The 133,923-nt window shown below is 59.3% G+C and overlaps 3 protein-coding genes across 4 annotated transcripts in view; 1 reads left to right on the top strand and 2 right to left on the bottom strand.

Annotated features, from left to right (window-relative positions):
• The first annotated feature begins 12,260 nt into the window (after positions 1 to 12,260).
• DENND3 (DENN domain containing 3) lies at positions 12,261 to 52,736 on the top strand. Of its 2 annotated transcripts, none has more exons than XM_075549212.1 (23): positions 12,261 to 12,424; positions 16,634 to 16,910; positions 17,682 to 17,797; positions 22,254 to 22,396; positions 24,294 to 24,405; positions 28,199 to 28,318; positions 30,000 to 30,218; positions 31,816 to 31,937; positions 34,386 to 34,541; positions 36,047 to 36,143; positions 38,122 to 38,225; positions 38,720 to 38,919; positions 39,889 to 40,410; positions 42,579 to 42,838; positions 44,064 to 44,234; positions 45,251 to 45,380; positions 45,882 to 45,989; positions 46,463 to 46,602; positions 48,871 to 49,031; positions 49,485 to 49,618; positions 50,973 to 51,091; positions 51,262 to 51,396; positions 51,515 to 52,736. In XM_075549212.1, the coding sequence occupies exons 1-23, from the start codon at positions 12,335 to 12,337 to the stop codon at positions 51,713 to 51,715; spliced, it is 3,837 nt and encodes a 1,278-aa protein (XP_075405327.1). In that variant the 5' UTR covers positions 12,261 to 12,334; the 3' UTR covers positions 51,716 to 52,736. The 2 variants fall into 2 exon arrangements, with proteins under 2 accessions (XP_075405327.1, XP_075405326.1); XM_075549211.1 differs by having other exon boundaries at positions 51,259 to 51,396.
• Positions 52,737 to 55,736: 3,000 nt separating this feature from the next.
• On the bottom strand, positions 55,737 to 101,236 carry SLC45A4 (solute carrier family 45 member 4). Its single transcript, XM_075549210.1, has 9 exons — positions 100,993 to 101,236; positions 71,573 to 71,669; positions 69,663 to 70,345; positions 62,701 to 62,889; positions 61,260 to 61,439; positions 59,949 to 60,997; positions 59,141 to 59,240; positions 58,813 to 59,024; positions 55,737 to 56,250 (listed from the first exon to the last, which is right to left on the bottom strand). The coding sequence occupies exons 3-9, from the start codon at positions 69,904 to 69,906 to the stop codon at positions 55,909 to 55,911; spliced, it is 2,316 nt and encodes a 771-aa protein (XP_075405325.1). The 5' UTR covers positions 69,907 to 70,345; positions 71,573 to 71,669; positions 100,993 to 101,236; the 3' UTR covers positions 55,737 to 55,908.
• Positions 101,237 to 133,535: 32,299 nt separating this feature from the next.
• The window catches only part of GPR20 (G protein-coupled receptor 20), a 2,788-nt gene continuing 2,400 nt past the window's right edge, over positions 133,536 to 133,923 (bottom strand). The window contains exon 1 of the mRNA XM_075550567.1: positions 133,536 to 133,923. This exon is cut by the window's right edge and continues 2,400 nt beyond it. The gene's annotated coding sequence lies outside the window, so the exon portion shown is untranslated.

The following is a 133,923-nucleotide window of genomic DNA, read 5'->3' as shown; positions in this document are numbered from 1 at the left end:
CAGCTGCGATGTGGCTTTGCCCCGTGCCCGCCTCCATCCACTACGGGCCTACTAAGTGCAGACCGGAAGTGAGGTCTGTTTTTGCTTGTCTTGGAAGCAGCTGGCATGTGGGCAGTATTAGAGTTGGTGAACCTTCAAGTCTGTCCTGACCAGCACCCAGTCTGGCCCAAGCCGCTCACAAACAGAAGCTGAGAGTCAAGGCCAGGTCCTGGTAGGCTGGCTGTCAGAACTCAGGGCTGTCTGACCCCACACTTTTCTTCTGTTTCGCCTCTGGATGGCAGCAGAGTAGAGTTGCGTTGGGCTGCTGACTACAAGGTTAGCAGTTCCAAACCACCAGCTGCTCTGCGGGAGAAAGATGAGGCTTCTGCTCCTATAAAGAGGGACAGTCTCAGGGTTGAACTGCCCCTTTGGGTCCCCCAGTCCATATGCTCCATCCCGCAGTCCAGCCTTGCCCCGTTCACACAAGTAAGTGACTAAGGGACACCACTGGGCAAGCTGTGCCTGTTGGCCTGCCCCGAGGATCTGTCCCCAAGCCTGGTGAACCCAGTTGCCACCGATTGCACAAGGATCATGGAGAGGTCAGGTGTCGGGAAGGCATTTTGGGGAAGTCATCTCCAGGCCTTTCTTCTGAGTCGCCTCTGCACAGACCCGAACCTCCAGCCTGTTGGTCAGAGCTGAGTGTGTTCAGTCTTTGTGTCACTCGGGCCGCCAGATCTGCTTTAAGGAGATAAGAGAGACCCTCTGAAGGGACCACAGGTATTTCCGGCTTTCGGGGGGGAGGTGGGGGGGACCTGCCTGCAGGTCCTGCACAAAGCGCGGAAGTGTGTCATCACCAGAGGGAGGTAAACACAAGGGCACTTCCTCTTTCGCTTCCACGAGACCCACGCCTGACCCAGCAGGCTCTCAGACACCACTGAGCTCCCCACCCAGCTGCCTCTCTGTGGGGAGGAGGGTTTAGACCAAACAGAACAGGAGGGGCGCGCTGGAGTAGAAAGTGCTAGAATCTCAGCCCTGAGCCCTGGCAGGGGCCTCAGAAAGCTGACGCCAGCCCTCGCCCCCACCCAACCCATCCCCACTTGATGGATGGACAAGGAAATGGAGTCCCCCCGGGGGTTTCAATGGGGACCCCCTAAATAGACGCCCTTGGATGCCCAAATGGTCTGCTCCATCTTCCGTCCCAGAAGCCCCTCACCTTCTGCCGGCTCCTTCTGAGCAGCTGCCGGAAGAACGGAAGAACGAGTGTCACAATGCTGATTGGCTCAGACAGTTAGCAGTTGAGTGCTTAATGCAGGGCACCACCAGCCCTGATAGTTATGTTGTGCCATTGTAACGGAAACGCCGCAAGGGGATGTCTTCACGGAACAGACTCGTGTTTTCTCAGCGGTTAGGAGACTAGACATCTGCATGCTGATGTCCTGGAGAGAGCGTCCTTGACTATTTCAGCTTCGAGTGCCTGGCAGTCCTGGGTGTCCCTGACTGGTGGCCACACTGCCCTTGGCTCATCATCAGCTAGTGTCTGTGGTCCCCAGTGTATGCCTGTGTCTGTCCCCTCATTTTATAACTCGGGGTGGGGTGACTAAGATTTGGGCCCAGCTGACAGCTGTGTGATCCCACCAACTTAACCAAACTTGCTTGCCAACGAGGTCTCAGCCACCACAGGCTTAGGGTCCCAGCAGGTCTTCTCGGGAAGGGGGCACCCACCACATAGCAGCTTTGACAACCAGAGAGCATTATGGGACACGGGACATTAATTACATGTGTGAGACAAAGGGACTACAGGGCTGTGATGTGGTGTTTGGACATATTTTTAAAGATGACTTCTAAATGACCCTGACCAGCAGTTTGTGGGTGCCCAGGGGAGCGGCAGGGGACGGTCCTTCCCAGGTTCCATTGCTGTGATGCGGAGCAACCTGTCCCAGCTCTTTGGAGCGTTGTCAGCATTTGGAATGTCCACTGTCTTCTCCCCGACATCCATCCTTCTCAGGGTACAAGTGGCTGCTCTTGGCTCACTCCCACTGACCACCCACTGAGGTAATGGCATGCAGGGGTCACACAGCTCCACGTCTGTCCAAGGCTGCCTCCAACAGGGCAGAGGTCAGCCATGCCGCACCCTGTCCCCTCTTTCTTCTCCCCTGACACCACGGTGGGCTCTTCACCCCGTGCTCCGCTTCCCTGCTGCAGGCACTGCCACGTCGCTTCTCTATGGCCCCTCCGGGCCCAGGCAGGATTCAGGATGACAGGACTTCCTAGGGAACCCAGCAGGTTCCAGGCTGGGGGATATTCAGGAGACAGTTCTCTTTTTTTCTTGAAAAGTCTTTATCTTGATTTTTTCTTTTATAATAATGGTCTTATACAGTAATCGTTCTTTTGTGATTGATTAACTTCACCCAGCACCATGTCCTCCAAATTCATCCACGTCAGAGGTTACACCATTAACTTTTAGCGATGTTTAGTAACCCCTTGTGTGTCTGTAATGAAGTCTGTTTAGCCATTCTTCCACGGGTGGGCATTTAGGTTGTTTCCATCTTCTTGCTATTGTGAATGGTGTTGTGATGAACATAGGTGTGCACATTTTGTTCTTAATTTAAAAATCATTTTATTGGGGTTCTTACAACTCTTGTTGCAGTCCCTATATCAAAGGGATACAGTTTCATTCGTCTGAAACATTGTTTTTTCTCAGCTCTGCCAGTAGCTGGTCCTCTGCCTCTCACCTACTCAGCCCTGCTCAGGCAAGAGCTGCGAAGTTCATTTGCTCAAAAACAAACAACAGACTCTGCCATTGAGTCGACTCTGGCGCTAAGTGACTCAAAGGACACCTCACTCTGCACGCCAGCCAGCCGGCCTCTGCCCACGGCACTCTCTGCCTTACTCCTTCCCTGGGCTGGGAAGCCTCCGCTCTGTCTCGTGGTCTCAGTGCTGCTGCCAGCAGCCGCCGCTGCCATCACATCTCCACGTAAGCATCTGGCCGTGGGGCTCTTGCTTCCTGCTTCTGAGACAGCCCACTTTATGGCCAGTGGACTGCACCACATGCTTACCCAGCCTTTGGACAAAAGAGCCACACCAAAGCCAGGTTGCTGTGGGCGGGGACAGATTCCAGGGCCCTGGCAGCAGCCATAACACAGCTGACTCCCGGGGAAGGCCAGGAACTGGAGCTGCCTGGACAGCAAGGAGCTTTTGGGCATCAAAGTCCCAGGTCTTGGGCAAGGCAGGGAAGTCCCGGGCAGCAGGGCAGTGAGCCTGGATCACGCCCATGCCAGCTATCACCCTTTTTCCCTCCCGCCCACCGTTCACCCTACTGGAAGGAGTCCGTGAGCAGCAAGTGGCAATGCGGGCCTGTCTCGGGTCCACTTCCCCAGCTGTCGGCCCAGGCCCTCGCAGCAGGGCTTTTGTGCCATTGTGGATGAGCTCAGCTGCTGCGCCCACAAGGACCACTACAGAAAGGCATCGGGGTTCTGCTTCCGAAGGGTCAGGTGCTGGGAACCAGATGGCCATGGACTCTGGGTGGACCCCTGACATGACTGCCTCTCAGTTCATCTTTAAGCCTCACACCAGGGGAGGGCATCGTCCATCCGGCCCGGGGGCCGTCTAAGGAAGGCCCACAGAACCACGAATGCCAGCTTCCATCACGCACCTCAACGGAGAGCAGCAGTTCCAGCCATTGCATCAGGCGACATCCTGAGATGCTTGATCGGTGCTGTCCGAGAAGGAAGCTCTAAACGTCGGAATGGCCCTTGGCAGAAAAAGGGCTCCCCGTCCCAGCTTCCACCAAGAATGTTCCCTGAAGCCTTCCTAAAGGCAAACAAGGGTTTAGCTGAATGAAGGCAGGTCTGCATGGAGCGGCGTGCTCTGTTAAGCTCTATCTCCATGGGATCCCATGGACGGTAGTCTCAGAGGACACGGCAGGAAGCTCAGGGGTGGTGGGCTTGTGTGAATAGTGGGGGAACAGTCCAGACCAGGAGGGTGAGAGAGGGGATGCAGCTAGAATATGCCCACGTCTCCACACTGGCAGGCAGAAGCCACTTAGTGGGGTGACACTATCCTGTGTGCATGCTCAACAAGAAGAAAAAGTTAAACAAATTATTAAGAGAAAGAGCAGTCTCTGTGACGATCTTGCTCTGATCCACACGGGCACCAGCTCTCCAGCAGCTGCACTGGCCTTTGGGGAGGTGGGCTGACCATGTGCGGGGACCACGAGGTGGGCAGTGGGGCCATGCTGGTGTGTGGCTATAGCCATTGTTTTCTGCGGTGTCTGCGGGCAGAGGAGTCCCAAGGGCATGTCATGGAGGGGGCTGGGTGGGGAGAGCAAGGCTGGCAAAGGGGCTGGGGATGGTGCCTGGAGCCCCCAGGAGGGTCTCAGGAGAGGAAGCCTGGGGCTGCTACCATCAGGGCAAACTCTTCAGGTGTGAGGCTATGGGCGGTGCAGGTCAGCCAGGCCCAGTTCCCCACCGACTGGTGGCTCCCCACCCTCTCTGTCAGGCGGCCTGCCTGTTTCCTGTTTGCACAATGACAGCGATTCCGGCTATAAATGCGACTGTTTTGAGAGGCCGCCTGGGGTGTAATGGCAGCACTGGCCTGGAAGCCAGGGCCCAGCTCCATCCTCAGAGCCTCAGTGTTCCAGCCGGAGAAATGGGGACAGCAGGGCCCTCGCCTCGGGTCGCTAAGAGGACTCACCAAGATGAACCCGGCTGACGCCTCTCCTTCCTTTGTCCTGGCTTCTCTGAGCCACGGTGGGGTTTCTGGGCCGGTTGCTCGAGAGGCTCTGTCCCTGACCCTGAGGACACCTGCTCCTTTCTCTGTCCCTTTCTCAAAGCGCTGAAGGCAGATGCCTAGACAGGCAGGACTTGAGGGCTCAGGGAAGGAACCCCACCCTGTGTTTACCCAGTTCATGCAAGTCTCATGGGATGGAGGGTACCCCACTCCATGCTGGACTCAGCTCAGGCTTGACTTGTGCGCTGAGAGCCTGATCAGGGCCCTTAGTTCTCACGAGGCCGCGCTGCAGTTGGGCAGTCTTCCTGTGGCCCGTGGCCCTTCAAAGAGGAGCCACAGACAGAGTAGCCCAGAAGGAAGCCTGGTGGGTGGAGGCAGAGGTGGGGATTAGAGCGATGCTGCCCCGAGCCAAGGACACCTGGCCTCCTGGGAGCAGAAGAGGTGGCCGAGCTTTCCCTAAGAGCCTTCAGCTACTGGGCTTCTGCCCTCCAGCTGAGAGGAGAGAGTCTGTCCCTGCAGTCCTGGGACACTGTGTCACTCACCCTGACTCTCTCCGGCCCATCTGGCCTCCCGAGACCCGTCCCACAAGGCCCTGTCCCACCGTCCCTCCAATCTTTCTCTCTAGCCCTCGCCCTCCAGCTGGACGACAGCCGTGTTCTGGACTAGAGACACTGAGGACTCTGGGGGAGGGTCTGGTGGCCTCAGGTGTCTCTTGGCTTGTGGCCATGTCACCCGCAGCCTGGCTTCCCGAGGTGGCATGCTGTCCACTCTCCAGGCTGGCCTGATGTGAGCCGAGAACAGCTGTAAAAACTTGGTTTCTGAGGCCCACTGGCTCAGCATCTAGCCTGCCCATACCCCAAATCAGCTGCTCTGCAGCAAGTCGCCCCCCCAGAGCTCCACATGGAGGGGGCAGCCTTGGGGGCACTTCTGAATCCACTAGCCCCCAGCCCCACCCTGGCACAGGCTGCCCATGGCTATGGGGGAGCCCCCCCTAACTCAGGGGCTGAGCCTAGCTGGCAGAGCAGCTGAGCACCCCGGGCTTTGGAGCCTATGCTCATCATCAGGCCCATCACATCGCCTGGCCTGCCTGCCTCAGAGTCTCTGGGGCACATCCGAACCCACCTGCACTCTGCCCCACCAGGGTGCCTAGGAACACAGGCTCAGCCCCAAACCGAACTCGTTGCCACAGGGCCGATCACCACTCCTCTGGACCGACAGCAAGGACAGAGTGGAGCTGCCCCTGTGGGCTCCTGAAACAGGCACTCCATCAGTCCGTCTTCTCGAGGGCCGGCTGGTGCCTTTGAACGGCTGGCCTTGCAGGTGGCCTGAATGATGGGTGGCTGGGCTCCCTGGGGCGCCGGCTAGAGCTCCTAGAATAGAAACTGAACTTCTGAAACAGCTCACAGACTGTCTGGGCTTCCGGGCTGAAAGTACTGCTTTTTCTGATCAAAGTCCCCAGCCTCAGCCCTCCTTCCCCTCACTGCCTCCCAGTGGGTTCGACTCCTCGTGAGATGCCCTGAGGGCTTCCGAGGCTGCAGTCTGCAGGGCAGGTGCACTCACACTGCACACAGGACCTAGAGACTGGCAGCCCGGCACTGAGCCCATGGGCCAACAGGACACCACATCTCTCAGGCGCCCGTGGCTGCCCTGGGGCGGGGCAGTTCCTAGACGCAGTGACCTCGGGAAGGGTGTCCCCTGGGGATGGGAGGGGCGCCTTCCTCTTCCTGCCCCGGCTACCCGGCCTTGTTCCTGGAGAGGCTCCAGGTGCCGGAGAAGGAATCCTCCCGGGTCACTGGGCCCCTGGGCCGTCCCACCAGCCACCGTGTTCAGCCTGTCTGTCCCTCACATCTCAGTGGATGACTTTGTCGGTCTATCCGTCTGACCTTCTCCTGCCTGGGGTCCACCTGACTATGGAATAGTCAGGACAGGAGAGCTAATGTGCCCCCCACCCTGACCCTGGCCCAGGGGGGTGGAGGCTGTGGTGGCTAAAGGCTGGCCCCTGGGTCTCAGAGTTGCTGCCCCCACCCTCCAGACCGGAGGTGTGTGTGTGTCTCCTGTGGGTGTCACACTAGCAGGTTTGTTCACTCCAAGGTGAACCCCAAGTTTCTACAGAATCGATGTTTGGCCCCAGGCTGATGGGGACAGCAACTTCCAGTGTAGACTATGGTGGCCCATCCAGGTCCAGGGTTGCCTCTCACTCTCTGAGCCCCCAGGGTGTCCCCAGCCAAACATCATTCAGGCCTCTGGAGGCCCTGCTTTGTGAAGCAGCTCTGTGCTGGGTGCGGGGAGGAAGCGCACAGCATCTACCCAGTAACCACAGTGCAGGTGGCCAGCCCCAGTGGGGTTCGCAGGGCTCCCAGAATGAGTTACAGGAAGCAGCTGGGACTTTCCCTGGTCCATGGGGCCAGGTCGTCTGAGCTGGCTCGGACAGGGTCCTGGGTAGAAGGGACTGTCTCCATTATTTGCTCTGGCCACTGTCCTCCCAGACCAGGCTTGGCAGAGGGGTCCTGGAGCAGCAGGCAGGCACTGGGGGCAAGTTCCCACTGAGATACCCCGCCCCCAATCACCGCCCCCATGGAGCCTCTGGAGGCTTCGTGGGCCCTGCGGCTATGCAGCTGGTGGGGAGGCACTCGGGATGCAGCTAGGCCTCGCTGACCTCACACCAGGGTCCCTTGCACCAGGTTGGGATCGGGACAGGGCCCCACCTTGTGAGAAGTCTCCAGGTGAGAGGGGGCCCAGGGAGGTGGGGATGGCGGTGGGAGGCCAGCAGGGAAGGTGGGGGACTTCCTGAAGGGAGCACATGTGAGCTGAGGCAGAGGTTTGTGTTCTCAGGGTGAGATGGGAAATAAGAGTATTCCAGGGAGGTCAACAGGCCAGCCGGTACAGAGTCCAGCCTCAAACAGCCGCAGGACATCCCGTTTCCCTCCTGCCCAGGGCTGGCACCCGCCACCCCCTTCCTGAGAGCGTCCCGCTACTCCTCTGTTTTTATTTGTCTTGCTCTATCTTAAGGCAGTTGTCATCCCCGCCACGCCAGCCAGCCGACCTCAGCTTCCTGCGCTTCTATAGACGGAGCGGCCAGAAGTTGGACAGCCCCACTGTGGCCGCTCACTGCCTCACTGGGTGTCGCTTTTCTGGAGAGGGGGCCTCCTCATGTATGGCTCAGGCATGGTGGCAGTGGGACCCTCTTCCTGTTCCCTTGGCAGCCACGCATGTCATCTGCTCTGTCTGACTCGTCCCATGTCCCCAGGATTCCAGTCCTGGGTGTTTGCGTTATCCCATTGAGCACAATAGGGCAGCTCGCCACGGCAGAGCCTGACCGCTCATGCTGGCGCTTTAATGACAAGGTATTTGGAGAGACGTTAGTGTCCACACGCACACCTGCTGAAGACACAGGGCACCTTCGTGGCGCACCTTCTTTGACTTCCTTTCCCAGGGGCTTTGCTGTCATGAACTTGGGATTCATTGGCCCTTGACCTCCCTGACACTTTTCATGTGGAAGCATGCTTTGGTTGCTCTTGGGTCTTGTTCATCGGTATCAACCTGATGGTGCAGTGGGGCCCAGTGTGGGGCTACTGACAGGTGGGCGGTTCAAACCCACCAGCCACTCCTAGGGAGAAATGGGAGGCTTTCCCCCATACATTAGAACCCCAGAACCCCAGGGAGCAAAAGGGTGTCCCAAAAGGGTGATCTGAGTTGGGGTCCACTTGTTGCCAGTGGGTTTGGCTGGGCATCTTGGAATTTCCCATCACCTCTTATACGTGTGAAAACGAGGCCGTGACTCAGGACGACCAGAACTGATGCCTGGGAACTGTGGTGCTGGGCTGCCAGAAGCACATATCCTTCTTGGAAGGAGTACAGCCAGGAGGCTCCTGAGAAATGGAGATGCTCCATCTCACCGGCTCTGGACCTGTTTGTTTGGGGGACCAGCTCCTGGAGAAGGACATCCTGCTTGGTGAAGCTGAGAGTCACTGAAGATGAGGAAGGCCCCTCAGGGAGACGGGTGGGTTGATCAACAGCTGCAACCTTGGGACCAGGCACAAGGTAGTTATGTGGTATGTGGGGTTGCGACGGGTCGCAGCTGACTGGATGGCACCTGACACCACCACCACCGTGTGTGTGTGTGTGTGTGTGTGTGTCTGTGTGTATTTCTGACTTTATTCTCTCCTCAGTATTGAGTGTGCCGTCCTGGTCATCGGGGGAAACCTGTCTACCTTCACCGTCTCACTCATAATACACTCCTTGTGGTCCACGGAAACGGATGACCAAGTACGAGCAACTCACTGGCCTCACCCAGCCTGACGCCACCTGAGCCGGGTCCAAGTCATCTCCCGTCCTAGGTCTCCCTCTGCCGTGCTTCTGACTGCCACACCCAGGCCGATGGCCGGCTCAGAGCAGACTCTCAGGAACTGCTCACGGAACGGAGCCGAACAATTGGCCCTGTAAGACAGAAGCATTCCGTGCGTCCCTCTCACAAATGACAAGCTGACGAGGCGCCCTGGTGGCACCATGGGGTGTACCTCAGGCCTGCTACGAGCTGCCCCTCAGGAGAAAGAGGAGGCTTTCTACCCCTGTAAAGAGTTACAGGGCAGTGCTCCGATGCTGTCCTACAGGGTCGCTGTGACTTGATGTTGGAGTTTTTGAGTACAGGCCCCAAGGCTTGGGAAAGGGGCTGTCTTTGGGTCACAGCTGCCGCCTGGCTCCACCTGTCTGACGTGACCCAGGGGCGGGGTCTGACCACAGGCCATGTGATTCTTGCCTGCCCGGAGGTTAAAGAATGTTACAGATGGCTGCCGGCTACCAAGTCCAACAGCCCTGAAAGGGCTCAGGCTGGACGGTGTGGGAGAGCAGGAGACACTGGGTCAGAAATCAGGTTCTGATGAAGTCAGACTGGTCGGCCTGAGTCTGGGGGACCCCTGAGACCACGGCCCTTGACCACCCTTCAGGTCTGGAGTGGAACTCAGCCCCGGGCTAGTTAGAGTAAATTTCCTGAAATGAAAAGGGGGCATGGACCCCAGGACGGAGTGAGAAGGAGCGGAAAGGCGCAGGAAGACAAAGCAGAAGCGGGTGAGGAGGTGGGATCGGGGAAGGTCCTTGGGGGGGATCGGCCACCAGTGAGAGGACACAGAGAATGTCTGCCTGGGACGGCCGCTCTGCCGTGTAAACCTCGCTACATCTGCACACACGGTTGTGCACTGTTCGGCTCTCCTAGATCATTCTGCCAGCGGACACAGGGATTCACTGCCCCTAAGTGAACGTTCTCCGCCCCCAAACTCACCACTACGGGGTCGATACAGGGCATACAGACCCCAGTGCAGGCTCAAACCCAAACACACCGCCATCAATCGAGTCTACTCTGACTCACAGCGACCCTAGATGGCATTGTAGACGTGCCTCCATGGGGTTCCACGGCTGTAACTCTCAAAGGGGGCAGAAAGCCTCATCTTTCTCCTGAGGAGTCATTGGTGGTTTCGAACTGCTAAGCTTGCAGCCAGTGGTCCAATTCGTGAGCACTGTATGCCGGGGTACCTGCCATCTCAACAGAGTTCATCCTGAAGTGACTGGCATACTTCACAGGGCGTTTCCAGGCGCCACCCCATTGGCCCTCCTCGGGACCTCACTTCACCACTGCATAATACTCCACGGCTCTGATGTTGAAGTTTTATAGGGTCACTCTGAGGGGGAACGGACCCCTAGCAGGGTAGTGGTGTAGGGAGGCTTCCAGTGACCAGCACCAGGTCCCATCTCTCACCAGGCCCGTCAAAACCCCGTGTTCTCTTGGGATGGAGGATTGCCACAGTATCCTAAGGGGGTCACTGCTCCTGAATTTGGGAGATAGCACTGGGATTCAACCTCAGGGTCTTTAGGTAGGAGCCCCGGCTCCAGTGCCCCCTCCCCCTTTAATTCTGACAGAGCTTGCACTACTGCTCTATCTTTCTCAGGCAGTCTGGTTATTAAGTATTTCAGATGTGTTTTAATTTAATTTATTTATTTTAAAATAATTTTATTGGGGGCTCATACAACTCTTATCACAATCCATACATACATCAATTGTGTAAAGCACATATGTAACATTCATTGCCCTCATCATTCTCAAAACATTCCCTCTCCACGTAAGTCCCTGGTTTCAGTTCCTCATTCCCCGCCTCCCTCCCTCATGAACCCTTGATAATTTATAAATTATTATTCTGTCATATTTTACATCGTCCGACATCTCCCCTCACCCACCTCGCTGCTGTCCATACCCTAGGGAGGAGGCTATATGTAGATCCTTATAATTGGTTCTCCCTCTACCCCACCCTCCCTCCACCTTCCCAGTATCGCCACTCTCACTACTGGTCCTGAGTGGTTCATCTGACCTGGATTCCCTGTGTTTCCAGTTCCTATCTGTACCAGTGTACATCCTCTGGTCTGATTTGTAAGGTAGAATTGGGATCATGATTGAGTGGGGAGGAAGCATTTAGGAACTAGAGGAAAGTTGTTTGTTTCATCGTTGCTACACTGCACCCTGACTGGCTCGACTTCTCCCCGTAACCCTTCTGTAAGGGGATTTCCAGTTGGGTTTTGGGTCCCCACTCTGTACTCCCCCTCATTTACAGTGATATGATATTTTGTTCTTTGATGCCTGCTACCTCATCCCTTCAACACCTTGTGATCCCACAGGCTGGTGTGCTTCCTTCATGCGGGCTTTGTTACTTCTGAGCTAGATGGCCGCTTGTTTACTTTCAAGTCTTTAAGACCCCAGATGCTATATCTTTTGATAGCTGGGCTCCATCAGCTTTCTTCACCACATTTGCTTATGCACCCGCCTTGTCTTCAGCAATTGTGTGGGGAAGGTGAGCATCATGGAATGACAGTTTAATAGAACAAAGTATTCTTGCATTGAGGGAGTATTTGAGTGGAGGCCCAATGCCCATCTGCTACCTTAATACTGAACCTATAAATATATGCACATAGATCTATTTCCACATTCTCATATATAAATATATTTACATACAGATGTATTTTTAAAGAGCAAGATCCTTGATTAGAACTACAAAAAACGTCTTTGGAACCATCCCCCATCCTCCACCCCTACTGGGCTTTAACAGAGCGGGGGAGGGGGCTTCTCCGAAGCCACTTGGGAGCCGGGGGTTCGTGTTCTGTAGGAATGAAGGGCCTCTCCGGGCCTGGCCAGGCTGTTACCATTAGGGGTTTCCCACCCCCAGCCCGCCGTCTGGCTGTTCGCGCCTGGAGCTCCGCGGCCAACTCCCGGTCCTGGGCGCAGGGCCGCTCCGGCCACTAGGTCCCTCCGTCCGCGTCCCGGGAGCCGGGCTCAGAGGACGTCGCCGGTCACCTAGAGACCCCGCCCATCCTTCCTTCGGTCCCTGGTGAGCGGAAAGCTCGCGCGCAACCGAGGCACTCGCACCGGGACTAACGGGCGAGGTTCGGAAATGACGAATTGGCGCGCCCGACCCCGCCCCTTCAGGAGGCTCCTCCCCGCCCCGAAGCCCCTCCCCTCCACGGGCCCCTCCTTTCCCCAGGGCCCGCCCCTGTCCCCGCCTCGCCGAGCTCTGGGCGCTCTGGTGGCGCTGCGGGCCGGCGCGGGGGCGCGGGGCTGGAGCCGGCTGGAGCGGGTCCGCGGGGCGGCATGACAGAGCCCGCGCCGCCGCCCTCGGGGCTGCTGGAGCTGTGCGCGCTGCTCGGAGCGCCCCGGGGCAGTGTCCGCGGCTCCGGCCAGGTAAGGAAAGGCCACCGGCGCGGCACTTGGGCAACTGCGCCTCTCCGGGCCCGACCTGGCTACTGGGGACCCGAGCATCGTGACATCGGCGGGCCGGGGATTCCAGAGCGCGGTGTCCCGTGCGTGTATCGCCCGCTGCCGGGCGCAGGTGCCGGGGAGGACTGGCCGGCGCGTCCCCAGGTGCTCAGAGAGCCGCCGGCCGGCTCCTCCCCTTCCCTCTGGCCTGGACCGGGAGTCCACGCTCGCCGGTGGTGCGGGGCGTCGGGGACTGCGAGCGACCGGGGCGCCCCTGCCCCTTCCGGGAGCCGTGGTGGCACCAGCTGGCGGCGTACGGAGCGGTTCACCTGGTGACGGGAAGCGCTCACCTGCAGGTCCGGCATGTTGCCTCCAGGCGCCCGGATGGGGGGGGGGGTGAGGGGTGCGGTTCGCTCCTGAAATAGTTTTACTCGCCACGACGGTGGTAGTGGTTGGTGTTGTAGGGCCGCGGGGCGGGTTTGGTTAGGGCGCACCTTTCAGTCTGCCTGCGACGACTTTTGCGAGGACACCGAGCACCTTTCTTCTCGCGGAGGGTGCCTTTTCCCTCTCTGTCTTCAGCCCTGCCCCCTAGCGCCCAAGTCACGCCCCTCGGAAAACAGCAGGCCCTTGCTTTCTGCCCCTAGTCAGCGGCCTCTGCCCACCCCTCACCTCCTGGTCCGCCCCCTTGGTCTGCCTTTTCCGCGGTTAATGAGTCATCCAGTGCCTTAGTTCTCGGGGCAAACCGGGGCTCCGTCCAGATGGCAGCAGTGTGAACCGCCCAGGAGGTGTGGGAGCCCTGGCTGTCCAGGAAAACGTGGGCCTCGCGGGAGGGGACATGCCACCATTATAGGAGAGGCAGTGCGACTTCACGTCGCCGTTGGGCCCTGACACAGTCCTTCTCTCATTGGGGGTCAGGGAGTGAGGATCCCTGGCTCACAGCCCTCTGCTGGGCTGCTCACCCTGTAGGGTGACTGGGAACAGGGCAGACTCCTTTGCTTGTTTTAAATGTGGGCATGGGTTTGCACGCCCCCTTCCTCCTGCCCACTCCCCACAGTTCCAGTGCATCTCTGTGGATGACCCCTTCTCCTCCCACCCTCAGCCACCTCCTGGGCTCCTCACCAAACCGGGGACTCCCAGAACAGGAAAAGGCCTGGTTTCAGTTTCTGGCCTTCTAGGGCGATTGCAACATGTGGGTTCATCACCTCTGTCTGAGGCATCTTTGAAGAGAGGATAGACCAACGGAAACCTTAGCCCATTTCTTGGTTCCACAAGATGGGCCGGGCCTTCCCACAGCTCAGGGGAGCGTGGAGGCAGCCAGCTCAACCGAGTTCTCCCTTCCAGCCTCCTGATTCTCCATGTGGGCAGGATTTTATTTAGCGAGCTTTATCTATTTATTTATTTTTAATAACAGCTTAACTGAATTCCCAAGGCTTTGAAAAGGATTTTATTATATGAAAACAAAAACCCTCCAAACCCAAACCCCATCCTTCCGTGGTTCAGGCACTGGTGACGTATGGCATGGAAAGTAGCCACCTGACAGTTTGGATGGCAGAGGGCCACTGTGAGCTGAAATCGGCTCCGTGTCTGAGGTTTGAGTTATAAAACTTTCTGTTTTATTTCTTAGATAAGATACAGCTTATTTTTTGTTGACAAAATTCTTTAATCCCACAATCTACTTTGCTATGAATGGAAACGTGTGCCTCCACCCCCACCCCACCCCCCAAAAAAGGTATGAGGGGGCTTTAGAAAGTTCTTGGAAAAGTGGAATTAAAAGTAAATGGCTTGAATACTCCTGGGTAGTCCCTCTCCCCGCTGCTCTGTCCAGCTGATGTGGGGGAGTACAGGGCTCTACCCCGTGACAAACAGTCCTTGTCCACAGCATCAGAGATTAAATGGGGCCTTAGGCCTGGTCCTGCACATGCCAGCAGCTCCTCGGAGTCCTGTGGACGGTGCCTGAGAGGCAAACCAAACAGGAAACGCCCTGGAATCCACCCCGAGAATTGCAGTTTGACTTAGACTTGTTTCCTACCTCTCCTGTGCAGAATGTGCAGAATTCCAAACATCTCCGTTTAGAGGTGATCTCAGATCTGCATCTATATTCCAAGGATCGAGGAGGGAGCTAGCTCACGTCCTCCCTGGCAGGTGTAGACATTTTTAATAGTGTGAGTTAAGAATGCATAAAGAACAGGAACATTTTAATTCCCAGGCCCCAGGCCATCACTTAGAGATGTGTTGGACTTGTGGAGGTTTTTAAGAGATAGACTAGCGTTTTTTCAATTTTATCTTTTTAGCTCCATTTCCCCCTAACCGTGTTGAAGTCCCTTTCTATTTAAAAATAAAGATGCTGTTTGATTTTTTTTTTAAAGAAGAAGAAAGGTAATGGAATTTTCCTACTTACTTTTTTTGAGGTCTCCTGGTGTTTACTCGGCCCTTGTCAGGCATGGCTTTGAACTGTGCGGGGCCACTTAGCCTTGGGCTCCCCCCCAATAAATACAGACCATGTTAAAGTTATGGTATGGATAAATCTAGTGCAGTCTTATAAATGTATCTTCTCTTTTTAATGATTTTCCTAATCAGATCTTCTTGTCTCTTGCTTTATTGTACAAGTACCGTGTGCAGTACAGATAACATGGCAACCATGTGTTAATCAATGGCTTATGTGATTGGCAAGGCTTCTGGTCAACAGAAGACTATTAGTGACCTGTTTGGGGAGAGAAGAGTTACCTGGGAATTTTGACCCCCTAACCCCCACGTTGTTCAGCGGTGTGGTCGCCCTAACCCTGTTGCGGGGGACTATGGCCTTAGGTGGAAAGAGGGCCTGTGACTGTGTGGTCAGTGGAAGTTCTGGAGCAGAGTGGGTTCCCATCTGTCCAGTGTGCCCTTGTGACACAGGGAAGGAGACACAGACGGGAAGACAGCCTTGGGAAGGAGCAGCTGTAAGCCTGGGAATGCTGGGGACCACTGGAACCTGGGAAAAGGGCAGGGCAGACTTGTCCACAGAGGACGCGGACGCTACCCCACAGTGCCCCTGAAGACTCCCTTCTGAAAGGTCACAGCTGTTGAGACTCCCATGAGACAGTTCTGTTCTGCACACTCATCTCCCCCAGACGCACCTCCTCCCACCCCTGAGAGAACAGTCTTCATTTTCTGAATGTTTTGTTGTGGTTTGGTTGAAGGCGTTGGCTTGGTTCCAGTAGGCCAGCGGGCTGTTGGGAGCCTTGTTGGTTGAGGTTTGGGGTAGGCTGTGGCAGGACGCACTGGGCTGCGATCCTCCAAGCCAGCAGTTGGGAGCCACCAGCCGCTCCATGGGAGAAAGATGAGAAGAGTCAGGGCCTCGGCCTCCACGGGCCATTCTACCTTGTCCTGGAGGTCGCTGCAGCAAGGGAGCGAGTGACAGCCTGCTGGGCCTCCGCCTCCGACCCCCCTGGCCCTAGAGGGTGACGCTGGGGGGCTGGGGGTTGGCAAACTAAGGTTCTGTGTCTCCATTATTCCCAGCACCCGCCATCTGGAGGGACCCCGAGAGGGATGAGGTGTACTCCCTCCTCTCATCCTGCCCCCACCCGAACGGCTGTGTGTGCCGGGGCAGGAGAGGTGCGGCTGGGAGCTCAGCTGACTCCCGGGACTTGGGGCTAACACAGCTGGCCGGGGTCTGAACGAGCCCCAGGAGTGGGGTCCTCGGGACGGCACCACGTCTATCTCAGTTATGGAGGCTGCCAGCCTGAGGGAGGCCGGTGTGTTGGCCAGGTTGGGGCACTAAGGGAGAGTCTCCCAGAGGGAGTGGGTTTCTCTGAGGGTCCGCTCTCTCCGGGAGTGTGCCCGACTCTGGCATCTCCTGGCATTCCTTGGCGTGGGCAGGGCTGGAGGACCCAGGAAGCCAGGGGTCCGGCCGTTCCCTCCGCAGCCACAGTGTGCCGTCTTGCCTGCCCCACCCTGGTGACGCTGTGGTGGACCTAGGTGAAACTGCTCACACAGACTCGCAAGGACACGGCGGTCACCCCCCTCCCCCAGCTCAGGCTGGTGCCCACCACGCTAACTGGTCCCCCGGCTCTTGTGTGCAGTATCACATGGCCTCCTGGCCCTGGGGCCCAGCCCACCCCAGGGTGACCGAAGGGCAGGACTCCCTGTCTCTCCACCTCGGTGGTCCCTGTGGGCAGCCAAGCCCACCACACTGACCCCAGTGTCTGCCTTGTCCAGGTGGCCCAGAAGAAAGGCGGGGACACACCGGGCCTTGACCCTGAGGTCCTGTCGGTGTTCGTGCCTCCCTTTGTCAGCCATGAGGAGGCCTCGGTGCTCAGTGCCAACAGCGGGGCCCTGGGGAAAAACCGAAGGCGCTCCTTCAGGAAGAAGAGGGACCCGCCCAAGCCCGAGCCCTGGCCGGGCCTCCCGGGGTCCCCCAAGGTGCCGGAGCCCGAGGAGGTCAGCATCCCCAACGACGTGGACCTGCTGGCCCTGCCGCAGCTCTGCTTCCCAGGTAGGTGGCCCCCTGGTGGCCCACTGCGGGACTTGTTCCTTCCTGACGTGGAGCCTGGCGTGGGCCGTGGCTGTGCGATGGCCTGCCACCCGCAGGGTGGGCGGTTTGAAACCACCAGCAGCTCCAAGGGAGAAAGACCGTCTCAGGAGCCCACGGGGGTCACTGTGGGCCCCTCTACGGGTGCTGTGGGTCGCGGTGACGCCCTGGCAGCGAGGCTGGTTTTGGTGGCTGTGTCTGAAATCGTCCTTGGGGCGCGAGGGCTCAGACGACACTATTTCCTTTGAATGATTTCTGGGCAGTGTTGCTGGTACATCACTCGCAAAGGACACTGGCTCTCCCTTCATCAGTTCAGGCTTGCAGGTCCCGTGCACGTCCGTCCGTCTGTCTGTCCTTCTCTCAGGCCTCTTGGGTCCAGCCAGCCTTCTGAGCTTGGGTTTGGGGGAAATGCTGTCCTTGGTCTCGTGTGTGTGTGTTTCAGGGGTTGCTCCTCATGGGCTGTTTGTTGGCGGTGTAGGCCCACCTGCTGTTTGGCAGCTGAGTTGGGTTGAGGGGTCCGAGGGCCACAGGCTGGGGGCTCCACCAGTTGGATTGTGGGAGGCAGCCCCGGCCACGCCGAGGGAACCAGCACGTCTCAGCCATGGCCACCCTGAGAGGGCGGGGGGCAGCTGTGCTTTGTGTCCCGAGGAAAACTGAACGTGGGTAGCCTGGGCCTGATGGGTGGTGGGAGGGCATGCTGATGGCCGTGACCAGCTGCCTTCTTTCTGTCCCCAGGAGGCATGTGTGTGGCCCCTGAGCCAAAGGAGGACTGTATCCACTTCCTGGTCCTGACAGACGTCTGCGGGAACAGGACATACGGCGTGGTTGCCCAGTACTACCGGTCCCTGCATGTAAGTGCCTGCCCCGCTCCTTTAGATCGTGACTGTGCAGAGACGTGGAAGATGAACTCTGTCCTGCCCATAATGTCCAGACGTGCGGTTGACTGTCGTGTTCACAGCCGTCAGCCCAGCTGGTCTGAGACGTTTTCAGCAGCACCTGGTGGGTGTGTGGGGGGCGTCTGTCAGCAGTGACTCCCCTCCTGACCCTGCTGTCCCCGGAACCCAGGAGCCCGCCTCTTGTCTGGCTTGCGCCTTCTAAGTGGAATCTTGCGCGAGTGGTCCTCTGTGCCTGGTGCCCATCTCTCCACACGTGGCCCCTCCAGGCCCTCCCTTGCCCCCGGTGTGTCAGCAGGTCATTCCTGACCGCACAGTGTCCCCGGGTGTGGGTTGGCCACCCGTTGCTGGCGGTCACTTGGGTCGCTTCTGAGGAGAGTGCCGGGGTTGAGGTCTTTCCTTCTGAACGTCGGACTGCGGTTTGGGTGGGAGCTGACCGGCCACGCTTGTCAGCCGCCTGTGCACATTCTTTGTTTCCTGACATGGGTAGCAATCCCTCCCATGTCCCAGCACGTGTTCCCGCTTCCTCCCTAGGCCCCCGTGCCCCTTCATCCGTCTTCCTGCCTCCTCTGGTCTTCTGAGCAGATGCCGCCCTTTCTGGTCCCGCGGGGTGGCTTGTTCGGAGGCCATGCCGACGGGTTTGGATGAAAGATGATCTCCAGGCGTGGATCAAGGTCCACGTTAGAAGGGTGTCTGAGGGGCATGGTCTTGGGGCTTCTGCCAACCTCTCAGCAGAACAGTAAGTCTGCTTGGCTTTACGGCTTGAAGTTTCGTTTCACGTTTTCCTCCATTCTGTCCGGACCTCTATTTCGACCCCCACGAGAGCTGCTGGTGGTGGTAGCTGCGTCCCATCTGGTTCTTCTGCGCTCAGACAGGTGCAGGCGGTGGTTGGCATGGTCAGTGTGGTCACTTATCCTTGGTCTCTAGTTTTTCTGACTCTTCTGTAATTTCCCTTGCTCTGGACGGGACGAGACCAAACGTGGTGTCGTAGCTGGCACTCAGCAGCTTGAAGACTCAGTTTTCAGACTCACCGAAGTAGGAGGTAGGACGAGGTGGTCTCGGTGGGTTATGTGATACCAGATGGGCTTGATGTCCCCTAGAGTTTCCATAACTCGGCCCTCGTGTGCTCTGCTGTGTATCTGGGAACGCCGCCCACCGTGTTCTCTGCCGGGGCCTCCACGTGCCTGTCAGGTGCGTCTCCTGTGCCACCTGCCCCTGTTGGCTCACCCACCTTTCTGTGCATGCAGTCGTCAGCTACTGCAGGGTCGAGTGGGTGAGGATGCGCCACGCTGCTCCCTTTGCTCACCTTCTGGAGCCTTCCTCTATGGGGCTGTGGGGTTAGGTTGTGGTGGTGACTCTGCTCACACACTGGCCAGGGAGAGAGTGTTTTCAGGCAGGGCCTCGGTGTGCATCACCTGGCCTTTGAGGAGTGTGTCAGGGCAACAAGGACAGCCCACCAGTGATGACACAGAAGCACAGAGGGGTCACGTCTGTGATTCTCTGGGTTTTCAGAGGCTTCCAGCAGACCGAGCACCTTCAGGGCCGTCAGTGACGCCTGGAGGGAAGGCAGCCTGGTCCCCGCCATGGGGTCCCTGCCATAGCTGAGAAGGAGGCGCCCGACAGGGTGTCCTGCTCTGCCTCCAGGGAAAGGTGCCTTGGTGACACAGTGGATTGAGCACCGGGCTGCTATCTGGAAGGTTGGTGGTTCCAACTCACCAGCTGCTCTGCAGGAGAAAGATGAGGCTGTCTGCTTTTGCAGAGAGGAAGCTTTGCAAACCATGTGGGGCAGCTCTGCTCCATCCTACAGGTCGCTGTGAGCTAGAATCAGCTCGAGGCCAGTGGGGCTGGGCTCAGGCTCAGGGAACCCTTAGGAATGGAGGGCTTTTTGCTTTGGTAGCGTTCTGCCTGCACATATGCTTTATCTCGGCGTCAGGAGGTGTCACGGATTGAATTTTGACTCCCAACAAAGTCTCTGTTATAAACTCCACCCCTTTTCCAGGAGATAAGGGGCCCTGGGGCGCAGTGATGATGCACTGGGCTGCTAACCGCAAGGTCGGCAGTTTGAAACCATCAGCTACTCCGAGGGAGAAAGATGGCTTTCTACTCTTGTAAAGAGTGACCATCTCAGAAACCCACAGGGGCAGCTCCACCCTGTCCCACAGGGTCTCTGGGAATTGGCATCCACTCGATGGCAGGGGGCTTTGGTTTGGGAGGCTCAGCAGCTTGCAAACAGCTGGTGGCCTGAGCCAGCCCACCCAGCTCGAGACTGACTACAGTCTGGGAAATCCCACGGGCCCTTCCTCTCTGCCACGTGTGGTTGCTGAGTCAGCATGGGCTCCAGGACACTGGGCAACCAGCCCCCCACCTCTGCCTGCTGCCTGTGGAGTAACCCCTCTGGGGGCTCCGGCTCCCTTCCTGGCCAGGCTGTTGTCATGTGTGCGGTGCATGATGTGGTGGGCTGCTAACCACGAGGTCTGAGGTTCAAAACCACCAGCCACTCCTCAGGAAGAGATGAGGCTTTCTATTCCCTTCAGCCTCGGGAACCCACAGGGGCCTGTCCTATGGGGCCACTGTGATCGGATGGTGAGGTGCTGTGACCAGATGGTGAGGTGCTGTGATCGGATGAAGAGGTGCTGTGAACGGATGGTGAGGTCCAGAAGGAACACTCAGACACAGAGACAGGAACGGAGACCATAAAGGGTACACGGAGGGATGCCGTCAGAGCAGCTGAGACAGAGAGCCTTGTCCCTGAGCCGGGCTGCTAGCCTCCGCAGCTGGGAGAAAGGAGGTCTCTGGCGAGGCTACACCACATGGTGCTTCTGTGAGAGCCGCACCTATCGGACAGCCCTGCCCCTGTGTGCTCAGAGTGGGGCCGAGACCCAAATACCCGACGGCTGTCGAGTCCATTCTGACTCTTGGGCAAAGCAGAACTGCCCTTGGGGTTTCCGAGACTCCTCCCCACAGACGCAGACTGCCTCGTCTTTCTCCCTCCAGCTAGCTGGTGGTTTGAACTGCCGGCTTTGCAGTTAGCAGTGCAGTGCTTAACTCACAGTGTCGCCCATGTCCTCAGTGACTGCCACGGAGAAGCCTGCTTCTCAGCGCCTCGTGCCTAACCCCAGCCTCCCTGGGACAGGCTGGCGTCCTGAAGGTGCTGAGCAGGGACTCCGTGTCCTGAGTCCAAGGTGCTCGCATCTGGGGCCTTGAGGAAAGATGGCTCACAGGATTATGACTGTTTGGCAAGCATCAGTTGTGAATGGCAAGGTCGGCGGTTCAAATCCACCCACCGCTCCTTGGGAGGAAGATGAGACTGCCTGCCCCTGCACAGACAGACAGTCCTGCTCGGTTCTGTAGAATCACCGGAGTCGGAATCCACTCGCCGTCTCCAGCCACCAACTGTGGAGCAATTGTTATTTCTGTAGTGACTTAGGTGGACGGGTGGGAAGAGTGGTCCACATTTTAGCCTGGACATTTTGGACTTCATGTCCACACTGGTGAACGTGTGGGACTCTGGCATCCAAAGGGTGCTGGTTCTTCTAGCGGCTCTCCTGACCATCCCGCTGCCTTTCCATGGATGTCTTCTATAGCACCACACCCCGCACTCCCCACCATCCCAACACTCAGCCAGAGCTGCCCCTGTGAGCTCTGGAGGCGGTAACTTTTCACCGGAGTAGAAAGCCTCACCTTCTTCCTGGGGGGCGGCTGGTGGTTTCAAACTGCTGCCCTCGGGGTTCACAGCCTGTGTGTGACCCGCTGCAACCCACGTTCCAAACAGCAGCCCTCGCCTCTCCCCTCCTCCGCGTCTGGCTTTTCTTACCCAGCAGGGCTCATGCAGCCGCAGCCCACGTCCGGGCTCCATCTCCCCCCTCCAGCCACCCCAGCCGTGTGCATGTGCCCCAGTGGCTGTGCCTGCTCCTGTGTTGGCGGGCGCTGTGGTGGTTCCTACCCTTGGCTGTTGTGGACAGCACTGCGGTCACCAAGGGTGCACCTGCCCGTTTCCCTCCCTGCTTTCCGCTCCGTTGGGCATGGCGAGTCTGTGCTGGACTCCCCGAGGAGCCTTCGTGTGGTTCTCCACACGTGTGTGTGGGGGGGTCCTTCTCCCGTCCCCGCACCCCCAGGAGTGAAGGCAGGGCCGTGCCGCTCCCCACCCTTCCCAACACTCAGCATTCCGTTTCCTGGTCGCGTGCATCTCTCACCCCGGCACTGCCTCCTGGTGGTGGGGGGACCTTATCTCAGCACCTCCTGGGGGGTGCCCACTGGGTCCCACAGGCTCAGTGCAAATGATGTGTGTGAAGAAGAAAGACTTGCAGGCAGTCTGGCCTTGTGCCACGGTGTGGCCTCCACCCCAGGGACCATGAGCGTGGCCAGCGCGCGGCTAGGAGCGAGAGACGCCGACTCTGTCCTGCCTTTCTCCCAGGACGAGTGCTGCTTCTACAACGGGCAGGCCCGCTGGGAGTCGTCCCGGCAGACGGTGGGCGCGGCCGGCTGCTTCATGCCCTACGCAGTCTGCGTCGTCTCCCGGTTCCCCTACTACAAGGCCCTCAAGGACTGCCTCTCCTGGTAAGCAGATTGGCTGGGGCGTGGGGGTGGTGGGGCACTCCCTGGTCCAGAGTCGGCATTCGAGGCCTTTATGAAGACCCAGATTTGTCTGTGAGTGATAGTGCGTAAAAACCCTATGACAGAACAAAAGCGTCCAGTTCTTTGGGAGTAAAATCATATGAGCATTCGAATATCTGTCTTGTTTGAATGACCAAGAGCCCCCTCTCTCGCACAGCTGACGGGCTAGGTGTCTGAATTCAGCACAGTGGCTCCAGGCGAGGTGTCCTCGCCGCTGGCTCTGGGGGAAGGAAGGCCCTGTGTCCTGTCAGCATCTGTGGGTCCACGGGCCCTGGGACAGTGGGTGTATTTCGGTCTTGTTCTTGCCCAGGGTGCCCGCATCTATGTGGGTGTTGAGCTCACTCCTGGCTCTCCTTGGTGGTATCCCCTGGCGTCGGCTTTGAAGGGAACACCCTGATTCTGGCTCCCTGGGGGTGGGGTGCAGTTTTACTTACCTTAAAGGAATGACTTTTGGGGGTAGAATCTTGATCTCACCCCCGTTACTGAGTGGCAGGTCTGAGGGTGGCAGGGCGTTCTTCAACTTCGGAGTGTCCTGCATCCACCCTGTCGCCTCTGGTGTTGTAGGGACATAGGGGGCAGTTCCCCGGGTGCCCGCACTCGGTCTGCCGGGCACACCGAGCTGTACCATTTCCGGTTGATTCCCATAGACTATGTTCGGGGAGACATGGCTGGTAGGTTAGAGTCGGAGAAATGTCCGTTGGTGGCGCCAGGTGCGGCAATACTAAATGACTTCACTGGCGAGTCCCCAAATTGGTGGCCGTGATGAAGTGTCCTCCTGTGGAGGACGTGGCCAAGCCCTTATCCCTCCATCGCGATGAGCAGGTGGAGGGATCCAGTGCACCGCTCAGATTACCGCGCACCCCCACCGCCCCGCACTGCACCCCACCCACAGCCTTCCTGGTTTGCTTCCAAGTGCCCAGCCCGTGTCATAGGCCACAGACATGAGCAGAACCCAGGGCTGACGCTCTTCTTCAAGAACAGCGAGTGGAGTGGACGGGCCTTTTAGTCAGAGTGGGGCTGCTCGGGCCTGAGAAGTGGCGGCCCAGGCCTTTCTCTGTATTCATGGGTAATCTTCATTACTGGAGGGTAGACCGCTTCCTGGCCTAACACCGGCGTAGAACTGCCCCATTGGGGTTCGAGGCCGTCAGTCTCACGCACCTTGGCATGTCCCTGGAGAAGGACCTCATGCTTGGCAGTGGAGAGGGGCCCTTGATGAGATGGACGCACCAGTGCCAGCCACGCGCTCGAGCATCACGGACGGCACAGGCCGCCTGCACGGGGCTCTGTTCTGCTGTTCTGGTCTCTAGGAGCTGGTCCCCTCGGCAGCACCGAACAGCAAATCATCACGGAAGCAGCCAGCCTCCTCTTCCCCCTAGGAGCAGGTCGGCTGTGCCTTCGGGACAAAGATGGGTGACGGTCTTGGAAACTCACAGGGGCGGCTCTGCCCCGTCCTGCGGTTCGCGTGTCGGCGTCTACTCGCTGGCAGTGAGCGTTGTGGCCCGCTGCTCTCCCTTAGGGAGCTTCACGGCTCCGTGCTTACGCACTGTGCTGCTAACAGAAAGGTTGCTGGTTTGAACCCACCGGCTGCTCTGCAGGAGAAAGGTGAGGCCGGCCACTTCCTAGAAGACCGGCAGCCTTGGAAAACCATGCGGGGCAATTGGGATGACTGGCCAGCATTGTACTTGGGTCTTACTTTCACATCAGGACTTTCAAAGCACTCTGATGGGCGGCGGCAACGGCAACGTTTCCATCACCATAAATCCTGCCCATGTGAAGCACCCGTTTGATCTTAATTCTGGGCATTTGATTACATTTATTGTTGTTGTTTTTTCACTTTCAGTTTGTTGCCTCACCTGAAGCTCTGTAAGGACTTTGAAGTTGATGATCATATAAAAGAATTCGCTGCAAAGCTCTCTTTGATCCCCAGCCCCCCGCCCGGACCGCTGCACTTGGTAATTCAGCCCGGGCCCAGCCTGCTCTTGGGCCCCTCAGGGTGGCTTAGACCTTTGAACCGGCCTGGTTCTGGCTGCCTGTACACCTCCCCCCCGCTTGAGGCCCCCCAGGGCTCATGGGCCACGTCTGAGGGCCAGAAGTGAACCCCGAGGCTTGAGTTTGACCCAGGGCTGACTGGAGACAGGTGCAGCCCGTGGCAGCCAGCTGCTGGCAGGCCTCCCTCGCCCATGCAGCGTGTCCAGGCCGAGCACCCCGTGCTGTCAGCGAGGCCGCAGACACGCGGCGGGGCTGCCCCAGAGAAAGGCCTGGTCACAGCAAGGTTTCCCGGGGGTCAGCTCAGGTCATGCAGCTGTAGTTCAGGTCCCCAAGGGGTCATCTTGGTAGATTTGACTATCAGGGGCTGATTGGGAATGGGTTTTCAGAGAGTCAGACACGGCCTCAGCGAGAAGGACAAACAAACAAAAACCCAGAGATGTTTTCCAACAAACAGCTCACCGCAGCCTACTCGTGTTCCCGAGGGCAGCATGGGCCATCCTACCACAATGTCTTTGAGAGGCCTCACCCCGCTGCCCCCCTCCCCTGCAACTCCAGTCCTGCCCCTTCAGGTGCCTTTTTGATCCCCAAACTCAAAGCACATTGAAAAAGCAGCTCATGGCCTGAGCCCCCAGGAGGGCACCGAGCTGCTGTCCTGCGTGGTGTCAGTTAAGGAGCTGGGGGCCTTCGGGACAGGACGTCAGAAGTGCACACCTGGATGGGGGATGTGCATCGACTGCTGCCTGGTGTTGGGTGTTTTTGTCTCGGGAGAGGTGACTGTGCACCTGTGCTGCTGACTGAGAGCTGAGCCACAGGGACTGTCAGCCGCAAGCCAAATGTAGTGGTCCTTATTCACTCCCAGCTAAACAGTCCACCCAAAACCCCCGGACTTGCTGCCAACTCACAGTGAGCCTGTGGGACAGAGTAGAGGGCTCGCCTGGGTGTCTGACGCTGTAACTCTTTATAGGAGCAGGCAGCCTCTTCTTTCACCCTCAGAGAGGCTGGTGGTTTTGAACTACTGACCTTGTGGTGAACAGCCCATGCTTCATCCATTATGCCACCAGGACTCCTAGCCAAACGGTGAAGGGACCTCAGAGGCCACCAGTCACACCAGGGAGGTTCAAGGGCCTCGGACCAGTCCACCCAGTAGATCCGAAGGACAAAGGGCAAGACAAAGGCAAACGACATGGGGAGGGTGGGAGAGGGGACGGACACATCATGGGGAACGAGTATTTGACATGGCAGACTGGACACCAATGTGTACTGTCCACCTTCCACCAAATTCCTATGAAAGCAGAGGGACACAGCCCCCACCCCTGTTTGCACAGGACAGAGTTGTTCACATGAGGACAGTGTTTTGGTCTACACACACACACACACACACACACACACACACACGAGGCTCCTAGGAGCCTGTGCTGCTATGGAAGTCCTGGCCTGAGTGCCCTCCCCTCTGAGCCTCTGGTCTGCCCACAATCCCCACCCTAAGACCTCTGGGCAGTCTGCTTGGACATCAGGCCCCATTGCTGCCTTTTGTCCCTGAGTGCTGTGTACACAAGCCACGCCCTGTGTGTTTAACGGAGCTCCAAGAGCAGGGACCACCCGGCATCCCCAGCCCCGCTGAGTATGTGGTAACACCGGGTGTGGCGTGGGCAGCTCCGTGCCTGGCGTCCGGGCTCCTCAGCAGAGGGTCCGATCTTCCTTTTCCTGCGAATCCCGCACCCCAACACGTGCCCAGCGCTCAGCAAGGAGGAGCAAGGAGCAGATCGTATCATTTGGAACGAGACTATTTGCATTTCCGATGTCTTTTTGAGATACACATCTTCAAGAGCTTTGTCTAATCAAGCGGAGCAGTCTAAGAAGACGCGCACTCTTGTTCCTGGGCACTGGACCGTGGATGAGGAGGGCCGGAGAGGATCCATGCCTCGGGAGGATGGTGCTGGCGGAGACTTGACCCCCAGCGCTCATGGAGAGAGAGAGAGATGGGGCTGGCAGCTCCCGTAGAGAGATTTATGCCCCAGACCCTGCAGAGGGCCCTCTCAGCCAGAAAAGCCCGATGACCGTGGGTCTGGCTTTTGCCAGAAGCATGCACAGGCCTGCCTGGGAGGAAGTGCAGCCAGAATTCCTCCAGGGGGAGCACGGTGGGCCTCTGTGTTCTGTGCTTTGGCATGTTATCCTGAGAGACCAGTCCCTGGAGGAGGGCATCGTGCAGCGTGGAGCACAAGCCAGCAGAAAAGAGGAAGGCCCACGGCAAGGCGGACTGACCCAGTGGCCGCAGCGACTGGCTCAAACGTGACGATGATTGGGAGGAAGGCGGGGCAGCGCTCCTCCTGTGGTACCCGGGGCCCCAAGCTGAGGCCCCCAACACCGGAGAGTGCGTGACACACAGCAGGACCAGGTACAACGTAGAAGAGCCACGAATAACTTGATAAAGAAGCTGTGTCCATGGAGACAGAGTGGAACAGGTGTGAGCACAGGCCGGGGTGAGCGGGGCCAATGCACCCAGACGGCAGGACGTGCTGCATAAAACTTTATCTGCCGCGGTGGTGAGAGGGCATGACCGCACGCGCACGCACACACACGCACACACGCACGCACATACCCCAATTTCAAACCGGCGGTATTCCCTTGCCCCGTGCCTCTTGATCTGCACACAGGTTCCGCACCAGCACAGGGCGTGCTCTGGAATCCCCGCTCTTTGGTGAAGTGTTTTGCTTGGCACTCTGCTCCGTCACCTGCCCCCGGGGCACAAGCAGGCATCGTATTTGAGAAAGCCGCCTGCGAGCACGCGGGCTCCTCTGGGCGCAGGGGTTTCTCTGAGGAAGAAGCAGCGGCTGGTTGGGTAAGGGGCTGGAAGACTTGCGGAGTCCTGAGAGCAACACACGCTGGGCTTGGTGCTCGTGGACAAGCCTGCTGTGTTAGGTTCTCTAGAGAAACAAAACCAGGATCCTTAGATTTTGTACATCGATATACACAACATAAGAAATAAGCAGCTCATTAGCTTATAGAGCAGTACAGAGGGCTCAGTGCAGCGCACTCCCATGAGACAGCCAATACCCTGGCAGTCCTTCAAGTCTCGAGGGCCGCGGGGTGCAAGTCAAGGAAGCAGGCAGCGGAGTCCTCGGCAGAGCATTTCAGGCAATCCAGCCACAGGCAGCAAACGTAAGGCAGGTCGCCAACAGTCAGCCAGATGACAGGGTCTGACAGTCACCAGTAGCATGGCGAAGCAGGTCTCGAAGGAGCCTCAAACTACAGTGACACAGTCCATGGGTTGGGTGTCCCACAGGCAGTGTAGCTTGAAAATTGAGGCAGAGAACAAGCAAGACAGCTACACACTAGTCTGATCATCAAAGAGCAAGAGACAAGCAAGGCGAGGCTCACCGAGCCATTTGTCTCTCTGCCCTTCAATTAATCCCACATGTGTTCACTGGCCAGGTTGGCACCATAAGCCTCCCTATCACACATGCAGACCGCCCACGCTGGTGTGCAGTGAGTTACCTATTGGGCTGCTCGCCGCATAGTCAGCTGTTCGAACCCCCCAGCCACTCCACGCTCAAAAGATGAGGCTTCCTATTCCTGTCGGGAGTTACCATCTGGGACTTGAAGCAGATGGGGGCAGCTGGGCGCCCTGGCAGTGGGTTCGGCTTGTCCTTTGGGGCCGCCTGCTCAGCTGTGGGTTGTGGAGCGAGGGTGTGGGGGCAGCCATGCTCTCTGCACCCACCGCCATGTTTCCGTGTGTTGTGCCTGTTGGGCTCACAGGTGTTCAACATGAAGCCTCTGCAGGTTGTCTTCCCCTCCCGCATGGACCCCGAGAGCCCGCTCATCGACTTGGACCTGCACCTGCCATTGCTCTGCTTCAGACCGGAGGCCGTGCTGCAGGTGAGCCCGCGCCCGCCTCCCCTGGGCTCCCGTTGTCCGCCGGAATGCTGCTCAGGGTGACCCCTTGGGGCTTCCATGGTGGCTGCTTCCCACGGGGATCACCAGGCCTCGCTTCAGAAACACCGCTGGCTGGACTGGAATCTCCGGCCTCTTAGGCAGCAGCTGAAGTATTTGCGGTTTCCACCACTGGGGACCCCGCCTGGTACCCCAGGGCTCCCTGTACTGGTTGGACAGGGTGTCAAGCTACACTTCGTGTTAAAGTGCAGTCAGTGCGTGTGTCCCTGGAAATGTTTGCAAGTGGGGTTTTCAGGTAGCAAATGGAGCAGAGAAGACAGGTGACAGGTGTGCGCGCTTCTGTGTGTGGTCTCAGGGGCATGTGTAAGGTGACAGGTGTGTGTGTGTGTGTGTGCGCGATCTCAGGGGGCATGTGTAAGGTGACAGGTGTGTGTGTGTGTGTGATCTCAGGGGGCATGTGTAAGGTGACAAGTGTGTGTGTGCGATTTCAGGGCATGTGTAAGGTGACAAGTGTGTGTGGGTTTATATGTGATCTCAGGGCCATGTGTAAGGTGACAGGTGTGTGTGTGTGTGTGCGTGTGTGCGATCTCAGGGGGCATGTGTAAGGTCACAGGTATTGTGTGTGTGCGTGTGATCTCAGGGCCATGTGTAAGGTGACAGGTGTGTGTGTGTGTGCGCGATCTCAGGGCCATGTGTAAGGTGACAGGTGTGTGTGTGTGTGTGGGATCTCAGGGGGCATGTGTAAGGTGACAGGTGTGTGCGATTTCAGGGGGCATGTGTAAGGTGACATGTGTGTATGTGTGTGCGATCTCAGGGGGCATGTGTAAGGTGACAGGTGTGTGTGTGATATCTCAGGGGGCATGTGTAAGGTGACAGGTGTGTGTGTGTGTGTGTGATCTCAGGGGGCATGTGTAAGGTGACAGGTGTGTGTGTGTGTGTGTGCGATCTCAGGGGGCATGTGTAAGGTGACAGGTGTGTGTGTGTGTGTGATCTCAGGGGGCATGTGTAAGGTGACAGGTGTGTGTGTGTGTGTGTGATCTCAGGGGGCATGTGTAAGGTGACAGGTGTGTGTGTGTGTGTGATATCTCAGGGGGCATGTGTAAGGTGACAGGTGTGTGTGTGTGTGTGGGATCTCAGGGGGCATGTGTAAGGTGACAGGTGTGTGTGTGCGATCTCAGGGGGCATGTGTAAGGTGACAGGTGTGTGTGTGTGTGTGATCTCAGGGGGCATGTGTAAGGTGACAGGTGTGTGTGTGTGTGTGATATCTCAGGGGGCATGTGTAAGGTGACAGGTGTGTGTGTGTGTGTGGGATCTCAGGGGGCATGTGTAAGGTGACAGGTGTGTGTGTGCGATCTCAGGGGGCATGTGTAAGGTGACAGGTGTGTGTGTGTGGGATCTCAGGGGGCATGTGTAAGGTGACAGGTGTGTGTGTGTGTGCGATCTCAGGGGGCATGTGTAAGGTGACAGGTGTGTGTGTGCGATCTCAGGGGCATGTGTAAGGTGACAGGTGTATGTGTGTGTGTGTGTGTGATCTCAGGGGGCATGTGTAAGGTGACAGGTGTGTGTGTGTGTGTGTGTGTGTGTGTGAGTGCCCGTGTGTGGTCTCAGCCAGCACATGCACGTGCCTGTGTGTACAGGTGTGTCCCCGGTGCTGTCGCCCCTGCAGGTGCTCACGTGCCTGCTCACCGAGCAGCGCGTGGTGTTCTTCTCCTCGGACTGGGCCCTGCTGACGCTGGTGGCCGAGTGCTTCCTGGTGTACCTGCACCCTCTGCACTGGCAACACACCTTCGTGCCCATCCTGTCAGGCCAGATGCTGGACTTCCTCATGGCGCCCACCTCCTTCCTCATGGGCTGCCACCTGGAGCACTTCGAAGAAGTCAGCAAGGTGCGAGCGGGCTCCTTGCCTCCTGCTGCGCCGACAGCCATGCCACGGGGCGGGCCTCCCACACACGTTCATTTTCTCACTGTGTCGGGGGCTAAAGCCCTCCAGGGTCACGGTGGGTGGGAGTGGTTGCTGGTCCTCCTTCCGATTCCCCAAGGAAGCGCCGAGCCCTTGGGCATCTCGCAAGGCCTTGTCGTCCAGCTGCGTGTCTGCTCTGGTGAGGTGCCAGGTCACAGGGCCCGCCCACCTTGTAGCCGGTGCTGTGTTTCCAGAGTGCTCCATGGATGGTGGGCACGACTCTCCTCTCGGGCAGGGCTTGTCTCTTCAGTCTCTTAACCATTTGGCTTTGGGGTCAGAAATCTCAAACACACAGAACCCAGGTGCATGAGCCCGCGTCCCCGAGCACTAGTTAGCAGCGACAGCAGCCAGCCCATGCCTCGTGCTTCCCTGAGCACCTCAGAGCCAACCCCAGACACAGGGGACTCTGACAGACGATGGGTCTTTTCAGCCGGCCTCCTGGAGGGACTGCCACTCATGGGCAGGTCACCCACCCGGGCACCCAAGGGGCACACAGCCAGCTTGTTAGGAAAATGTTGAGGTTGGCTCGGGGTTTAAGACTGGGCAGGTGGTTTGAGGTGTGGGGAAAAGATAAAAGCAAGCCTGCTGTTTCAGACACATCATCAGGAGAGCTGCTTGTCCCCTGCTCCCCGCTCCCCCTAACCAAACCCTTTTGTGACCTGTGAGCTCTGGAAGGTCCCAGGAATAGAAGCCATGCTCGGCTGAGAGCGTTGGGGACTGCTTTTGTCCCTGGTGCTAGGGTCAAGGAGAAGTCGGCCTGGGAGTGGTGGGTGTGGGCTCGGCAGGGGCATGCTGTGCACTGTCCTGAGTGTTTGCCGGGTGTCTGTGAGGCCTGGGGTCCAGGGCCAGGTGTGTCTGAGGGCCTCCAGGTGCCACAGGGAGTGGGCAGCGGTCCCTCAGGGACACCACACGTCACCACACACCTATTTCAGAAATTCTTAAGTATGTGTACTCACCGAGGACGGCCCTGCCCTCCGGTGGCTCCTGGCTCCTGTTCTAGGCCAGGCAGTCGGCGAGGGGCACTCGGGGTGAGGAATGTGCCCCCCTGGGTCCCTGGATGGTGCACGAAGCGTCAGGCACAACAGGCCTGAGGGTCCCCCTTGGAGGAGGGCTACAGTTAAAGAAATCAGGTGTGTGAGTGTAACGCCACCCCCACCACACCTTAGAACCCGTTAGGAGGACGGTGCAGGCCCGGGCTTCCTTTGGCTGTCCCCTGGGTGGGAGCTGGCCCGGCAGTGGACACACTGCCCTGTCTGTACACTTGATATAAGGCGGGAGGCCCTGGTGATACACACAGAAACCTCAACCACTGGCCCCGCCTCCCGTGCGGAGGCTCCTCGGGAGACGGTCCTTGGCTGCCTGCGTCTGGGTCCTACTTTTCACCCGGGTCCCAGGAGTCCGAGTTGGCCTGGGGGCACTCCCAGGAACTGTGCACGGGCCATGTGCATTCCCACTAATGTGCACCCGGCTCAGCGGGCCTCCAAAGGAACCTCACCCCAATGTCTGCAAACGCCTCTCACAGGAAGCCGACGGTCTGATGCTCATCAACATCGACAGTGGGAGTGTCACTTGCTCTAGGTCTTCGGACGCCGAGGTGGACATCCCCGAGGTCCCCACGCATGCGGCCCAGACCTTCATCCAGAGGTAGGGTGGACTTGGTGGGGTGGACCAGGTGGGCGTGCACTGGGTGAACCAGGCAGGTGTACACTGTGGGTGGGCCAGGCAGGCATGCACTGGGTGAACCAGGCAGGTGTACACTGTGGGTGAGCCAAGTGGACATGCACTGAATGGGCCAGGTGGGCGTACACTGGGTGATCTAGGCAGGCATGCACTGTAGGTAGACAAGGTGGGTGTGCACTGGATGGATCAGGCAGGTGTACACTGGGTAGACCAGGCAGGTGCACACTGGGTGAACTCAGAGAGCAGGCACTGTGGGGTGGACCCGGTGGGTGGACTTGGCGGCGTGGACGTGGTGGGTACTTGGTGGTATGTGCAGTGAGCTGTTGCCAGCTGTCTGTGTGAGACACTGGGGGTGTGGGGTGTGTGTGGACTGGGGTTATTCGAGAGCATTTCCTCCTGTCTTGCTTGTGCTGATGGCCTCAGGGGGGTGTCAGGTGAGGACCACCCGGGGGTCCAGCACCCTCTGTGCCCAGGGTCCTGAGTGGTCAGTGGGTTCTTTGTGTTGAAGGCCGTGAGGCACTGTGGGCGGGCGAGCTGCCCGGGAGCCGCTGTGCTCGGTGTCTGAAAGCTGGGTCCGGAGCCTTTGCTTTCTGCTGCTCCTCAGACAGGCGCCCCAGGGCCTCCCTGCAGCATCGCAGCCAGGTGGGAGCAGGTTTCCTCTGGGAATGCCCCTGGGGGACTTGGAGGGCTGCCCTGCTGATCTGGGAAGCACCAGTCAACTTAGTTGGCTCATGACTCATGGAGTGGGGCATGCCGTGACACTGGAAGTCGGCCGGCTCTGGGCATACATGTGTGCATGTGCATGCAGACGCATGCGTGTGTGATCCCAGGAAGGTGGCATTTCCCTTGGTCCCCAGGAGGCTGAGGTTGGAGTCCTAGCACAGTGGGTTACCCACGGGGTCTCAGACGGACTCAGCCGTGTCCACTCTGTGTTGTCAACGTGGTCAGACCTTGGTGTCTGGACAGCGTCCCTGAGAGCCTGGTCAGGCCCGTGAGGGCAGCTCCTTATGGACAGGGGACATGGTGTGTCTGCCTGCTGCAGTGGACAGCGTCCCCAAGATGCTCTCTTTGGCCTTCCCTGTTCTTGTACCCAGCCCAGCCCTTTTGGAGGCAGGAACAGAGTCCCCAGCCGTCCCAGCCTGCTGGGGGCTCCCCAGGAGGACAGACATTGGGTGTGGGCTTAGAGCCCGTTGGGTCCTACCTGGGTAGGGTGTGAGAAGGGAAGCTTCTGGAAGCTTCCAGGAAGTCCCTGACCATGGTCCTGGAGTGGCCATCAAAGCTGGACAGCAGGGGGCAGGATGAATTGCTCAGTTCTGTGAGTCCAGCGTCCCTGCCTGGTCCTGCTGGCAGGAGGAAGACAAGCCCCCCCACCCAGAGGTGTGTTCTCTTTGGGGCACAGGGAGCTACCACTTTGTTCCCTCCACTATGGGTGAGCAGCCTTACCACCCAACATTTCCAGAATGTTCTCTTGTAACGACTGAACAGCCTGGTTACTAGGCAACCCTGTGCCAGATCTTACCATTTGGGGGACCCTGTTTGTGTGTTTTTGGGGGGGGTGCTTTAAAAGTCCCTGGAGAAAGTCCCGGGACTTTGAATTCCACTTTCCCACGAAGGTTGAGAAAGAAACCCCCTTGGATCTCCCCCTGGTGACTGGCCTGTCCTGCTTGGCATCACCCTGACTGGGATCCTTCACGTGGTCTCTGGTGGTTCCGTGGCCTGAGCACTGGTCTGCCCACCACAAGGTCAGAGGTTCAAACCCCTGGGTGCCTCTGAGGGAGAGAAAAGAGGCCATGTGTCCCCATGAAGATGCACAGCCTGGGGGTGGGGTGGGGTCCAAGAAACAGCTCAGCTCTGTCCTACGGTTCCCCTGAGCTAGAATGGACCCAGGACAGGGGACTCCGTTGGGGTGTCTCTGTGTGGCTCCATTGTGTGTTGGTGTCACGGAGGGGGGGACTCCCAGAACGTGTCTGGACTTCTCTAAGTTATTGGGTCCCTGTGGCACCGTGGGGGCATGGTAGTTACACGCTGGGTGGCGATCGGCATGGTCGGCTGTTCGAATCCACCAGCAGCTCCGAGGGAGAAAGAGTGCTTTCTACTCCTGCCTGCAGCTAGCCTCAGACACCTGCAGGTGCGCTGTGAGTGAGTGTGTGTGGGGTGCTGTGTATACTAGGCCGTCTGCATGAGCCCTGGACTTGTCTGTGGGACAGAGTGTCTCCTAAGAAAGACCAGGTGATCTTCCAGAAGCACAGGCATGGCATGGGGAGGAGCCCAGTGCTTCCCTGCTCATGGAGGTGGGGAGGGGGCGTGCCACGTTTCAGGCCCCCCCCCAGGACAGAGCTGGAAGCTGGGCATCTCCAGCCGGGCAGTCCCAGGTCAGGGGTGCTCCGTGGCCAACCCCTGTCCTCTCCCCAGGGTCCAGAGCCTGCAGCTGCACCAGGAGCTGGACCTCGCACACCGCAGCTCCAGCACGGACCTGCACGAGGGCCAGGGCCGCCGGCGCACCTGGCAGCAGCAGCTCAACAGCCAGATCCAGCAGGCCGCCCTCCAGCTGCTGGTCAGCATCTTCAGGTAGGAGGGACCCCAGCGCCCCCGAGGCTCAGGCCACCAGAGGGTCCATCACGGCAGAATCAAGCTGGGCCGGCCCCCACCAGGCCTGTCCTTGTTGTCAGACCCCTTTGGACCTGGCTCTCTGTACTCCAACCTGCACGCGGGGGGGGGGGGGGGGGGGCGGGAGAGGGATTTCCCTCAGGGAGCCCAGGTGGTGTGTAGCTAAGCGCTGGCTGCCCACCAGAAGGGGTCGGGGGTTCAAACCTGCCCAGTGACACCAGGGAGGAAGAGTTGGTGACCTGCTGTCAGAGAGACCATAGCCTGAGCCGCCTCCCCCAACCCCCACGTCCCTCACGGGCAGTCACAGCCAGAGCATGCCCACCTGGTGCACTTTCTCAGGGAGGATCCCCCACCACAGGTCCACTGGACCCCCAGCCCCGCCTGTGTCCTGCACAGCCTCGTCTGGCTGCCCTGTCTCAGGTGGGCCCAGGGGGTCTGAAGGCAGTGGGTCAGGGAAGGTTTGTGCCCAAGTTATTGGTGTCCTAAATCCTGTGGTTGTGAAGTGTGCATGCATGTTCGCATGTGTGTGTGCGTGCATGCGTGTGCAGCCTTTTCTTCCCTTCACCCCCCTCTTCTCTCTGCCCCTGGCAGTACTCCAGGGAGGCGAGGCGCCCATGGGCCGGTCCATGCTGTCCGGACGGCAGGCCTCTGGGCAGGCGTTAAGCTGAGCTCGCCCAGTCAGGGTGCAGTGTAGCACCGATGAAACATAGTCCTTTCCTCTAGTTCCACCCCCACTATCATGACCCCAATTTTATTACAAATCGGCTAGACCAGAGCAAGTATACGGGTACAGATAAGCGTTGGAAACACAGGGAATCCAGGACAGATAAACCCCGCAGGACCAATAATGAGAGTAGCGATACCAGGAGGGCAAGGGGAAGGTGTGGCGGGGAGAAAGGGGAAAACTGATCACAATGATCTATATATAACCCCCTTCCAGGGGACAGACAACAGAAAGCAGGTGAAAAGAGACATCGGACAGTGTAAGACATGAAAAAAAAAAAGACAAATTATCAAGGGTCTGTGGGGGAGGGAGGGGGAAATGAGCTGATACCTAGGCTCAAGTAGAAAGAAAATGTTTGGAGAAAGATGATGGTGTCAAGTGTACAGATGTGCTTGACACCATGGATGGATGGATGGATTATGATAAGAGTTATATGAGACCCCAATAAAATGATTTAAAAAAAGTTGGAGCTTGCTGACCACCAGCCTCAGGGCGACCGTTTCAGAGACAAAACGGTCATGTCCTGCTGCTGCTGCCTTAGTTTATGTGAGATCAGGGGCTTGTTGGGAGCAGCAGGGGCTGGGGGCTCGCAGACCAGCCGTCAGCCCGTGACACTAACTCGGACAGGCCTCCCAGCCATCCTTGGAGGCTGCGGCCGTTCCCAGGTCCCCGTGCACATCAGTCACAGCGACACCCTCCTGGCCTGCGACGCGGGCAGGTGATGGTGGTCTCTTCTGGCTAGGGAGGTGAAGAATCATTTAAATTATGAACACCGAGTGTTCCACAGTGAGGAATTCCTGAAGACGAGAGCCCCCGGGGAGCAGCAGTTTTATAAACAGGTGAGAGGCACGCGTGTGCCACCTCTGTCCCCCGCCCCTGCTTTGCAACCCTGCGTCTTGGGACACGTGTGCTCTGCACCTGTTCAGAGCTGATGAGTTTCTGCGCTTGCTTTTCCCGGGTGCCCCATCCCCCCCAAGCAGTGACCCATCTGTGTCATCTTTGGGAGTAAGGTGAGGGGAACGTGACCCCCGCCCCCGGCGTTTCACCCCTTCACAGTGGTGTTCCACCAACCAGTGTGAGACACTTTCATGGTGGGGTCTCCCTGCCCGCTCGGCTCCCCAGCCCCACCAGCTTCACCCTGTCCATTTTCTGCCCCGGGGGCTCTCCCTGCCCTTTCATGACAGCCCCGTGTGTGCATTCCCTTTTGTGTAGAGGGATTCCGAATTGCGGATTAGGTGGAAGGGGGTGGGTTACACTTCAGATCATCGACTCTGTGTGCAACAGTTCAGCCGACTCATCAAGCCTCCCCCACTGTTACACCCCTATTTCCCCTCTTGTGGACCCTCATGCTCCCTTTCACCCAAGTCAGCACCTGCCAGCCTGCTAGCCTGCTGCTCCATCATCCCCCTTCCCATCCCTCCCCGGGGGAGATGCCAGTCGATTCCCATTGGCTGGCCAGCCTTTGTCTTGGTGTGGATGCTCATAGCATAGTCTCTGACAATGCTGGTCCTTTGTGATCCCGCCCTTCCCTTAGTGTCATGCTCCCAGGCCCATCGTGTCATGAGGGGTCTCCTGGGTCAGCATTCATTTTCAGGGGTGTATAGTATTCCATGGTGTGTAGTACCAAGATTTCTGTATCCATTCTTCTATGATGGGCTGTGAACACAGGGGCGCACGTGTCTGTTCATGAGCCAGATCTCCCTTCTTCAGGGTGGATACCCAGTAGAGAGAGGTTGCTGGCCCCTAGAAGACCGTCACCCCTGGGTGTTTGAGGCAGTGCCAGGCCGCTGTCCACACTGGTTGTTTTGCGAGGACCTTGCATCTGCGTCATTTCTTTTTTGCAAAAATGGCAAAAGGAGTTTATTTGCTAGCTTGAGCTAGGGCTTCCTCCCTCTGCCGCCCAGCGCAGCGGGGATGCAGCATCTAAAGGGAATCGGCCCTGCGTCCTCATTTCTGTCACACTTGCTTCATGGCTCCTTCCCGCCTGCCATCAGCTGGTGTGGGTAACGTGACACCAACCCCCTGCCATCGAGTTTGTCCTGACCACGGTGATCCTATGGGACAGGGTGGACCTGGACCTGCCTCTGTGAGTTTCTGAGACTGAAACTCTTTACGGGAGTAGAAAGCCTCATCTTACTGCCTTGGAGCTGCTGGTGGTTTCAAACTGCTGGTCTTGCAATTAGCAGCCCAATGCACACTCCCTGTGCCACCAGGGCCCCTGCCGACAGAGAGAGATCTGTTCACTTTCATGCACTGCTCATGGGCAACGGTCTGAATTTCTTGAGCTAAACTTATTCAGCTGAAAGGCAGTGTGATGGTGGATTTACCCTGGACGTTCCACGTGGACAGGACCACACCCTGCGTGGACATTCCACATGGACAGGGGGGCATACCAGGCATGGGTATCCCACGTGGAGAGGGACGCACCATGTGTGGGCATTCCACGTGGACAGGATTACACCGTGCGTGGATATTCCACATGGACAGGGACATATCATGTGTGGCCTATTCTGCTCAGCTTCATGCTTTCAAGGTTCATTCACGTGGTAGCGAGTATCAGGGTGCTAACTGGGCTTCTAACTACAAGGTTGGTGGTTCAAAGTCACCAGCTGCTCTAAGGGAGGATGATGAGGCTGTCTGCCTTCGAGGCCCTGTGGGGCAGTGGTACTCTTTAGGTTGCTATGACTCCACAGTCCTGGGCTTGGCTTGTTGCTTGCGGCTTAATGTCCCACCACTGGCCCGTGGGAGGGCTCTGCAGAGGTCAGTTGCTGAGGCTCTGGGTGCCAGAGAGGGATGGCACATTCCTGTCTGTTCCAGGTTCTAGACACCTACATGTTCCATGCATTCCTGAAAGCCCGACTGAGCAGGAGGATGGACGCCTTTGCCCAGATGGAGCTGAGCATGCAGTCTGAGGAGGACAGGTGTGTGTGTGTCTGCACGTGTGTCTCAGTGTACATGCATGTACACTTGTGTGTTCACTCTGACAGTCTGCTTCCATGGAGAAAGCCTGCAGGGCCGTCCTACCTTGTCTCACAGGGTGACTGGGTCATAATTGACTGGACGCAGTGGGCAGTGGATATGGAAGTGACCTCTCTGTGTGGTTCTTGGGGGGACACTGAATGCCCCCAGACGTGCACCTGGTGTTGGTTCCTCAGTGCCTTCGCTCATGGTGCTGTGCCCTGCCTCGTGGACATTCTCTGTCTTCATAGCCGACTGCACAGCCCAGGTGTCTCTCTGGAGGCTCCGCCTCTGCTCTTGCTGTGTGAGAGGCCATGCTGTGCTGTCAGGGCTGGTTTGTGCTGGAAGTACCGTTTGCATCCCCCTCCAAGTTTTGACCACGCGGCCTGCCCACAGTGGACGGGACAGCACGCTCCTTGGGGAGCCGCTCTGAGTCATGAGCTTTCTCCCAACCCAGGATCAGTGGCCTCCTTGGCAGCCCCCGCCGGCCCACCGTCCAGAAGCTGGCCCTGCGCAAGCCCTCCCCGCTGCAGGCGGCCCACCGGCGCATGGTGGTCAGCATGCCCAACCTGCAGGACATCACCGTGCCCGAGCTGCCGCCCAGGAATGCCTCCCTCCGGAGCGTCAGCCCCTCCAGTGCCTGCAGCAGCCGCAGAGGTGAGCGCACCCCTCTCAACGAGGTCACTGATGGCGACCGACTGGCTCCTTCACAGGAGGAGGGGCTTTTTCAGCTGCTCCGCTCCACTATCTGAAGCATTCTCAGAGTGCTGGTTTGAGAGCCATGTTGATGGCAGAAAAGTGTTTTCTTTTTGTATGTTTGTCTGGTTTCTTTTTCCATCTCTTTCCTGTGCTGGAGCCTTGGGTGCAATGGGTAAAATGCATGGGAGAAAGATGAGGATGTCCTCCCCGCCCCCTCTCACCCCGCCCTGGAAGCCCTCTGGGCAGCTCTCCGTGTCCCAGTGATCACGTGAGCGTTGGCGGTGACGTGTCAGGGCCTGCACAAACACGTGCTGTTGTTGCCATGTGCCATCTAGTCCGGCCTGACTCATGCCCCCCCCCCCCCCCGTGCACAACAGAGGGAGACGCTGCCTGGTCCTGCGCCCCCCTCACAAGGGTGTGTGGAGCCACGGTGTTCATCCAGCTCATCCAGGGTCTTCCTCTTCTCGGTTGACCTTGTCCTTGACCAAGCACGAAGTCCTTCACCAGGGACTGGTCTCTCCTGACATGTCCAAAGGAGGTCGTGGGCCGCATGGTGACTGGTGCAGTATGTCCTTTGGTCTCTGAACTGCTGCTCCCAAGCCACACAGAAACCTTGACCACCTTGACCTCTCCTCCGTCCATCATGGTGGGACACCTTTGTCCTGTGGTGAGGGCTTGGGTGTCGTCTGCACACCGCAGGTGGCTAGTCAGCCTTCCTCCAGGGCTGACTCTGAGTTCTTCATCGTACGATCCAGCTTCTCTGATGATTGGAGGCTGGTGAGGGGCCACAACCCCAGTGTGGACCTCCAGACTGTAAACTGCACAGCACTCCGCTGGCCAGCCCTTGGACCCCACAGCGTGCCTGGAGGTGGTGGGGCTGGTGTGGACCAGAGCTCTGTGCTAACTCTCTGCCCCTTGGTGTTTCAGTGCAGAGCGTGGCCCCCAAGGCAACCTACACGTTCAAGATCCCAGAAATCCACTTCCCGCTGGTGACGCAGTGCGTCCACACCTACTACGCGGACTTTGTCGACCTCCTGAGCAAGGCCATGGGCCTGCTGGGCCCTGACAGCTCGGTGCTGCTGGCCCGCTACTTCTACCTGCGCGGGCTCATCCAGCTGACGCAGGGCAGGCTGCTCTGTGCCCTGCTAGACTTCCAGAGCCTCTACAAGACGGACATCCGCATCTTCCCCGGCGACTTGGTGAAGCGGGCGGTGGCAGCCATGTCCGCCCCAGAGCGTGCCCAGACGGAGCGGACGCCGGAGCTGAAGCGGCTTATCCATGAGGTGGTGGACAAGCCTGGGGAGGTGGCCAAGGTGGATGACCATGTCAAGAACTTTGAGCTGCCCAAGAGGCACATGCAGCTGGAGGACTTTGTGAAGCGGGTCCAGGAGTCGGGCGTCGTGAAGGATGCCAGCACCATCCACCGACTGTTCGAGGCGCTGACCGTTGGTAAGGGGCAGGGCGGGCGTGGGAGGTGGGAGCTGCGGGTCTCAAGGACAGGTGCGGCACCATACGCATGTGGATGAGGCTGAGCCCCAAAGTGGCTCACACACTTGTGCCCAGGGGCGGGTGTAGGGGGGAGGAGCGGACGACTCTGGGCCCTCTGTGGGGGCTGCAGACAGGCAAGTCTCCTCAGTGACGCCCGTCTGTCTCCTTCTTCAAGCCCACCTCCCGAGAGTCCGTTCTGAATCACAGCGATCCCGTAGGACCAGGTAGAGCAGCCTCTGTGGTTTCTGAACATGTCCGTCTTCACGGCAGCAGAAAACCTCTTCTTCCCCCAGGGGATGGATGGTGACTTTGAACTGCTGACCTTGTAGTTGGCCTTGTAGGACAGCACATCACCATTATGCCACCAGGGCCCCCTAGGAGACCTCAGAGTAAAGGTCTACTCCAAAGAGGTGGTGCCAGGGGATCCACGGGACAGTGCACGTCAAGCCAGCCTGGCAGGTCATGGTGGTGGTTTTGGGGGCTCCCACAGGGGTCGTCTTGGTGGACTTCCCTGAGGAACACAGCAGGATCACAGGGACTTCTTAGGAAGCAGCTCTAAGGAAACTGCACTGGGGAGGAAAGGCCAGGCGATTCGGTGGGCCGCAGCTGGGCAGCTGGGCTCCAGAGACCAGCCGACCAGTGGCGAGAAGCCCATGCCGCCCTCTGTTGGCAGGAGGCGGCACTGCAGCCCCCCTGGAACCATCCCCTTCCCGCCCCCACCACCCCCTTCTGCCCTTGGGAGCACTGCAGAGACGGGCTTGTCTCCAGGTGGGCAGGACGATGTGGGCGGGACTAGCCTGCCCCATCCTCCGAAGCCCCAGATGTGAACAGTAACTGATTCTTGCTTTGCAGTGTACACCCCTGCCTCTCACTTGTCTTATTTCCGGGTCCCTGGCTCCTCCGGGTGCCTTTGAGGGGTTGGATGATGGTGAGGAAAATGTTTTGTCCTCTGCATACCCCCACCCCCATCCCGGCCCTGCAGTGTCCCCAGTGCAGGGGTTCACAGGACACACCCCACTCCCAGTTCTTGTTCCTGATGCAGTGAGCCCCCTCTTCCCCCTGCACCCCATCAACCTCTGGGATTGGTTTGTTGCAATCCTAGCAGATAGTGAAACTGACCAATCCATTTGTGAGCCCCCACCCCCAGGCCCCAGGAACTTGTCTGCATTCACTGGCTGCCCCATCCCTGGTGGGCCTGAGCCCATCAGCACCAGTCCCGTGTGGGGCTTACAGGGCCTGGTGAAAGGGGGCATGTCACAGCAGTGCCATGCTTGGTCTGAGCTCTGGGCTCTGCAGAGGGGGGCTCAAGGGTCTCGGGGTGGGGGGAAGCTTGCATCTTAGGAAAGCCCTTCTGGGTACAGAGTGACTGCTCAGAGCCTCTTCCTGGGTGCATGGGTGGGCCCCTGGACACACCGGACAGAGCGGCTGACAGACTCAGGACACGGGAGAGACGGAGCTGAGCACTCCAGGAACTGGGAGGGGCTGAGGAGCGAGAGCAGCAGGGCTTGGGGACATTGTGGGGAAGTGGACAGGGACAGGCCCGTCCAGCTCAGCAGCCATGCCGCGGGGCTTCCCACCACCTCGCTCTGAAACCCGTGCCGGGCCACCTTTAGGCAGGGCTCGATCCAGTGGCGCAGAGGAATGCTGGGACTAGCTCCCCGAGGTCACCCCTTCCCAGAGTGGTCTCTGTGTCCCCAAGGAAACTAGGCGTTATGCCGTAATTAGATGTGGGTCACACAGCCATCGCTGGGGTCGGGGCTGCCACTGCGTCGGTGCCGGCCCACAGCCACTCTGGTGGGTCTCCGAGACTCTGACTGTTCACGAGAGTAGAAAGGTCATCTTCGTCCTGTTTGTGGAGCGGCTGCTGGTTTCGACCACACGGCTCAGAGCCCAGCGCGTAACGGCTGCACCACTGGGCTCCGCGGGGTCCGGCCAGCAAGGGCCAAAGGGTCAGCCCCCCTGGTGCTGGGTAAGGAGGCACAGCTGGGGAGACTGCATGCACGCCCCCTCTCTAGGTGGGCAGAGCAGTCAACGCCGCCGGGCCCAACACTCCCCTCTCAGGGGCGGGCGGGTGAACCCCTGGCACCACCTCCTCAAAGCCTCTCCTCCTCCTCCTGGCACACATCCAGGGCAGCAGAAGCAGATCGACCCTGAGACCTTCCGCGACTTCTACCACTGCTGGAAGGAGACGGAGGCCGAGGCGCAGGAGGTCAGCCTGCCGCGGTCGGTGACCGACCAGCTGGACAAGAATGAGTGTGTCTACAAGCTGTCCGGCGCCGTCAAGACCAACCGCGGTGTTGGCAAGATCGCCCTGACCCAGAAGCGCCTGTTCCTGCTCACGGAGGGGAGGCCTGGCTACGTGGAGATCTCCACCTTCCGGAACATAGAGGTGGGCCGGCTGCCTGAGGCTCAGTGGGACCGGGGCTCGGTGGGACTGGACCCCTAGGGCTCAGTGGGACAGACTATGGGGGCTCCATGGGACAGGCTACTGGGGCTCCATGGGACAGGCTACTGGGGCTCTGTGGGACAGACTACTGGGGCTCAGCGGGACAGGCTTTTGGGGCTCCATGGGACAGGCTACTGGGGCTCCATGGGACAGACTACTGGGGCTCCATGGGACAGGCTACTGGGGCTCCGTGGGACAGGCTACTGGGGCTCCGTGGGACAGGCTACTGGGGCTCCGTGGGACAGGCTACTGGGGCTCAGTGGGACAGACTACTGGAGCTCCATGGGACAGGCTACTGGGGCTCAGTGGGACAGGCTACTGGGCTCCATGGGACAGACTACTGGGGCTCCGTGGGACAGGCTACTGGGGCTCCATGGGACAGGCTACTGGGGCTCAGCGGGACAGGCTACTGGGGCTCCATGGGACAGACTACTGGGGCTCCATGTGACAGGCTTCTGGGGCTCCATGGGACAGGCTACTGGGGCTCTGTGGGACAGGCTACTGGGGCTCAGTGGGACAGGCTACTGGGGCTCCGTGGGACAGACTACTGGGGCTCTGTGGGACAGACTACTGGGGCTCCATGGGACAGGCTACTGGGGCTCAGTGGGACAGGCTACTGGGGCTCCGTGGGACAAACTACTGGGGCTCAGTGGGACAGACTACTGGGGCTCAGTGGGACAGACTACTGGGGCTCCATGGGACAGGCTACTGGGGCTCCATGGGACAGGCTACTGGGGCTCCGTGGGACAGGCTACTGGGGCTCAGTGGGACAGGCTACTGGGGCTCAGTGGGACAGACTACTGGGGCTCCATGGGACAGGCTACTGGGGCTCCATGGGACAGGCTACTGGGGCTCCATGGGACAGGCTACTGGGCTCCATGGGACAGACTACTGGGGCGGTCCACCCTAGACTCAGCTGGGGTGGGTCACTCTCCACCGCGACTGCCCAGCTCTTGGTCAGACCCTCTGGGGCAGCCCTCACCCTTTGTGGGTCTGCATGTGAGCCCGTCCCCTTCCACAGCTCCAGGCCCCAAAGCCTGAGCCCCGTATCCCCCCCACAAACCATGCTTCCTTTCTCCCATGTGAACACTCTCCTCTCCGACCATGGCTGCTCCCTACATGGTCACTGCCTCTGAGTATGACACCCCTTGTCTCCTGGCCTCGGCAGGAAGTCAGGAACACCACTGCCGCCTTCCTGCTCCTGCGGATCCCCACGCTGAAAATCAGAGTGTCGTCCAGGAAGGAAGTCTTTGAGGCCAACCTGAAGGCTGAGTGCAACCTCTGGCATCTCATGGTGAAGGAGATGTGGGCTGGGAAGAAGCTGGCAGATGATCACAAGGTCCGAGGGTGCTGCCTGCCCAGCTGAACTCAGCTTGTCCGTTCCATGTCAGCACACGTGGCCCCTCCGTCAGTGGGGTGGGCAGGCTGGCCTCTGTCCCTGTGATGACAGTGGAGCAGAGGCCAGAGGATGTGGTCCCATCAGTGGGGTGGCTGTGGAGAGGATGTATTGGTGCTTCCTGGTGACAGGCAGGGTCCAGAGCCTGGAGCGCTCTGTGGCTCAGTAGTGGCCACGTAGATGTGCTCCTGGTCCTCCTCTCTGCTCCCCTTCTGGTGACTGGGCAGCACCCGCCAGGCAGGTAGGCTTGGGCATTCAGGCATGGCATAGCTGCCCTTAGGCCTCCTCGCCCGGATGCCACAGGACAAGGCTGTGGCCGAGGGCAGGGTGGGCTCCAGTGTCCCGGGCTTCGGTGCCATGCTCACTTGTGGATCCCACAATGCCAACAGAGTTCACAGATGGGGCCACATTCCCCCAGATCACAGTCAGGAGCCCCCTGCAAAGATGGGCAAAGACCAAGCAAGTCAGGTGAGGTCATCCAGCCGCCGGCAGGCCTGCTGTGAGGACAGGAGTACCAGTGACAGGAGAGGCCCAGGGCCAGGGGCGATGGCGTGGGAGGTAGGCTGAGGCCTGTCCATCTCTGACTCACCCTCTGAGCCTGCTCCCCAGGCCCCTGGCCTTTGGTTCTCATGTCCCAGCCTAGTCCAAGGAAGGCCTGGGGGCCACTTTTGCCAATAAAGTTTTATTGGAACACAGCTGGGCTGCCTGCTCTCGTCTGTGATGCCTGCGGCTGGCTTTGTGCGAGGCAGCAGAGCCCGGGGGTCGCATGGGGCCCCCACGTGGTTCCAGATGCCTGGAGTGCTCACTGCCTGGCCCTCTCAGAGAGAATTCACTGACCCTGCGTGAGTGCCCAGGAGTTGTCTTCTCGGAGCTAGCGCAGAATGCTCATCGGGCACTAGCCCAGTCGATTCCCTCTGGCCTTGGGGTACTGCGCTGACACCGCTCCACTTTTTGTGCAGGACCCTCAGTATGTCCAGCAAGCCCTGACCAACGTGCTACTGATGGACGCTGTGGTTGGCACGCTGCAGTCAGCCAGTGCCATCTATGCGGCCTCCAAGCTGTCCTACTTCGACCGGCTAAAGAGTGAAGGTAAGCCAGACTGCGTGCACCTGGCGCGAGGGGCTCCCGGTCCATCCTCGGGCGGAGCGTGGCGGGAGTGCTGGCGTGGAGGCAGGGGGCCGCTGCCCCCCTGGCCTCAGTGTCCTGTTTGTGCAGGGATGCCAGCCCGCCCTTTGTGAGGGGACAGCAGGGAGTGGGAGGACCCACAGCCTGGGGTCAGCATGAGGAGCCCGTGGAGGCTTCCGTGGGGTCGCCTTCTCCTAGTGGGCTCTGGTTCTGCACGGACCCCCGGGGGGTGCCTAGGGACAGTGTGGGTTGTCACAGCCAGAAGGGGGTCCTAGCTTCTAAGAATCCCTGGTGGCGCAAAGGTTAAGTGCTTGACGGTGAATCCACAGGTTGGTGGTTCGAACCTGGTGGCTGGTTTCTGTTGGCGTCGGCCCAGAGCCTGTGGGACAGTGGGAGGGTTGGCTCCGCGCCCCGTCCCGCCCCCACCCCCTGTCTGTCCCAACACTGGAGGGGTCTGCGTTGCAGTGCCCATGGCTGTCTCCAGGACGACCTCAGAGACTCTGAAGCACAAGATCAGCCCCTCCGCCGGGGAGACGCAGCCGCGGGCCATCGACGTCCTGCTGTACACGCCGGGTGAGGGCCTGTGGGTGGGGAGATCTGGGGCCTGGTGCTTTGTCCGGAGGAGAGACCCTGAGGGGCAGGCACATGTCACCGCATCCAAGGGGCCTGTGAGGATGTTTCCATTGGGTGGTGGTGGGGGGACTGCTTCACCAGGAACTCCGTGCGCCCCCCATTTGAGGCAGCTTCTGGCGCCTACCCACTCACCTCACTTCATGCCAATGCCACCTGTCCACCTGAGGCCTCTCCTCCCCTGAGCCTGAGCCAGCTGGCAGTGGGGAGATGAGAGTGTCTGCTCTGGTCCTGTGCTGCGGGCGCTTCCCTCGGGACCTGGGTGACAGACAGTGGGTGTCGGGATCCACCAAGGCCCCGGAGGCTTGCCCCTATCAAGACACTCCATCCTGCTTCCACGCCTGCCCCCAGCGGGCACCGGTCCCCACGCCTCACCCGAGTGGGCCTCCTTAGAATACTGCTGCCCTCCTCCACAGGGCACCTTGACCCGGCAGAGAAACTGGCTGATGCCCGCCCCAAACTATGGTGTGCCCTGAGTGAGGGCAAGGTGGTGGTGTTCGATGCATCCTCCTGGACTGTCCACCAGCACTGCTTCAAAGTGGGCAGCGCCAAGCTGGTGAGTGCCCCCAACGCCTGCATGTCTGCCTTCCCATGAGTTCCCAGGGTGCAGTGGGACTTCTGAGAGAGCCTGCCCATGCCAGCAGGCACATAGCCCAGCACCCAAACAGGCCACCCTCAAGCCTTAGGCCTCTGTGTGCTTCCCCAAGCCTCTGCATGCTCTTCTCTTCGCCTCCCCCCGACTCTGGGAGACCCGAGTTGCCCGCACCGATGGTCCCCATTTCTTTTTTTCTAGAGAACCATTTGTTCTTAAAGAAAATAGTAGTCACAATTCAGTGGCTGCGATTGTGTTGGTCTAGTGTCAGTATGGGGTCTTGTGGGGAGCTACTCAGCCCCAGTTGCAGGGGGTGCTGCAGTAGGGGGGAATCCCCCATTTCTACTTACCGGTCAGCTCCACTCAGTGGGTGTCTCTTACCCGGCTCGTTTCTGTTTTAAACTCCAGTACAGTGACTCCACTCTTACTGCAAGCACACCCTGAATGTACACGGACAGCGAGCAGTGTGTTTGCGTGTTAACTCTTCCTTCTCAACGCCTTCCTGCCCTCCTCGCCAGCCCAGGACCCCTAGGAACGCTGGTCTCTGCCCACATGCCTCGACCTGCTCTTTCCTATCACGAGGCCATGGATGCCTGGCCCTCTGCGCTAGCTCGTGCTGCTCAGTGGAATGTCGTTGGGCCCCGTCCACACGGTTCAGCCTGCCCTCCACTCCTGGCTGAGGTGTCCCCCAGTGCGTGCAGCTTGCCTTGTTGTTGGCCCGTCCCCTGTTGAAGGGCACGTGCGTCCTTTCTGCCGTGTTGCTGCTGTGACCCATCTGCAGTGACCTCTGTGTCCAAGTGTGGGCTCTGAGGCCTCTGGGTACAGGCGTGGGATCGTGGGATCGCTGGCTCACAACACGGGCTGGTTCTAGTTCCGTGTACCAAGGAACGGCGAGGCTGTTGTCTGGGGGAGGTGCACTATTTGGCGTTCCTTCCATCGATGGGTAAGGGTTCTCAGCTCCTTGGAGCCCTGCCAACTCGGGTTACGGTCTGTCTGTCTTTCTCTCCAGCTTAGCCACCCCCCTGAGAATGGGGTGACTTGCCTCTCTGATGGCCGGGAACATCGAGCGTCCATGGGAATTCCTCCTTGCTGAGACGTCCTTTCCAGTCCTTTGGCCATTTTATGATCGGGTTACTTCCTCTTCGGTTAAGTTTCCTATCTATTTTGGTGGTGGTTTCTTATCAGAGTTACAGTTCCCAACGATAGATCTCCTCATTGGTAGCCTATCTTTCTGCGGTTCTGGTAACATCTTTTTATGAACAGAAGTTTTAAAGGTATCCCCCACCCCCAGCATGGTCCTATTGGTTTATTGGGCCTTTGCTGCCCATGCTTCTGCTATTGGGTGAGATGACCCGTTGGCGGGAACTGGTCCCGACCGTGTTGACCTGCCTGTTCTCCAAAGGCCTTTGTGGTTTCACCTTGCACCTCTGGGCCCACCGTCCGTCTTGGCCTGGTTTTGGGTGGAAGTCGTGTCCCTGCACCATTTGTTGGAGAGCTCTTCTTCGCTCCTTGAGCAGTTGAGCTCCCTGGTCTAAAGCAGCTGACCGTGGAGGTCTGGGGTTCTTTCTGGACTCCCCACTCTGTTCCACTGGCCTGCGTGTCTGTCGTGAAACCGGCTCCGGGCTGCTTTGATCAGTGTAGCGACGGGTCGCCGCCCCCGCCACCAGCCCTTTCTAAATGGTGGGGATAGTTTTCAGTAAACCGTTAGTGACCTTCCTTCAGGGCGCAAGATGCGTAACCACTGGCTCCCCAGAAAGCGACCCCATCTGGAGCCCCCACAGTGAGAGCCGGACGCAGCAGAAACTCGGAGGCCCTGCCCACTGCCCTCTCACAGGCCACTCTCCCAGCTCCGCCACGCAGTTCAGTGGAAGCCCCTCTGGCTCTCTCAGGCCTGGCTCCGCCCACAGCTCTGTCCCACCATGCATGCGTGCAAAGCCGAGAGGTGTCAAAGCCGAGAGGTGTGCACGTGCCTACTGATGGAGATGTCCTGCGTGGCGGCGAGGTGGCTGCTGGCGGGCTCTGATGGCGCAGTCAGAAGCCCCTGCACGCACCCATGAGTGTGGACCACTCTCAGACGGTTTACTCCCTAACACCTGGTTTTGAGGAGTCTGGAGGCGGCCGCTGGCAGGGGCCTGTGCTCAGCAGAGGCTCTAGATTGTCCTGTCCACTCCCGGGTCCACAGTTGCTCTGTCGGTGGCTAACGTGTTTCTGCTCCCCTGCGGCTTCTGCTAGAACTGCATGGTGATGGCCGAGCAGAGCCAGGTGTGGGTGGGCTCCCAGGACTCCGTCATCTACATCATCAACGTCCACAGCATGTCCTGCAACAAGCAGCTCACGGACCACCGGGCCAGCGTTGTGGATTTGGTTGTACAGGATGGAGAGCGGTCACCCAGGTAGCCAGCACTGGGCTGGGCATGGGGATCAATGGGGCTGGGCGTGTGAAATCAGCGTGCTCATAGTCTGCCACCCAATGACCCGAGCCGGTAGCTTTGAGGGATGCCAGTGACATCGTTCTGCAGAAACCTGCGTTTTGCTGGGGGCTTGGCTCTGTACCCCCATGTCAGCCTTGCCTGCAGCAGGTGGGCAGCCCTGGACTGCCAATGGGGATGCACTTGGCTGGCAGGTCACAAGCTGCAGGGGCTGCAGAACTAAGGTTGGAAGTGCATTGGAGGAGAGGCCAGGTGATCTCTGTCCAGAGAGTCACCCACTGCCAAGCTCCCTCTGGGCACGGCTGTGCTGGGACACACGTGGCATTACTAGGGGCAGGGGGCACGAGGCTGGTCCCGTGTATCATGGTGATGTCCTCCCTGATGGACTGTGCGCCCCATTCTCCCCTGTGCCCCCAGCGAGGTGTTCTCCTGCAGTGGGGACGGGACAGTGCTGGCGTGGAGCGTGAACACTCTGAGGGTCACGAGCAGGTTCCAGCTGCCCGGCTGCAGGCTGACGTCGGCCAAACTCCACCAGGGTCGCCTATGGTGCTGTGAGTTCCCAGCGTCCCTGGTCACTGGGGCTGGGGTGGAGGGAGGCGCACCCATGTTGTGGCCGGGCATCCCAGGGCTGCTGCCACTTGCCAGCCCAGAGCAGGTGGCTTTGAAGAACAGGCGGTCTGGTCTGTGGGAGGGTGGGCTGTGATGAAGGTGGTGCTCGGTCACTCCAGGCAGAGCCCTCCTCCCTGGGGGACTGCCCACCTCTGCCCCACCCTCACCCCAAGGCTGGAACCCATCCTAGCCCAGTATGGCCGAACTTTAAGTGTTTCTCAAACTGGGAGATACCGGTCCCCTGGCAGGTGCTGGAACAATCAGGGGTGGGGGTGGGACATGGAGTACCCCAAAAGCTGATAAGTAAAACCAAACTCACTGGCATCAATGGCATCTGTGGCAGGCTGCCTCCTGGAAGACCACAGCTGCGAAATACCCACAAGGCAGCTCTGCTGTGTCCTCCAGGGTCACTAGGACCCTGCACTGGCAGCGACAAGGACGTGTTCTCTCTTTGGGGTGTCAATTGTGTTCCTGCAGGATCCCTGGGGGGGGTGGGGACTGTGGGGAAGCCCGTGACTGCCAAGTGCCAGGTGGGCCGTTTGAACCAGCAGCGCCTCCTCGGGAGGAAGGTGCCACAGGGTGCTTCTGTAACCTGGCCGGCCCTGCCCGGGAGTTCAGTGGGAACCACCCTGCTAGCAGTGGGTGGTTTGAGTGTTTTCCCTGAGTTGGCGTTTCCATCATCACTTGGTTTGGGATCCACTCCAGGGCACTGAGCTTCCCTCTCAAGTCAGGGAGCCGTGGTGGGGTGGGGGGTCCGTGCTGGTGTGCTGGAGGAAGGTGGGCACTTTCAAACCCACTGGCCACGCCAAAAGGGGTGGGGGGTACAGGGCTGTCTGTACTGCTGAGACCTGCAGTCTCAGAAACCCCGGTCACCTCGCCGGGAGTGGGCTTGGTTTTCTCCAGAGTTTAGAGGGCTGGTGGCACAGTGGTTGAAGGGCCTGCCTAACAGGCAGCTTGGCAATGAGAGGAGGTGCTGGAGCTGGGGGGGGGGTCTTGGGGACACTGTGCTAGGCCAGTGAAGGGCTGGGGCCCACCCATGGTGTGTAGCTGTGGCCCGAGGGTGGCAGGTTCTCGGACAGGCTGAGACAGAGGCTGGGAGAAACAGATGCCCAGCCCCTGGGCAAGGTGAGGGCGCCCAGCGCTATCCGCTCATGTTTTGAGCAAAGCCTAGGGAAAGGAGGTGCAGGCAGGCCTGGCTGCCGTAGACGACCGGAGCATGATGCAGGGCCGGGAGGGAGAGCCAGTTGTCATTGCCAGACTCACACCGTATACCCCATCCCCCCACCCCCACCGCAGGCACAGGAAACAGCATCGTGGTGGTGACAACCAACGGCTTTGTACGCCAAGAAGTGAAAATCGAGGACCGTTTCCGGGAGCTGGGTACCACGGTCCTGGGCTTCCAGCTGGTCCTGGAGGTATGGGGCGGGGTTGACAGCGTGGGCAGTATTGGTGGGTGGGGCTGATAGAGTGGGCAGTTCTGGTGGGCGGGGCTAGCCAGGTGGTGAACCTTGTGGGTGGGGCCGGCGGGCGAGCTGGCAGCCCCTGTGCTGGGCATGCTCAGGCTTCATGGTTCTGGGTTCAGCAGGAGCAGTTGTGGGCCGCCTGCGCTGGGTACAGCGAGGTCCAAATCTGGAGCCTTCGGGACCTCAGCCAGCCCCCCCAGAGGGTCCCCCTTCAGGACTGCATGGAGGTCAGCTGCATGATCAGGGTCAAGAGGCAGGTGAGGTGCCGCCCACCTTCCATACGAGTGGGAATGGGCAGCTCGTCGGTGCTGGGTGTTCACCTGGGTGGGCGGCAGGAGGCCTGGCTGCACAGCTGAGGCCTGTTTCTTCCGGCAGATCTGGGTGGGCGGCAGGGGGCTGTCGCAGGGGCAGCTCCGAGGCAGAATTTACGTGATCGACGCTGATCAGAAGACGGTTGACAAGGAGCTGGTGGCCCACGCGGACACGGTGACCACGCTCTGCTCGGCCGAGGACCGCTACGTGCTCAGCGGCTCTGGCGGGGAGGAGGGCAAGGTGGCCATCTGGAAGGTGGAGTGAGCGAGGCCCCTCATTCAGGCCCGTGTCTGTGGCTCCAGTCTGCACAGGGTCCAGCTCTGAGGGTAAGCTCAGCCGTGGGGATGGTGGAGGACACGGGAGCACCACTCCCTAGACTCAGCCAGGCAGTGTGAGGGTACATCCCCTTGGGGGGCTTCGAGGCCAGCAGCCAGGTTCCATCTAGAAAGCTCTGGCACCAAGTGGGGAGGACAGAGTGATTCATGTGGGTGTCCCCCTCCATCAAATTTCTCAGGGAGTGTCTGGGGGCTCAGGCTCTCAGGACTGCCTCCAACAAGCCCCCAGATGAGACTATGGATCGTCCTGGGGTGAGAGGCCCTGCCTTTTCTGGTCAACACAGCAGTCTCCCATGGGCAGATAAAATCCTCTTCAAAAGGCTAACCCACCACCCAGCCTGGGGGGTCACTGCCTGGACAGCTATGGCCACAGGGGGGCTGGCAGTCACTGCCTCCCTGGGGCACACTGGGTGCCAGCATGGGGCTAGGCGATTCACACAGGGAGCTTGTCTGAGGGCCTCCCGGCCAGCCTTATCTTCCTGTGTGGAAGGTTCTGGTGCTGGTTGGCTGTGGCGGTCTGTGGCCAGCCGACCAGGGGACACCACTCCAGCTGCTGGGCCTCAGAGCTGCCCCTAGCAGCTCCCAACCATTGCCCTTGCCCGTACGTGAGCCCAGGGCCTGGCAGGCCTGCAACAAGCCGGGGCTTTGGCAGCAGCGTGAGCCCTGACTGCTGTACCCCAGCTCCTGGTTTGGGGGTCACTACTTGCTTTCTGGGATGTTCTGGGCTGTCAGGCTGAGAAGGGAGGGTCTCTGGCTCTGCCCTGGGGTCTGCCCTGTGTGAGGACAGTCCTCGGCCCCCTGGAGGACGACCAGCCAGCTCCAAGACCCAGAAGGGGAGGGGTTTGGCTTCAGTAGATTAGAAAGGAATGGAGAGCCTGTCTGCCATGCCAAGGGGGACTATCTAACGTTACGGGCTGAGGGCGGGGGGCCTTTGTAATAAAAGTGCTTATTTAACACACTCTGGTGTCGGGTGTCTGGCAGAGCAGCCCGAGAACTGGCTCTGTTCGCTCTGGGCTCCGTGGGGTCACCCCGAGGCCATTTCGGCTTCCTTTCAATCGATGCAGCACGCCGCGTTAGAGCAGAACCTAGAAAAACAAGCTTACGGCCACCCAGTCCATGCCGACTCAGTGACCGTGCAGGACAGGGTAGAACTGCCCCTGCGGGTTTACGAGACACTGGCTCTCGAGTAGACAGCCTCATCTTTCACCTGCCGAGTGGCTGGTGGTTTTGAACCGCTGACCCCATGGTTAGCAGCCAGGGCTCCTGCCCAAGCCCCTACAGCCGCCAAGCAAGTCCACCTCCTGCCGGATGGGTCCCACTCCCTGCCGTCATTCTTACCGAGAGGCTGGTGGGCTTGAACTGCTGGCCTTGTGGTTTAGCAGCACCTCCCAACTCCCTCTTGACACCTAACGACGGACAGAGGGACCACAGGGGCAGCTGCTCTCAGGAGGGCGAGGACATGCTGCAGGGGGGTGGGGCGAGAAGGGCTTGGTGTTGGGAAGACCTCTGCCCCGTGGGGTTTCCAAGGTCGTGACTTTGGGAAGAATGCCTCATCTCATCTTTCTCCCACGGAGAAATTGGAATCCGCAAATGGAGACGGAGATGAAGGGCGGGGCTGGGGAGCTAAAGAAAGTCCACTTCCCTGAAGCCCTCCACTCACCCGAGAGCGAACCAGCACCTCCGCTGTCTGTTGGTCAGCAAGTGCACGCACCGCCGACTCGTGGGTGACGGAGATGCCCAATAAGCATGAACCGCAGCTTGGGCACAGACCTGCACAAGGGGCTGCCTCTTGGTGAGACACAGGCAGTCCTGGGAGGGGGGCGGTGGGAGCAGGCTGAGGACCCAGGTAGGGAGACACTGGTGCTGCTCCACCCACTGGGGTCCTCCCAGGCCAGAGCACCAGGAAGGGGCAGGTCCCCACGCCCCGCTGTGCCCATTACCTTGTGGGGACGACACTTGTGAAGGTGTAGTGCAGGGCACGGGCACTGCATGTGTACTCCAGAGGGAATCTGACGTGCCACGGGGGCTCTGAGTGAACGGACGGACAGACGCCGTGCAGCTCGGCCACCTCGTGAGGAAGTGCGGCGAGCTGCCACCCGGTCACCCGGCTCCTCACCCTGTGTTGAGCTCTGGCTCACCAAGTCCCCAGCGCAGGGGCAGGTGTCCAGGGGCTCAGGCAGGGCGGCGGTGGCTGGTTTGACCTACTAGCTGCTTTGAACAGGCCCCAGACACGGAAGCCTTTGGTGGAATCCTCCGGGCTGTAGGTACAGCCACCCCCTCTGCCTGCCCCCCAGGCCTGGATCATGGGTGCCTTTCTGTGGCCACTACCTCCAATAGGCATGTTTACACAATCTGCGTGATCAGCTCAGCTCACCAGCTGGGCACCCCGGGTGCTGGCCCCGGGCCCTGGTGGCTCCTTCCCCCTGTACCCATTCCCAGAGGCCCTGGGTCCGGCCCCCTAGATGCTGTGGCCTGCCTGGGATAGGGCCCTGTACCTCCCCATGGAGTCTGTTGAGTGGCCACTGTGGCCACCAGTACAGAAGCTGGTCCCCTGCCCTCCTGCCGGCTGACACCCCATGCAGCGTGGAGTGCATCCAGCAGACACACAGCTCTAGAAGGTTCTGGGCTTGGCTGGCTTTCTCTGGGGATGCACCAAGGCAGGCAGACACTGCCCTATTTGGTAGCAGGGCTATTTATACTTCAGGGCACTTGGCCAGCAGAGGCCCTGCCGGGCATGTTCCTCCACCCCTGCCCGCCTGGCCAACCAAGAAGCACCAAACCAGGGGGCCATGGCCCTGCCCGCCAACATGCACACTCATGCACGCACAGTTTCGCACACAGGTATGCACTGAGGGCACACTGCAGTGCCCCCTCCTGCTCAGGCTGGTGGGGAGGGGGGATCTGATGGTTGACCCCTGACCCAGCCATCTCCTCGGGCAAGGGCAGAACCTCAGCCCCAGTCCCGCCCCAACTGGGCTCAGTCAGAGACACAGACCATTCAAGTAATTTATTTAAAAACGGCTTTGTTTCATCTTGAAATATATATATATATATTTGCTTTAGGATGGTCGTATTGCAGCATGATCCTCATGCACTCAGCACTGGTGTAAAAAACAGCGACTGGCAGCAGCGGCAGGATGTGCTGGCGCCGATTGGGGGAGCATCCCTGCTCCGAACAGGCTTGTAGACAGTTCCACGTGGCAGCAGCAGGTGGCGCCAGTGCCCCTGCCAAGTCCAGGTGGGCCCCACATGGACCAGGGGCAGGACACTCACGCCAGGGCAGCGCCAGGGGAATGTCTTTGCCTGCTCCCTGTTGCGGGAGAGCCTGGGCAGCTGTCCCCACCCTGAGGTAGGCCTTAGTGGCGTGCGGTCCGTCCGTCCAACCAGGTTCCCCTGATTACAGATGGCAGGCGACCAGGGTCTCTTCCCGGATCCAGGGAGTGGGTACAGAGGGGGGCCAGTCTGTTGGCATCACTCTTTCCTGGCCTCTTCCTGCCCTAACTTTGGTGTCTGGCCCATGTCCCTGTTCGCTTCAAGAGCGCATCAAACCATCAGAGGAAAAACAAACATTCTTTCCCCACAAATAACCGCAGAGAAAAAGCCCCTCCAATGGGGCATGTGTCAAGGTTGTGGCAAGAGCGGCCAGCCTGCCAGGGAGGAGGGCGGGCCTTGTCTGCCGGCCCACCCGCGTGTCACAGCGGTATCCTTGGCCAGGCCTGTCTTTGGGGTGTGGTGGAGGGAGTGGGGCTTTCTGGGTTGGCACTGTCATGGGGAATGCGCAGGCGTCCTCTCCCCCGAGTTGCTTACTGTCTGCAATGCCAACCTAACCTGCCCTTAAAAACATGCAGAATCACACGCCTGCAGGGTACAAGGCCGGAGCTGAAATTAAAAGGTCTTTTTCAATTTAAAAAATATTTCAAATGATTTTGTTTTTAATTGTTGGGTGGGTCGGGGGGGGGGGGGGGCTTAGGGAGGCATTTTTGCCTACTGGAGCGAGCCTACCCTACCCTACAACTATGCGCGGCCACTGCACCTGGGCGCCTGCCTGCCCTGCGCACGGAGTTGTCCCCTCAGCGGCCTCGGCACCTGCCCACTGCCCCCCGGAATGTGTGCAGGGAGCCATCAGACCATGGATTCGGTCTCCACTGGTCCTTGGGGGGCCCCCTTCCGAGAGAGCTTCAGGACAGTGGGCTTGGCAGGGTCATTGCTGGCCGTCTGAGTCGTCAGCCCTTCCTGCCCCTCCTGGGCCGTATCGGGGTAGATGACCAGGAACGTGGCCGCCAGGAAGCCTAGGAAGGAGCCAACGGAGGCCACCACGGGGATGACTCGGACGGTGCCCACAGCGTCCACCACGCCCCCAAGGGCCGAGGCCACCAGGATCTGGGAGATATACACCTGGCAGGACAGGATGGCGCAGTCGATGCCAAACCCTCGCTTTGAGTTCCCGGGGCTGTGGTGGACGTACTGCAAGAGAAGAGGGTGTGGTGTAAGCAGGCGGGGGACGCCGCACCCCAGAAACTCCCCCTGAGGCGTGCCCTGCCCAGCATTGAGGGCAGGAGTGGGGCCGCGGTGACGCAGCAGCCAGCCCATGGAACTAGGCAGCACTCGGCTTCCCATGGGTCCTGGAGAGAAGGTCAAGAAGGAGCACATGGGGCCAGCTGTTCCAGGGGCAGGATCCACAGGGCCTGGTCGCTGGCCCACAAGGGAGGTCAGGCTCAGGACGTCTGCAGGCCCCACATGGCACAGAGGTGAACCGTGTCCCCAGCCACCGTGGAAGGAGACCCCCAACTGCTGTCTCTGTGACACCTCACTGATGAGTGGTCAGAGCAAATACAGCAGCGAAGAACCCAGGCCGCCTCACTCCGCGGGCACGCGCCACCGTCTCAAGACGAACAGGAGCGCCAGGTCAGATGGACAGACCACGGGGCAGCCATACTGAACCTGGTATCGGGCCACTGCTGGGGTGCCCCAGGAAACCCTGAGTGCGCCCCTAGCCTGGAGGGTGGGGGGTGTGACCGTGAACCCAGCGCTGCACAGGTGTGTGGATTCACCCTCCAGAGCCACAGCTTGCTGGCAGCAGCCTCCACTGGGCCCGTCGTCCCATGCTCGGTGGGCAGTAACTCCCGGGCCTGCCTGCCCTGGCAACACTAAGAAACTCAGCTCTGAGCCAAGCCCTTCTCTCTCAGCAGGGAGGGGAGCAACTCTGGGGTGGGCGTGGGCAGCCTTGACCCTGGAGTCCAGAAGAGACATGCTTCAGCGCAGGGAAGGAGCGCAAAGGGGCTGCTCACAGGAAGGCCAGCAGTTAAGGCTGTGGGAGAGCCAGGAGGCCTCGGAGCCTGCAGGGGCAGTTCCAAGCTGCTCTGCAGGGGTGCCGAGTCAGAAGTGAGTGTGTGCCAGTGGGGGATGGGCCAGGACGGAAGCAGGCCATCACAGAATCCCAGATGGCCAGAGATCCAGGTGAGAGGGGTCACTGTGCCAGCAGTGGGGTGGGCACAGCAAGGCACCACACCCTTGGGGAGCAGGCAGTGGGTCCCACCTGACACCCTCCCAGCCCCTCGTGAGGCATGAAGCAGCACAGACAGGGAGTGCCCTGAACAGGGCAGGCATAAGCCAGGCAGTTTCAGAGCTTGGTTAAATTAAGGGGGGTGGAGGTTAATGATCGGTATGTTTATGGTGGGGGTTAATAATCGGTATGTTTATGGGAAATTGTGTAAACTCAACTTCATTTTCCTGTGACCTTGACAGATTGAGACCCATGGTGGCCAGAGTGCCCTCCTGGGACCATGCACTCCTGCCTGAGGTCAACCAAGGCTCAGCTTCCTGGTTCTATCACAACTCCACCCGAGCCCACCCTCGCACCTGCCAACCTGGCATGCCTATTGGTGCAGCTAAGTAGAGCCAACGCAGCATACCTGCTCCCTCCTGTACTACTCCATCCCGCACACCTGCTCCCTCCTCTACTACTCCACCCCGCACACCTGCTCCCTCTGTACTACACCCCGCACAACTGCTCCCTCTGTACTACTCCACCCCGCACAACTGCTCCCTCTGCACTACTCCACCCCGCACACCTGCTCCCTCCTGTACTACTCCACCCCGCACACTTGCTCTCTCCGTACTACTCCACCCCGCACACCTGCTCCCTCTGTACTACTACACCCCGCACACCTGCTCCCTCTGCACTACTCCACCCCGCACACCTGCTCCCTCCTGTACTACTCCACCCCGCACACCAGCTCCTTCTGCACTACTCCACCTCGCACACCTGCACCCTCTGTACTACCCCACCCCGCACACCTGCTCCCTCTGCACTACTCCACCCGGCACACCTGCTCCCTCTGTACTACTCCACCCCGCACACCTGCTCCCTCTGCACTACTCCACCCTGCACACCTGCTCCCTCCTGTACTACTCCACCCCGCAAACCTGCTCCCTCCGTACTACTCCACCCCGCACACCTGCTCCCTCCGTACTACTCCACCCCGCACACCTGCTCCCTCCGTACTACTCCACCCCGCACACCTGCTCCCTCCGTACTACTCCACCCCGCACACCTGCTCCCTCCTGTACTACGCCACCTCGCACACCTGCACCCTCTGTACTACTCCACCCCGCACACATGCTCCCTCCGTACTACTCCACCTCGCACACCTACTCCCTCCGTACTACTCCACCCCGCACACCTGCTCCCTCCGTACTACTCCACCCCGCACACCTGCACCCTCTGTACTACTCCACCCCGCACACCTGCTCCCTCCTGTACTACTCCACCCCGCACACCTGCTCCCTCTGTACTACTACACCCCGCACACCTGCTCCCTCTGAACTACTCCACCCCGCACACCTGCTCCCTCTGTACTACTCCACCCCGCACACCTGCTCCCTCCGTACTACTCCACCCCGTACACCTGCTCCCTCTGTACTACTCCACCCCGCACACCTGCTCCCTCCTGTACTACTCCATTTTGCATTATCTGCACATTTGCTCCATTTTTATGCTATTCCCCAACTGGCCCGCCAACACACCTGCTTGATCTCGTGGTACTGGCCCAGCAGGGCGTAGGGGCAGTAGGAGATGCTCATGGAGACGATGCCCATGGTGCTGATCATGATCATGGCCACGTAGACATTGGCGAACATGGCCATCACGGCGGTGCCCATGGAGAAGCCCAGCGTCCCCAGCACGTAGATGACTCTGATGCTCAGGTCGTAGTTGTCCAGGTACTTCTGTAGCAGAGCTGAGGGGCAGCCAGGGGAAGCTGGTGAGCACGGCCCTGGCACACCTCTCCCACCGCCTGGAGGCCCGCTCGCCCAGGCCCAGCTTCCACGTGGCTGTCCCCACTGGGGCACTCACCTGAGCAAATAGCCCCAGTAGCAGCATAAATGACCAGCCCCCAGCAGCCCATCTTCACACCATCGTTGTAGGCTTGCAGGGAAGTCGAGTTCGAGGGCGCCTACTCCAGAAACACAGACGGGGCTTCAGGGGGGCTGGGGCACGTGGGGCTTTTCGGTTTCTAAGAGGGCCAAGCTGTTGTCTTAGAAGACATGCTGACCGCTCTGCTGAGGAACGCCCCGCCCCCCCCCCACCCACCAGCCTGCATCTATGCCTGGCGTAAATCCTTTCAAAGGGGTCTGTGCCATCTGGGAGCCCTACATCCTGCAGAGCTGCTCAGACCAGATCCTGTGAGGCGAGGCCCGAAGACCCAGGCAAGGCCCCTCAAAGACCACCTGTGTGTGAGCCAGGCAACACCCTCATGAGCACAAGAACCGCCCCAGTGAACCCAGTCTGGGAAATCACCACGGTCTGGATGAGTTGGTTCCAGCAGTGGTGACTAATGCCACCCAGGGAGGACAAGGTCCACCCTGCTGAGCCCAGCCATAAATGAGCCCTGTCCGTCAATATCTGGAGGGATGTGGCACCCACAACAGGAACGAAAGAACCGCCCGCTGAGCCCAGCCACGAGGGAGGCAAATAGATACTGGAAGCCGCCAAGGTTGGGGGAGAGCCCGGCACTTGCGAGGGTACCTGAAATGACACCTCACTACAGACCGAATGACCCCATGACAGCAGATCGCTGAGCCCCACCTCAGACTCGAGGGGCCGATGGCCTCGGCTGTGCCAGCAAAGGTACACTGGCCGTCGTCCCCAGGCCCACGCTCACCTTGGGGTCCCCCTCGAAGATGACCTGGCCCATGAAGTCGGTGTAGAAGACGGCCGCCGCGATGACGGAGAACCAGGTGAGCAGGTGGCAGAGGCACAGGCGTGTGAGCTCGGCAGGCATCTTCAGCATGGACAGCCAGAGCAGCCGCACGGTGGTCTCGCCCTCGCCCTCCTCGCTCTCCGTGTCCCCGCTGGACGTGGTGGCCCCGCTCTGGTGGCGGTGCCGGCCCCGCTGCCGCTGCCGCTGCTGCAGGTCGTAGAGGTCATTCATGCTGCGGGAGGACTTGATGAGCACCACCGCATTGGCCCGCCGGAAGCGGTAGCGGTGGGAGCCGACTTTGCCGAAGTAGGAAAAGGTGCTGGAGGCCTGCCGGCGGAACACATGCCGCCGCCGTCGCATGGAGCCAGGTGCAGTCGAGGGCTTCAGGTCGATAGGGGCGTAGCTGCCGAAGCCGTCCCTCAGTGGGGAGCCGCTGCCGTTGGGGACCTTGGCCTCGTTGGCGCAGGGCCCGAGCAGCACAGTGTCCTCCTGGGGGCCGTCTCTGAGCAAGGAGGGCAGGCGGGACGGCCTGGCCTGGGCGAGCTCCTGGCTGGTGCTGGTGCCATGTGGCGTGCCGGGGACGGAGGTGTCGCGGAAGATGGAGGGCTCGATGTCCTGCAGGAAGAGCAGCTCCGACTCCACCTCCAGCGTGGAGTCAGGGACATGCAGCACGGAGTCGCTCTTGCTGCGCACGATGTCCACTTCGAGGTAGTCCAGGGCCAGCTCGTGCTCTGACTGCACCTCGTCCGGGAAGAGCATGCCGCCACCGCCACGGCCGCTGTCCGAGGGGCCGGGGCGGGGTGGCAGGGCTGCGGCCTCCTCGAGGCTGCGCTCCTGCTGGGGGCTGTACTGCCCTTCCTCGATGCTGAAGAGGTGCAGGCCCACCGAGGCCGAGAAGACAATGGCCGCGAAGAAGAACAGCACCTGGTTCTGGGTCCGGAACCAGGCACCCAGGAAGGTCTGCGTCCAGTCCAGGCCGCCCAGCACGTAGCCGATGGCGCCCCCGAGGCCTGCGGTGCCAGGAGAGAGGAGGACGAGTGGGGGCGGGGCGCAGGCGTGGGAGGAGGCCACTGGCACATCCCTCTGCCCTCGACATTGTGCCCACACGTGCAGAGCACCACCCTCCTGGTGGACGTGCACAGGGGGCCACGCCCAGCTCTACGATGGTGGGTGGGGGCACCAGGGTCACCTTCCAGCCCCCGGATGCTATGGCTCCAATGTCCCTCCTCACGGCCTTGGCGAGCACTGTGCCGCACAAGGGACAGGTCTCACCAGCAGAGAAGGCGTGGATGTTGAGGGCCATGTCCTGCTCCTCACTGTCCACCACATCCAGCAGGTAGGCGCGGATGGGCCCTTCCGTGGCGTCTGCACTGAAGTCCAGGACCACCACCCCCAGGACTGTAAGGACGATGCCGATGGACTGCCGGCTGGGGATGTCACCAAGGGCCAGACCTGGCAGGGCAAAGGGAAGGTGGGCTCAGTGTTTGAAGCAAGTGAGGCCCCAGGGAGACAGAGGCTCCCTCTGCAGCCCAGCGCAGGGAGACGCTGGGCCTAGCCTGTTCTGCTCCCCAGCCTCCTCCAAGATGCCTCTGCTACAGGGGGCTCTGCGGGGCTGTGGCCACACATCTGCCCACTGACTTGGCACCTGCTGGTCCTCTGCTCCCAAGGGCAGCCCACAAGAGAACGTGGCTCTGTGTGCTCCTGTGGAGTGAGCAGCACTAGCTCCTGAGGGTCCTGCAGCCTGGCTTATAGCTGGTCTGCCCCTGCTTAGCCCACCGTCAGCCCCGTTCCTCTCAGCAGAAGTTACCTTGATGGCCAGCTGCTCAGAGGCGTGTCAGCTGGACACCCTGGTGCCCAGCCAAGGTCAGGGACTTGCTTCTGAGGCACTGTCACCTGACACTTTGCAGGCTACAGATGTGCCGTCCAGCAGGTCTGAGGGTCAGCACCGCAGTGCCTGTGTACCTGGCTCACCTGCCTGGCTCAGGGTGCTGTGGGCAGGGGCTGTGGGTCTGAACCCAGTGAGCCCTCAACAACAGTCAGCAGAGGGACCGCTGAGACCACAACCTGACAAAGTCTCCCCTTGTCTCCAGTGGACACAGGTGGAGGAGGCAGTTCTCTGGTGCAGCCAGGGGACGAGGGCTACAGTACACTGCTCAGCAAGGGTCCATGAGGGACGCTGGCCACCCCTGGATGTATGCATGGGGCGTGGCCAGCCCACAGTGGGGCACAGCTCAGGGAGGGCAGGAGGGCATGTGTGGACACAAGCTGTGTGGCAGAGCCCAGGCCACCTCGCTGGGTCCTGCATGCAGGGTACAGTGCTGTCCCCAAGGTGGTCAGGGACCCTCCCCTGGGGAAGTCTGCAGCCAGCCCAGCCCAGGACCACTGCACTGAGGTGCAGCACACAGGCTAGGGGTCCCTGCTCACCCCCTGCAACTCCCAAACTGCTCCTGGGGAGCCAGGCTGGCCTCCGCCTCTCTGAGGCTGCCCAGTCTCCCTGGCCGAGGGGCACTTTCCCAGCTACAGCATAGAGGGTGAACACGGCAGGCTCGTGCCGGGCCGGGGCCAGAGCTGCTCTGGCTTCATCAGTGCCAGAGACAGGACATGGGGCCATTGAGGCGTGGGGTGGATGGAGCACAACAGGAGGCGCCCTTGGGGAAGGGTTCCCTTGTTGTTCTCACAAGGCCCGAGACTGGGGCGGGTGGGCGGTACTCACCTATGGCCGAGCCGTTGAGGAAGAGGGCCACGCCGAAGAGGACACCAATGCACAGGGCCAAGATGAAGGGCCGGCGGCGGCCCCAGCTCAGCGTGCAGCGGTCACTGGCCGAGCCGATGAGGGGTGTGAAAATGAGGCCGAGGATGGGGCTCAGGAACCAGGTCAGGCTGTAGTATTGCTCCGGGAGGCCTGGGGCACACAGACACGTGTGACACACCCAGGGAACACACACTCCAGATATACATAGTACATGCCGGGAACACGGGTGCACACACACACGCCATAACCACACACCTGTAAGCCCCATCACTATCTTGAGCCCCAGCCACCCCCAACGCAGACCAGCCCTGGCGCTGACATTGGCACGTGCACCTCCCCAACCTCCCCCTTCAAACTCCAGTGCTGGGGGGCTCCTGAGCCCTGGCTACACTGGTGCTAAGACCAGAATCTCCAGAGACACAAGACCCCTGGCCCCCACTCCCAGCCTGCAGGACACAGCAGGTGATCGCTGTTGCCGAGACAAAACCACGGCCAGGCTGGTAGCAGCTCAGGGGCACTGTCCCGGCCTAGCCCCCACAGGCCAACCTCCCAGCACTTTCTGCTCCAGCCCTGGCTTGGCACCAGGTGTTGGCTGGGGGATCCTGACCCTTGACCCCTGACCCACCCCGCCAGGCAGGCCTTGGCTGCTGGTGCCTCCCCTACCTCTCCCCCAGGGGACCCTCATCAGCCCCACGCCACCAATCCGTGCCGTGTCCTCCACGGAGAACACTTCTCTGCCTGAACAGGCCCCTTCCCACCAGGTTCTGTCCACAGGCCCTGGGTGGTCACCGCACGGGACTGCAGTAGGCAGTGCCGACTCCGAGAGCAGGTCATATGTCAGCAAAGCCACACTCAAGGGATGGAGCCAGCATGTGACAAGTGTCTGGGGACAGGAGGGCGTGGGCAGATGGCCCACATGCTGGCTTCAGTCTGTGGACAGGGAGCTGTAGACAGAGGGTTCAGCACACTGGCTAAGCCTATGGGCAGTCAGCCGTGCTGGCCTGAGCTGTGGACGGGGACTGTGGACAGAAGGTGTGGTCAGCGACAGCCCAACAAGCCAGCACCATCAGTGGTGGCTGGGACTGTGGATTGAGGAGCCGGCCCACTGGCCGGGCAGCAGAGAGGCCCTGGTAAGCTGGGCAGGGGGCTGTGGGCCCAGGTGGCCAACTGGTCTCAAGTCTGGCTCTCGGACAGAGGTTGGCCAATAGCAGTTGCAGGCCTGATGATGGGGAGACATGTGTGACAGTGTCCTAAGGTTCACAGGGCCCACCACCCTCTGCAGCACTCGAGAGAGGTCAGGTCACAGACGCTTGGCTATCAAGTGGGGGCTGGCAGCTGCCACCAGGCCCCGGCCCCACACTCTGAGCTGGGGTTGCCTGCTGCTGACTGCCCCAGGTGAGCTTGTGCAGGGGTCTTTTTAAGAGTGCCACTGGGGGGCACATTGAGGACAGGTTGGGGGCACAGTCTGGCACTGGTGCATTGGTGATAGCTGCACATCTGCAGCGTGTAGTCAGTCAGGCGGGTGGGCAGCCAGGGCTAAACTGCCTCCCTCTCCCCCACAGTCTGAGCCCACTCAGGAAGACAAGCCCTCTGTTCTAGGGGGCGGGGTCACAGCTGACAGGGACCCGGGGCAGTGGGTGCCTGCTGCGGGCTCCCACGGTCTCTCTGCAGAGGCTCAGAGCCACACTGGGACGCCCCCTCATCCTCCCGGGCCTGGCAGTTCCCAACACAGCCGTCAACAAGCTGACCCGATGCGTAGTAAATAACTGTTGTTTTTTCCAGGTCCCACGGACAACAATGGTGGGACCAGGAAGTCGGCTACTTGCAGGAAGCCCCGGCTGTGTCACCAAGGGCTGGGCCGAGGTCACGCCTGCGCAGACGCTGGCACGTGGGCGGCTCTATTCAGCGCACCGAGCCCATGTGGGGGAGCCCAGAGGGTGGGGGCCATTTAACAAAGAGCTGGTGGGAACAGGAACTCACGATCTTTCTCTCACAGACAAAGCCTCCCACACCAATAGCACGGGCTGTCGGTTCAGCCCGTGGGAACTGGCCGGTGGGAACCCGGGATCCCGGAGTGACCCCCGAGGTAGCCAGGCGACATGCTGGCCACGCTGATAGAGGATGCTGTGCTGCCCCGCTGACAGCTTAGTCCGTGGGAACCCGGGATCACGGAGTGACCCCTGAGGGAACCGGGCGACACACTGGCCACACCTTGGGAACTGTCCGCTGGCTGGCAACCCTGTAGACATGCTTAGGCCTGTGGATGGGGCAGCTCCGAACACCTCCAGCTGGGCCGGGGACAAGAGCTCTCCTGCAGCTGTGCTCGGGGTGCTTCACGGTCTTCCAGCCTGTGTCTACCACCCGTGGCACCCCATAGCTCTGCAGTGGCCTACCCAGCGCTGTGCCCACCAGCCCCTCACTGGGGTCTCATACCTCACTGTGCCTTGGCTTTCCCCGACATAGACAAAGCAGAGGGGTGGATGGTGGAGACCCTGCGCTGGGGGACAGGGTGCAGCCATCAGGTGTTGGTGCTGGGGTGGGGGGCATCTCTTCTCCCATCCCCTCCTCCTGCCACAGGTCCTTTACTTCCCTCAGTGTCCCACCCCCCCACCCCCACCCCCAGTGCTCCCAGCCCTGTGTGTGCCTGGCTGGCGGCAGTCACGTCCCCACCCTCTCAGCAGCCTGCCTGGGAATCATCCAAATGCTTCCCCTCACCTGCAAGCTGCCCCCTGCAATGCGAGTCCAGCCTCTCATGAGGCTGACCAGTCACCCCATCCCTCGGACTGTGTCTCCATGAAGGCTGGGAAGACCCGGACACAGGCCATCAACCCAAACAGGGGCCGCTGTGGTACTGGGGGGAGGGACAGGTGGGGAGCATTTCCGGACAAAGGGACACCCCACCACCCAGCAGAGTTAAGCGTACCTGTAGGAGCCCAGGGTCCCCTGGGACCCATAGGGTATACGGTGAGCTTAGCGGGGCACTGGCTCCTGGCTTGGGCAGGGGAGGGGCTCGCTGTCACCAAGACTGTGTCTCCACTGACTGCCAGAGACCTTAAGCATCAGCCCTTCACACCAACCAACCACACCTCCCTCCACACGGCCTTGGCCCAGCTCACAGGGATGCCTGCCAATGGGTACCAGGACAGACTCCCACTCTGTCCCACCCAGGCCGTCCCCCGCAACACCAGGTCCCAGCCCTCAGGCCCACACGGCCCGGCCCCTCATCCCTGGCCAGCAGCGGGGGAAATGGGCCACCTCTGTTGGGACTGCTCCATGACCCTAGCGCCACCGGCCACCTTCTGAGGGCGGGGAGAATGTACATGTCCAATGAGAGCTTGGGGCAGGAAGTGAAGTCTCTGCCTAGAGTGGACAACTGGCCCCAGGCCTCCTCAGTCCATGCTGCTCATGGGGGCCTGCCCCATGGACTGCCTCCCACACCGCCCTCTTCACGCGCGAAGGCTACTCTAGGCCCTAGTGCTGAGACGTCTCACCCAGGCATGGGTGGGCCACACACAGAAAGCACACAGCACCCAGAGCCCCCCCCCCCCGAGTCCTCCTTGTCTGTCCGCCTACAGCCAGATAAGCAGAGAGATCCCGGGTTGGCCGGTGAAACCCAGCGGCAGCTCAGCTCCATGTGAGTTGGCCCCGACTCAATGGCGTGAGCTATTCTAACAGAGCCCTGGGGGCCGTGTGGAAAGCACCTGGCTGCCGGCTGCAAGGTCAGTGGCTCACACCCGCTGCTGCTCTGGAGGAGAAAGGGGAGGCGGTCTGTCCCAGGGAGGCTGCAGTCTCAGCAGCCCCGTCCTAGAGTGCTGATGGCCAGCTGGGATTCGAGCCCACAGGCAGCCAGAGGATGCTCTGCAGGAGCTGCCTCCTGTCCTGGTCACTGTGGAGGAACTCCAAGACCCCAGTTCCACTCCGATTGATGCCCAGAGGGTACCTATCGGGGCTGCCGTCAGGTGAGGGGTGATGGCATATTCTGTCCACTTGGGCAGGTGCTGTGCAGGGGCGCATGCATGTAGGCCCCGTCTGGTGGCTAAGTGACCCAGCAGGAAGGGCAGGCCACAGGACCAGCTCTCCAGGGCTGGCCGGTCTGCAGGGTGACCTTTCCACTGCATGTCAGGCCCTGGCACATCAGGGGTGGGGGTGGGGTTGGGGAAGGTCAAGATGGTGAGTTCCCTGGGAACATACAACTGCCGGCAGGCAGGCCTGGTCCGCACAGATGTACGATTGTGAACCCAGGCGGGGCTCCCTGGCTTGCGAGACGTGGATGGGGATGGGCCGAGGCTTTTCCATAGGGGTGGACGCCAGCCTGCACAGGCCTGCAGGTTAGCCCCTCGTACTAGAGATTCCCCCAGGCAAACCGACCTTGTCCATTCATTAGCCCAGCTTTGGGTGAGAAATGCCTTTTTGTCTTTTCTAGAGCCTTCCTGTCTCTCAAGTACAACTTCCTGCACCCCCAGGAGAACAATGCACAGGAAGGGGGGGGCGGGCCTCCTCTTCCCTAGGGAAAAGCCCGTGTGAACAAAGCCCCAGGTCCTCCCTCTGGCAGACAGCTCTCAAGGCTCTCAGACCCCGTTTTGTCTGCACCACCTGGGGTCACCACTGTGCCTGCCTGGCTCTGCAGAAGCCACTTCAGGACTTTATGGGGGTGCTGGGCAGCCGGCAGGAAGTGACTGGGGCCACAGGCTCACCCTGGCCCCCCTCGTCTTTGGGGCCAGGCTGGGCATTTCACGGTGTCAAACCACCTCAGCACAGACAAGCTCAAACCAGGACACAGAGCCCTGGTGCTGCCGGAACCACCAAAGGGTAGAGGATCCCCGGAAGTGGTGTTCGGGAATCACAGATCCAGGTCCCAACAAGGCCTGGCCAGCTCACCAGCCCCAGGAATGGCCCGTAGCCCAGCAGCACGGCCTGAACAAAGCCCAAGGGAAGGGGTCTAAGCCCACCTGGCCTTGGCAAGGCCACGCAGCTACCGAGGGAGCTGACGCCCTGACCACTGCCGCTCAGACGGCGCTGGTGGGGACCCGGCTCAGCCAAGCTGCCCCGTGGCTTCCTCCCTGAGCAGCGCTAGAGTGGTGGGCTGGCACCACAAAGCAGGGACACAGCAGACCTGGCCAGGCCGGCTCTCCTGAGAGACCACAGGCCCTGTGTGCCGGGACCAGCCGCTGCCCACCAAACCTAATCAAGCTTGCTGCCCTGCTGCCTCACAGAGACCCTCAAAGACAGGGTAGAACTGCCCCTGCGGGCTTTCCAGACTGCGGAGTAGAAAGCCCTGTCTCTCCCATGGAGTGGCCAGTGGTTTCAAACTGTAGACCTTGTAGCTGGCAGTCCAGTGGGCAGACACTGCACCACCAGGGACTGACCCTCCGCAGAGGCAGAGTGCTGGGCTGTCTCTGTCTCAGCTCAGAAATCTGGGGACAAGTGGCTGGGCCTGTTGACCATTCTACTGGGAGTGGCTTGGGTACTGGTGAGGGTTGCTAGGTAAACACTGAGCTGCTGATGGCAGAGGCAGCGGTTCAAACTCATCAGCAGCTCCAGGGGAGAGAGAGACAGAGAACCACCATCTCTGAAGGCCAGCAGAGAGCTCTCTCCCAGTAAGAATCAAAACAACCGCAGGTTTGTTTTGTTTTGTGGGGAGGCAGTTAGGGTCCTTGAGTCTTATTTCCCACAAAGAACATTTAGAGCCAAAAAGGAAACAGTCAGTAACCAACGTGGGACCTGCTATCAGACAGGAGAATGTGACGTGCCACCTGCCGTATCAGGAGCTGGGCAGTGCCCAACGTTCCCACAAGCAGGGTGCTCCAGGAACGGTGAGAGCTCACCACGGAGCGGCTGCCACAGCTCCCCCGGATGACATGCTTCAAGGGTTTGGCTTCCTGGCTCCCAGGACTGCCAGGAAGACACTTTATTTGTGGATCCCATAGAGCCAGGCTCGGGGGCCCGGCTCTCGGCCATCTCTTGCCGCCTGACTTGTGTGCAGAGAGACAGCAACCCAGCTGGGTTAGAACATAAACCTGGCCCCCATGGGTGTCACTGTTTGGACCCTGTGACTCAAGGGCACTGTGCAGTGGACACACGTGTCGCAGGCCAGCAGGGGTGACGATGGGCCACTAGGAGATGCGGGGCTTCCCATAGGGACACCTGCCAGGGGTGGGCAGCGGTGCTGAGCAGTGCCGTGTATAGTCCCTGTATAGTCCCAGGCCATGGCCAAGTGAGGGGCAGAACACCTCCCACCGCTGGATGACCGGGGACTGGGGGCCTCGGGACCGCACGGATGGAAGCCACGCTTCCAGAAAACACTCAGACTGGCAGCACCTTCTGACTCCACCAGGGAGTGTGGGCTCGCGGGTCTGTCCTGGAGGTGCCCTGGTGGGACAGCAGATGAAGCGCCCTACTAAGACCCTGTCAGCTGCTCCTCAGGACTGAAGGGCAGCACTGGGTCCACAGAGGGGGGGGGGGGCCCTGGAATCCTCCAGAGGGTCAGTGCTACTCTGGGGCCCGGGGTGGCTCTGCCAGCAAGGAGTGTGATCCCAGGGGAGCGTACGTGGCCTGGCACCCCCACCAGACACGTGTCCAGACCCACGTTCCAGCCTTCGAACCAGTCCTGCTCTGTGCTCAATGCCCGTGCCACCCTGCATGATGTTGCCACGGCCACCCACTGTGTGCTGAAACAACACACCACTCCACGTGGGTCGGCCTGTCCTGTTCACTCAATAACCACTCTGCTAAAGGCTGGGTCACCCCTCCAACCCCCAGCTATGATCTAAGCCCCCACCCCAGCTTGAGAGAGAGAGAGAGAGAAAGAGAGGGGAGAGGGGAGGGAGGTGGAGGAGGGAGAGAAGCAGAGCGAGGTCACCAGGGCAGTGGCCAGCTGGGTGAGCAGGGTCTGGCAGGGAGGGAAGGGCGGGGCGGGCCCTCACCGATCTGCAGCAGGATGGGCGTGACCAGGGCTGTCTCCATGGCGTAGCAGAACTCGCGGCCGAACATCACGGCACCGTGCATCACCCAGAGGCGCACGGGGATGCGGTCAATGGAGCCGTCACTGCCTGTCTCGTCGCGGGGCTCAGCCTCCTTGCCAGCAGCCTTCTGCAGGTCGGGCAGGGGCGCCGGCAGCTCCTGAACTTGCATAGATTCTGGGTCGGCATTCTGTGGGGCCATTCTCATCACCGCCAGGAAAATAAATGTGTGTGTGTGTATATATATATATATCAATTTATCTATCTATCTTTACTCTACCTATATAAATAAGACTACGGTCTATCTGTGTGGATAAATTAAGACGGCTTCTCTCCCTGCTCCGATGGTATTCCCCAGGCGGCAGGCGAGGGCACGCGTGGAATCCTCTCTGGACGAGCGGGTCTCTCCACCTGCCCAAACGTTGCAGGCGTGTGGCAACACGGAGTGGGTTTGGGTTGGGTCTCACGCATGTGGCTGGCTGGTTTACTGTGCGTTAGAGTTAAAAATCCATAATTGCCATTCAGTTAATACCAGTTTCATCATGATTACTGAAGAGGTGCTAAAGTTCTCTTTCTTGCTGCAGAGAGGTGGGAGGGTGACACGCACAGGGGGTCCGCCGTTAATCCCCATCGAGCGAGCGGGTGACCTGCGAGACAGGAGCGGGGGTGGCTGAAGTCAGAGGGGTCCCGTGGGGCTGGTTGGACACTGGAGGGTATGAGGGCTACAGTGCCGGGGGTCGCTGAACAGGCACGACCAGGACTATGGGTCATGGTGCGGGAAGCAGAGGGACCCCACCCAGGATACTGGTGCAGGGAGGAAATGTGGCTGCATTGTGGGCATTGTGTTCCTCTCCCTCCCTCTTGGAGAGGTGGGTGACCTGCTCAATGCCAAAACCCACATGGGCCTGCCCCTTAAGATCCACTATCTCAGCAAGCCCCCCGCAGGGCCGCCGTGGGGGGCAATAACTCGGAGGCTGTGGGCTGGGGCCTGGGTTTGGGCTGCAATCAGGAAGCTTGCAGGCCCAGGTGGGAGCCTGCATGGTGGACTTTTCCTGGCTGCCCAACAGCTTTTCTTGTCACTGTGACCAGGAGAGGGGCTCCCCACGACCACGCGGTGGCCTGTGTCAGCCAGGCTCCTGAGAGCGGGAGGTGGGTGAGAAGGGGCCTTCCCCAGGCCGGCCGCTTCTTCACGGAGGCTAAGGGCCTGCATCCAGACACGGCACACCACCACGGCCTCTCACCCCTCAGCTTGGAGGTCAGGAGCCCAGAGTGTGGGCCTGTGGGTCCACCTGCTGAAGCAACGGGTCAGTGCTGTCCCCACTCGGGGAGCTGGGGCTGGTGTCCTGGGCAGGGGAGCAACACTCTCGGGACGTCTGAGTTACTGGAAGTCTCGGGGTTGCTGGGCCAGGCACAACAGGAGGGGCATGTGAGCAGGGTGAGTGTCCCAGGACCAGCAGTTGGCCGGGACCGAGACACTGCACAGTGGGGCCCCAGTACCAGGGAGCTCGGACTCCTGTGCACTGCCAGGTCCACCCTGGTGAGCTTCTCAGGGTGCCAGTGTTCCACTGGGCCCAGTACCTATCTCCAGGGTCTGAGGGGGCACGTTCTGACACCCCTGCTTCTCAGATCCCACCTCTACCCCGCTCCTGCTGGGCCCTCCCTACTGCACAGGGCTCTCCCTCCCTGATCTGGCCCTCCACAGGATACTTGCAGGCAGGCAGAGAGGGCGTGAATATGCATGAAAACGGAATTTGATGCAGGCACAAGTGATAGGGTGCCCCTGGCTGGGCTACCCATCCCGGGACCAGCTGCACCCCCCCACACACACTTTGGGCACCCTGGGCCTGTGGACGGTCAACAAGGGCGGGGCTCACCTGTTAGTCCAGTCGTGCAGGCATCCACACAGTGGTTTCCTCACCGACAGGGCAAATGCAGCGGCCGGGGGACGGCAGCCCGGGGGCTTTACGGCACCTACACCAAGAAAAGCAAACAGCGTCAGCCCCTTCCGCCTGCCTGCCGTGCTTCCGATCAGACCCCATGCCCAGGGCCTCAGGCTGGCGGCCGTCAGCATCTCCCAGGGCAGCAAAGCCTGGGGAGTGGGGAGCTCCCACAAAGAGGGGCTACATCTGCTCCGAGGGGAGCAGAGAGGGGTGAGCACCATGAGGCTCTGACCTGGCTCCCAGCAAACCCACCTCTGCGAGCCCCGGGGGCTTGATGGGACATTCCGGGGCTGGGAGACTGTGAAGTTGCTCACAGCTAAGTCTAAAAGCCTCCCCCACTCTCACTTGCGGAAAGGGGGGTAGGGAGACCACAGATGTAGGGGGGATGGTGCCTGAGGAGGAGGGGAGACAGTGTGTCCAGGAGGCCCACTGTGCTGAGCCACACCCTGGTGTGGGCTTCCAGCTCCAGCAAGGGGACAGTATGTAGCCATTCCTGGCTCGCCCAAGCAGACGCTGGGGCTGCGGCCTGCTTGGCCCACTGTCAGTGCCCAGAGGGGACGGACTGGCTCTCGCTCCAGATTCTCTGTCAGTGTGAGAATCCTTCCCCGTGGGCCGTCAGCTGTGGCACCGACTGGTTTGAAGGGGGGGAACCCCATGCGGGCTTGGGTGCACCGGCAGCATCCACACGACGCCAGGCAGAGGGGCAGGAGGTGTACTGACTGAGCAGCCCTCTCTCCTTAGCTCTGCGAAGGGCCCTGCGCTTCTATAGGGACGCCGCCACTGTGAGCCGGGAGGACTGCGCCCTTCACAGGGCCATCCCGCTGTCGCTGGGCAAGGACATCCCATCACCTGGAGGGAGGTAAGGAGGGGTTCCCTCTGTGGCCGCCGTGGCTGCTCTTTGTCCTGTGTCTGACCCATGAGCATGCCCACTCACTCAAAGGCTTTCGTGGCCCTCTGTCTGGGATAACAAAGGTGTGTCGCCCCCCACCCCCGTCCTCCAACCTCTTGGTCAGCAGCTGAGCGCCTTAACTGTTTGCTCCACTCCGTCCCACAGTCGATTCTGACGTATAGCAGCGCTATACAGGGCTTCCCAGGCAGTAAGTCTTTCTGGGAGCAGACAGCCTCACCTTGCTCCCACTGAGCAGTTGGTGGATTTGAACTGCTGACCTTGTGGGCGAGCGGCTCGACATGTCCCTGACAGTCCCAGTGATGCTGGTGGGCCTGAGCCAGCTTTGACTCACAGCGACCTGACCTACAGCAGAAGGGAGCGATGGCCAGCTCTGAGGCATGCCCACCACGGTCCCCCGTGTGAGCCCACAGAGCCAGCCACTGCACCGGTCCACCTCCCCGACGGCCCTCCTCCGGGGACTGCTGTGCCGGAGGACATGTCCAAACCGTGCGCACGCAGCCTCACCCACCTTGGCCCCTAAGGGGCAGTCTGACTGTACTTTCCCCAAGGCTGATTTGTGTCTCCTCCTGGCGGTCCGTGGCATTGCCCGTCACTCAAATGCATCGGCTCCTTCGGTCTTCCTTGTTCAGTGCGCACCTTTGATGGGCACACGAGGGGCTGAGTGCACCACGGCTGGAGCCAGGCACACCTCCATCCTCAAAACAGCAGCGCCATGTTTCAACCCCTTAAAGAGGCCCTGTGCAGCAGATTTGTGCCGCTTGGTGTCTGGACAGCTGGTCCGTGAGTCCTGACTGTGGATCAAGCAGGACAACAATCCTTGACGACTTCAACCTTGGCCCCGTTTATCACGATGTTACTGGCTGGCCCAGTTCTGAGGATTTCGGTTTTCTTTAACATGGGTTGCAGTTTGTACTACAGGCTGCAATCCTGGACCTCGAGCAGCAGACGAGACTGTGCCATCTGTGTATTCCAGGCTGCCATTAGGCCTTCCTCCGATGCTGGTGCCACGCTCCTCTTCACTTCGTCCAGCTTCTCGGACGACCTGCTCAGCACGCAGAGAGAACAAGATTGGTGAGAGGACACAACCCTGACGTACACCTTTTCTGATTTTAAACCGGGAAGCAGTCCCTTGTTCTGTTCCCACAATTATCTCTTGATCTGGTACAGGCTCTGCAGGAGCACGGTGACGTGCCCTGGATTGCCCATTCTTCTCCAGGTGACTCATAGTTGGTTCCGATGTCCACTCAGTTGAAAGCCTTTGCAAAGTCAATAAAACACAAGCCAAGAGCTTTCTGGTGTTGGACGCTTTCAGCCAAGATCTATCGAACAACATCAGCAAGGATGCTCCTTGTCCAGGTTAGTCCTCTTCTGAAGCAGGCTTGGATTTCCGGCAGTTCTCGGTGGTTCTCCAGCAAAATCTGATCTGCATGTGATATTCATGAGAATTCTCTTGGGTCCCCTTTTGAGGTAGTTTATTGTGCCACCCTGGCCGACAAACACGTGTGGGGTTAATTGAAGGGTGGAGGGATAAATGGCTCGGTGAGCCTCGCCTTTCCACTTCTCAGGTCTCTTGCTTTGTGATGGTCAGACCAGGGTGCAGCTACTTTGGCCAGTTCTCTGCTTCGGCCGATAAGGCTCTCTTCCAACAAGACATTCCTGAGGAGAAGCCACATGAACTTACCCCGATGCAGCCCTGGGTGCTGGAGCAGCCGTGTGGAGACCACCCCTTCCAGCACTGAGATGCTTACACATTCACTGATTCGGCTTTCCTCCTGCAGTCGGAGTCATAGAGTGTGTTTTGTGAGATGGAGGAGGACTTTGTGGATTGGTGTCAGACATATGGGCTAATGTTGGACTGGTGGGCTTGGGCAGCACTTACCCTATATATAAAACTCTCTCTTACACATGAGTTTCTGTGGACTGGTTTCTCTAAAGCGCCCAGACTCACACACCTTTCTTTGGAATGGGCACAGATATCCATCTCTTCCTGTCTGGTGTCTGCTTAGCTATCTTCCAAATTTCCTGACATCAACGAGTGCCTGCCTCCCGTGTGGAGCCTTGTTTTCAGGTAATGCCGCCAGCGGAGCTTGGACTTCTTCCTCCACAGCCATCGGCTCTTGATCACATTCTACCACCCGCAATGGCTGACTGCTGACCAGCTCGCTTTCGGGACAAGGACTCTCCGTGTTCCTCCCACCTTCTTTTGATGCTTCCTGCCATGCTCAACATTCTGCCACAAAAATCTTCCAATACTGCAACGCGAGGCTTGAATTTCCCCTTCACGTCTTCCAGTCCGAGGCACGCGGAGCATACTTCTCTTTTGTGATTTCCCAGCTCCACATCTTTGCATGTTAGTCTCATCGAACACTTGGCTTTATCTTCCCCACGGACGTCCGGTTCTGACGCCACCACGCCGCCTTCCCTGTGCCTGAGTTACTCTATGAACAAGAGCAAGCTTCAGGGTCTCTCCTGACTCCCCCGGGACTGACTCCCCCAGTCTGTAAGGGCGCAGACCGCCTGTGCCTGTCTTCTATAGAGCTGCTGGGGGCTAAGAACGGCTGCTTTCCCCCTGGGCCATCGCTGCAGCTGCCAATGGAGGGGCCGCTGAGTCGGTGCTGACTCACAGGGCGCTGTGAGCAACAGAAGGAAAGAGTGCCCGGTCCTGAGTCATCCTCACGACCGTCCCCATGTTTGGGCCACTCAAAAAACCCACGAAAACCAGTCTCACTGCGTCATGTCGGCTCTGACTCACGGCCACCCTCCAGGCAGGAGTGGAACCTCCCCCCTTGGAATCCTGAGACTGACATCTTCATGGGCGCAGGCAGCCTCCCCTTCTCCAGCTGCAGTGGGCTACCACCACTAACCTGGTGCCTATCGGCTCAGAAGACCACTGTGTCTGTCACCAGGGCACTTTGAGGAGCTCACCCAAAACAGACAGCCAGGCAGACAAACAAACTCACAACCCTCATGCCAATTCTGACTTGGCACCAGGGCTCCTTAGGAGCCAGGCACCTTCTGCACAGGAGGGAGCTAAGAATAACGATCCCAAAGGGCATCTTCCCATGAAGGCTGGTATTACCTCGAACAGGGCAAACCCTCAGATCCGTCTCCCTCTGCGGCTTTTGAGTGAAATGCACCAAGCTGAGCGGACGGCCATGGGACCTGCCATCCTTCCACACAGACAGCTGGAAGCGCTTCTCGCCCATCACCTCCCCGAGCTGTCCACAGATGTGGGGAGGGAGACGGCTGGGCTGGGCTGGATCCCGTGCCCTCCAGCCCGACTGCCCTCTGGGGCCTGCTGTGGCAGTGGAGGGATGCAGGGAGCCCATGCTTGGCTGAGTCCCCCTCAACCACCTTCTCTACGAGACCCCACAGCCTGCTGTGTGCAGGTACAGCCACTCCCCGGAGCATCAGAGGCCACGGGGCAGTGGTGTTGAGGGAGTGCTGGGACACAGGCTTGTAGTCTGTCCTATGTGCTCGGTGCAGGCATGCAGGTGGGCTTCGAGGGGAAGACCGGCATGTTGCTGTACCTGTCTGAGAGGTGACACCGGTGTCCTGCCCTCACAGGCCCTCCACATGCACTCCCGCTGTTCTGTAGAGAAGGGAACTGTGGCACATTTATCACTAGGGCCACACAGCCCTGCCAGCACCCTCTTGCTCTCCAAGGGGCCATGAGGAACACCTGCTGGAATGTGAGGCCAGAGCGGAATCCGCCGGTCTTCCGGGCCAGGTATGTGTGTCTTGGCAGGCCCCAGCTGGTACCTCGGCACTGTGCATGGTTCTGCCCAGGACAGCGGGCTCATGAAACAAGCTGATGGAGGCGCCGGCTGTGGCTTTCAGACGTTAGTGGGAACGTGGTGCTGCTGGCGGATCTGGGTGGGGAGGGTGGGGGTGGCGGGCGGTGACTGAGGGTCAGTGTGAACATGTGAGGTGAGGCCAGGTGACTGTGAGTAAACAGTCTGGCACTGAAGGACTGAGTTGAGGAACATCTGAAGGGGCCCCAGGGGCCAAGCCATCCATTCACAATTCCTCCGAGGTTACTACTATCTCAGCAACCACCGGGGATGGACCTGACCAGAACAGCGCAGCCCCTGCTGTCTAGACTCCCATCCTCAGTGGGACATCTGCGTGCCTAGCAGTGTCCCGGCCCCCTGGGGGTAGGGAGGACATACACTTGGCAGAAGGTTGCCGGCTCAGCGTCCACTGCCCCTCCAAGCGGGCCGGCACCAGGGGCTTCTGGAAGAACATGTGACCCTAGGCTGAACAGCAGGCAGCCACGTAGAACCTGATTCCTCCTTTCAGGCCAAGCCATTTCGGAGGCCCCTTCTATCATCAGCACGTCGCCCCAGCAGAGGCAGCCATCGTCAGCCCCTGCACCCTACAGGGGCTGACTGCGCAGTCAGCCTACCGAGCCCTCGCCGTGTTGCCTGGGGACTTTCCAGAGCATGCACCCTCCTGGGATCTTGAGCACGAGACCAAGCGGTTGGCATAACCCATGATGCCACTAGAGCTCTGGCAGCCGGCAGGCAGCAGCTGCGGCACACCCACGTCACCACGTGATGGCAGGATGGGGAGACAGCGAGACACATGGTATGAGAGGGACGCGCACACGGCGCGCTACGCACCCTTACAGGGGCCAGCAAGGCAACAATCTCCCCTCCCTACAGAGGGAGGGGAGAGGACGACCCCCCTCAGCAAGGAAGCAAGGCTTCCACGGGAAGAAAGAGCACTGGATGGGAGGGGCGGAAGGGTGGCCACAGGCCAGAGGGACCGCTGTCCAGGAGGGTGGAGGGGAAGGTGTGTCAGATGAAGGAGGGGTGGTGGGGGGGGGGAGGATAGCTCAGTGATTTGAGTAGCTGACTACAGAGATGGCGGTCTAATACACAACCCCCCACCTCATTCACAGTGAAGAGTTGGCAGGAAGGCATTATCTGAAGACTGGGGGGGGGGTGGCACTCTCTTCTCACATGGCCTTTTCCACCATAGGGAGGACACTCCTCTGTCCAGAAATCTACTTAGGGATCAGGGAAGTGGTACACCTACCCAGACACCTCACTGCCCAAGGCCACCACCATGCCTCACTCTCCGGGCACTGCCACAGCCACCAGCCCTGCCCGGCGATGGACCCCAGGCCTTTTCCCTGGCCCCCACTCAGTTTGGGCTGGTGCCCCGACTTCACACTCTTCAATGGTCGCTTGGGCTCTGCCATCTCCTCTCAAAGGACACCCTCTCTGGCCCCAGGAACCATGCCCCCCGACTCCGGGAAGTTCCCTTCTGGGGGTCTCAAGCCCCCAGGTCCACAGGTTCAGCTTGGCAATACCTCCTGCAGCAGACGGATGGTTCAATACCCGATCCAAGCAGCAGTGTCCTGGTCCACAACAGCGGTGACAGGGGTGACCTGCCCACCCCCTTCAGAAGCCCCAACGTCCGGGAAGCCAAACTCTTTTGACCTGAGCGGTGGTGTCCACACTGAGAAGAGGGAGACTATACCGGCGGAGCACCCTGCGGACCCCAGATCTCAGCAAGGGGAGAGAGGTGTGCTGTGCTGGCCTCAAATCCACCATCGGGGCAGGGGACCCTGTCCTTCCTCTTTAGAGCCTAAGCCAGTAGGGGTGCTCTGCCCCTCCCTGAGAGGGCCCCTCTCCCACCACAGACACAGCAGAGAGTGCTGGGCTGCCCTGCTCCTGGACAGCATCGAACCGTCTGTGGGTCCAGCTCCATGTGCATCCCAGCCTCCCAGCACGGCCCATGGAGGGAGGAGAGGGGCCAGGCCACAGCTGCTCGGCTCCACTCATGGCTACCGGCGCTGCCCCGGACCTCTGGGAGCGGGGCTCACACAGGTGGCTGCTGCTTGGCTGGGTCTCTGGCTGAAGAGGAGGAGGAAGCTGTGTTGCAAAGCGACCATGGGGAAAACCCGCCCTCCAGCAGGTGGCAGGAGGGGCCCCTGCCCTGGGACATGCAGGCACATGCAGCGTCTGTGTGCAGAGGAATCAGGAAGCAAACACACTGCATCTAGGGCCCTGCGGGGCAATGGGTGCCAAGAGACCATATCTGAGGCTCTGTACTGTGGCTGAACCAATTGGGCCTAAGACCCCAAATGAAAACCAAACCAAGCCCAGCCCCCTCACCCTCCTCCTGTAGACACATAGCCTCACCTGCAGCCAAGTTTAAAGGTGATCGTGAGTCATAGCTGTGAGATTTATGAGGCCGCATGGCATGCTGGGCCATGAACTATGGGCCTGAAGGGCACCTTTCCTAGGTCTGCTACCCACACCCATCGCCAGACTCACCGAGACCCTGGTGTAGCCGGGGAATGCGGCCTGGCCCCGTGCCAGGCCCATGTGGGTCCAGGGGGGTCCCCTGACTGGCTCTCAGAGCGGGTGGCCAGGCCTCTCTTCCTTGTCACTCTGGGAGCCCACTGGGATCTCTGCTCAGCACCACGCTTACCTCCACTGACACAGGGCTGCACTGGTCAGGAACTGAACTCGGTCCCTGGCGGGGGTGGGGTGGGTGGGGCTGGCTTCCTCACCCACAGGGGCCCCTGCCCCATGGTGGCCCCAGACTCCTGCGGCCCCTGCAGGCTCAGCACTGGGGTTTCCATTATGGAAAAGGAGCTCCCAGGGAGAGTCCCAGTCACTGCAGGTGGGAGCAGAGCAGAGCTGGGGGCAGCCCCGAGTCTCCCTGAACTTAACTGCAGGAGTCAGACTCCAGCCCCAAAGACAATCTCCTGGGCTTGAAAGACAAGGGGGAGGCTGGTCTCTGCCCACTGCCTTGTGTACTGCCCCGTGCAGTGGCTCTCTCCTTGGAGTCCCCCAGAGGGCCCTGGTGCCCTGAGAAGGGACTTCCAGAATGTTCTCCACCAGTAGCCTGGGCCCCACAAGTTTGCTCTTCAGACACTATCATGTAAGCCTACACGGGAGGCCAGGGCACCAAGCACACCTAGATGTGCCCCAGTGGCTCAGCAGTTAAGCGCTCTGCCCGAGGGAGAGGCTGTGGTGATGTGTTCTCTATGCACACGGCGGGGACAGTTCTGCTCTGCCCTGCAGGGTCAGTGAGCCAGCACCGACTCGCAGGCGGGTCGGCAGAGTCTTTGGGGGCTATTGGGAGCCCCAGTGGCGTGTGAAGCACTAGGCTGAAATCCCCAGATGTGACTGTGCCTCGGACGGCCGTGGTCACGGAGACCCCATGGGGGCCTTGCTTGGTCTGCCTGGGAGGTCTCGGTCACAGTGGGTTTGGTTTCCAAGGTTTTAAGAAGCTGTTAGTATTCCTAACAGGTTGGTCACCTGAAGGAGGGCTGTCCACACGGTGACCGGGAGACCTGATGCTAACCCGCTAAAGATGCAACGCTTAAAATACGTGTGGCTGCCTATGGCCACAGGTCCAGCTGCTGGTCTCCGGCTCCTGTGGGGGACCCTCTGCCCTTAGTGGGCAGCAGAAACTGTAAGTACCTTCCATTCTGGCAACCTACCCACATCCCTTACCTAAGACAGGTAAGGTGATAGACAGTCATGTGAACGAACCTGAATCCCAGGTCTGATGCAAGAGATCCGACCTCGGATCTTGATGGGATATAAGATGACATAACTTGAATCGGAGCTCTGACATGTGATACGGCATCTGCCCCGTGGCCGGCAACGTGAGCAGTCCCAGGAGTCACATGGGACACCAGGACACGCCTCCTGAGGCAGCAGCTCCATATCCCCATGCCCTGCCCTGCTCCCATCAACCCGGGGCAGGCCCCTCGGTGTGTTTGTGAGGGGCCAGAACCAGGAGGGAACCATAGTCACAGGTGAGTGTGATGGGGCAGGCCCCCTGGTCCCCTGCCCGCCTCTCCTACCCCCCATCCCCCCACACACACTAGTTTCATTCACTGATCATGGATTCTCCCACAGTGCACTGTATGGAGGAAAAGCCAGCCAGACCCCGCTTCTCCTCCCTAGATGACACACAGGACAGGGACCCTGCCCTGCTGAGCCAGGACCCCGGCAGGGGCAGGCCTGGCCTTCCTTGCCAGAGGCCCTGGGGCTCGCCAATCCAGGCACCTCTCCCTGGCTAACTGTGGGTCCCGGGGGAGGGCACCCCCAGCCATTTCCATGGGAAAGCATGGCTCAGGAAGGCGGGTGTTGCAGCACATGAAGGCCCAGAGACACAGCAGTGTCAGCACATCAATCACATGGCCACGGATGCAGGCCGGCTGATCTCTCCAGCACAAACCCGACAGGCGCCGTCTCTGAAAGCAGAACAGGGGTTATGTGTTGGGCTGACAACTGCAAGGTCAGCAGTTTGAAACCACCAGCTGCTTGCTCCTAGGGAGAAAGGCAGGGCTTTCTACTCCCGTCAAGGGTCAGCATTTCGGAAGCCCACAGAGGCAATTCTACCCTGTCCTGTAGGGTTGCCATGAGTCGGCATTGACTTGATGGCAGTGGTTTCTTTGCCCCTTTTGATGGCAGGCTGGAGCAAGCATTGTTCTGGGAACCCCAAGGTCGGCAGTTCAACCCCCGGCCCCCCCAGCCACCCTTGGGAAAGAGATGTGGCTGTCTGCTTGTTCCCCTGAAGCCTTGGGAGTCTCCGGCAGGGCCACTGAGTCACACTGACAGGGCCTCAGGGGTTGTTTCATTTTACATCAACTCCACACCAACCACTGCTGACTCTCCGAGGCCCGGCAGGACAGCAGTGCCCAGTCTGCCATCTCTGCAGAAAGTGTAGAGAGCTGCACCTTTCCCCGGGTGGGCTGGAGCGCCACCCTTGGGGTCTGTAGCCCAACACCTTGCCCCCTGCCCCACCAGGGCAGCTTTGCTCTGGGCGCACATGGAGCGGAGCTGCACGTGGGCTCACGGTGACAGTGCGGCCTGAGGCACAGGCTTCCAACAGAAGCCACGGGCAGCACCATCGCCGGAGTTATCTCCCCTGGACAGCCCAGAGGGTGGCTCACCAGAGGCCCTGCCCCTCAATGCAGCCCTGGCTGTAGCTGGCCCTGGTCACCTGGACCAGAGGCTGAAGTGAGGCGCCCCCAGGGCTTGGCTGTGTTTCCAGAAGGTCACAGCCCTGAAAGCCCTGGGCTGCCCAAGTTGGAATCGGCTCTGTGGCCTTCAACGGCAGGGAGCAGAGGCCTGCTGTGCAGTCCCCTCCTCGCCACCTTACAGGTCATGGCCCACCTGCAGACACTGCACCCATAGATGCTGTGCCTATAGACAGGGGGCGCCAGTAGACATGTGTGAGGCAAAGCTACCCCAGCCGCTCGGATAGGCACAAGAGGAGGCCGGGACAGACTGAGAGAAAGAGTCAGGCAAGATGGTGGCCCCTTAGACACCCTGCATCCTATCTCAGCCCTGGGGACCCCCTTCCGGATGGCTAGCCAGGTCTGCGCAATGAGCAGGGACACCCAGGAGGAGCAGGCCCCTCAGAACTGTCAGCGACTCAGCCAACAGGGCCATGTCCACCCCAGAGCAGAGGCTGGTGAACAGAGAGTTTGGGAAGAAGTGATGTTGAGATGGCAGCTGTGTTGGGAAACGGGGTGCATGTGGGTTGCTGGATAGGAGCGGCTGTACCCTCCACGATGCTGCCCACAATTCAGCGGCGGAATCTGGGGGAGGGGGAGTAGACATCGGTTCGGCAACAAAGGTGGCAGCCTCAGAAACCAGAGGAGGCCGAGGGGGTGTCCAAGCAGAGACAAGCAGACAGTCACAGCCAGGGAGCCGATCAATTCCCCAACTTTTCCTCTCTGGGCCCTCCCCATCTGGCTGCAGGGTCGGGGTCGTGCCCAAGGCCCTTCTCCAGTGTGCTTTCAGTCCTGCGCCCTGAATGTACTCATCTGAGGGCACATCCAGAATAGGCCCCGGAGAGCTGCGCCTGCCTGCCTGCCTGCCTGCCGTGAGTCAGCAGGACGGCAGAGAGGAGGAACCGGGGAGAAAGTACAAGTCGGGCCAGGAGGAAGTCCCTGCAGGGACAGGGTCTCAGAGAGCAAGTTCAGAGACTGCCCTGCCCCACAGCCAGGGTCTGCTCAGCGACCCCCCCCACCACCCTCCGCCCTTAGGCTCGGGCCTCTAGGAGGCCACAGCTCACTGCAGGGTCTGAATGTCAGTCCTGCGGAGGATACTTGTGGGCACGGGGAAGTAACCGAGCTGCAGTTCCAGGGCTTTTGTTCCCCATAAGCTGAGAGGTGAGCCCCACCTAACGCCCTCGCCCCGCCCCTGGGGGGGTTTCACTGCAGTGACCTGGGTGCACCAGCTTCCCTGATAGCCCCACCCCCACCTCCCCATAGTCACCCACACTCTTGCACCCACCCATGAGTCATGAGATCTGCAGAGCGGCCCCCCAACTTTGGTGCGATTGTTGCCCAGCCCTGACTGTCCAATGGACCCCCGTGCTGGGTACCCACCGGGGAGACTGGCTGGGCGCAGGGTGGGTGGCTGCTGGGGGAAGCAGGCGTGGGTGCAGGAAGTGGCAGGCTTCACCCAGAGGTTCTGGGCCGGCTGGGTTTGTGACTTCAGGAACAAGCTCAAGGCCTGCCCTGCTTCACTTCAGAGGGCATGTGAGCACCAGACACTGCCCCCCTCCCCCCCTCCCCGCCCACTCTCTTGTTGCTCCACATCCCGAGAGCCCGTGGCGCAGTGGGTGAAGTGTCAGGCTGCTAAGCACAAAGTCGGGAAGTCAAAACCCACCAGCTGCTCCCCAGAAGGAAGACGAGGCTGCCGGCTCTGCACAGACCCACAGTTGATGAGACCCCCCATGGGACTGACTGCTCAGCCCCAGGGACTCCAGGGCAGGTCTTAAGATCTAGCATCTGAAGATGCCCCAAGGCCAGCAATTTGGAACCACCAGGAAACAAACACACAGGGGCAGTCCCGCCCTATCATGGGGACTCATGGGGACTCGCTGTGAGTCACAATTGCCTCAAGGGCAGTGAAGTTGGGCTTTTTGTTGGGGGGAACCTCACCCCCCCCAAAATGCGTGGGTCTGTTTTGAAGAAACAAAAGGCAGGTAAATGCTGCATCTCGGGAAGCAGGTCACCAGTTCTTCTGAGGCATGGAGCATAGGTGGACCACCACCTGTGCCCCCCTCCACACACACACACCCCAGCCCCACTGCTCGTCCTCGGAGCCAGACGTCACCTGCTTGGCCCAGTCTGGGCTCCCACTGAGGCCTGGGGGCCCCTTTAAGGGGGGCAGCTCACCAGACCTGGGGCTGCCACTGAGCAGCTAGGCCCTGTTCTCTCAAAGTCTGGAAGCACAGGCCAACTGACTCCCACCTGTGCTACAAAGCCCGGCCCCTCCACCCTCCACAGGCATGCGCACAGGACTAGGGCCCCATCGCAGAAGCGAAGGGAGGAGCCGCCTTCGGGAGGCAGCCAAAACCACCTCCTGTTAGCAAAACTACCAGGGAGCAGAGGCTACAAACCCCACACAATGTGGCCACTGTGCACCCTGCCTCAGTTTATCCCGGCAACAATGTTGCCCTTTCTGATGAACAAGGCTCTCCTCGCCCTCAGCATTTTTGAGATACTTTGTGGGATAAATATTAGCTTGGGACCTGGATCTGCTGCCAACTCTGCTGGTGCAGTGGAGGAAGGCGGGGCAGCAGCCCCACAATGCTGCCTGCAGCCCACCTGCAGGCCCCACTTCTGCCCTGCCACTCACAGCTCCGTGCAACTGGGCCCCCGTCACCGCTCATCCTCAGAATGCACCTGTTCAGCCACGCTGGACTCCCTCGGGGGCCTTTAGGCTCCCCAGGGAACTGGGCCAGCACACGGCCCACCCACCCCCTCCCCTCATCCCCCATCGGGGTCCCAGTCACCAGGCCCAGGCAGGAGTCACCTGCTCTGGTCCTCGGTCAGAAGCCACAGCCCTAATTGCTTCTCCCTGAGGTGTCCCCAAGCCCTGGCTCTTGCCTGCTGCCCTGCCCCTAAAGGTGAGGCAGACTCTCCCCATCTCTCCAAGGGCTCCCTGGGTGCCAGGCACCCAGCAGATCAACCACCTGGCAACAGAAACTGAGAGACACACCATTTCAAAGAGATGCTCTAAGGTGGCTGTCGGGATGAACGGGAACAAGGCTTTACTCAGTCGGGTATGAAAGTAATTCTTTTTTTTTTTTTTTTTTGAAAGTAATTCTTTGGACCCCAGACGCCAGTCATACTGTGTGTGTGTGTGTGTGTGTGTATGTGTGTGTGTGGTGGAGGGGTTGGTTCTGCAGAGACCCTGTTGGGTAGTCACCCTGCTGTCCCTACTCCTCTCCTCACCCTCAGGGAACCCTCCAGCAGGAGGCTGAACCCCTAAGCCCATGGGCCACAGGCAGTGGGAGTGGAGCTCTTAAGTTCAGCAAAGCCTGCCCAGCCCACTGCCCAAGGCCCCATAGGCACACAGGCCAAGACCCTAGCAGTCTGGTGCTTAACCCAGTGCACCACTAGCCCCCCTGCTGGGTGGTTGTGGATCTGATGGAACATGGAAAAACAAGGGCGTCTGAGCTTCACCCACTGCCCAGGCAGCTCAGGGCTGCCATGGGGCTGAGGTGGGAAAGAGCACCCAGCTGAAGACTCAGATTGCTGGCCTTCAGAAGCTAACTGTAACCCAGTGCGGCACCAGAGTGTCCAGCAGGACCCCAGGTGCCTCCACCTGGCTCCCAGATGCGGAACTCAGGGGTAGGAACCGCCCATAGCTGAAGTGAGGACCTCAGGCCAGAGGGGAACGGGTCTGATGGAGGCGGGGGCAGGGGTGGGAGCAGGCATCGGGACAGCAAGGCCATGTCCTTCTTTGACCGTCTTCTGAACATAGTGGCTCTGGCTTGTGGTCAGTGGCAGGACACCGAATCCATGTCCCAGGATTGCAGCTGGGTGGACAGCACTGTAGCACAGCCTACCTGTAGTATTGTGCCCACCCGCACATCTCCCAGAGACCTCATGCCTGGGCCACAGGAGAGACCTCGGACTTTGAGTCTGCAGGAAGCATGTGGGGTCAGAAGCCAAGTGCCGGGTGTGGCCACTGGGCTAGGTAGGCATCAGGAGAGCAGAGAGGAGGGCATGAACAAGGGCTCGAATTAGCCTGGTGGTACTGAGACCACTGGATTCACTGGGGGCCCCACCGCCACCTCCCCTCTCCTCCCCTCCACACTGGACAGGGTCATGGGAGCAGGGTGTCCAGTGGCGCCTGACCAGCAGACACAATCTGCAGCACAAGCTGGTTTCCTTTCCTCCTTCCCATCTGGGCACCCAGGACGAGGGAGAGGTCGGGTGAGGCTGGACCCAAAGAAGGCCGGGCAGGGTCCACAGCATGTGGCCTGGCCCAAGGAGACACGGCCTCAGGCCCGGATGACCCTGTAACCACCCCAACTGCCCCTGGGATTTCAGTTTGCTACAGTGCCGCCTGCCTCACCAGTGGACGCCCTGAGTCCTGAACCAATGCAGCATGAGCCTTCGGGCAAGCCTTAGGCTTTCGGGAACCCAAGTGTTGGGGAGACCCTCCTGGGAGAGCCCTCCACCTTGGCACCAGCCAGGCGCTGAGGGTTCCCGCAGTCTTCCCACTGCAGGGGAAGGTCGGGGACAGTTTGGACATGGTCTAAGACTGGGCATGCCCATGGCAGTGCATGCTGTATGGACCTGGTGCCCGGTGCGAGTCATCCCCGCCAAGTCAGGCCAGGTGTGTGGGCAGTGACGGGAGAACTATCCACAGGGCTGAGCCTACCTGTTTGTAAGCACCTCGCTTCACCTGGAAAGACACAGGTGGGCTCCTGGGGGCTCCGGCCACCAAGGAGATGGAAATGTCAGATGGGTGGGGGGGGGGACACTGGTGGCCAACTCACGCTCATCTACAGGCCTTACTTCCGAGTCTTAGTCTGCAGCTGCGTGGAAGCCGGCTGGGCGACGCTGCAGCAGACGGTGGGTGGGTGTGTGCATGTTGTTAGGGATGGAAGGAACCCTGTGTCCAAACAGGTCTGATTTGCTCCTACGCTCCCCGTCTGCCTGTGGGGGCTGAGTGGGGTGGACATCCTCCTGCAGGACCAGAGCAGGGGGACCCAGAGCCCATCCCTCAGAAACGTGAGCGATCAAGTAGGTGCCGAGCAGAGTCGGAGAGAGGTGCCGAGAAACAAGCCCGACTCACGGAACCTGGGAACCATGACCTGCCCTCAGAGAGGGCCCTTGGCCCCTGGAGTCATCTCCCAGACTTCAGAATTCTAGTCCCTCAGCTGCGAAAGACCGAGTTTTGTTGAGACCACCTGCGTGTGCTACTAGAGTTAAGTAACGAGCACAGGGTGCCACCGTGCGTCAGCAGTTAAAAACTACCAGTCTCTCTATGAGGCGCGTATACCGCCCCCCCAGAAAAGGGATAAAAGTTCTGCTGGGCGGAGATTCCGTAGTACACATTTTTCCTGCTAGGCGAGCATCCAGCAACATGCTCTGAGTCGGTGCACACAGTGCCGTCGCCTGGGAAGGTTCTCTCTGGTCACAGTGAATTTTTTCATAAAAGCAGTTTGCTGGAACCTCGTATTCTGTGATGGCTAATTTAGGAGAACAGCATGCGACTGTGAAATTTTGTTTCCTGTTGGAGAAAAATGCTGCAGAAACTGTTGTGATAGTGAACACAGCTGATAAGGACAGCGCTGTGAGAAAAACTCAAGTGTATGAGTGGGTTTCTCATTTCAAAAGAGGTGAAATGTCAACTGCTGACAAACCTCATTCCAGACGTCCGTCAGCGTCACAAACGGATGAAAACATAGACTCGGTGCATTTGGAATTTGTTCCACCAGGTCCGGCTGCTCATCAACCTTTTCTATTTAGAGGTTCTGAAAAAATTGTGCAACACTGTGCGACAAAAAAGGCCCGATTTGTGGCAGACGGGGGACTGGTTTTGCCACCATGACAATGCACCTGCTCGTGAAGCCATCTCAGTGCACCAATTTTTGGCAAAGAACCCCAGCATGCCTCTATTGCCCCACATACCTGACTCACCTGACCTCACTCCATACGACCTGTTTCTGCGAATACAGAGGGACATGAAAGGACAGGGATTTGATGATGTAGAAGAGGTGAGAAGACAAACAAGGGAGGTGCTGTGAGCCATCCAAACAGATGAGTTTGGAAAACGTTTCCAAGAATTTGACAAATGTATTGTCATCGAGAGTACTGTGAAGGTGATAAGGCTTTTTTTAAAAAAAGAACAAAACAAAACATAGCTTTTGGGGGAATATTCTGTTTTTTGGGGGGTACCCCCTTGTATGGGATGAAGACAGGGCTTCCTACTCCTGTAAAGAAACTCACAGAGGCATTTCTACCCTGTCCTAAAGGCTCACTGCAAGTCGGCATGGACTCGACCACCGTAAGCTCTGTTCACAGAGAGGGAGGGAGGGCTGGCGGTGCAGTGGGGGAGCACTGGGCTGCCAGCCACAGAGCCAGTGGTTCAGACCCACCAGCCACCCCGAGGGAGGGAGGAGGAGGCTGTCTGCTCCGCTCTCCGAAAGATGACAGGCTTGGAGTCCACAGGGAGGCACTGCTCTGTCCACAGGGCTGGATGGTAGGGAGTGAGTTTGGACCAGTCCTGCTCAGGGCTAACGATATCTGGTTGGAGGTTTGGTATCCCCTGGGTGGGACTGCTCCTAAGAAGGGACTCCACGGGGGCTCTGCGTCCTGAGAGAGGCTGGCCGGACTGGTGGCATGGGAAGGGGCTGGCCTTAGGGGTGATGAGAGGGTCCGATGGCGGATGGGAAGGGTCTCCACTGGGGAGCGGGTGGAGCCTGGCAAGCCAGCACCCAGCTCCTGGACTCACTTCCTGGTTAGCCGCTGGGAAAAACAAGCACTGAAAGGGGATCCGTGGGGACCTTCTGCCGCGGGGTGACCCAGAGAGAGATCACCATTTCAAAACTAGTTCTCCTCTGGCCACTGGCCCGGCATAACTCACTCTGTTGATATGGACAGAGCACAGCTCTCCTGGGCAGACAGGCCACCGGACAGAGTCGGTCCACCAGGACACCCACGCCACTTCCTCTCTCCTGGCACAGCACCAGTGCCCCAAGGCCAGGAGGCTCCAAGGGAGGCGAGGTAAGGAGCTAGGGGGCCCCATGCACCCACAGGCTGCACCCCGCTCCCAGTTGAGTGTCCATGTATGGCGGCTGCCCCAGCAAAAGGACATGGAGTCCACTGTGCTAGACTGTCCAGAAGGCCCCTTGAGGTGTAGTGTGCAGAGCGTGGGCCCAGGAAGAGACAGCCCAGTGCCATCCCCGAGGCGGCAGCAAAGGAAGGGACATGCAGATGCTGGGTGGGGGTGCCAGTGCTGGGCCCCACCTTCCACCTGACTTCATGAGTCCTCCTCCTTCCCTGAGAACACTGGCTTCTTGGGCATTCCGGTAAGGGCAGCTCATAGTCAGCTCTCACGGGACAGGTGGCCCTAGTCCTGGGAGGCCTGCAGACCATGGGCAGCTGTGACCTCACCCAGCAGGAGTGGCCCACTCACACACACCTGACAGACTCCTCCTAGAGGATCTCCATCCCCCAAAGTCAAATGCAGCCTCCACAGCCACACCCACCTGGTGTCCCTGTGCCCCGCCTCCAGGTTCACACTTGGTAGGGCCCCTGTGCCCCCACCCCAGATTCACACTCTCTGGGGGTCCCTGTGACCCTCCCTGGGTTCATACTCCCCAGGGGTCCCGTGCCTCCATTCACACTCCCCAGGGGTCCAATGGCCCCCCAGGTTCACACTCTCTGGATGTCACTGTGCCCCCCCCCGTTTCACACTCCCTAGGGGTCCCTATGCCCCCACCACAGGTTTACACATTCTGGGGGTCCCTGTGACCCCCCACTCCCAGGCTCACAAGCCCTGGGGGTCCCTGTGGCCCCTCAAACCCCTGGCGGAACAGGAGAAGGGTAGAAACCCAGGTCCAGTGAACGAGGGCATTTGAGGAAGTCAGAGGGCCAGGCTGAGCTGGGATCCGCTCTCTGTTGCTGCCGCACACTCGGGGGCTACAGGGTCAGGGGCCTGTGGGGACAGGAGGCCTCCTGATCCTAATCAGTCCAACAGGTGGTTTGAATACAGAGGGCCAGTGGCCTCGGTCCTACGAAATGGGTGAGGGAGGGGTCAGCTGGGAAGCGGAGGCTGGGGAAGGGCCAGTGGTTCCCCCCACCCCCCATACCACTGCCCTTAACCTGACGGCAGTCCCCTCACAGCGTGGGAAGGGGTTTAAGATGGTGACACAGCTCGAGGAAGCCCTCATAGGGGACCAGTGTCGGCCCTCAGGGGAAGGGGAGCATTGGCCCACGAGGGGGACCAGTGTCAGCCCTTGTGGGGGGGTCTGGTATTGGCCCTCGAGGGGAACCAGTGTCGGCCCATGTGGCTAGCACCATGCCACAGCCAGGCTCACTTCCTCCAGTAGCGTAGACCCTACCCAGGGAGACCCCAGATTGGCATCATCCTGGGGCTGGGGAACACCAATACAAACTGCATTGCCCTCCCCCCCCCCCCAGTGCCGGAGGACAGGGCAGAAGTGCTCCACAGCGCCCAGGGCTGTCGTGTTGACTCCAGAGGCAGACTGCTACCAGTGTGTGAGCACGGTGTCACGCAGACCCCGCGGAGCCACAAACACCGCTCCTGCCAGTCAGGACAGGGATGCCCCACCTGGGCTGGCCTGGCACTCACGGAGCTTCCCAGTGAGGAGTCCACGCTTGGCAGGAAGCGGGGTGCCTGTGCACACCCACAGGACGGAGGCCCCTCTGTAGGGGTGCGGTTTTCACACGATCCAGTCTCCAGTTGTCAGCACAGCCTCTTCCTCTTTCTATAGCTTCCTTTAGAGAGTTGTTGAGCAACGCAGAGTCAGCCATGAGCAGGAGCCCAGGCCCTGGTGGGCAGAGCTGGGGCCAAGGGCTTGGACCAGGTTGCTCCACGCTCTCCTGGCACGTGCGTCCGTTCACGCCACCTGTGGTCTACAGCGAGAACGACCAAGGGCAGAGTGCCCGTCTGAGCGGTGCAGGCGGCTTCGCCTGCCTCGAGCCTCCCGTGCGTGGGATTATAAACCAGGACAGACAGGCGGTGCTGGAGACCGGTGTCCGCACAACACCCACCTCCCCTTCTATCAGCTATGGCTTGTCTCCGCTGCTCCCTCCCCTCCCAGGACAGGACTCTGACGTCCCAGTTCACAAACCCGCGGGGCTGGACACTCAGGACTGGGGTGCCCAGCCAGGCCACCCCCAGGCATTGGGGGTGGGGTGGGGTGCTGTGCTCTGCGGCGTGCTGCCAGGCCCCACACCACATCCTGAGAGACAGCTGTGTTGGCCATTTGCCCGGCCCTCCCATGCTAGGACGCTAGCCACTCCCCAAAGGTCCCATGGGCGCACAGCCTAGGACACAGGAATGACGATCCTGAAGGCCCCTGGCCAATGTGTCACAGGCGATGGAAGCAACCAATGCAGGCTTGGGGGACGTCCACTAGGGTGACCACTGAGGCGGGTCCAGAGCCGCAGGCCCATGGGCAAGAGGCCTATTCTTGACAATGGGGAAATACAAAACCAAACTCCCTGCCATCAAGCGATCTGGACTCACCATGACCCTACAGGACGGGGTGCATCAAGGGAGTGGAAAGTCTCCTCTCTCTCTCTGGAGGAGTGGCTGGTGGTTTTGAAGTGCTGGCCTTGTGGTATAGCAGCCCAGTGCTGCGACCCCGGCTCCTCAACACGAAGTCAGCCGAGCTCAAATGCCTCTTCCACACAAACCGCCGCTTCTCCATATGCCGGCATAGTGCTCCGGCTCCTGCCTCCTGGGCAGCTGGGAAGCCAGGTCTCCGGGGACTCAGTGAGTGCTCCCCCCACCCCTGCTCACTCAGGGTCCAGAGAAAGGGGGCGCACGAAGTACACCTCGAGTATAAACCACTAGGGCTACAGTAGAAAGAAAATGTCTTGAGAATAATGATGGCAACATATGTACACATGTGGATGGATGCATGGATGGATGGTGATAAGAGCTGTATGAGCCCCCAATAACATGATTGCATATATATGTGCATATGTGCATTCATATACAGCTGCATGAGCCAGGAGACACCTCCAAATTAACACCTGACGCAAAGATTTGAATGAGGACAGACTTTACCCCACTGCAATGGTGTGAGCCGGTTTCCTGACATACATTTCTCTCTTCATTTGTCCACGACCCACGACCATAACATTATTCTCGTTTACTTCATTACTGTCATGTTGCTACTGTGATGAATCGGGCGGCCCCTGTGAAAGGGTCGCTCGACCCCCAAAAGAGTCGTGACCCACCGGTTGAGAGCCCACCAGATGTATCAATACACACCCATGGTTGTACTTCTCTTGAGAACCCAGCCCAGCACAACCACCGAACAACTTGTCTGGAGATTGTCAAGGGAGAACCTAACTTGCTGGGTTAACTTTCACCACCTAGTCAATAAAACAGTTGTTTTTTTTGTTTGTTTGTTTTTTAAAAACGATTCTGCCAGACTTCAAAGTATTTTTCAGACACAGGTAGTGCGAGGTCACTGTGTCCTCTCATTCCTCAGAGACAGGCATCTAACCATCACGGCCTGACCACTGTAGTCGACATAATATCATGGCTGCCCCTTGGCGCCGAGAACTACTCTGAACCAGTAAGATGCCCCAGCAGAGGAAACGTTTGTCTGAACGCTCGAACACAAGCTAAGCAGCCCCTCTAATTTACACATGCAAAATAAAGTCAAACAAAACAAGGCAAAAACAAAAACAGAACATGCGGGTCTAGACAACATGGTCCTGTGGGGAAGGAAAAACCCAAGCCAAACTGCAGCACTGCAGCTGCGGGTCCCCTAGAGCTCACAGTAACCATACAGGACAGGAGAGACGGCTCGGGGGTTACGCCTGCACATCTTCACAGGAGCAGACAGCCTCATCTTTCTCCTCCCCAGTGGATGTCGGGTTTGAGCAGCTGACCTTGCCGTCAGGGCTCCTTGCAGAGGGAGAGGAGGACTGATGGTGACAAGGAGAGTGGACCCAGAAGCTCGGCTCCGGCCCCCAGGCAGGAGCTGTCCGGACTGAGCCCTCTTGGGTCAGGAGCCTCGGAGGGAGACAGCCCAGCCCAGTCCTGAGAACCAGCAGCAGGCCGAAGCCATGCAGATGCTCTGAGGGGCTGGGTGGTGGTGGTGGGTGGGGATAGGAGAGGGTGCTTCGGGTCTGACATTTGATGTGGGGCCAGGACACAGGGCCTGCTGCCCTGCAGAAAACCACAGCCTGCCCTACCCCCACTGAGGGCTCCCCACCGAATCAGACACCTATCTGAACGCCCACCACTAACTGCCTCTTATCAGCAGTCGCTGTGGAGTCCACAGCTCTGCAACGGTCAGGAGCCGGAGCCCGCTGGGACTGATAACCTCGGGAATCCTGCGAGAGCGCCGCCAGGACACACCTCTCCCCTGGCCTCACTCCGGCCTGGCCCTGTGCAGACACTGGCCAGGCCACATCTGACCCACACTGACTCAACTGGCTGAGCCGGGACTGTCAGCAACGTTTCACACTTGCTTGTGGGAAGAGGACCCAAGTCTGTTCAATGCAACTGTGCATCCAGCTTCCCCTGGGATCCCCACCCTCGCCTCAACAGGAATGGTGCTGGGTGGGGGGCGGCTCCTGGGCCCATGCCAGGTCTGCAGGCGCCCCGCTGCTGTGTCCTGTGCCCTCAATGTCACTCGACCTGGTCCCCGATGTCTTTAGAGCTTGAAGTTCGACAGCGTGGTGCCCGGGGCACATGGGCCTCGGGCGGCAAGCTCACACGTGCGGTGGGGTCCCCCCTGCAGGAGTGCATGACACTCCTGTCCTATCTCAGTGGCTTTCAGGTTAGAAATGGCCAAGGCTTACACTAGGGGACAGGGATCTCCCTGGATTCCCTCAGACCCTGCTCAGGAGGACTTCCAGGCAGGCCTGAGGTCCACCCAACCCCCCACTCCCAACCTGGCCTGCAGGCTCCTCTGGTGGCCTCTGGTGGCCTCCTGCCCTGGCCTCTGGCCCTTTGTCCCCACCACCCTGATGCCCCACTCCTAGGGACAGTGGGGTCCTCCAGGCAACCACACTGCTCCCCCTCCCAGGGGAATGAGACTAGCCCAAGGTGGCCGGGGGAAGAGACTGCTGCAGAGGCCGTCCCAAAGCTACAGCCCGCCCTCGCCAATTCTCACGCACATGTTTCCAAACAGTCAGTAAGGCTGCCTTCAGGGACAATTCCACAGGTCCATATTTCACTCCGCCTCAGCCATGCCCACCTGTCCCTCCCTTTGCCCTTTCAACGCCGCGCGTGCGCACTTGTGGAAAGCATGCATAGCTAACCGTGGGTGAAAACGGGGAGGCCTGGGCATCCTACGCCGGTGTTCAGGGGCCTCATGTATCCAGAAGAGGATGTGGGACAAGGTCATCCCTACTGACGTCAGATGATCTTGGCTCAAAGCAGAGAACACCAGAAAGATGTTGACTTGTGTTTCATTGACTCTGCAAAGGCATCCGACTGTGTGGACCCCGACTATGAGTAACCTTAAGAAGAACGGGCATTCCAGAGCACTGCGCTGGGCTCAGGCGGAACTTGTACATGGACCAAGAGGCAGCTGCTAGAACAGAACAAGGGAATGCCGAATGGTTTAAAATCAGGAAAGGCGTGTGTCGGGGTGGTATCCTCTCAACGTGCCTGTTCCGTCTGTCTGCTAAGCAGGTCCTCAGAGAAGCTGGATCGCATGATGAAGAACGCAGCATCCGGACTGGAGGAAGGCTCATTAACAACCTGCCATCTGCAGGTGACACCACCTTGCTTGATGAAAGTGAGGAGGACTCGGACTCCTGCTGATGGGGATCAAGGGCTGCAGCCTTCAGTGTGGATCACTGACAACCCAGATCCCCACAGCTGGACCGACAGACAGCACAGGATAATGACGCCCGACGCTGCCATCGATGCTCCTGGAGGCAGCAGGCAGAAGATCACACACACCGTGTGGTCCCGGGCAACGCTGCCGCATGAGACCTCTGTGGTGTTGAGAAGCAAGGATGATGCTTTGAGGACTAAGGTGCACCTGCCCCCAGCTTGGTCTGCAGGTAAAAGTTGGACACTGACTAAGAAGACCAGAGAAAACTCCATGCCCCTGAATTACCGTGCTCGTGAAGAACACTGGCAGCACCAGGACTGCCGAGAGAATGCTCCTCAGAGGAGGGATGGGGAGACTGTCTCACATACTTTGGTGGACACACTGTCGGGGGAGATCAGTCCCTGGAGGCGGGCAGCAAGCTTGGTAGTGTGGTGGGTCTGTGAAGGAGAGGAAGACCCTCCACCGGATGGGCTGACCCAGTGGCTGCCACGGGAGCTCCAACATGAGAACAGTGGTGGGGACGGCGGCGAGGGACCGGGAGGTGTTTTCTTCTGTTCTGCACGGGGTCCCGTCACAACACACACTCTCCCGGCCCCACCTTGGGGGGAGTGGCATCACACCTGCCATAGGTAGACCAGGCATCACACAAACATTGCCTCCAGCGGCAAACCCACTCCACACCACCCCCACCCCGCCTCCCCCACTCCCCATTTCCAACTGTCATTCTACTTTGTGCCCCAAGCAACTGACGCGCTAGCTCAAGAGCACACTTGCAGGAATCAGCTGGTCCTTGGGATGGTGGGAGCAATGTACCCTAGGCGCAGAAAGATGCTCAAAAGGGCCCTGTGGGTGGTGCTCTGGTACAGAAATCCGGGTGCAGCAGGCAGTCCATTCTGCCACACATGGACAGGGATGCCTTGAGTTGGAGCTGCATGGAGGGTCCCCAACAACAAAGAATAAAATAAACACCCACTGTCAGCCCCCTCCACCCCATATTTTTGCTGTGGCAACACTGGGTAGCTCAGACCCAGGAAAACCAACCTCACTGCCCTTGAGTCGCTGCTGGCTCAGAGCTACCTGCTGGGACAGGGTGGCACCGTCCCTGTGGGTTTCAGGGACTGTAACCCTTTAAGGCATGGTTCCCAACCTTCCAAATGCCCCAAGCCTTTCATACAGTTCCTCATGTTGCGGTGACCTCCCCCAACCATAAAATTATTTTTGTTGCTACTTCATAACTGTAATTTTGCTACTGTTATGAATTGGGTGACCCCTGTGAAAGGGTCATTTTGACCTCCCAAAGGGGTCTCGACCCACAGGTTGAGAACCACTGTTTTAAGGGAGTAACCGCCGCATCTTTCACCTGCAGAGCAGCAGCTGGTGATTTCGAACTGCTGACCTAGCGGCTAGCAGCCCAACACCTATATACTACACTACCAGGACTCCCAGAGAGCGGAGACAGAACCTGGACTTTGGCTTGAGATCCCCAAGCAAAACCATGCAGGGCCCACAGGGTTTCTCCTTGCTGCTGGTAGCACAACTGGAGAGGAGGGAGGCAGACTTGACAATGAACCGCAGAACCACGGAAGCAAAACTGAACACTTTGGGAGATGTGCTTATCCACATTAAGGAAATGTGTTCAGGGATTTTCACCAAGGAGTCGGCCACACAGCCCTTTGCTAAAGAGATTTAACCTGCGGGCTGATGGATCTAATGACCACGGCAGGAAGCCCATCAGCTTGCGGCAGACAAGTCACAGGAAGACCCCAAGTAAAAGGAGAACTCTACACGCAGGGACGGGGTGCAGCAACAACCTCGGCTGCCCTTCAGGAGACACAAAGCACTGTCCCTCAAGGGGCTCAGAGACGGGCAGAACCACTGGAGAGAACTCGAGAGGCAGAGCTAGCTGTCTGGGATGCAAAGGGTCGGGGCTCCAGCCACCTGGGTTTCAGAGGGAGCTGGAGCTTCACCAGCTCCATTCTTGGAAGTCTGAGACTGTCCTTCAGCTTGGCCAAGAGGGTGGGGTTGCTACCCATAGTTGAGAGGACAGGACCACCATGCCCAGAGGATAGAAGAAGGGGACCAAGGAGACAGCGTCGGCAAGGTGGACTAAGAGAAAGAGACAGTCCAAGGCAGGGCAGTGCGGTCCCAGGGCTGAGGGGCCTCCACCCAGAATGCAGAGCATGGCCCACCCCAGGAGGCGGGAGGGCAGGGAAGAGAGGGCCATTTTGGGGACCTGAGGAGTGCAGACAGCCCGCTGGGTCTTAAGAGTTGCCTGTGCCTGTCGCTCCCCCCACTCCCATTCTCCCATTTGTCAAGGAAATGTTTATCTTGAGCTCGACCCAGCACTCAACTCTGGAAACAGGGAGACTTCACAGGTTTATGGCCAAAGAGGGGTGTGCCCCAGGATGCATCTCCCAAGATTCTCACCCCCACTTGATGCAAATGATTCAGAAGATGAGGCTTTTAGACTTGAAGCTGGCTTAAGACTTTTGGGAGGACAGGCTGGGCTGAATGAATGAATGTCTTTTACAAATGGACAAGGACATGAACTTTGGGGAGGGGCCAAAGGGTAGAAGGTTCTGGACTGAATTGTGTGCTCTCCCCCTTAAAAAAAAAGTGCTGAAATCCTCACCTCTCTGGCATGGTTATAATCCTCTCTGGGAATAGGTGTCCTTTGTGATGTTAATGAATCAGGATTAGCACAGGGTGGGGGGGTTTCTTTTTTCTTTTTTGGGACTATGGAGATAGCAGAGAGATTAAAGCTGGGAGAATAGAGACCTTAGGACACATGGGAGCTCCAGGGACCCAGGAAGCAACAGACAAGCAGGGACCATTCTCAGGAGAAGGGGGCAGGAGGTGGAGGGGAGATAGACAGACAGACAGACAGACTCTTCCTCCTGAGCTGGTGCCCTGAATGTGCACTTCAAAACTGAGAGAATAAATTTGTTTGTTAAAACCACCCACGTGTGGCATTTCTAAAAATACCACACATTTTAAGATCACTTTATTTCCCAAAAAGCAAACTCAAAAATGAAGGCCCCCCCACGAGCTGGATCCACATAGTGGCGGCAACCACGGGCAGCTGGTGAGGGCAGCCCGGGACTGGTGTGGTGCCTCGTAGCTGTACGTGTGTTCGCAAGGAGTTGGACCCGACTTGGTGGTACCCAACATATTCCCAAGGGGGCCCAGGAGTGTGGTGCTTCAGCGTGGGACTGCTAAAGCCTAGGCTGGTTAGGGAGGCCCACTGGCCTTTCCAGGGGAGGGGGGTGTTGGTGTGGCAGTCTGCTCCATCCCTACTGTCTCTGACTTCCAACACAGGCAGGGGCAGCAGTTGTCCCTTGGTGTCCCCGGCTGCCAAGGAGTGGGCCACGGGGCTGGACCACGGTGATCCACAGGGCTTTCATGGGTCCACAAAAGAGTCGCTAGGCCTTTTCTTCCTGGTCTGTCTAAGCTGGTTGCTCAGTTGAACGTGGCTCAGCACCACACCAACAATAAGCCAGCCGCACCCCCACTCCCCTGACACCGTCCACTGGTGGCCCTCCCCATCAAGCACAGGTTCCGCTCAGCTAGGCAGCCTCACTTGGTTTCCCATCAGCAATTAAGAACCTGGTGTCCCCGTGCCCCTGACTCACCTGGATCTGAGCACCTGTAAGCCGCCCAGGCCCCAGCTGGCTCAAACCAGCATTGTTGGGCAGGGAGAGCCTGCAAAGGCGGTTGGGGGGAGGGGGAGTGGATTACTCCCTGGCCTTAAAATGCCACCTTTAAAAAATCACTTGTCAAGGCAACAGGCCCTGAGTGCTAGGGCAACGCCACCTAATCCGTCTTTCTAATGTCCCCGAATTTTCACAGAAACCCTGGTGGTGCTGCAGCTAAGCGCTGGGTGCTGGCAAGAGCCCAGTGCTCATGGCTGTCTGCTCCTGTGAAGCGCTACAGTCTGGGGCAGGGTCCTGCAGACCCACCCAGTCGGAATGGACTTGGGGCTAGGGCATGGGGTGGGGGTCCTTGCCGGGTTCCAGGTAGCGCTTTCTTTCCCAGGCAACAACCCCAGAGGCCTGGCCTCAGGTCTCCGCAATGGACACCTTAAGAGATGTGTGTGGGGAGGGGGGTGGGTGGGCAGGGGCACTCAAAACACACCCAGAAAGTTCCAAGTTTGAAAAGGTCCTTGTTCATTGATTTTGGAGGCGTAATGAAGCTAACCCTAACAAGGGGGCCTTGTCTGGTGGTGTGTAGCGCCCCCCCCCCAGGTCCAAGGGGTCCTTCTCACCCCTCCCCTCTGCGGGTTGCTGGGAACATCTGTCCTCAAGCCAGATCCTCCCTCACGTTGCCCAGGGAGGTTGGGGGAGTGATCCTAATGGTGGTTCACTAAGTGCTCCTCCATTACTGTAATTGTGTTTTGATAAAATCTCTCTCTCTCTCTCTCTCTCTCTCTCTCTCTCTCTCTCTCTCTCTCACACACACACACACACACACACACACTCTCTCTCTCTCTATCTCTCACACACCACTCTTTCTCTCTCACAGACACTCCCTCTCACACACACACACACACACACACACGAAGCCACACCTGAGAAGGTACGAGTGGGCAGCTCCCCACATCCTCAGAAGACCTAGCTCCTAGTGCCCCTGGGTGCTTTCTGACAGTGGCGGCTTTCCATCATCCTTGTCCCAGCCCCCCTGCCAGGGTCCTGAGGGTGGGGGTGGGGAACAAGGCCTGGGGTGAGGAAAGCAGGCTCCACTGACTGCCCTCCCCCCTTCTGACAGCAGGGGCAAATCCACCCAGAGCAGGGGGCATAGACAGCAGCAACCACCATGGTGGGCATCTCCGGCAGAGTGTGTGTGTTTGGGGGGGAGGGGTGTAACTGCTACTACTATATCCCACTCTCCCTGCAGATCCACAGAGCAGACTAGCTGGTCCCTGGGCCCTGGGGAAGAAACAGAACCTCTCTTTGGCTGCCCTTCCCTGCTGAGAGCAAAGTTAGAGAGGGCCCTAGATGCTTAGAGCTACAAGATGCCCGAGATGGCCGGCTGGCAGCGGTGGCTGCTGCGCTCTCATGCGGCACAGGGCCAGAGCTGCAGCAGGCACCTTCTGAGAGTGCTAGTCCTTCCCGTGCAGTGTCCCTTCTGCCCAGCGGGAGGACACCAGCCACAAGGCCTCCCACTGACCTCCCCACCCCCACCCCTGCTTCCCTTCACCCAGTCACTGCCCACAAAAAACATCAGCCTGACCAGGACCCAAATCCTAGCAGGTTAAAATGCCAAGTTCCGCACTCCCCGAGTTCCCTCAGCCGCAAGCCAGGTCACTGTCCCGCACCTGCCTGCAAGCGCTCCAGGATAAAAAACAGAGGGAAGAGGCTGAGCGTCCCCATCCCGGATAGGGAACCATCTCAGACATCCTTTCATCAGCCTGTCAACCCCTCCAACTCCCTCCACCCCCACCCCTTGCCCTTCCACCAAATCCCACTGCTGCAGGGCTCACTGCAAACCTCAGACCCGGCAAGGCAGAGTCCCGCCTCACAGGTGCCCACAGCTACAGCGGGCCACATCCTTCTCTGGAGGGTTTGTACAGCACGCCTGTCTCAGGATGGCAGAGGGAAGGGGTGCTCCGAGGAGGGGCACAGGGCACTCCCCCCACTGGCAGGCGCCTGGGCTGGCTTCTCGGGCTTCAAATCCCTAGGCCCAGGGCAATACTTGGCCTCACAACAATGGCTTCCATCCCTCATTTGGGATGCCCTTCCCAGGCCCCAGGCTAGAAAATCAGCCCTAAACAAGGAGAGACAGGCCTGGTTCTGCTGGGTCTGCGAGGAGGAGCCCCTATACCTGAGGCCCTGCCCCACCTTAAGCCAGCCCGTGCCCCTCCTCCGAGGGCACTAGCCCTTCCCATACTCAAGCTCCCCTCCTCCCAGAACCAGGCTACCAGGAGGCTGTGTAGTTCAACCAGTCTCCCTACCTAGGTAGACCTGCACCACTCCCGAGAGGGCGCACAACTGGAGAGGAAAGGGTTAAACTGGGTAGGTCCAGGAGGGCAATAGAGCCTGGAGAAGAGGCCCAGGTCAAGGTGCAGCTCCCAGGAATCACTTCCAGGTAGGGGGCTTGGGGCATAGCAGCCCAGGCCTCTGCCGCCCCCCACCCCCACACGCAGGAATTAAAGGTGGCTTCGCTGGGACAAACTGCAGGGCAGTGCAGGGGTCAGGGCCTCCTCGGCACTGCAAGTGGGACCCCCGCACGGTGTGCCGGGCGGGCCGGGGCACACAGAGAAGGGGTACCAAGGAGTCTTTAGCGGGTGGGAAGGTTGGAGGAGCAGGGGGCGACTGAACTCTCAGAAGTTGGAGGTGCCCGGTCCAGAGTGGCAGGACAAGGTCGGCGACCAGAGCGACCGGGTGCGCGCTTGCGATGGGGATCAGAGTGGGGACGGGTCCAAAACGAGGTGTACACGGGGTGTGTGTGTGTGTGGTGTGGGGAGGTGCCCAGGGCTGCAAGGAGAGTCGAGGGCATCAGGTGCGGCGCGAGCGGAGCAGAGCCGGGGGTCGCGGGTGTGCCCTGAGTGCCGAGCTGGGCCTCTGCGCCGGGGGGCGGAGGCCGTGCAGAGCTGGGGCGGCAGGTGCCGACGTCCAGGTGCCGGAGTGGGGGGGCAGCCACTCACCTGTCTCCTGGGCCGGGGCCGCGGGGCGACCGGGCGACCAGGCCGGCGGGCCCCGGGCGGCGGGCGCAGGCGGCGACGCTGCCTCGGCCGGCGAGCCTCGTAAAAGCGGGCTGCGGCAGCGGCGGGCGGGAGGGCCGGCGGGCGGTCAGTAAGTGGGCGCCGACGGGAGGAGGCGCAGAGCTGCGGCCGGCGCGCGGGGACAACGCCGCTTTATCGGGTCGGAAACAGCCGCTCGGCGCCGCTTCCGCTGACGCACCGGCCCTGCGCTCATGACTATGCAGCAGAGCTGAGGGCGGGGTCGGGGCCTGAGCGCGAGGGCCCATTGGTCATCACCCCTAAGACCTGCCCATCTCCCCGCCCTTCGAATTCCGCCCCGCCCCCTTCGCTCCCCGCTCCCAGCCGCGCGGAGGCCCCGCCCCCTGCGCCAGCCCCGCCCCCACCCCTACGTGGGGGAGGGGCGCTCCGTACGCCCCCCTTCCTCCCGCGGGCGGGCTTCGCGCGTCCGCAGCGCCCGCCCTCTGCGCACCAGTGCTCGCGACCCCGATATCCAGCCTCATCCTTCTCCCGGGCCTCGGGGAGGGGAGCTGTCCCTCCCCCGCTCACCGGCTCCAGCTTCTTCCCCAAGGACCCCTTGCCCCCAGGGGTCCCCGAGCCGCCTTGCCTCACCAACCAGCTCAGGTCCCGGGCGGCAGGCTCCGCCCCCACGTGCCGCAGCCCCTTTACATCCGCAGAGCCCCCTCCCTTGAGCTCTCCCCCACCCCACCCGAGCGGGAACCTTGGGGGGTGCTCAGGCTAGACCCGCGGCCCGGGGACCCACTGCAGAAGCGCCGTGGTCCCCCGGGTGGGGCTGCGGGTGACAAATAGATGGTCTAATGCTCCAGTGTCAGGTCTGTGTGAGTGGCCCCTGCCAAATTACCTGACCCCTCAGTGTCAGGGTGCCCTGGTCGGTCAAATAGGAGTCACGTCTGCAGTCTCCTGGGCTGTGGTCGGGTTGCGACGCCAGGGGCGCACTGCGCAGCCTCAACAAGTAAGGGAGGAAAACCAACAGTAGCAAGTGTTGGCCGGGCTGGGAGGCACTGGAATGCTCATACTGTGCCACACAGCACTTTGCAGACCAGTTGGCAAGCACCGGCCACGTGCCAGTGCGCTCCTCGACACGGACCGAACAGAGTCCTATTCTGTGCACAACAGCACTGTTTGTACGTGAAAACTCCAGTGCCCAGCAAGCACAGAATGGATACATCGTTGTAATATACTCATGCGACTGAGCTCTATCAGCAATGATAGTAATCTACAACTTCAGAGAAAAACAAACCCAGTGCCATCTAATCTGTTCCAACCCACAGGGATCCTACTGAACAGGGTAGAACCGCCCCTCTGGGTTTCCCTGACTGTAAATCTGTACAGGAGCTGAAAGCTCCTCTTTCTCCCTCAGAGTGACAGGTGGGGTTGACCTGCCAACTTGTGCTTAGCATTTCAACCTATCACAAGCGACTCATCAGCAGGGCTCGGAATACGGATCCAGGCGTGTGTATGTATAAGACAGCGCCTCTCCCCGCCCCCCACCCGCCGGTTGCCCTTGGTTGCATCTCCGCCCTTCTGCTGGATTTTTGGCTTCTTTGAACACAGGTTGGAGGCAGAGATGGAGTCTAGAGTGCCGACCTGTCGACGAGCATTTTATAATACCTAGTTCAAGGACTGTCCCTAGGCGTCAACCAACTAATGCTTTTTACCACACCCCACTCCCTAAGACTGTGGCCTCTGGACACCCTCCAAACCCGAAACTGAACTCCCATCCTCCGTCCCCCACCAATGGCTGAACCCCCAGCCAGACCATGGGCAGCTCTTAAGGCGAGCCAGGGTGATACAAACCGTAAGAACAATCAACCCTAATGAGATCCAAAGGGCAGTGTTTTCCCAGGGAGAACGCTCAGGAGGCAGGAAGGACAGGAAAGACGGATGAATGGAAACGGGAAACCCGGGGAGCCAGTGGGAAAAGTGCTGTGACACCGTGGGGGGTGGGGGGTGCTGTCAATGTCACAAAGCAAGACGTGTATCCAGAAAGAGTTTGCATCCTTCCACCCATATCACCACTGAAAGTGGCTGTTTTCTTGAAAGCACGGATAAGCACATTTTGGTAGAGCTACGCTTTAGAACAATACTCACCCATAGAAAATAAACGATGGATACACACAGTAAAATGGACAAGGGAACAAATGAAAGATCCTCCTTGTGCAGTGACCAGTTACAGACTTCAGACAGAGTCGGCGGAGAGGCCTGGCAGTCCAGTCCCAAGCCCTCCAGGTGATAGTGTCGGATCTGCCACCAGCCATGAGGAAGGCACAGGGCTCGGGAGCGTTGGGCAGGGGTCACCATACCTTGGAGACAGATTAGATGGCAGCTCGCCACAAGGAGCACAGGTGGGTGGGTAAGAACTTAGACACTTTGGTGTGAGGATAAAGTCAGAAAGTATCAGGACAAAGTCCTGGACACCCTCTCAAACAGAATATCAACCTGGGAAACTCCTGTGGTCCCACGCCTCCACCGGGGCCCTGGCCATGCTGCCATCTCTCCAGCCTTCCCCTGGGCAAGTGTGCCCCCTCCCACTTACACCCTGCCAGAAGGGGGGCAGAGGGGCGTGGGCGTCCTGCAGAGACACCAAGCAGATCCTTTTCAATGGTCTTTGAGTGGGAGGAACAGACAGAAGCCTGGAGGGCCATGAGCAGCACCGGAGGGCGGATGGGGTCAGATTTCCCAATGAAATTTTTATAGGGCGCCCTGCCCTTCCTTCTGAGCCGAAGCAGGTGCGTGTTCAGGGCGGACAGCGTCCCCAGCTCTGCTTTCTTGGCCTTTCCCCCTACCAGTTCAGTTATCTATCTTCTGAAAACGTCTTCCGAATAGCCCCCCTGGATTATCCTGGGTCCTTCTAGAAAACCTACCAAGGTCACCCCTTTGGGGTCCACGCAAACAGGGGCCATGGCCTTCTGAGCTTGCTCTCTCTGCCTAATTGAATGGACCTAGCAGATCGCCCCACCCTGTGGAAGCCACTCTTTGGACCGGACCTTTTTTGGTAGGCCCCCCCGCTCTCACCAAGAGACCTTTCTGGCAGCCTCCAGTGACCTTGGAGAGGGATCAAGTTAAGCCGCCCTCTGTTCTGTGCAAGAGGCCTGTGTGTGCACGGACTGGAACCCCGGGCAGCAGAGCGCTGACGGAAACTTCATCTGCAGTCATTCAGCCCCGACGATGGAGTGCTGGCCTTGTGCTAGGCCCCCTGCCAGACTGAGGGTTCTGGGGCTACAACGGGTCTTGGGGCTCCCACAGCGGAGTGGGGAGCGGAGGAGAGCAGATACCTGTACCAGATACCTGTGCATCCGGAGCCAGCGTAGGAGCAGCCGTGCAGCAGACACCCAGCGAGTGTTTCTGAAAGCACAGGCGTTTGTGTCAAATCTGCGACATTCAGAAGGCAGTGGGATCAGCAGGTTTAGTGGCTCCTGTGTCCCCAAGAGCTCCACACACAGAGGAGACTGCAGGGGGAGGATGTGCTGCATGTGTGTGCTAATGCACATGTGAGTGCCTGCACACGTGTGTTGTGCCCGAGGGCCGGGGGCAAGACCACGTGCAGCGGTTCATCTCAGCTTACCTGGCTGAGTCTCCTCGCTGGCTGCCACCAGTGCCAAGGAGGTGAGATGTCTGATGGCCCAAAGGACTGGGACCCTGGGAGCCCACGTAACCTGGTCCCCCTCCTCTGCCCTCCCCCCCTGGCTCTACTCAGGTCCTGTGAGCTGAGTCAGGAAGCTTCCTTTGTCCCAAAGCAGGTGTACCAGGGCTCTTACCTGTCACAGGCCTGAGCTCATGGAAGCCCCAAATCCACACCATCAATTCCATCCCGCCTCGATACGGGTTTCTGATGCTGTGGGAACAGACAGCCTCAGCTTTCTCCCACAAAGCCGCTGGTAGGTTTGAACTGCCAAGCTCACAACAGCCCAATGCTCCCCCAACCTACCTACATCCGGGTTTAAGCTCTGCCGACCCGCGCTTTAAATTCTTAATTTAGCTGTTTAATGAGAGGCCCGGGCATTCTCTGTCTTTGTATGTACCGCGTGGACCCCTGGAGCCTGAGGACAGAGCCCTGGATGTGACACAGTCAGGATCATGACCTTGGCCTCTCCCAGCTCACCTGCAAGAACCACCTGGGGGCCAGGCATGGCCCCCTCACTCCTGCCCCCCTCCTCAAGCTCCCCGGGCTACAAGCAGAAACCCGAGGCATAAGGGTTGTGGCCTGGCCTCAGTCACACAGCTGGCAGGTGTCACACCTGGATCACAGCGAATGAGGGTGTCAAGTGAGGGTGTCGGCTGAGCAGGATGGGGAAAGGAGCGAGGGGTCCTTCTTCCCGGCGCCTCTGCTCTCCACTACACACTCAGACACCTCACCTCACTGTGATCTTGCTGACCCAGAGAGAGACTGTAGAGAGCCCCAGAAAGGAAGCCCCGAGAGCCCTTTGGTGATGGGCAGCCTCTACTCACAGACAGGGCTCAGCAGCAGGAAGGGGCAGCAAAGAAGGAGCGGGGGAGGAGGGGGACTCCTGGGTGCCGTGACCTCGAGGGGGCCAAGGTCAGGAAGCAAAAGGCATAGGCACTGCTGACAGGAGAATGCATGAGCTTGGATGCCGCCCCACCCCCTGCCCCCCGCCCCAGGAAAAGGCGTCCTCTGAAAAGCTCTGCCAACCGAGTGACCACATGCTCCCCCTGGGCCATCGCCCCCCTGGCCCCCTGCTCCCCGTGCCCCCCTTCCCTGCCCCCATGGCAATCACCCGCTCTCTCACAACTAAAACCAATGGAAAAAGAACCTCGGGGGCTAGAGCTCTCGCCCACCCTGCAGACTCACAGTGGTCGGGCCCCACTGTCCCCACCCCAGACATGGGCTTCCTTAAGTAGCTCCCATCCAGGGGGAGGGGGCAGTGAGACAGCACCAACCCTGCCCAAATGAACCTCTTGGCTCAACAGCTGGGCTCCTCCCTGTAGCCCAGAAGGGTGCAGGAGCAAGGGGAGACGGGAGGGGAGAGGGAGGAAAGAGGGGGTGGCCTAGTGGGCTGCTAACCTCTAGGGCAGCGGTTCTCTCAACCTGTGGGTTGTGACCCCTTTGGGGTTCCAACGACTCTTTCACAGGGGTCGCCAGATTCATCACAGTAGCAAAATGACAGTGATGAAGTAGCAACGAAAATAATGTTATGGTTGGAGGGGTCATCATCATATGAGGAACTGTATGAAAGACTCGCAGCATGAGAAGGTTGAGAACCCCTGCTCTAGGGCCAACATTCGGACCCTCCGCCCCCCAGCTGCAGTCGGCTCCCGCAGAACGCTCTCAGAGACCAGGCACAGGGTCACCGTGAGTGAGAATGACGTGACTGCAGTGGGCTGGGTTTGGTCCCGGTTTGCTGGTGGCCCTGTGGATTACTCTCTGGGCTGCTAAACCCTCAGGCTGGCAGTTTGAACTCCTCAGCCACTCTGTGGGAGAAAGAGGAGGCTTTCTGCTCCGGAAAACTATACCCCCTTGGCAGGCAGCCCCTCAGGCAGCTCTCCTCTGTCCTTCGGGCTGACTGGTGTCAGCTCCGACTGGGAGGCAAACTTTGGGGGTCTGGTTTTACAGATGAAGAAACTGAGGCTCAGAGGGCAGTGTGCTGGCTTGGGCTTAGAGCAGGGCCTAGGGCCCGGGATGGAGGGCCAGCAGCACCGAAACCTGCAGAGGAGAGCTGTCACCTTCAGACCCCATCTGCTGCCCTCCCCACACACCGAATTCTCACCTCACCTGCTGTCACCCATTCCCGGAGCTCTTGAGGCTTGCCCAACCTGCCCAGAGGCTGTGTGGGGGCAGGGCGGGCTTGCTCCAATACTCGGCCGACACCCTCTTGACATTCCTAGTTGGTCTGGGTGTAGCAACAGCTTTATTGAGCCCGAACTCCGCTGTACTGTCCAGTTCACTCATGCAGACAGTGTGCCGCCGCTGTTGCTGTCAGCTCCACGCTCAACAGAAGCAGCCCCTCGCGCCGCGGCGTCCAGCAGTGTCCTCACACTGCTCACACGTTGTTTGAGGCCCTCGTTGCAGCCGCTGTGCCCACTCCTCTCCTGTAAGGTCTTCCTCCCCCCCACCCCCTACCGAGCAAGCACCATGTCCTTCTCCAGGGACTGGTGGCACGCCTAAAGTACGGGAGACAAAGCCTCATCCATCCTGCTTCTCTGCTGCGGCCTGGCTGTACAGACCCTCCGTGGGGCCCGCTACATCTCCAGCAGGTCACGGTCTACTCCAACCTCCACCAGTTATTTAAAACCAAACGAGGTTTACCTTCCCAACTCAGCAACTTGCTGTAGAGTCGCCTAACACCTCCCCGCCCCCCGCCTCCCCCCCGGGGGACCTGCAGATTCTCCAGTGCCCCCAAACCTCTGGCTGCTGGATCCATGCTGTGTCTGCAGGGCTGGCTGTTCAGGATGCTCTGTGCAGTAGCAGGCACTGGGGTGGCACGGCTTCTTAGGCCTGAGTGATACCGGGGTCCCCCCACCCCGCTATCCCATGAAGCCTTTCCTAAGACAAAATGGTGCCCAGGGAAGAATCAATCGCCCTTGGTTTACACAGGGAGGACTTCTCAATGTTCCCAGACCCCAAACACAACCTCCCGATCCAGCTCCGTAACACAGAGAACCAAATGCACAGAGGGAGACTCCACGACCTTTTTACTAAACCCCTCTCATTGTCCGGGGCTGTGATGGCTGAGTGCGGCTCCAGAAGGAGCTGTGGAGTCAAGGCAAGGCCAACACCAGTTTCACTTTCTGCCCATGCTCGGGGCCTCTCACGTCCTATCGGATTCTTCCGGCAGGCTGGAGAAACCGGTGAGAACCTAGGTCTCTGACCAAGGCACCATGGCAGGAAGGGGACTTCTGGAAAGCAGAGGGTCCCTGCCTGTCACGGCACGGGAAAGCAGCTGCTTGGAGGGAGAGGGCTGTGGCAGTCTGCTCCCCTAAAGACGACAGTCTCGGATGACTGTGAGTGGGTTGGGTTTGGATGGGGCACAAATGTCCCTTCAATTTGGCTCCGAGGGTGAGACTGGTCCATGCCCACGGTAGTGGGTGGCAGGGGTCTGCTGGCCATCCCTGTGCCCACGTTTGCCTGTGATCCACTCTGCACACCCAGAGATCTTGCATCTTCAATTGTAACGCATCCCTCACTGAGGGGCCTGGGTGTGAGGGCTGACTACAAGACAACTACTGCCCCACGTCTTCACCCCAAGCCCCCGGGCCTCCAGCACTACACTGGAGACCCTGGGGGGTGGGTACTGCGTACCCAAGGCCAGCATGTAGCCTCCAGGGACCCTCGGCAGGGTGGTGGTGGTGGTGTGTGAGGTCTTTGGGCAGGGCCTCAGGTGTCCCCTTGGCTGGGGCTCTCACAGCATGCCTGGTTGGATGGCTGCCCAGATCAAAGGTTGACAAGCTAGCTGGGTTCTTCAGCTACCTGGGGTCACAGGGCTCCCGTGACCCCTTCTAGAGCAGTGGTTCTCAATCTTCCTAATGCCGCAACCCTTTAATACAGTTCCTCAGGTTGTGGTGACCCCCAAGCATAAAATTATTCTTGTTGCTACTCCATAATTGTAATTTTGCTGTTATGAATCATAATGTAAATATCTGATATGCAGATGTATTAGGCGACCCCTGTGAAAGGGTCATTCAATTCCCACAGGTTGAGATCCATGTTCTAGAGCATTCCACTATATCCCTGGGCCTCAGTTTGTCCTCTGCGAGGTAGACTGGGCACATCTGTCTGGGGAGCCCAGTGGATGGGGCTGAGAGGGGTTGACCTGAGGAGACACAGAAGTGGCAGCAGCCTGGGACCACGGTGCCCTCATTCCAGGCGTCACCTGGGATCCCCTACCTGGGGTCATTGGCTGGGAGGAGCTCTTGGCCAGGATGGCGGTGTCACTGGACAGTGGGTGGGGGTAGGGTGGGGTGGTGACCCCGAGCCAGGGCCCCTTCCCTCCAGCTTGGCACGAAAGGGCTGGGCGACCTGAGCAGAGGCGGCAGCCCCCACCCAAGGCAAGTGGCAGGTGGGCCGTTTGGCACAGTGCCCCTGGGTGAAGGTGAAGCCAAAGCCTCCTGCCTCTGCCATCCCCTCGCCCCTTCCCCTGCCACCATCCTCCGTTGGTCTTCAGACTCCCACCCCACCCTGCGCAGTGGCTGCCAGCTCTCCCTTCCCCTCTTCCATACACCCCATCCTCCAGGAAGCTCCCCGGCCCTGGCAGATGGTGCCCTGAATCAGCATCCAGTGTCAACCCTTAGCCACCCCGGGTGAGCAGGTCGGACCCCGGGAACCCCAGCACCCCGGTGGCTGTCAGACCCCAGAATGCTGCATGACCTCCATGGAGGTCACCGCTTCCCTTGGCCAGAGCTCCTGCGAGGGAGTCCCTCCCTGCTGACAAGCACACCTGGCAGGCAGGAAGGTTCCCTTCAGAGTCTCCAGTGCAATTTTAAGGAGGTCGGGGACTTGGAGGTGAGACAATGGGGCCAGTGGTCATCTCATGCCTTGAGCTTCTCCACTGGAGTCCAGGCAAGCCCGTCGGTGAGGTGGGGTCACAGGAAGGCCGGGCCAGAAGGACATGCTGGAATTCATGTTTGAACAGCCCCCATCCAGCTGCTTGGTGGGGTCCCTGAGGGACACCAAAGGAGAGCATGCAGCTTTGACAACGGTGGGGAGGGGGGCAGCGGCCAGATTCTGAGCAAACTCAGAGGCCACAGGACTGACCGCTGGATGGGCAGGGGTTGGTGCACAGAGGGATTCTCACTGGCGGCCCTGGGGCTCAGTTTCCTCGCCTGTGAGATGTGGGGGTGTGTGTACACGCGTGAGCACCTCACTGGAGTCCCTGAGCAGTACAAATGGTAGGTACCACACTGGCCCCCAAAGGGAACAGCCAGGAAGCTGGAGGTCCTGGTGGCCCAAACCCACGCAGAGGTCCCTCAGAAGAAAGGCTGGCTGATCCACTTCTGACAGGCCATGGTCTGGAAGACCCCTTGGAGCCCGGACTCTCTGCACACACAGGCCCTGAAGGCACCCCATTGCAAGAGCACCGTTGTTCAGAGGGAGCATTCACAGCGACCCCACAGGACGGCCTAGAACTGCCCCTGTGGGTTCCTGAGGCAGTGACTCTTTTATGGGAGTAGGAAGCCTCGTCTTTCTCCTGCAGGGCACTTGGTAGGCTCGAACTGCTGACCTTGGGCTCAGCAGCCCAACTCCTCCCCTAGGGCTCAACCTCCAGGGCTGCAAGGAGGGAACCAGCGCTCCCTTGTTCACTCCCTCGGTCTACAACACCTTCCAGAGGCCCTGGGCTCTGTGGGTCCAGCTCACAGTAGGTGTTCCACAAAGGGCGTCCCCACCCATGGGCGAGGGTGCCCTGGGACCCGCTGGCTTGGCAAGCTGGAAGTAGCATCTGGGTCATCAGGGTCGCAGTGGGAGGTGGGGGGAGGTCCTTCTGTGTCCGGGGTGGGAGCCCGTTCGGGCTGCTGCCTGTCTGGCCTGGGTCAGAGCACCCCAAGAGGTTGCCTGGGACAACAGATGCCTGAGCCAAGACTGCGGGTGCAGGGAGGGCTGACCCCACACTCCGGCCAGCAGCCAGCAGGCCTGTTTTGCAGTGTTTGCTGGGTTGCTCTGGCTCTGAGTGAACTCTGGGTGTTCGGACAGATTCCCAGGGTCACTGCTGTGAGAGAGGGCCAGTGGCAAGGCAGCCCTGGTCCAGCGGGGAAAGTGGAGGTAGCAGGAGGCATGTGAGCATGGTGGCTGGGGTAGCCGCTCCCTGTCTCCCCTCTGAGGGGAACTGCGCTAGAGACCCTCTCCTTGTGACCCAGCAGATGTGGGGGCTCACAAGGATAGGCTCAGGCTCAGACAGGGAGCATAGGACCTCCGTGAAGATGCAAAGTGGAACCTGAGTTCAGGGGCAGGGTCTGACCAAGTTCCGCATATAAGCAATGGTCAGTGCTTAGCATGGGACAAGGACCTGGGCTTAATGTGTAACTAGGGATCAGATTCCAGCCTATGACAAGTACAAGGGCTTCATGTGCAATCAGTGGTCAGGGCTCCATGTGGAACTAGGATCAGGGCTCAACATATAACCAAAGATCAGGGCTCAATATATAATCAAGTATCAGGGCTCAGTATGCAACCCAGGGTCAGAGCTCAGTGTGGGACTAGGATCAGAGTTCAATATATAACCAAAGATCAGGGCTCAATATATAATCCAGTATCAGGACTCAGTATGCATCCCAGGGTCAGGGCTCAGTATATAACACAGGATCAGGGCTCAGTGGGGGACTAGGACCAAGATTCCGTGTTGGAGTAGGATCAGGGCTTAGTATGTAACCAATCATCGTCTTAGAATATGGCTAGAATTGGGGTTCAGTATCCTTGGTTCCCAAGGATCAAGGCTCAGCATATACCAGGGTCAGGACCTAGGATATTGGACCAGATTCAGCATTCGCAAGTCTCTAGTCGGATGAGCACTCAGTCTGTGACTGACAGTAGGGCTCAGCATGGGGCTGGTGTGGCTGATACCTCAGCGAGCCAGACCCAGGATAAACTCAGCCAAACCAACCCACTGCCATCAAGTCGATTCCAATTCATAGTGATGCTATGTGTGGCTAGGCCTTGGGCCTGCTACTCACAAAATCAGAGGTTTGAAACCTCCAGCTTGTCCATGGGCTTTCTACTCCCATCAGGGGTTACCATGTGGGAAGCCCCTGTCCTAGGAGGTGGCTATGAGACTCAGGGGAGACAGGTGCCTTCTTCTGTTGATTACATGCATCTCGGGGTAACCCAGTCCCTGCCCTCCGCTCCCTGCCCTCTTGTTTTCAGAGAACAGAGCCCCCAAAGAATTGGAGGCCCAGAAGGCTTCCTGGGGAAAGGCTAAGGGTCCTGCCTAGCAGAGCTTGGAGGTCGCCGGGCTTGGGGCAGAGAGCCTGGCTGGCCAGAAGTGCCCTAGCCAGGAGCTGGGACTGCGGGTGGATGGGATTCAGCCGCCCCAGAGGGTGTATTCAGTGAAGGACCTGCTCAGGTCCGGCCAGGTGAGAAAGTGACTTCTTTGGTAGCCGGGGACACGCCTAGCCCAGCACCCCACGCGGGAACAGGAGTGCGTGAGGCCAAGGAGGGTGGTGACCGGGCAGGGGCGGCTGAGGGTGGTGGGAGGAGGCCAGGGTGCGGCCAGCGGCATGCAGAGGGCCCCAGGGGAGCAAAGGTCCCTGGGGGACACACAGAGAGGCCTGGAGAGCTCCCTCTGCTCACAACATCTGCAGTCTTTGGCCTCAGGAATCCTTGGCCCCTCTGGACAGAGTGGGCTGGGCAGTGGGCTGCAGACCGAGTGACCTTGGCGTCTCCTCTCACAGGGCCCCTCCTCCCACCCCATGAACGGCTTTCCCCAAAGTAGTAAGACCAGTCTTGTCCCTGCTCCAACCCGGGTTTCCTGGCTGGGAGGGTGGGGGGGTGGATGTGTGACACTGGTGCCAGGGGCACGAAGGGAAACATGCTTGCAGCTCCCACTCTCCCTGAAAAAAGCCCACGGAGGAAGCAGGTGACATGAGCATGCCCCCCCCCTGAATGAGGCTCAGCAAAAATCAGAGTCTAGAGACCCCCAGCGCGACGCTCCCCCACCCCCTCGGGCCCCCACTGTGGGGTGCACCTGTTCTTGGAGTTTAGCCCCAAAAGCAGCCCTACAGCAAAAAGTCCTTCTTTGCCTTGAGTATTTTCATGTCACCAGCCCCCCTCTCCCTTGCGGGCTGGTCTCCTCCCTGTGTGCAGTAGGAATGCTCCCAGAGGCAGTTGCCAGGCCCCAAGGCAGGGGGGCTCTGACCCCCAGGCTGCCCTCAGGCCCACCCACTTCCTGCTCAACCTGCTGGGTTGGTTCAGCCCTGCTGTTACCCATGCCTAGGGGACCCGCCCTTCGCCCTTCATGCCAGCTCTGGGACAACTCTGGGGCATGGGGGTACCCTGTGTGTGTTGGGGGGGTTTCTTGACCTCTGCTTGAACTTCAGAGAACCAGGGGGCAGGACGCTGTGAGGGAGCAGGAACACAAGGTCACACACAATGCAGTGGGGGAACCCGCCTGGACTACTTCCTCTCCTGCGATGTGTCGTCAGGGACCCGGTTACCTGCCCACCTGCTGTACGTTAGACCCTCAGGATACGTGGCTGGGCCAGCCTTGGGGGGTGAGCGAGTCATAGGCACAACACCAACCCTCTCACCACCTTGGCCTTGGCCCTGTGGTGGGAGGGCAGCCAAGGGCCAGGGCTGGAGGCAGACCCAGGTGACTGAGGCCCAGCTCTGCCCGGGCTCACTGAAGCGCCAGGTCTCCCCTCAGTGTCCCCATGTCTCTGTGTCACGTGGAGGACACACAGATGACTCTGGGTCTGATGATCTCCAGTGAGCACGAGAGACTTGTGGGTTAGCAGTCCAGGGGTCCCAGGGGCATGAGAGAGGGATGCCCACCACAGGTGAGTGTGCGTGTGCGCGCATGCACACACACACACCCCCCTCAAGGCCTGAGTACACATCCCTGGAAGAACCCTTCTTTGGCTCTGTCCCCCTGGCGCCCCGTTGAGCAGCTCAGGTCCTGGTCCACAGGGACAGGAGCAGTCTAGATGCCAGGGTGCACATCCCTTTCCCAAGACCACCGACAAGCTGACCCCCCTAGTGCTATTGGGGGGTGGTGTCCCTGCATCTAGGACCTATCTTTTTTGGGGTGCAGCTTCCTTGAGGGTGTCTCTGCAGGTTTCTTCTGTTTCCTGAGAGTTTTTTTCAGTGCTGAGAGTCTTAACAAGGTCACTGCCAGCCCATGGACCAGGTGGCCAAGGGGTAACCTCCAGGGCTTGGGTGAGCACTTTGGAGGCAGACAGACAGATAGTTCTTTGGGGACCCTGGGAGCACAGCTTAGCTGTTTTCCTTTCAGCGTGTGGGTCCAAGGTGCAGCCCAGAGTCACCTAGCCTAGGAAGGGAGCCGCTGTCCCCAGCCACCATCGGCCACAGGAGCATAACCTTCCTGGAACAGCTGCCAGTCTGCTGGGAAGCAGAGCCCGAGCTGAGACGTGGAGGGCAGCAGGGATGGGAGGTAGTGCGCCTCTGTCCGGTTCAAGCCTGCCCTACCTTTCCCTGCAGCCTGGCCCCCCTCTGTCCTGGATGTGGGACGGTTCTGGGTTAGACTTTCTAGAAGGGCCTGACCCCCGGGGGTCAGTACAGCACACTGTCCACAGGAGGGTGTCCCCCAGTGCTTCTGCCGCCCTCTCCATACCCACCTCACAGATGGCCACAATGACAGAAGCCGCCCAGCTGGGCACCGGGATGAGGACGTGCCAGGAGGCACACAGTGCTGGGGCCCCGGGGTGGGGTGTCAGAGCTGACCCCGGGGAGGGCCCAGACGCCCACCGTGGGAGCCACCGCCTGGGACCTGAAGGAGGAACACCACAGCCCGTGGGTGCCCCAATTAGCGGAGGAGGTGGTGGTGGCTGTCGCAAGGGCCCTAGATTTTAAATCTGCTTCAGCAGACACCCCATGAACCTGTCTCACCCCTCAGCCGGGGAGCTGAGGTCCCAGGGTGTCTCCTCCAGGCTGGGCCCTCCCCTGTGAGAGGGGCGTCGTGAAGACCACTGGTCTTTCTAAAGCCCACCAGCCCTTGTGTGTCACCATGTGCTCACTCCAATGGGGATTCGGCAGTTCAAGGCGACAGCATCTTCTGCCACCTCCCTGGGTCCCTGTCCCCTCCCTGGGCTCTCCCTGACTTGGGGCTGCCCTCCGGCCTTCTGAGTTTGCAGTTCTAAAGGACGCAGGATGCTTCATGCGACGAACATCATTAACGTGCTAGTTTACCTGATCGTGCCCAATCAAAGGCTTTGGACGATGGGCTGTGTATTGGGCATGTTACCAGGAGGGGCCGGTTTGCATGAGCATGACAATGAGCTGTGTCGTGTTTGCATGAATGTGACCATGGACAGTGTCATAGGCGTGTTACCAGGAGGGGCCGGCGCCTGGAGAAGGGCAGCATGTGTGTGAGGAAGGCCTCAGACGGATGCATGACCTGGGGGCTGCAGCAAAGCCTCGGACACAAGACTGGTTGTGAGGTGGCGCAGGACGGGCAAGGTTCCCAGTGGCTGTCCCAAAGGTTCCTGACCTACCGGCTTATCTTTTTGGCTTTTCTAGCCATGGTCTTGTGACCCTCATCAAAATTTGGGTGGGACTGTGCAAGCAGGTGCTAGCGCCCTCTCCTTCCCCCAGGGGATTGGACAGGCTTTAGAATACATCAAATAAGGTGCCCAGCACACGTGTGGGGGCAGGGCCATGAAAATAAGGTATATGGAACCCTATTGAGGGGGTTGGCCCATTTTGCCCTCCAGCAAAATGAGTGATCCTCAGATGAAAGGGCAGTGGGGGTGGGGCGAGGACCTCCCTACCATGCAGAACAAAGAGCCGGCAGCAGAGCTGTCCCTTGGATCCAGGGCCCCTGTGCAGGGAACCTCCTAGACCCAGGACAGAGTATTGGGGACAGTGTGTACAGGTGAGAAGCCACAGCAGAGAGGCAGGGCTGGGAAGCTGTCCTCACCAAAGAGCTGTGTCCCTGGACACTCAATCCTGAATCGTGCCCTGTCCCTGGGAATGTAGCCTTTGGTTTCTGTGTGGTCCTTGCGATCAGTTACGGAACCACCGAGGAGGAGCTACTGTCAGCCTGGTGAGAGGCTGGGGTGGGGAGCACGTGTGACCTCCACCTTGCAGGATGCACGATTGGCTGATGTTGCTGGTGCTTCTCCTGCCTCATGAGGTCAGACGGCAGCCCCAGCCTCCCCGCTGGCTCTGTCATGGTTACACAACAAGACCCTGTATTATTCTGACCACCCCTATGTGCAATGCAGGTGTGGAAGACGGGCTGTGGGCTGGGAGGGGGCCACTGGGCTCTGGAGAGGTGGCAGCGGCTGGCCTGAAGCCAGGAGGCACATACAGTTGGGGCCTGGATGATCCACCCCTGCTGGCGGGGCGTGGCGGGGGGCGGGTGGGAACAGCAGAACCAGGCGGGTGCAGCTCCGTCCTGCCTAGACTTGGGTGGGCCGGCTGGAGAGCAGCGTGGAAGGAGCCTGCGTATTGTCCATGGACCCTACTGGCCTCCCCAGACAGCTGGTGTCCCAGCCTGCAGGCCAGCCTCCTGGCCACCCTGCCCCCATTGCAGACTGCTTGACACGCTTCCTGTCCCGCCAGAGGGTGACCCGAGGCCTGACCTGACAGCCCCAGCGGATGGGTCCGGAAGGAAGGCCTCCTCCTTCAGGCACTTGGCGTCTGGCAGGGGCTTCCCCAGGGACTCTTTCGGGAAGCCCTTCACACCTCGGTGGGCCCCCGGCCAGAGCGCAGCCCCCAGCAGCTGCAGGAGACCGGGGCTTCCCTGATTCCCGGGGCCAGAGCTCCAGCAGGGTGGCCCTCGAGACACACAGGACATGAGGCTCGGAGGCCAGTCTTCTCTCCAGTCCAGTGCCCTGTCCCTGACTCGGGCCACAGAGGGCAGCGGGGGGTAGCCCTGCTTCCTTCGTGTGGCCACAGCTTGGCTTCTATCCCCCAAGCCTGCACTTATGACTCTGTCGGATGAGAATCTACGGAGGCCTGGCTGTGTGTGTGGCCCCCCTGGGGGGCTGGGTCCCCTCACAAGAGTGCCTGCAAGTTCCTGTCACTTCCAGGGATCCAACTAACCCTGTATCTAATGTGTCTCCCATCCCAAGTCCAGGTCTAAGCTTGTTCTCCCTGCTGCTGACCCCCTCTCTGTGGAGTCAGTGCTAGGGCTCCTCCAACTGGCCCACATGCTGCCTTGGGGCTCAGCCTCACTCTGTCCCCTGCCTTGTGTGCTCTCCCTCACCTGCTTCGGACTGGGCACCCTTCCAGGTGCCAGGGCTACTGAAGAATGAGGGGCCCTGCCTCGAGGCAGCACAGCCTGGACGCTCCCTTGGACAGGTCGCTAGGAGAGAGCAGTCCCTGGAGGAAGACCCCCTGCTTGACGCAGTCAAGGGGCAGCGACAGCGAGCGGGCTCGGACGTAAAGACCACGGTGAGGACCATGCAGGACTGGACGTGTTTCGTCCTGCTGGGAGCTGGAACGACTGGACAGCAGCGGGCCCAGTGGCTGCAGTGGATTTGGGGTTTGGTTTTAACGACGATGATGACAGCAGAAGGCGGGTGGGTGCTGTGATCTGAAAGATGGCTTGGTTCTTGACAAGCAGGTGGAGGTGGTGACTGGCACCGGAGGGTGGGACCAGGGCAGGGAGAGCGTGGGGGGCTGAGAGGCACCGGTTGGGGTGGGGCTTGGGAGACAGAAGGGCGCTTCCAGCTGGGGGCCACCCCCCACTCCTGGCCACGCCCCTCACACCTCCTCTGATTGGAGGGCTTTGGGGAGGTACTGCATGTGTTTGGTCCCCGCTGCCTGCCCCTGGTTCCCCTGCCCCTCCACAGAATTCTGGGGTCCACTGTCGGCAGCCACACCCTGCAGTGCTGGTGACTGTGAGAGGAAACAGACTCTGGACTCCAGTCGGCTTACTCTTAAACAACCCAAACCCTGAGAAGCAAACCCCGCTCCCCTTATACTCCTCGGAGGGTTAAACAAGCAAACAAGTAAACAAACAAGCACACTGCCCTGGAGTCGATTGTGACTCACAGCCAGCAGGTCCATTCTGGCCCCGTGATGCCACAGGTCAGGGAGAAGAGCTGCCCACGGACTTTCTGATGTCACCACTCTCCAGATGACCCCATCCCTCTCTGGAGGAGCGGCTGTGGCTCAAACCACCCTCCTTCTGCTAGCAGCCAAGCACCTTAACCATAGCCCCTGGGGCTCCTTATCCTCTCCCCGGGCCCTTCTTCACCCCCTGCTGCAGGGGGCATATCAGGGGACCTAACAAGGCACAGTCGATGGTCCACAGCAGTACCTCTGCTCAGCCAGCAGCCACGTCTGTCTCCCTGTCCTCAGCCTCTGCCAGTCCAGGAAGCCCACCTGTTGCTCAGCCTCATGTCCCAAGGTCTCCTCTACTCTGTCCCAGGGATCCCTGCCAGTCTCTGGTGGCTCTGGAATCAGCCACTGCAGACAGAGGTCTTCCAAGGCCCCGCCCCCCTCATCCTCTTTGGATGGTTAAACCAATCAACCAACAGCCATGGAGTCGATTCTGACCCATGAAGAGCCTCTCTATAGGGCCGTGGGTTTCTGAGGCTGGAACTCTGTGGCAACAGAACTGCTGACCCTGAGGATCACAGCTCGATGCATGACCACTACACCATGAGAGCTTGGGTAGTGAGCGCGGTGTTGGGATAAGAAGAGGCCTGTCCCTTGAAGGCCTGTATGTGACAGGGCAGAGCAGCAGGTCGGGGTGGGGCTGGGGGCCTGGGAGACAGTTTCCTGAGGCACAGGAGGAGGTCCATGGGGAACAGTTCTCCAAGGTCTTGCCCCATTCCCCCCACTCCAGGTAGGAAAGAGGGAATTCCAGACCTTGCTCCACCATCAACCAACCCGGATATGGGGCCTGCGGGCCTGACTGGGACTAGTGGACCTAATGCTTTGAACGGTGGGCTCCCTGCCGTCCCACTGTCCTCACCCCACCACCCTCCCTGGGGCCTGGCGTCTCCTTCCCAGGAATGAGGGAGGAGCCCGTGGGACCTGCCTTCTGTACTGGGCGTCTCCGGGCCACCTGCATTCCTGGAACTCTGCAGCACCAGGCAGGGTCAGTGTTTCAGTGGTGGGTCCTGGTCCCTGGGTCCCCATCAGGGACTGTAGGGGGGGCATGATGGAGGAGCAGGGTTAAGGAAGGGGGTGAGGAGGGAGGGGCAGCGTGGGCTCTGGGTCTTCAGATTCCAAGTAAGAGGAGATGGCTGGTCCAGGGCACTCAAGGACAGTCAACTTTGTAGCCAAGTGTGGTTGTGACATCATCTGTTGTCATTTGAGATTGAAGTGTGAAGGGGTGGAGTTTAGCCTGTCAATTAGGCTGCAACTTGATGACCTCATTTGGAGGCGCCAAGGAGCTAGATAGCTCTCTAGAGGCAGGACACAGGCTCACTCCCTGCGAGACATTCCTGACAACGAGCTTGATGGAGCTATGCTGATGCAGGCAGAGCCCTGGGAGCTGGAGAAGTCACGTGGAGACCCACAACAGCGCTGAGATGCTCCCACCGCCACTGGATCCACAAGAGTTTCCACCCACTGGCCTGTGCTCTTCCTGAACTCAGTGTCATTGCATGTGTTTCGTGAGTCTGAAGAGGAATTTATGGATTAGTTTTGGACATATGGGCTAATGTCAGACTTATGGACTTGATCTGGACTGGGCAGGGATGTTTTCTCAATATTCAATTGCTTTTGTATATAAAGCTCTTTCTTATACACATATGACTAGCTATGGATTTGTTTCTCTAGTCTACCGGACTAACACATCAAGGTTGTCACAGTGGTGTGGTGTGGATGGTGGGTGGCAGAACCGGTTCCCAAATCAAGGGGAGCCCGGGCTCCTGATAGCGCCCACCCTCCAGGCTGTGACACCCTGACCTGCCCCTTTGTGAACCGCCAGCAGGCGGCAGGGCCATGGCCTGAGCCGAGAGGAGCTTCCACCGCCCATGTCTGCTTCTATTGCTCCCCCAGTGCTCCTGGCCCCTGGTGCCCAGCAGAGACCCGGTGAGAGCAGGCACAGACGGAGGGCATTGTGTCTGGAAGCCCTGCGGAAGGGGGGGTGAGATGGCTGGCCCAGTGGACTCTAGGCCACTTTGGCCCCCACCTCGGCTCTCGGATGCCAGGGGCCCAGTCCTAACCACAGGGTCTTCTGGGATCTGACCAGGAATACTTCCATTTTTACATTTTACTTACTTTTCACCCTTCTTATTGTGCCCAGAGGGAAGGGTTACAGAGCTGACCCTCTGTGTTCTGTCCACGATCTGGACACCTGTGGCTTCACCTCATTATTGCCGTTGGCACAGCGGGGCATCGCTCCGTCCCCTTCGACCCGTTTCCTGTTTCCACTCCTCCTTTCCCAACCCCTGACTGCTGTCCCAGGCAAACACTGACCTCACATGACTGATGACTCTCAGGGGTCCATCTTACAGATGGGCTGCGAGCCTGGGGGGGTCGTGGTTATATGCTGGCTGCAAACACCAAGGTCGGCAGATTGAAACCACCAGGCTATCTACTCCTGAAACCATGGATGGCCTCAGAGCCCCCGAGGGGCAGGTCCACATGTCCTGTGAGGCTGGCATGGAATTGGCTCTGTGGCAATGAGTGAGTGGGTGATTGTAGGACTGAAATTTGAACCATGGGGGGGGTACTCATGCCCAGACCTGCAGGGTTCCCCCAGTCTCTCTCTGACCAGGAAGTCCGGCCCTTTCTGTCATTTTCTGTTCGTCCCACATTTCTACCCCCTCCATCCAGGCTATTCGAATGGGACCCTCTCAGAGTGGGGGGTGTTGGCTGGGCACTGTCTAGTTCTGCTGGTCACTGAGACTGAGGGGGATCCACGAGTCCACTGGGCTCACTGTTTTGGGGTGCTGTTGATTTTCCTCACCCTTCTTTCTCTGGGTGGGAGGGACCTTGACCAGAGGACTGCAGAGGGACCTCGGGGGAGTGCTTGCCATTTGAGATGGAGCGTGTAATGTGGCCACTCTGCAGCCTGAACACGGACCTGGCTGGATTCCCCAAGGCCCTGTGGGTCCCAGTGCCTGCTTACGCCCTGTGTACACACAGGAGGCTTGCCTGGGCAGAGCAGAGGCGGGGTTGGCGGTGGGGAGGGGGTGGGGAGGGAGAGACAGAGAGACAGAGATAGAGAGACAGAGAGCGATCAAATGAGCAAGCCAGCGAGCTGTGAACAACGGGCAGGGCTGTCGTGAACTCTGCAACGACTCTGACAACACAGAGGATTCTGTCCGTCGCAGCTGGTTCCTCCGCTGGGACGTTTGTAGTCATGTTGTGCCGAGTCACATCTGGGATGAGGGACACGCCCTGTCACACCCGGCTCTTCCGTGGCCATCTCCTGCACCACCTCTCACCAGCTTCTTCCTCATCAGGCCACGTCTCTGCAAGGACAGTGTGACACGCCCGGCCTGCGGGTGGGGGTGCTCACCGGGGGAGCCGAGGAGGGTGCCAGGAACAGCATGTCTGGGAGGTCCCAGGATTAAATGAAATGGGAGAAGATGGGATTTTTCACTAATGCGCTAAACCCTTGTGTGCGTGTGCGCGCACGCGCACGTGTGTGCTTGTGCGCACGCGCAGTGCTGTTACTTGTCACCCAGCCAGTTCTGACTCCCAGGGACCCCGAGCAGTACCCAGTCCCGAGTCGCCCTCACATCTGCAATGTCTGAGCCCATGGGTCCGTCCGTCTCCTCCAGGGCCTTCCTCTCTCTCGCTGCCCCTCTTTACCCAGCGCCCTTCTCCAGGGACCAGCCTCTCCTGACAACGCGTCCAAAGTGCGTGAGAAGGGGTCCCAGTGTCTTTGCGTCTGAGAAGTATTCTGGCTGCACTTCTTCCCGGACAGAGGGTCTGTCCTTTCAGCAGCCCGTGTACTTTCAATGTTCTTCTCCAGCACCGCCGTGCACTTGCATCGATTCTCCTTCCCTCTTCCTTATTCAATGTTTAATTTTCACATGTGTACGAGGGGGGACCCCTCAAAAGACACGGAAGGAAGCTCCCCTGGGCAGGAGCTTGCATAGCACACATTTATTTCCCCCGCCAGGCGAGCCTGGAGCAGCTCGCTCTGAGTCAGTGCACCCAGGGGCAACGCCTGGGAAAATTCTCTCTGATCACAGGGCATTTTCTTTCATAAAAGCAGTTTCACTTGAACCTTGTTTTTTGTGAAGACTGATTTAAGAGAACAGCGTGCCCAGTGGGATTTTGTTTCCTGCTCAGGAAAAATGCCGCAGAAACTGTTGTGATGTTGAACATAGCTTACAAGGATAGTGCTGTGGGGAAAACTCAAGTGTATGAGTGGTTTTCTCATTTCAAAAAAGGTTAAATGTCAATTGATGACAGACCTCTTTCTGGACATCCGTTACCTTCCCAAACAGATGAAAATGTTGACTTGTAGTGCATTTGGAGTTTGTTCTAGCAGGCCAGACTGTTCACCAAGCTTTCTATTTAGAGGCTAGTGCAACAGTGTGTGACAAAGAAGGCTTGATTTGTGGTAGATGGGGGACAATGCACCTGCTCATGCAGCCATCTCAGTGCACCAGTTTTTGGCAAAAACAATAGTATGCCTCTCTTGCCCCACACACTTTGCTCATCTGTCCTCACTCCATGTGGTGTCTTTCTGTTTCCACGAACGCAGAGGGACAGGAAAGGACAGCAACTGGACGACGTAGAAGAGGTGAAGACAAAATAGAGGGCGGTGCTGTCAGGCACTCAAACAGACGCGTCTGAAAAATGTCTCCAAGAGTGGACTGCAGATTTGACATGTCCACTGTCATGGAGAGCACTTTTAAGGTGATGAGGTTGTTTTGTAAAAAAAAGGAAATGCATACATAGCCTTGGGGGAAAATCTTTTTTTTTTTTTTGCCAGGGCACCCCTTGTATGATGCAGTGGAGAAACCAGGGCCTGCGACAGGGGCACCTTAGTCCTCAAACTGGCCTCCTTGCTCGTCAGCACTTTAAAAGAGGTCTCGGGCAGCAGATTTGCCCAGTGCACACTGTCCTTTGGATCCCTGACCGCTGCTCCCATGAGACCGACTGTGGATCCACGCAAGATGAGATCCCTGGCAACTCAAACCTTTTCTCCGTTTCTCATGATGCGACCTACTGGTCCAGCTGTGAGGATTCGGTCTTCTTCCCACCGAGTTGCCCTCCGTCCTGACGGTGGCGGTCCCTGATCTTCACCAGCAAGTGCTTCGAGTCTCCTCGCTAAGGTGCGCAGATCACCGCCCACACTCAAGCTTGTATTCGGCTCTTGCGGACCGGCTTTGGCTTTCTTCAACTGCAACCTGAACTTGCACAGGAGCCATGGGCGGTCTGTCCGCGGTCGGCTGGGCCTGGTTTTGACGGAGGGGTTTGAGCTTCTCCGTCGTCTCTCCCACATATATAGTCAATGGCGGTCTGGCTCCTGGACGTCCCATCCGGCGAAGCCCACATGCAGAGTTGCTGTGTAGGTTGAGAAGAGGTATCTGCCTTGAAGAAGTTGGCCTTGCCAGATCCTCTCCTGTGATCATTAGCTTCGTTTCCATCACCAATGCCGTATTTCCCAACTCCTCACCCTTCCTTTGTGGTTCCAGCTTGTACATTCCAATCACCTCACTTCCTCCATCGTAGACTGAGCATAAAATCCGGGAAGGCCGGGCATCAGGATCGGGGAAAGGCCCGGAAAAGCCTGTGAGCTGAAGAGGAAAACAAGCAGTCTCCCACTGGACCCTGAGACAAGGGCGCGACCCAGGGAGGCAGTTGGACGTCGTTGGGATGTCTCTGTACTTGGGTCCACGTGGGCATTCACAGAGGCGGCATCAAGACATCGGACGGTGCGCTGGGTCGGGCCAATGTGTCGCGTAGTCCTCTTCAAAGTCCTAAAAAACAACGATGACACGTTCAGGACCAAGGGGTGCCTGATCCAAGCCAGGGCATCTTCAATTGCCTCCTATGGGCGTGGGGTCTGGACTGAAGTCAGAGCAGATGCTCCTCAGAGTCAGGGAGGGCAAGACCTTGGCTCACGCTCTTGGACGTGTGGTCAGGGGAGATCACCCTCTGGAGACGCACCAACAACGGCAGCAACACAACTGTTACTCAGCTGCTTCCAGCGTGTGGTGGCCCTGGAGCACAGAGCAGGACTTCCCTGCTGGCTTTCAAGGCTGTCATTCTTACCTGTAAAGCCTCGTCTTTTCCCCTGGAAGCAGCTGGTGGGTTTGAACCACTGACCTCATGGTTTGCAGCCTATTACATCAGCAAGCTTCCTTGGTAAAGCAGGGGCCCCTCCATGCGATGGATCCATGCAGTGGCTGCAGCCATGGGCTCAGGCTTAACAATGGTGAGAATGGCGCAGGCCGGGGCAGCGTTCTCCTCTGTTCTGCACAGGGTCGCTAGGGCGCCTAGCAATGATCACAGCAGTTTCACTGGGTACATACACATACACATACAAACTTGCTTCTTTTGAGTGGATTCCAACCCCATGCAGGTGTGTTAGGCAGGGCTCTCCAGAGAAACAAAACCAGGACTCGTATGATTAGCTATATAAGAGGATAGCTTTATTCGGCAAGAAGGAATCGAACAGCTAACTAGTCTACTCCGCAGAACAGAGGGCTCAGTTCAACTCACTTCTGTGGAACAGTTAATGTACTGAAGGTCCTTCAACTCATTCAGGCTACAGGTCCAAGGTCAAGGAAGCAGATGGCCAGACAAGCAGGGTGGGGTGGCCACCGCAGGAATAAGTGGGCTCCTCGCAGAGGCCAGTAGTGTGGGAGCTTAACCTAGCGGTCAGATGGGGCCTCAAGAAGCCTGGCGAAGCTGGTCTCCATGGAACCTCAAGCTCTAGTGACATGCAAGATGCCCACGCTGCCGGTCCCATCACGAGGGAGAGGGAGCACAGGGGGCCGGCCTTGGAAAGCCATTGATATACTGCTACCTGGTTAAACTCCACCCACGTGTTCCTGTGGAAGCCCAGTTGGCACAATAAACCCAATGATCACAGTAGGGTTTCTGAGGATGTAACTCTTGACAGCAGCAGACAGCCTCATCTTTATACACTCCCCAAACCCCCACTCTGAGCAGCTGGTGGGTTTGAACCAGAGACCTCAGAGTTAGCAGCCCCTTATCTAACCCATGGAGACTAATTTACTGACTTCTCACAGAGCACATTCTATTTCCAGCCAATGATTCTCACACATTTTTACCCTGGCCCGAACCTCTCAGTGCACAGCACCATACTGGCCCCCTCCCTGCCCTCTGCCCTCTGCCTTGCTGGCTCTGAGTGGGGCTGCCCTCAGGCCATCGAGCGGGAGAAGCCAGTGGAACACACAGGTGTACACAGGGCCGAGAACCCTTATCCCACAATGACACTCAGGGGGTGGGGAGTGGGGAGTGGGCGACAGGTACGGTAAAGTTGAAGCTGAAGCCCAGGACAGAGCATAGACCTGCAGAGCTGACCCAGGCCTGCCAGCTGTGAGCCTGTGGTGATGGGGGAAGACAGCGCCAGGGGCCATTCACACCTGGCAGAGTCTTGCCCTGACTCTCTCACATTCAGGCCTCAGTCCCCCTTCTGTGACCCACAGGGCCCCGAGGTGCTCTGCGCTTGGAGGACGTGGGGCTCTCCTCCTCTGCTGGTCCTGCAGGTGGTCCCAGATCCAGAAGTCAGAGCTTCCCCATCACTGGTGAGATTCAGGGGCAGACTGGTGGCAGGGGCAAGGGGGACCCGGGGCTCAACCTGAATTGGAGTCCGGCAGTATTGGAGCTAGAGGGGAGTTCAGACTTTTCTCCAGTGCCTCAGTTTCCCAGGTTGTGAGTTGAGGCCAGTGGCCTCCCAGGGCTACCCCCAGACTTCCCTGGGCATCAGGTCAGGTCCTCCTCCCCTGCCCTCCCCATTCTGAACCCCTCCTCTGAATGAATGCTGCACCAGGGTGCCAGTGGGAAACCAGGGGGCAACCACTAGGTCCCAGGATGGTCCTTGGGCCCATGGGGTCCTCATCTGCAGCCTGTCAGCAGAGGTGAGTGTCCAGGCAATGGCTGCATATTGGGGGGTGCTTCTCAGGCCCCATCCCTGACACCATGAGGGGCCCACCGCAGGTGTACAAGGAGGGCTTGGACCAGACCGATCAGTCTGGGGGCACAAAAGGCTGAGCAGCCCCCAGGCTTCAGTGTGGGGGCAGGGGGCAACTTGTATGGGACAGCAACTGGATGGCCCCTCCTGGGAGCCCAGCCTGGGAACGGGCTGCTACAGGGCCGGCCGGCTCCGTCGTGTGCTCTTGAGAAAGGACAGGGTCTGGAAATAGCTGGGGGAGGACAGAAATAGCCCTGGCTCCACAAAGAGGACACGGGAAAGGAAACACCCAGCCTGCACGTCACCCACACGTCCCATGACCATGCCGGCTGGGAGGCAGGGCTTGTCCTCGCGCCGAGGACCAGGGAACTGGATGGAGGCCGCTCGTCCAAGGTCCGGGTCTCAGCTGGCCAGCTGCACTAGGGACGAGGCCAGCCTCTCCCGCTCCGAGCCTCTGCTCCCACGGCACCTGCTGCTGGTACTGCTGTTAGGTGTCCTCCAGGCGGTTCCGACCCACGGCGCCACCGCGGACAACAGAATGGAGCCCCGCCCCCAGTCCCGAGTCGAACTCACAGTTGTTCTTGGGGTTGCGGCCATGTCGCTGCCACTGTGTCCGCCTGCCTCGTCGAGGGCCTGCCTCCTCTCTTGACACGACCTCATCAGCACGCTGTCCTTCTCAAGGACCGGTCTCTTCTGCCCACACGACCAAAGGATGCGCGGCCACGTCTCAACGCCCGTGCCCCTCAGGAGCCCTCGGGCCGTCCTTCTCCCCAGACAGGTCCGTTTGTCCTGGAGCAGTCCATGGTACTTCAATATTCTTCTCCGGCACTGACGTCCCCAAGCACCAACTCGCCTTCCCCGTCTTCCCAGGCATGGGGCGTGGGCGCGCCTTCCGTCTTGTTCAATGCTCACCTTTCACGTGCCTCTGACTGCTGATCCCCCCTCTGGAAAACAGTCCCCCAACTTGGTGCATGGGGCCCTTGTGGGGCCACCCCGGGCACCCGGGTGAGGGACACACCACTGGCCACACCTCCGGGCTCTGGTCACGTGCTGCAGTGGACCCGGCGAGCAAGATTCTGCTCCCGCTCTGACCTGTGCCCCTCCTGGGTCCACACTCAGGCCTGGGGCTGCTGGCTCTCCCAGTGACTAGGAGAGCAGCCCCCACTGTTTCTCGATATCCTTGCGGCAGCATCAGGGGCTGACACCCCTCGGAGCCTGCTGCCATGCTGGCGGGGTGTTCCTTAGTGCCGTGCCACTGCACGGGCATCAGGGGCTCACTGCGGCTTTGGCTGTCACCTCACAGCCACGACGTCGACTCAGGGGGGCCCCGTGATGGGACAAACTGTCCCCGAGGGTGTCGTTTTACAGGGTAGCGTGATGTGAGGAAGCCACGGGTCGACAGGCCAGGGACTTGCTGGACCCATGGGGTCTCTCTTGGTTCTGGGTGCAGGGTTGGGTGGGGCAGTGCTCTGCAGGCCAGCTTGTCAGAACATCCCTGACCTCAGGCCAGCTTCCCTCCCACCCACACAGGCTGTGTGACCAGGGAGGCCACCCCACCCTTTCTGGGCTCACGGGATGGCACCCCTTAGCCCCTGGGGAGGGAGCCTGTGCAGCTGGGACCAGGTAGAAGTATTTCAGAGGGGCTTTTGGGCTCTTCCCTGAACAAGCCCCGAAATACACACACATACATGCATGCATGCACACCTGTACACGCTCACACACTGGCATGTGCACACACATGCATGTGTACACACAGGGACACACACATATACACAACAGCACACACATGCACATATACACAGTGCACACACATGCACACAGAAACATGCAATGTGTGCATACAGATGCATATGCAAAACACACATGGGAATATGCACAGACATGAGCACACATGCACAGGCATGGAACACTCACATGTGTACAAGCACACATGCACCCACATACGTATGCATAAACACACATGAATAAGTACACCTGATCATGTGTGCACACGCTTGTACATGCAAGCACACACAGAGACACATTTTTACACAGGAGCATGCACACACATGCTTGTTTATACATATGTGTACACTCATGTGTGTGCACGTACATGGAACAGCCTGGCTGGTGGGTACCCTCACGCCAGGACTTCAAGGGTGTCGGGGGGCTGGCTCCTGGACAACACCCCTCCCCTCAGCCTAAGCCCCTGCCTGGACAGAGGGGAACTCAGCTCAGTTTCAGAGTACAAGAGCCTGGTACCTGCAGAGAGGCCTGGAGAGAGGGTGGGAAGCTCCAGGATTCTGGATCCAGTGTCTCCCAGCGTGGGGACTGGAGGAAATGAGTGGATCTCAGCCAGCCCTGCCTGGAGGACCCTGAAACCTATGGCCCACCCAAGCAGAGCCACCCATGCCATCAACCCGAGGCCTGCTTGTCAGGGGTCTGAGCTGGGATCTGCTTCCCTTACCCCACAAGAGGAGCTGAGGTGAACCAGCAGCAGAGGCCTGGGGCAGCCGGGGAGCCGGCTATCCAGCAGAGCCAGCCTCCCAGAGGAGTGAGCATTCTGGGCTCTCTTCCCCAGGCAGGTGGTCCTCCCCTTGAGCACACCCAGCCGTGTGTGCTGTTTGCACTGCCTGGTCCCCCACCTTCACGGGCCACCTCCTCTAGCAGGCCACTGGAGTGCTCCTCACAGGTAGTGCCCCACCCCCATGGTCAGCAGACTGGGTGTCCCTCATTTACACTCGAGCTAGGTGCACTTGGCATAGAGGGGGTGTCTTGGCTTAGTCCCTGGCCCACCATTCGCTGCCTCACCTGGGTCCCCCCAGTCACCCCGCTGAGCTTGTTACTGGCTGGCAAAGGGGTCTGAGAGTGCCCGTCACCAAGCAGCCAAAGACATCGCCCGGGTTGACTGAGAAAGTCTAGGCTTTGTTCTTTCTGTTGTTTGTTTGAAATGGACGGTGTGCTACCCAGGATTCCAACCCACTGCCGTTTACACCCATTTCCTCCTTTGGGAGCCTCGAGGGCCCAGGTTTAGGTCTGAGAGGTAAGGAATCTGGAGGGTTTTCAATTTTTTAAAAACTTTCAGTTGGGATTTAGTGCATATATCATTACATGCGATTGTCAATCATGCCGAGCAGGACGTGCAATTGGAACCACAGCCGGCTCGCAGACATTCTTTGTCTGCAGGGACTCCCGCACTGCGGCTCCCGTTCAGCCCACCGCCACCACTGGCTGGTTTTTTTTTTTTTTTGATGGCTGGATCAGTTTTAATTTTATTTGTTTGTCAATTTATTTCCTGTCAACCCTTCCTTCCATGTCCTGTCCCCCCCACCTCCCGTTTTCCCTTTTCCCACTCCCGCCCTTGGTCTCCTTGCCTGGTCTTTCGGTGTCTAAACCACATTCTTCTTTCGTTTTCCCTATACCAGTGGTGGTACTCAATGTTTATCTTTGTGAGACTGACTGAGTGTGTGCAGCATCGTGTTCTCCAGTTCTGTGCGAGTCTCGAGCTGTGTCAGAGCGATGTCTTCGTTTTGATGGAGGGACTAGATCCCACCGGTGCACAGACCAGAGCTTGTCGATGATTCCTCCAGAGGTGGGGTTTTCGGTTGTTTCCATGTTTTGGCTACTGTGGGAACCGCTGCAGTAAACCAGGTGTACCTGTGTCTGTCGTGTGTAAATTTATTTCTGCAAGTGCCCGAAAGAGTGGGATTTGCAACCTCCAAACTGCTTCAAAGATTCAGTGAAAACTACAAGCAAGTTATAGACCTTAAACTACATGACAGGAACCCATTTTGTAGTTTGCAGATCGCCGGAAGAGAATAGCAGGTTTTACAAGGTCACACGATACATTGTTACTCTGAGAAGGCAGGTTTCGCAATGATCATTGGGAAATTCTCTACACAGACACGCCTGCAGGGACCATTAGACCACCATCCCCTGAAGATCTCTGGACCCTTGTTTATCTAAATTGGGGTGATGCTTCCCTGCCTGGCTTTATCAGACCACCACCCCTGAGGCCTCTGAATGGGATGCTTCATGTCTGGCTACTTATCTTAATGGCCTTACTAGTCTCCTTCCTGAGTCAGGGCATCTCTACTGAATTGGCTTGAAAAGGAATTTTAAGGGAATTTACTGGAAAGAGAGGGGCGAGGTTCTTTGGTTTTAAAACAAACCGAATCTTAAATTAGGTTCTATTTCTAGTATTCGGATGAACAGCAGGCTAACAATTTCATTACCTCTGTCGAGCTAAGGAGTGGAGTCTTCAGTCGGCAGGGAAACAGAGACTCTGAGGAGCCACTGGGGTCAGCAGCTGCAGGAGAGCTCGGGGGGACCAGGCCTCCCTGACTCAGGGAAAAGCGTCAAAGTCCTTTGCACTGGACCCCAGCTCCTCCGAGCACACTTCTGGGTCTCCTGGGGTCTGGAAGGCGCTCCGTGGGCAGCAGCTGGGGCTGCTCTCTGGATGGAGGGTGCCCACCAGCCCAGGTCCAGGTGCCTTGGCCACCTCTTCAAGTCTAGCAGCGCCACCTGGTGGCCTCGGGCCCCAGACACCTTTAGGCAGCCACGTTCTCAGATGAAGGGGTGCTGATGGGGAAGGGGTCAACCTTGCCTGCAGAGCAAGGCTGTGATCCCAGGAAGCCTGTGTTTGGACCTGAGCCCCTCAGTCCGTCCTCTCCCAGGTGTGCGCCGGCCTAGGGGGAGTGTGTGTGTGTGAACACTTACGTGTGTGTAAGCTTGTGTTTCCCTGTGCGTCTCTGAGTGGACTGTGTACAAGTGAGCCTCTCCAGGTGTAAGCAAGTGTCTCCGTGAGTGGGGTTCGGGGGCGATACTCTGTTGGGAGAGAGCCCCCAAGCCACACCTGGCACCAGTCAGTGAAGGAATTTCCCAGCGAATCAGGAACTGAGGGGGTCCTGGGGGTGTGCGGCAGCCCATTTCCAGCCTCGGCTTGGCATCACCGTCGGCCGCTGTGAAGTCATTCCAACTCAACAGCCGAGTGTGGCACACTTGGTGGGTTTCTGAAACTAAACCTCGATGGGAGCCGAGGGCCTTACCTTTGTGCCTCAGAGCTGGCGCCCTTGTGGTTAGCAGCCTGACAGGGTACCCACAGCACCCCTGGGCCCCCTAGCAGCCTAAGCAGCCACCCATAGCACCCCCAGCCCCTTACACTAGGGAGGGAGAGTGTGTGGATAACCCATCCCACTTAACCAAGGGGAAACTAAGGCTGGGGGGACAAGTCATCTGTAGCCCCGACATGTGCCCACTGGCTCAGGGACAGCAGGACCTGGCAGTGGTCCTGGGCGCGGGGGCGATGTGGGGTGGCAAGTCCCTTACCTGTGATTCCCTAGGGTGATGCTGACACCGTTCTCTGCCAGTGCTGCTCAACGCAGGATTGCTGATGGGCACCTGGCCTCTTCCTCTCACCCAAGTCCAGCCCCCAGCTCTGGTTCCACGGGGGTGAAGTCTGTCCTGGCTTGGGGTACCACTGGGCACCCCAGGCTGGGGAGGTCCCTCCCTATCCAGGAAGGGGGCTGCTGGGAGGGGGGCACATTTCTCGGCCCATCCATGGCTGTGCCCTTTGCTTTGCTCCTTGAAGTCCTAGGTGTGGAGGGGAGGGGCCAGTTGTCCCACCTGCTTGGATGGCCACCCAGGGGCCAGTTGTCCCACCCAGGGACCAAGCGAGTAGGTGTGGGGGTCTCCTGGGAGCCATGTGGCCCCTCATCATGGTCGGATTAGCATGAGCAAGTAAACTTCAGCTCTAGGAACCTGCACGCCCCTCCCTCGTTGACTGGTCTACAGAGAGGGCAAATGTGAGCCAAGCCCTGGTGCTGCAGTGGGGAGGGTGGGTGGGGAGATCCCGATGCCAGCCAGGCCGAGAAGCACAGGGTCTGGCTGCTGAGAAGTCGATGCCACCCTGCGGTGAGGGAGTAAGCAGAGCCTGCCCAGGCTTGCCTTGCTGGCTGGTGCTCTGAGAGGCGCCTGTGTGAGTGCAGGGCTCCTCCTTACAGATGGAAGAACACAGGGTCCTGGAGCTGCCCGGGGCTCCTGGCTCTCGGCCTCAAAGTCCTCATCACCACCTTGAGGCGACTCCCAGTTGGGCAGGGGACCATCTGGGGAGACCCTCCTGTCTACATGGGCATCTGAGGCTGGACAGAGGACCTGTGGGCCCTGAGACTCTCTGTCCTCCACCCGGGTTGCTCCTACCAGCTGTGTCCCAGCCAAGCTCCCAGCTGACCTTGCAGGCTGGGTTCTGGGATGTGGAGGGTGGAAGGCAGAGTCCCAGGGGGTTCAACCAGGGTGGAGGGGCTGGCGGGACAGGGTCCAAGAGGAGAGGAGGCTGGGCCAAGCAATCTGTCCCCAGGTGACGAGATGGGAGGACCAGCCTGGCTTTCCAGCACTCAGGGAAAGCAGGGGGAACAGAGGGGGAGGGTACAGGGCTGGGCTGAGGCACACCTGATAGTTACACACATGGGGTTACAGGACCAGGGGGGTGGGGGTGAGGAGGGAAGGGTGCTGCTCACAGCGCTTGGCAGAGTGGTCTCTGAGATGGGGGGCATTCCTTTGAGGGGGGGTCTCAGGGGCTTAGCCCTGCTCCACACACCTGGCCCTCCTCCCCCTGAAAGTCAGTGGGTCCTTGCTGACACGTGGCTGATGGACGCACCCTCTCAGGGGCTCTCATGACTGAGTGGGCAGCAGGGAGGGAGGGCCAATGTCTCCCTTTATTTCACTCTCCCCAGGAACGACAGGTGCCCTGCTGTCCTGGCTGGGGACACTGGCGTCTGCCAGCCTCAGGGTTCTGCTTGGTGGCTTGGGAGTGTGAACCCTGCAGTGAGAGTCTGGGCCCTGAGGGTTGGGGTCCTGGGAAGCTTCCCCCTTATGTATTTTCACTGGGGTCTTGTCCCTGGTGGCCCCAGCCCCAGCCCCATCTCCTCCAGGCCCCTGTCCCTGCACAACCCTAGTGTGTGTGTGTGTGTGTGTGTGTGTGTGCAGAGAGTCCTGGCCATGAAGAGCTGGGGTACCCAGGACCCTGGCAGGAGGAACCCTTGAGCAGTAGGTGTGGGCTTCAGGGTGACTGGGGGCTAGAAGCTGGGGGTTCCTGTGGACAGGCTGTAAATCTGACGGGCAGCAAGTACCCCGACGCCTCCACTCCCGCCGGGTGTCAGGGCCTGCAGGAAGCGCAGCTGGCGCCAAACTGACATTTCCAGAGATTAATGGAGTCTAATCTAAACAGGCCCTAATATTTACCCCCGACGCCTCCGGCCGGCAGGGTGCTGAACAAGAGACCCAGCTGCCCCCTGCCCCTCCCCGCAGCTGCCTCTGCTCCCCTGGTCCGAAGGGAACGGGTCACCAGCAGGTCCTGCCTGATATGCTAACTCCCGAGCCTCGGTTTCCCCAAATTCGGAGCAATGACCCAGGATCGTCAGAGGGTTCGGTGCCCAGCAGGCACTTGGCAGGCCTGTGAGGAGTGGGTGCTCCCGGAACCCCTGCCAGGGGGCTCTGGCTCCCCCCGTCTCCACCAGAGGGTACTGCTGGTGACAGGGCAGGGCACTGGGAGCCATCCCATCCACACCTCTGACTACATCTTCTTCCAGAGACCAGGAAGAAGAGGTCAAAGGCAGTTCTCTTGCTGGTCTCTGCTCCCTGATTTCTCCCTGTAGACCCTGTGCCCACTCTAGTCCACAGGACCAACCCAGAACATCTCAACCCCGTCTCCAAAAGAGCCGGCTGGACTGTAGGCCCTTAACCAGAAAGCCTCCCTGGGGAGCCGTGCCCATCCACAGGGCACCTTGTGGAGAGGGAGGGGTGTGGAGGCCCCCTGCCTGGCTCAGGGTCCTCACCCAGCCCCTGCTCACCAGCCAGGGAGCTGAACCGCGGGTATGCCGAGGGATAAACAGTTTTAATTCAGGATTTCTGGTCAGGAGTGTTTACATCGGCTATAAATACATGAGCCAGCCCTTGCGATTCTGCTTCTCTATAGTCCAGGAAGGAGCCTTGTGGGGGGTGGGAGGGCAGAGACCCGGCAGCCTGGGCACAGTGAGTCCAAGGGCTGTCCTGGGCTAGTTTGGTCTCTGGGGGCTCCTGGGCCTGTGTGTCCAGGAGTGGGAGTGAGTCAGCCATCAAGAGGAGGGAGCAAGGATCAGCGGGAGTGGTTGGGGCCTGTTTGCTGGCAGCGGGAAGACAAGGGCGTGGGGTTAAGTCTCCTATATCCCTCAAATACAAGAAT

Source organism: Tenrec ecaudatus, chromosome 5 (genome assembly GCF_050624435.1).
Source record: "Tenrec ecaudatus isolate mTenEca1 chromosome 5, mTenEca1.hap1, whole genome shotgun sequence".
Classification (NCBI taxonomy): Eukaryota; Metazoa; Chordata; class Mammalia; order Afrosoricida; family Tenrecidae; genus Tenrec; species Tenrec ecaudatus.
Note: the sequence above shows the minus strand (reverse complement) of the source record. Positions and strands in the feature narration are given on the sequence as shown.

What these genes read in the sequence shown, in the direction of transcription:
- DENND3 (XM_075549211.1), top strand. Translation starts at nt 12,335, where the DNA reads ATGACAGAGCCCGCGCCGCCGCCCTCGGGGCTGCTGGAGCTGTGCGCG. An exon ending in GCTTCCAGCTGGTCCTGGAG is followed by an intron (nt 51,092 to 51,258) that starts GTATGGGGCGGG and finishes TTCTGGGTTCAG; the next exon opens with CAGGAGCAGTTGTGGGCCGC. An exon ending in TGATCAGGGTCAAGAGGCAG is followed by an intron (nt 51,397 to 51,514) that starts GTGAGGTGCCGC and finishes TTCTTCCGGCAG; the next exon opens with ATCTGGGTGGGCGGCAGGGG.
- SLC45A4 (XM_075549210.1), bottom strand. Translation starts at nt 69,906, where the DNA reads ATGAGAATGGCCCCACAGAATGCCGACCCAGAATCTATGCAAGTTCAG. An exon ending in TCTTCGAGGGGGACCCCAAG is followed by an intron (nt 59,241 to 59,948) that starts GTGAGCGTGGGC and finishes TTTCTGGAGTAG; the next exon opens with GCGCCCTCGAACTCGACTTC. An exon ending in AGTACCACGAGATCAAGCAG is followed by an intron (nt 56,251 to 58,812) that starts GTGTGTTGGCGG and finishes CTTCTCTTGCAG; the next exon opens with TACGTCCACCACAGCCCCGG.